General features: G+C 42.0%; 2 protein-coding genes and 1 long non-coding RNA gene across 5 annotated transcripts; 2 read left to right on the top strand and 1 right to left on the bottom strand.

Annotated features, from left to right (window-relative positions):
- The first annotated feature begins 28,731 nt into the window (after positions 1-28,731).
- Positions 28,732-109,352, top strand: EFR3A (EFR3 homolog A). 2 transcript variants are annotated; one of them, XM_027972892.3, is made up of 23 exons: positions 28,732-28,951; positions 55,419-55,495; positions 58,020-58,147; positions 59,393-59,543; positions 62,140-62,261; positions 65,799-65,948; positions 67,565-67,702; positions 70,002-70,080; positions 72,612-72,747; positions 74,393-74,560; positions 76,367-76,481; positions 77,216-77,267; positions 78,603-78,775; positions 80,785-80,860; positions 82,090-82,251; positions 82,901-83,032; positions 84,140-84,207; positions 85,195-85,322; positions 93,299-93,390; positions 97,898-97,946; positions 101,237-101,340; positions 101,860-101,909; positions 106,585-109,352. In XM_027972892.3, exons 1-23 carry the CDS (start codon positions 28,942-28,944, stop codon positions 106,688-106,690), a joined length of 2,466 nt encoding a protein of 821 aa, XP_027828693.2. In that variant the 5' UTR covers positions 28,732-28,941; the 3' UTR covers positions 106,691-109,352. The 2 variants fall into 2 exon arrangements, 1 of the variants encoding a protein (XP_027828693.2); XR_009594933.1 differs by lacking the exons at positions 28,732-28,951; positions 55,419-55,495; positions 101,237-101,340; positions 101,860-101,909; positions 106,585-109,352 and adding an exon at positions 93,979-97,032.
- A 1,967-nt stretch (positions 109,353-111,319) lies between these two features.
- On the bottom strand, positions 111,320-140,592 carry OC90 (otoconin 90). Its single transcript, XM_027973491.3, has 15 exons — positions 140,527-140,592; positions 135,178-135,270; positions 133,149-133,214; positions 131,608-131,664; positions 129,052-129,226; positions 126,663-126,775; positions 124,401-124,529; positions 124,208-124,249; positions 122,836-122,886; positions 120,696-120,743; positions 119,864-119,917; positions 117,061-117,177; positions 116,302-116,473; positions 114,489-114,595; positions 111,320-111,874 (listed from the first exon to the last, which is right to left on the bottom strand). Exons 2-15 carry the CDS (start codon positions 135,221-135,223, stop codon positions 111,582-111,584), a joined length of 1,470 nt encoding a protein of 489 aa, XP_027829292.2. The 5' UTR covers positions 135,224-135,270; positions 140,527-140,592; the 3' UTR covers positions 111,320-111,581.
- LOC121820318 (uncharacterized) lies at positions 113,138-121,414 on the top strand. Of its 2 annotated transcripts, XR_006060797.2 has the most exons (3): positions 113,138-113,547; positions 115,264-115,333; positions 115,769-121,414. It is a non-coding gene; the product is annotated as an uncharacterized LOC121820318 (long non-coding RNA). The 2 variants fall into 2 exon arrangements; XR_009594932.1 differs by lacking the exon at positions 115,264-115,333.
- Positions 140,593-144,179: the final 3,587 nt, after the last annotated feature.

The following is a 144,179-nucleotide window of genomic DNA, read 5'->3' as shown; positions in this document are numbered from 1 at the left end:
TTATAGTTTACAATGAGAACGTGTATATACTCGGCTATATCTGCTTGGCTATCTACAAGGGTGAGATTTCTTTGTGTCTCCACAGTCTCTAGCAGACTGCCTCTGATGTGTCCATTACATTCTGGTTTTTTAATGTTTATTTGGTAATGAAACTTTTCTTTCTCTGCTACCTTTGTGGAGCAGTTTTCCGGTGGGGAGAAGATTCTGGTTTGAGTTATATTTCCCAGGAGTAGGCCCTCTGTCAGTCTCTGAGATACGAGATGACAGCCAGCACCAACGGTCAACCATGCGAGTGAGCCATCCTCAACGTCCAGCCTCATAAACCCACGAATAATCACAGTCCAGCCAATATCCGACCATGAGTACACAACAGACTTCAAGCCAGAGCCTCCTGGCTGAGCTCAGTCAATCGAACCATGAGTGATAACAATAAATTAAGCCACTACGTTTTGGAATAGTTCCTTAGACAGCAAGAGATAGCCAAAACATTTAACTCTTGCTGTTGTAACTAAGGACTCTGACTGATACATGTAACATTCTGTGAGTATCTTGGGAGAGAGGGATCCATCCATCTCTGAACCCTCCTTCTTTGAAACTGGTGCTATTTTTTGCACAGAGGAGATACCAATACACTTTCCTGCTTAAATTGCTTTTTGGACAGATTGAGGTTTAAATAAAATAAAAACAACAAATTGGATGCAATACGTGTCAGTCAAATTGAACTGAATATTTTGATCTAACAACTGCTTCTAAAAAGCATTTGCTTCTGTTTGTTTACACACTCCACTAAATATGTGATGTTGATAATTTCCCTACAGTTTAAAGCCAATACACATGAAATTATGTTTAGGGAATATCAAGACTGTTTTTTCCCTTCCAAAACCACTTCTGAGCTCTGCCCTTGGCTCACTGGGCATTTTGCTCTTCTGTTCAGCTTCAGGCGAGACCATTTTGGGTTCTTTGCGTGCTTTTTTCCTGTTTTAATGGTGTGATTAAAAGCTATTTGTTGGCCACAGGGGCCTTTCACAAACATCCATAGAATATTGTCAAGACTGAAAGCAAATGATTAGGGACCAAAAAAAATGCCATCTGCAGGGAAACCCATTGTTCTGTTTCTCTGGAGCATCAGCCTGTTTGTGCTACGATTATTGGATTACGTGTCTGCAGAAATGTGCTGTCTCTTGTGATTTGACTTCCCCACTCTCTTGACAGATTACGGACTCTCAGGCTTCAAAATAAAGCCAATCCCAGACATTGTCTTAATGCTGTTTCTGGGATTGGTAAGTGCCTGTTAGTTGCGACGTAAAGTGAGCTTTGGAAACTTAAAGATTCTTTCCCTAGTTGTTCTGGATCCTTCCTGACATGATTAGCCCTCAACAGAGAGGTTCAGGCTATGCAGGCTCACAACATCCCCTCCCTGTCCCTTTCCGCATCCATGTGTAAGAACCTCAAATGGCTGGAGTCAGCATGCCCTCTACCTGCAGAGAAAGCATTGTCAGAAAGGACGGAAAGTGAGGGAAACCAAACAACAAACTCTGTTCCTAGCAACCGCTGCACATCTCTTGTGCTGAAATCACCAGTTTCCTTGTTTTCCTTAGAACCTGTGATAACCCCTGATGACTGGGGTTGGGGTGTCAAAAGTACTTGAGCAATTTGGAAAAGTATAGTAAAAGAGGGAGGTCCGGGAGGATTCATCTACAGACTCAATTTCACCTATAAAAAGAGAAAATCTTAGCATGCATCTCCCAGGGTTACTGGGAAGCCTAAAAATGTTAGTCAACCTAAGAACTTGAGCAACTCCCCAAGTACTGTGCCAGGCTCCTTGTGCAATCGGCATCCCCTTGGATACTGTGACGTCCAGAGCAATGCTGGGGGTGAGGCGTTCTGTGTGCATCACTATGCCTTAATGGGGGCACTGCCAAGTGTCGAGCTACAGGAGACAAAGGAGGGGGGAAAGGAAGCGGAAGGGAAGGGAAACGAGAAGGTCCAGGAGGGAGAGAAAGCGAAGGGGGAGGAAGGGGCCAGGACCAGGAAGGGCCGAGAAACGACATCCTCCCAGGGAATACAAAGCACAGAAGCCAAGACAACTGGAGTGCATCCTGATTAAGGAAACAGACTTTGTTCATTCAGCCTGACACTTCATGCTTATCTTGTGACCAGCGTGGTCCTTGCCCTCTTCGCATTTACGGTATAGCAGAGGTGACAGCTAATTTAAACGGTCCCTGCTGTACATTGAGTTAGGACACAGTGACAGTGAAAGAAGAAATGGCTATGACGGAATAGAGCAGGGGCAGGGAAATAGTTTTCGGTGGGTTCAAGGGACGTGAGGGCTGTCTGGAAAGGCTTCCACTTACCAGGTACCAGGAATAAGATACAGGAGAAACTGCTTAGTGCTGCTCAGTGGCCCAGTTAGAGTGTCAGTTGCTCATCGGTCAAACAGGCGCCATGACACTGCTTACGTCACAGGAGCGCTATAAAGAAGAAATACGACCATCTGTGTAAAGTACTTCAGCAGGGTGTCCCTCGGTCAAGCAAGGGATCCAACCTGGTGGCCGAGGGGCAAATTTAACCTCACTCTACGTCTAGTCAGTGATTCAAAAGGAAGTGAGGTGGCCATCTTTAAAAACTGGAAAATTTCACAGGAATCTGTACCTCCAGCTTCTCATGAAAAATACGGAAACCCGGCAACTCTGTTCTCAAATTCTGTGTGGCAGAAATTGGCTGGAATTGAGGAACAGCTGCCCTTCTGGGCACGAGGTCTGGCCTCAGGTTGGCCATGCCCCAGGCTCCCTTCTCTCATGTGTGTTCCCTGCCCACCCTGCACTCTTCTGAAATGACCACTCAGATTACTAAATACAATGCAGATCCCTCACCCCAGCTCTGCCCCTCTTCCCGCCTTTGCCCTCGTCATTTCAGCAATCCTGAATAACCTACATCTCCCCCTTGATCTCCTTGCAGAAGTGCCCTTTCTCCTGCTGCCCTTTCTGCCCAGAAGAAGAAGCATCAGTTAACTCTTACTGAAGTGGATTTGAATTCTGTTTTCAGGCATGAAAAAACTTGCTTGGACAAAGCCATGGGACAAATGGCACATCATCCTTGGGGTAGTTTTAGGCTATATGCTCAAAAGAGAAAAATTGGGCTGACCTTATTACCAAAGGGGGAACATTTCTGCCCAACCTGTTGTTTCCTTCCAGGTGAAGGGAGCTCCTTCACGGTGTGACACCTGGACTCTCCCAGCTTTCACTTACTCTCCCCAAGGAAAGAATGAATTTGGGTGAGTTTGGAAGAAAGAACTGGAAAGGCACCACCCGGCCCTTTTTTCAGTCATTTTCATCTACTTACTCGTGTGCCTATAGAAGGCGTGTGTCTTGCTCTGCCTCTGTCCTGCGGGAAAAGAACCTTTCCCAGCAAGGATGAGTTCTACCTTCAACTGAGTCTAGATGGGTAAGCCTGGATGGTAGATTATTTGCAGAAAATGGCTGAAAGTATTCCTTGTACTGAACCTAGCCCTGTTAAGTAGTTCATACAACTTGCAGGATAAAGAGAGCTTTCAGGGAAAGGTGAGAGGAAACCTGGGAGGTGGCGGGTTTGGGGGATGGGGGGAAATCCACAAGCTATCTGGACATCACCTTTCAATTCTAAACTCCTTCATTTCTCTGCCACTTTGAAATTTTAAAGTCCCAGTTCTGCAAAGGACAATCTTCAGTCTTTGCTCACCTAGCATTTGACCTTTCCACATAGGAGACAAAATCTGCCTTCTAGTCTGGAATATGAAATCCTGGACATGGCCTTTGCCACCCTTGCTTGAGGCAAGAGGACCGTCTCCACTCCAGAAATGCTGTTTCTGGAGATTCAATGTGGAATCTGAAAATAAAAGGTCACCCTGACCACAAAGCTTCTGCCAGCAGGACTTCTCAATGATTTATTTATCATCAACATTGATGATATAATACATTCAACATCGTTTGGTCCTTTTTTTTTTTTTTTCCAGCAAGAACCTTTTCTTTTTTTTACAGTGAGAGAAGAGTTTAAGCCCATGGGATCCACTGTGCTTATCATATACCCCATCGCCTAAGGATTCCTGACCTTCTAGAAGAGTTGGAAGACTTCTTGAAAACGCAATCTTCATGCCAGTTGGACTTCCTTGCATGGCTGAGTTGCAGTTACACATATAAAATGTAGGATATGCTCTGAGCCAGACAGTAATTCACTGGTGTTTTTTTCATAGCCCAGACACATTGCGCTCCATACCCACAACTCAACTTTAATGATTTTAGAAAACTCAGTGTCCAAGAGAATGTTTCCTTTAGGAGACACAGAAAGATTTCTTTGGATGGGGCACTGACCCACTGCCTACACATTCTGGCACCTCTGTTAGAGGAATGGGGGGAAGTGAGAGGTAAGGCGTTGGTTAAGGATCATGAATTCTGATCAGCTAGGGAAGGTGGAAGGCTGTGTTTTGATCTCGGGTAGTCTCCTGTGATGGCTTTTAGTAGTCCTTCCCTGTCTAGTGACAAAAATAAGTGGAAGATAATAGCAACCCCAGGCAGGTAGAATACTAAGGACCCCTACTCTGCAGGGATGAACATGTGGGGCAACCCGCCAGGTAGAAGACTTCAAGCATCTGATAAGTCAAAGAAGTCAAAGACAATGGAAATGGATAGAAGAGAGGTCTTAAACTGACAAATGCTGACTGTAGCCTTATGAACAATTACTATAGTTAGTTATGTCCTGGCACTTTCTTCCTCCTTGACTTGCACGTACACAGAAGTATTGACTGATTTTCTTCTTTCTTCTTTTTCCCGCTATGTCAACTTCACAATTTATTTTCCTAGAATACAGAAAGATTGAGATGGGATGGTGACTTTACTAAAATAAAAATGGAAAATAGCTGCCCCAGACCTGGAGCTGAAGCTAGAAATGACTTCATGTTGGTTTCTCTGAAGGCGGAGATGCAAATTATTTTTATTTTATGAAGGCTATCTGCATTATGTGAGATTTTGTTTGGTTATGTGTGTGTGTTGATACTGTAAATTTGGGGAAAACAAAACAGACATGTTGGTGCAGAACATTTAAATGCAAGACATTTGCCCTGATTTTGGGGTGCCCAGCATCTAAACCCAGCTTCCTATATGTGGCGGGTCCACGTCTGGTAAGGCAAAGCCATTCTCCCGCTAGAATCTGAAAATGCCTTCTATTTGTTTACCCATTTTTCTTCTTGCAGTTGGGCATATGATCTCCACCTTTCCTACCGAGTATACCTGCACAAAACTTTGAACCGGAAGGTAGTGATGGAAAAGAGGCTTCCCTGGTAACTCAGCTGGTAAAGAATCTGCCTGCAATGAGGGAGACCTACATTCAGTCCTTGGGTTGGGAAGATCTCCTGGAGAAGGGAAAGGCTACCCACGTCAGTGTTCTGGCCTGGAGAATTCTATGGACTGTATAGTCCAGGGGGTCGCAAAGAGTTGGACACGACTGAGTGACTAAAACTTTTACTGAATCTATGCTGGGATGGGCAGTGACACCAAAGGCAAAAACAGCAACGGTCAAAGTAGTACCAGTGAGGATAGTGACCAGTACTGCCAGCAGCAGCCCAGGGATGCTTCAGGCTAGTTGCTGTGCTTTGAGTATTGCCCCTGGCTGTAAATTCTGAGCTGAAACCTCAGGCTTCCCTAACCATTCTGAGAGTTACTCTATTACCTTTAAAAAAAAAAATTATGCATTTGGCTACTCTGGGTTTTAGTTGTGGCATCTGGAATCTTTAGTCAAAGCATGCGAGATCTAGTTCCCATGCCAGGGATCGAACCTGGGCCCCCTGCATTGGGAGCATGGAGTCTTAGCCACTGGACCACCGGAGAAATCACTCAATTATCTTTTAATGAATTTGCTTTATGCTTAAATCAGTCCGATGTGGTTTCTGTTGATTGAAACTCCAAGCCCTAACTTGATAAATATCATTCTTTCAGTGACTATTAACTGAACTCTTACCGCACACCAGACACTGAAGTGCTATCTACTACCCACCAGTAGAGAGCAAATGCAGATATGGTTCCTGCTTACAGAGAGCTTAGTCTAGAGAGGTAAATATTCATCGATAATACTGAAGATGCATTTGAGTCTCATTCTCAATCAGAATACGTCTTTTCCACATTGATAGTTCCTCAAAGTCCATGACTATCCTCTCCTCACACTAAAGCGAACTCTTATTTCTGAGTAAGAGGGAGGTGAATGAGAACAACTGGCATTTTCTTCTTTACACTTTTTGGCATTTTTCAGATTCTTTAGAATCGGTAAATACGTCTTTGAAAAATCTATCTTTTCCATTAGACAGACTATAGCTCATTCTCCAACTGGAGTCATTAAAATCTGCAAAGATTTTTGGGTAATGCAATTGAAACTATTTTCCACTTCTCTGGATCATTAAAACAGCATTTAGAAACTGTATTCTGTTTATGGAAAATTACACCAAATGATTTAAGTAAATATATCTTCATGTGATCAGAAAGATATGCTTTATTTTATTGTGAGCACAGTTGTAAACCAAAAAAAGCAGGTCAGGTTATGGTAAGAATAATGTTATTGCACCTTAGAATAAATAATCATGAAGGGTTATTTATTTAAAAATTTGCAAATAAGTTCAGTAATTTCAAAACTGATTTATTAAATGTCTAAACTGTGGAGCCTGCTCAGTTATGTAAAACGATATTACATTGCCACCATGGTGAATGAACAGTTATGTCAACAGAAACTGACGTCATTTTTCTCTCTTTTCTCTCTCCCCCACCAGCTCATTCTTCATGCTGTTTGTTTATCTGAGTCATCTGATGGTCCCTTATGTTCAGACTTCTGCATCCCACCAAGCTTTACCTCTCTGATGCCATTTAAAAGAGTATAAAATTTAGCACGGTTTTGGACAATTAGCTTGAAAGAAAGTTTAATAGCAAAAGGGGAATTCTACTTGCCACACTTCATGAATCACCAGGGATTTCTTTGGCCAACAAATCCCTTCTTTGGGAAAGTAGATTCCCTCTTCATTTTGCTTCCGCTATTCCTGTAGCCTTCTTTCCTCCCCACTGAATTTCTCCTTCATCTGTATATAAACTGCTCAATCCACTGGAGAAGGGATAGGCTACCCACTCCAGCATTCTTGGCCTTCTCTGGTGGCTCAGCTGGTAAAGAATCTGCTTGCAATGTGGGAGACCTGGGTTCGATACCTGGGTTGGGAAGATCCCCTGGAGAAGGAAACAGCTGCCAGTATTCTGGCCTGGAGAATTCCAGGGACTGTATAGTCCATGGGATTACAAAGAAACCAACACTACTGAGAGACTTTCACTTTCACTGTTACTAGTGATCAGTCGCTCATCATCAAACTCAAGGACCTACTCCTTTCCCCACTGGAGATTTTTATAAATTAGTAAGATTGCCTTCTTCCTTAAAAAGGCAAAACCCAAATCCTCTCAAGTTAACAATGGGAGGGAAATTTTTCACATGAAAAGGGAAGCTGGACTTGGAAGCCCTCACCATTGTCTTTGGAAGTTCTCCTTCTCTTTGTAAGATTCTTGCTCATGACTTCTTGTCAAAACAACCACAAAGCTGGCAGGATTGAGGGGGGATGTTACTCAGCTCTTTGGACGGGGGGTTGCTCCTCCCTGCCACCGCCCCTGACCTCGGACACGGGGTGGCTCCTCTAAGCCGTTCCTGTGGTGGCTGCGCAGGTGAGAGGAGGGCCTAGAGGGGCCATCCCACGTTGAAGGTCAGGAAGGGCGGCGGTGAGGAGATACCTTCATCCAAGGTAAGGAGCAGTGGCTGTGCTTTGCTGGAGCAGCCGTGAAGAGATACCCCACGCCCAAGGTAAGAGAAACCCAAGTAAGATGGTAGGTGTTGCAAGAGGACATCAGAGGGCAGACACACTGAAACCATACTCACAGAAAACTAGTCAATCTAATCACACTAGGACCACAGCCTTGTCTAACTCAATGAAACTAGGCTATGCCCTTGGGGCAACCCAAGACGGGCTGGTCATGGTGGAGGGCTCTGACAGAATGTAGTCCACTGGAGAAGGGAATGGCAAACCACTTCAGTATTCATGCCTTGAGAACCACATGAACAGTATGAAAAGGCAAAATGATACAATACTGAAAGAGGAACTCCCCAGGTCAGTAGGTGCCCAACACGTTACAGGAGATTAGTGAAGAAATAACTCCAGAAAGAATGAAGGGATGGAGCCAAAGCAAAAACAATACCCAGCTGTGGATGTGACTGGTCATAGAAGCAAGGTCCGGTGCTATAAACAGCAATATTGCATTGGAACCTGGAATGTCAGGTCCATGAATCAAGGCAAATGGAAGTGGTCAAACAACAGATGGCAAGAGTGAACGTCGACATTCTAGGAATCAGAGAACTAAAATGGACTGGAATGGGGGAATTTAACTCAGATGACCATTACATCTACTACTGAGGGCAGGAATCCCTCAGAAGAAATGGAGTAGCCATCATGGTCAACAAAAGAGTCCGAAATGCAGTACTTAGATGCGATCTCAAAAACGACAGAATGATCTCTGTTCATTTTCAAGGCAAACCATTTAATATCACAGTAATCCAAGTCTATGCCCCAACCAGTAACACTGAAGAAGCTGAAGTTGAACGGTTCTATGAAGACCTACAAGACCTTTTGGAACTAACACCCAAAAAAGATGTGCTTTTCATTCTAGGGGACTGGAATGCAAATGTAGGAAGTCAAGAAACACCTGGAGTAACAGGCAAATTTGGCCTTGGAATGCGGAATGAAGCAGGGCAAAGACTAATAGAGTTTTGCCAAGAAAATGCACTGGTCATAGCAAACACCGTCTTCCAACAACAGAAGAGAAGACTCTACACATGGACATCACCACATGGTCAACACCGAAATCAGATTGATTATATTCTTTGCAGCCAAAGATGGAGAAGCTCTATACAGTCAACAAAAACAAGACCAGGAGCTGACCGTGGCTCAGATCATGATCTCCTTATTACCAAATTCAGGCTTAAATTGAAGAAAGTAGGGAAAACCGCTAGACCATTCAGGTATGACCTAAAGCAAATCCCTTATGATTATACAGTGGAAGTGAGAAATAGATTTAAGGGCCTAGATCTGATAGATACAGTGCCTGAGGAACGGTGGAATGAGGTTAGTGACTTTGTACAGGAGAGAGGGATGAAGACCATCCCCATGGAAAAGAAATGCAAAAAAGTAAAATGGTTCTCTGAGGAGGCCTTACAAATAGCTGTGAAAAGAAGAGAGGCAAAAAGCAAAGGAGAACAGGAAAGATATAAGCATCTGAATGCAGAGTTCCAAAGAATAGCAAGAAGAATAAGAAAGCCTTCTTCAGCGATCAATGCAAAGGAATAGAGGAAAAGAACAGAGTGGGAAAGACTAGAGATCTCTTCAAGAAAATTAGACATACCAAGGGAACATTTCATGCAAAGATGGGCTCGATAAAGGACAGAAATGGTATGGACCTAACAGAAGCAGAAGATATTAAGAAGAGGTGGCAAGAATACACAGAAGAACTATACAAAAAAGATGTTCACGACCTGGGTAATCACGATGGTGTGATCACTCACCTAGAGCCAGGTATCCTGGAATGTGAAGTCAAGTGGGCCCTAGGAAGCATCACTATGAACAAAGCTAGTGGAGGTGATGGAATTCCAGTTGAGCTATTTCAAATCCTGAAAGATGATGCTGTGAAAGTGCTGCACTCAATATGCCAGCTAATTTGGAAAACTCACCAGTGGCCACAGGACTGGAAAAAGTCAGTTTTCATTCCAATCCCAAAGAAAGGCAATGCCAAAGAATGCTCAAACGACCACACAATTGCACTCATCTCACACGCTAGTAAAGTAATGCTCAAAATTCTCCAAGCCAGGCTTCAACAATACGTGAACTGTGAACTTCCAGATGTTCAAGCTGGTTTTAGAAAAGGCAGGGGAACCAGATCAAATTGCCAACATCTGCTGGATCATGGAAAAGCAAGAGAGTTCCAGAAAAACATCTATTTCTGCTTTCTTGACTATGCCAAAGCCTTTGACTGTGTGGATCACAATAAACTGTGGAAAATTCTGAAAGAGATGGGAATACCAGAGCACCTAACCTGCCTCTTGAGAAATCTGTATGCAGGTCAGGAAGAAACAGTTAGAACTGGACATGGAACAACAGACTGGTTCCAAATAGGAAAAGGAGTACGTCAAGGCTGTATCTTGTCACCCTGCTTATTTAACTTCTATGCAGAGTACATCATGAGAAACGCTGGGCTGGAAGAAACACAAACTGGAATCAAGATTGCCGGGAGAAATATCAATAACCTCAGATATGCAGATGACACCACCCTTATGGCAGAAAGTGAAGAGGAACTAAAAAGCCTCTTGATGAAAGTGAAAGAGGAGAGTGAAAAAGTTGGCTTAAAGCTTAGCATTCAGAAAATGAAGATCATGGCATCTGGTCCCATCACTTCGTGGGAAATAGATGGGGAAATAGTGCAAACAGTGCCTGACTTTATTCTTTTGGGCTCCAAAATCACTGCAGATGGTGACTGCAGCCATGAAATTTAAAGACGCTTACTCCTTGGAAGAAAAGTTATGACCAACCTAGATAGCATATTCAAAAGCAGAGACATTACTTTGCCAACTAAGGTCCGTCTAGTCAAGGCTATGGTTTTTCCAGTGGTCATGTATGGATGTGAGAGTTGGACTGTGAAGAAGGCTGAGCACTGAAGAATTGATGCTTTTTGAACTGTGGTGTTGGAGAAGACTCTTGAGAGTCCCTTGGACTGCAATGAGATCCAACCAGTCCATTCTGATGGAGATCAGCCCTGAGATTTCTTTGGAAGGAATGATGTTAAAGCTGAAACTCCACTACTTTGACCATCTCATGTTAAGAGTTGACTCATTGGAAAAGACTCTGATGCTGGGAAGGATTGGGGGCAGGAGGAGAAGGGGACGACAGAGGATGAGATGGCTGGATGGCATCACTGACTCGATGGACGTGAGTCTGAGTGAACTCCGGAAGTTGGTGATGGACAGGGAGGCCTGCCATGCTGCGATTCATGGCGTCGCAAAGAGTCGGACACGACTGAGCGACTGAACTGAACTGAACTGAACGGTTTTTCAGCTCTAAGCTTTAATTCTCGGTCCTTTCCTCATCTTCCCATGACACCTCACATAGGCTGCTCACTTAAGCTTAAGGAGCTAACTTTTGGCTTTTTCCCATTATCAACAGTTAAAATTCTGGATGAAAAGATGGACCGATCTAGGACACAGTGTTCCCAGGGTCCTTGTCTGGATGGAGGTGTTGGACTGCCCACAGATTGACTGTTTGGGCAGATGCCCATCTTTAAGAAACCCAGTGGTACCTCATAAGTTTGTCACATGAAACAAATCCTTTTTAAACAATCTTTCCTCTATACGTCAAAAACATTTTTAGTAACCATGTCATAATCAACAAAAATTAAATGCAATATTGAGTGTTTACTTTTATAGCAAATAATTTAAAGAAATGATTTTTCAAATTATTGTTTGAAACCCATAAACCAATTTATTAATGAACTAAAATTTGTACTTCTTGGAAATAATATGTATTGCAGCTTACTGTCTTGAAATTTAAACAAATAAAACCTCCAAGTCACCCCATAAAACTAAAGTAGTTCAAGGTTGTTTACCTTTTTTTTTTTTTTTTCCACAATCATGGGACTAACATTGTTAATTTCAATTCAACTGTTTAACTGCAGGATTATCTTGTGCCATAGAATCTGGAGACAAGAACTGAAGCAGAAAAGAGCTGGGACAAGTCAGAACTACTTTCATCTGACAGTGAGTTCAGAATGAGTCTGCATTTTAAAAAAATTTAAAACAGCTATATCCATATGCGTCAAGGCTCAGTTTTATGATTGGGAGTTCTTCAAAGTGACTTTCACAGAGACTATTACACTTGTTAGATGATAAATAATACAAATTACATCACCTGTAAATGATTAGAGCTCACAGTAACCACAGAAGTTGAATAGAACTTAGACCAACGGAAGACTTTTTCATACCATTTTATCACTGACATTGTTTACAATAGTGATAATAGAAACCTTGATTTGATTCTCATCTATATTTATATGGTGACAATGAAAAGCATTTGGCCTTGGAGTACAGAATGAAGCAGGGCAAAGGCTAATAGAGTTTTGCCAAGAGAATGCACTGATCATAGCAAACACCCTCTACCAACAACACAAGAGAAGCCTCCACACGTGGACATCACCAGATGGTCAATACTGAAATCAGATTGATTATATTCTTTGCAGCCATAGAGGGAGAAGCTCTATATGGTCAGCAAAAACAAGACCAGGAGCTGACTGTGGCTCAGATCATGAACTCCTTATTGGCAAATTCAGACTTAAATTGAAGAAAGTAGGGAAAACCACTAGACCATTCAGGTATGACCTAAGTCAAATCCCTTATGATTATACAGTGGAAGTGACAAAAAGATTCAAGGGATTAGATCTGACAGACAGAGTGCCTGAAGAACTATGGATGGAGGTTTGTGACATTGTATAGGAGGCAGTGATCAAGACCAACCCCAAGAAAAAGAAATGCAAAAAAGGCAAAATGGTTGTCAGAGGAGGCCCTACAAATAGCTATGAAAAGAAGAGAAATGAAAGGCAAAGGAGAAAAGGAAAGATACACCCAGTTGAACGCAGAGTTCCAAAGAACAGCAAGAAGAGATAAGAAAGCCTTCCTTAGTGATCAGTGCAAAGAAATAGAGGAAAAGAACAGAATGGGAAAGACTAGAGATCTCTTCAAGAAAATTAGAGATACCAAGGGAACATTTGATACAAAGATGGGCTCGATAAAGGACAGAAATGGTAGGGACCTAACAGAAGCAGAAGATATTAAGAACAGGTGGCAAGAATACACTGAAAAACTATACAGAAAAGATCTTCATAACCTAGATAATCATGATGGTGGGATTACTCACCTAGAGCCAGACATCCTGGGATGTGAAGTCAAGTGGGCCTTAGGAAGCATCACTATGAACAAAGCTAGTGGAGATGATGGAATTCCAGTTGAGCTATTTCAAATCCTGAAAGATCATGCTGCACTCAATATGCCAGCAAATTTGGAAAACTCAGCAGTGGTCACAGGACTGGAAAAGGTCAGTTTTCTTTCCAATCCCAAAGAAAGGCAATGCCAAAGAATGCTCAAACTACCACACAATTGCACTCATCTCACACACTAGCAAAGAAATGCTCAAAATTCTCCAAGCCAGGCTTCAATAGTACATGAACCATGAACTTCCAGATGTTCAAACTGGATTTAGAAAAGGCAGAGGAACCAGAGATCAAATTGCCAACATCCACTGGATCATGGAAAAGCAAGAGTGTTCCAGAAAAACATCTATTTCTGCTTTATTGACTATGCCAAGCCTTTGACTGTGTGGATCACAATAAACTGTGGAAAATTCTGAAAGAGATGGGAATACCAGACCACCTGATCTGCCTCTTGAGAAATCTGTATGCAGGTCAGGAAGCAGCAGTTAGAACTGGACATGGAAAAACAGACTGTTTCCAAGTCGGAAAAGGAGTATGTCAAGTCAGTATATTGTCACCCTGCTTATTTAACTTCTATGCAGAGTACATCATGTGAAATGCCAGGCTGGATGAATCACAAGCTGGAATCAAGATTGCCAGGAGAAATATCAATAAACTCAGATATGCAGATGACACCACCCTTATGGTAGAAAGCGAAGAAGAACTAAAGAGCCTCTTGATGAAAGTGAAAGAGGAAAGTGAAAAAGTTGGCTTAAAGTTCAACATTCAGAAAACGAAGATAATGGCAACTGGTCCCATCACTTCATGGGAAATAGATGGGAAACAGTGGAAACAGTGAGAAACTTTATTTTATTGGGCTCCAAAATCACTCTAGATGGTGACTGCAGCCATGAAATTAAAAGACACTTGCTCCTTGGAAGAAAAGCTATGACCAACCTAGACAGCATACTAAAAAGCAGAGACTACTTTATCATCAAAGCTCCATCTAGTCAAAGCTATGGTTTTTCCAGTAGTCATGTATGGATGTGAGAGTTGGACTATAAAGAAAGCTGAGTGCCAAAGAATTGATGATTTTGAACTGTGGTGCTGGAGAAGAATTTTGAGAGTTCCTTGGATGGCAAGGAGATCCAAGCAGTCCATCCTAAAGCAAATCAGTCCTGAATATTCATTGGAAGGACTGATGTTGAGGCTGAAACTCCAATACTTTGGCCACCTGATGCAAAGAACTGACTCATTTGAAAAGACCCTAATGCTGGGAAAGATTGAGGGTGGGAGGAGAAGGGGACAACAGAAGATGAGGTGTTTGGATGGCATCACTGACTCAATGGACATGAGTTTGAGTAAGCTCCAGGAGTTGGTGGTGGACCAAGAGGCCTGCATGCTGCTGCCAATGGAGTTGCAAAGAGTCGGACACGACTGAGTAACTGAACTAAACTGAACTGAGGGAAAGCAGGCACATTTTTGATTGGTTTTATCATTGCTGTTAAGTTCTGTGTAAAGAATGCATCCCTTGGAGTCTGCATCTGCAACGGAGCACAGCCTACTGCCTAGAGGTTTGGTAAAGCAATGGAGAGAACTTCTCCAATCCTTCTATCTATTAAGTAAATCTAACCTCTACTCTTATCATCAGAACTCTGTTCATTTCCTTCACAGCACTTAAAATGTGTAATGATGTATTTGTTTATGTACTTATTTACTGTCTACCCGACCACATTGCAGTCATCATTAGTTGGTGATCATGTGTCCCAGCACTTTCTGGATATCTGACATGTAGTAAGCACTCATATAATATAGTAAGCAGAGCTATAATAAGTCACTATTCTGATGTTTAACAGAATAGTGATTTACTTCCCCCTAAGGGTTGGAGTGGCATCACCAACACGATGGACATGAGTTTGAGTGAACTCCGGGAGTTGGTGATGGTCAGGGAGGCCTGGCGTGCTGCAATTCATGGGGTTGCAAAGAGTCGGACATGACTGAGCAACTGAACTGAACTGAAGGGTTGGGGAAAAGGAGGGAACAAGACAGGCGTCCAAAGCCTAAAATGCTGTGCATGCTCAGTCCCTTCAGTCACGTCCTACCTTTTGAGACCCCGTGGACCATAGCCCGCCAAGCTCCTCTGTCCATGGGATTATCCTGGCGAGGATACTGTAGTGGGTTGTTATTTCCTCCTCCAGGGGGTCTTCCCAACCCAGTGATCGAACCTACATCTCCTGAAGCTCCTCTATTGGCAGGCGGATTCTTTAGTAGTTAGACACCTGGGAAGCCCTCTAAAATGCTGGGTTAGGTCTAATTCTTCTTCTTTTAAACTAAGTGTTGAAGGAGAAAATTCAAGACACAAAGAAACCTAACAGACCACTCAAAGTGTTATCCACAATACTGCTCCTTTATACTCTAGTAAAAACCACGTCACACACGTGACATTCAGAACTTCTGATATTGAAGAGGATAAGTTAAATTTTTACATAACCTTCTGCTCCTCCTGCCTCTGTAACTCAGCTTGCTCCTTGCAAAGTCTGGATCACAAATACTCACAATACTAGGAAGTGGGGACTCACAATACTAGGAAGAGGAGCTTATCCCATTCACCCTTGTCCTGCTCTTTACAATTGCCCAACCCCTGCAAACCTGCTTAATCATGCCTGTTGGTGTATAAAAACTCTGTAACCCCTTTGTTCAGGGCTCCCAGCTTGGAGTGTTAAGTCCTCTGGGCCCACCAACATAATAAGCCTGAGCTCTCCAACTCTCCAAGTGTGGTGCTTGGCTTCTCCAGTACTGGTTTCTGCAACAATCTCACTGACACTGGCTTCAGCCCCCTGCTTGTGAGATTTTTTTGTTTTTTTGTCCAAGCAAATCTGCCGCTCTCTTCTCTCATTTTGCTGGAGATAGTATGTTTGTCTGCAATGGGGTTTCTTCTTTAAAGGCATAAAATGTTCTACCTTCATTTCTAATGGCTAACTAACCACACCAAACCACACCTCCTCCCACATTCATGATTTAAGGTAATATTAGCAGTAATATTATTTACTTTATAGTTTTTCCAGTAGTCATGTGTGGATGTGAGAGTGGGACCATAAAGAAGGCTGTACACCAAAGAATTGATGCTTTTGAACTGTGGTGTTAGAGAAGACTCTAGAAAGTCCCTTGGACTGCAAGGAGATCCAACCAGTCCATCCTAAAGGAAATCAGCTCTGAATAATCACTGGAAGGACTGATGCTGAAACAGAAACTCCAATACTTTTGTCACCTGATGCAAAGAGTCAACTCATTAGAAGAGACAGTGATGCAGGGAAAGATTGAAGGCAGGAGGAGAAGGGGACAACAGAGGATGAGATGGTTGGAGGGCATCACTGACTCAATGGACATAGTTTGAGCAAGCACTGGGAGATGATGACAGACAGGGAAGCCTGGCGTGCTGCAGTCTATGGAGTTTCAGAGGTTGGACATGACTGAGCAAGTAAATAACAACAATGTTATTTAACCAATGCTATTAGCTTATTTGAAGCAACTTTAAATATTTTATGTATTTATTTGACAGCACTGGGTCTTAGTTATGGCACGTGAACTCTTAGGGGCGGAATGTAGGATCTATCTAGTTCCCTGATCTGGCTCCCTGCACTGGGAGCATGGGGTCTTAGCCACTGGACCACCCGGGAAGTCCTTGAGGCGAATTTAATAGGCAGCTCTCTCTCTTGCCTGCACAATCTCCCCACAGCCCCACTTAGTCGCTCACATAAAAGACCATAATGGCACAGTCTATGGATGAAGATTTCTCATAGGAACTTTATATGCATTGCATATCCCATCAAATGCAACATTTTAAAACATTTTTCTGAGAAAGATGAACACCGATATCAGTTCAGTTCAGTCACTCAGTCATGTCCAACTCTTTAAGACCCTGTGGATTGCAGGAGACCAGGCTTCCCTGTACATCACCAACTGCCAGAGCTTACTCAGACTCATGTCCATCAAGTTGGTGGTGCCATCCAACCATCTCATCCTTTATCATCCCCTTCTCCTCCTGCCCTCAATCTTTCCCAGCACCAGGGTCTTTTCAAATGAGTCAGCTCTTCACATCAGGTGGCCAAAGTATTGGAGTTTCAGCTTCAACATCAGTCCTTCCAATGAATATTTAGGGCTGATTTCCTTTGGATGGACTGGTTGGATCTCCTTGCAGTCCAAGGGACACTCAAGAGTGTTCTCCAACACTACAGTTCAAAAGCATCAATTCTTCAGGGCTCAGTTTTCTTTGTAGTCCAACTCTCACATCCATTCATGACTCTTGGAAAAACCATAGCTTTGACTAGACAAACTTTTGTTGACAAAGTAATTCCTCTGCTTTTTATATTCTGTCTAGGTTATTCATAGCTTTTCTTCCAGGGAGCAAGCATCTTTTAATTTCATGGCTGAAGTCACCATCTGCAGTCATTTTGGAGCCCCCCAAAATAAAGTTTCTCACTGTTTCCATTGTTTCCCCATCTATTTGCCATGAAGTGATGGGACCAGATGCCATGATCTTAATTTTCTGAATGTTGACTTTTAAGCCAAATTTTTCGCTCTCTTCTTTCACTTTCATAAAGAGGCGCTTTAGTTTTTCCTCACTTTCTGCCATAAATTTGGTGTCATCTATGTATCTGAGGTTATTGATATTTCTCCTGGCAATCTTGATTCCAGCTTGTGCTTCATCCAGCCTGGCATTTCACATGATGTACTCTGCATATAAGTTAAATAAGCAGGGTGACAATATACAGCCTTGACGTACTCCTTTCCCGATTTGGAAGCAATCTGGTTTTCCATGTCCAGTTTTAACTGTTACTTCCTGACCTGCATACAGATTTCTCAGGAGGCAGGTCAAGTGGTCTGGTATTCCCATGTCTTGAAGAATTTTCCACAGTTTGTTGTGATCCCCACAGTCAAAGGCTTTGGTATAGTCAATAAAACAAAAGTAGATGTTTTTCTGGAACACTCTTGCTTTTTCAATGATCCAGCACATGTTGGCAATTTGGTCTCTGGTTCCTCTGCCTTTTCTAAATCCAGCTTGAACACTGATATAAGTAGAACTTATTTGAAAACAACAATCAATCACATCAGAATTGTTCATTTCTTTCTTAAGTAAGAGGAGGGCTTCCCTGGTGGCTCAGATGGTAAACAATCTAAGTAAGAGTAAACTATACCATGACTGTAATTTATCTTCCACCCCATGAAAAAAGAATCAATGCAAGATCTCTTGGCTTCCCTTAAAGTTGTTGAAATAGTTGGAAAACATGACTCCTCCCCTGGAGGGCTTGACAATTTTTTCCACAAAACAAACTCTAACTCCATAGAATCTCCCCTTTACATCTCCTATTGGATCTCTGATCTGTTCTTCAGTTGACTCTGTACTGCCTGTAGTTAAGAGCTTGGGTTTGGTATAGACAGACCTGAGTCCAAATTTCAGTGCCATTTACATGCCTGTATGACTTTTGAGACCAATTTAATCTCTCCAAGCTTCAGTTTATTCTATTAAAGTCAATGTGGGATACCCATGCTTATCTACTCAGAGGTTTTGTGAACATTTTGTCAGAAAATATGTGTAAGGCACATGGTACAATACTGGGTACATACTAAAATCATGAAACATTATACCTCCTGTGATTAATTTTATGGTTTTTTCAGTAGTCATGTTCAGATGTGACAGTTGGACAATAAAGAAGGCTGAGTGCCAAAGAATTGATGCTTTTGAACTGTGGTGCTGGAGAAGACACTTGAGAGTCCCTTGGACTGCAAAGAGATCAAACCAGTCAATCCTAAAAGAAATCAACCCTGAATATTCACTGGAAGGACTGAAGCTAAAGCTGAAGCTCCAATACTTTGGCCACCTGATAAGAGCCGACCCATGGGAAAAGACCCTGATGCTGGGAAAGACTGAAGGCAGGAGAAGGGGATGAGAGAGGATGAGATGGTTGGATGGCATCACTGAGTCAGTAGACATGAGTCTGAGTAAACTCCAGGAGGTAATGAAGGACAGGGAAGCCTAGTGTGCTGCCATCCACAGGGTCGCAAAGAGTCGGACATGACTTGGTGACTTCACAACAGCAAAGGATGTGAGCTATATGCTAACTCCAGTTCAGTTCAGTTCAGTCACTCAGTCGTGTCCGACCCTTTGCAACACCATGGACCACAGCACACCAGGCCTCCCTGTCCATCACCAACTCCTGGAGTGTCAGGAATATTTTGGAGAAATTTCATTTCATTATCTTTCTGATAAGCTGTGGAATTTCTTCAAAACTACTGAATTTATTATTTCTCGCATTATCAACCTATACCACAGGCTGAGGTTTTTCATATAGATGGACCTAAAACGCCAAAGCTTCATTCTGATCTCTTAAGGAATATAAAGTCTTTTATAGTAAATTTCATTCTGCTCAACAAAATGAATTATATGCTCTTATTCAAGTTATTTGCCTACATCCTTACCCCATTAATATAGTCTCTGACTCTGTATATTCTGTTTTTGTATTAAAAGATATAGAAACCTCCACCATAAACTCCAGTCAACCTATTATTCAACAACTCTTTTTCGAACTACAATCTGTTGTTAGAAACCGCTATTCTCCCATTTATATTACACATATTCAAACACATTCTTGTCTTCCAGGCCCCATGACTTATGATAACGAACAAGCTGATAAACTGGTTTCCTTTGCTACTCCAGAGGAATAGCATGCTCTGTTGCATAACAATGCTGGCTCCCCACACCAGCTATGGAAAATCCTATACCACCAGGCTAAAGAAATTATTAGTAACTGCTCTACTTGTAGACTCCTACATCTTCGACCCGTCGCACAAGGTATTAATCCTCACGGTTTGCAACCTAATGAACTATGGCAAATGGATGTAACTCATTGCCCTGAACTTCCTCCATTTTCTTTCCTACACGTCTGTATAGACACAAATTCCTCTTTTATCTGGGCCACACCTCTTCGCGGCGAGGCTACACAACATGTTATACCCTGCCTATATTTCTAGACACTTTAAACAATTTTTACAATATTTTTCTATTAAACATATTACAGGTATTCCTTATAACTCAGAGGCAAAAGACATAGTCAAACAAACACATCACACACTAAAGTTACAAATAAAAAAATTTAAAAAGGGGGAATACACAAGGTACACTACTGTCTTCCTTATCCAAAGCAGACTTTACTAGATTCCAACATAACATATTTTCTAAACCTATAACTATTGTTAATATAGTTTTATTTGTTTTAATTTTTTTTAACCTCTTTGGAAGATTTGACCCAAGGGGGCCCCCAGCATTCAAAATGGAGATGAAACAACAAAAACCCCAGGAAGAAGAAATTTCAATATGGTCTATGTCTGCTCTAAAGATCTCCAGAAAGCACCAGCCTCAGTGGGATCACCCCTATGATCTCCCCACTTGGGGATGAAGAATCTAAGCTACTCCATTTTGTTAACAGAAAAACTCCATTTTGTAAGGTTCTGGGAAAAGAGCCTTTGGAAATCCCCTGACCTCACCCCACCACCCACGAGCCGATCGGACCCCAGACCAGAATCTCGTGACTTAACGTTCAGGAACTTGTGGTCTACCTAGGAAATAGGGACCAATCAAAAACCAACACACAACCCTTCGAAAGAAAGTGACCAATTAGACGTCCCCCTACCTAGAAATTATTTTTTTCTTGAACACTCCATATATAAGCAAGGTAACCCAAAACCCGGGGCTCCTCCCTATAGCCACTGCGTTGGTAATGGTGGGAGCCCCAGCTCGAGCTTGGTAATAAAAACTCTCTTGCTTTTGCATCAGAAATCAGCTCCCTGGTGGTCATTGGGAGATTTCGAGACTTGGGCATAACAGGGACAAATAAAAACCCTTACTAATCGAGCTGAAAATTTGGTCTTTCAACAGGGATTGCCTCCGAGTCCTGAATACATTCTCCTGGCAATGCTCAGTCTTTTGGCCTATACCTCCCCCCGCCCCATCTCACTTGAGTTCAGCTAATACCCAACCCCGCTCTATGCTCTATTACAGGTGGTCGAAAGGACAGAGAGAGGACCAATTGTTTCAACTAATGACTCTATACATATGCCCCCCTCTAGAACCTGAAAGAGCCAGCACACCCTGGGGAGGAAGGAAAACTAATTAACATTTCTTTAGGTTATGAAGTCCTCCCATTGTGCCTGGACCCAGAGAAATTATGCATAAACATCAGCCAACAAACTTGGCTTTCGTCCTGCCTCCAAAAGACTTTCGGACATTGCTTGGATTATTTACTGCCCTTTCTTTGTCTGTAAACCATGTTTATACTACTGAAACTTTAGGGAAGAGTTAGGGAAAGAACAAAAAACATTATGTAAAAGGTTATTAATGAAACATTACCATAACATAGGACTTTGTGGCTGGCTTGAAGGTGGAATGGCACCCCTTCTCCTCCTGGAATCATCCTCAATAAACAGAGTGGGCCTAAACAATGCGACATTTGGGCTGCAAGCACTGAAAAACTTGGAACTGGACCGGACATTTTACAGGGACCAGTTGTGGTCATAGTAACTATTTCTATAATCAGTCATATTTTATACAGGCCTATGTCCCACTTCCTTTTGTTATAGCCATAGGAAATTTACAGTAAGACTTTACATTCTGTAACATGGATTAATTGTAAACTATATACTTGTCTTAATTCCTCTATCTCTTTAAGAAATGATTCCCTTTTGATTCTTCAATCTCGACGTAATTTGTAGTTACCAACGACCCTGGGAAGAAGGTCCCATGGTTGGACTTACTTCCAGATTACCTCAGTTTTGTGTTACTCTTGATTCATTTTAACAATAGTGCCTACAACTGGATACAAATCAAATTTCATTTTACAAATATAATAAAATAGGGGGAATTGTCAGGATGCATTTAAAACAGGAGGCTTCCTGTGTACTATTTTGGATATGTCAGTAATCCTCCATTCATTCCTGAATATTCAGGAATTAAGAGGAGAGGCAAGCCTCTCCCAGGGCTGAGGGATCCAGGCATTTCCTTCGTTAGTTTTTCTATATGGTGATAAGTACCCTCTTCCTTTATATGAACCCTATGGTAATATCTCTGCTGAAAATAGCTATCTTGTAGACAGTATAAATACCTATACAATGTTGAAGAAAACACCTTTGCTCCATCAAGCTTTGGTCCCTGTGTCTTGCTTTCTCTCTCTTTTTCAGGCTGATTTCCTGGAGCGCAGAGGCTCTCTGAGTTCACTTTCCTGCCCAGGCTTCTAAGACCCTCTTGAGAAGGCTCTCTGCACCTTCACCCCATCAAGAGGGTGCCTGAGGCCTCCGTGAACAGAGCAAGCCCCGTGCAGGGGCTTTATTGGCTTTCTGTGTAAACCAAGGAATATCAGCCTCTTTCTCTCTCCTTTACTTTCTTATCGGTTGATTCCAGACCACCAGGTTCCAGTCCATTAAAGGACCTCAACACTGGAGTTTGAGTTACTCAAAGTCACGTCCACTGTGTCGGTGATGCCATCCAACCATCTCTCATCCTCTGTCATCCCTTTCTCCTCCCACCTTCAATCTTTCCCAGCATCAGGATCTTTTCAAATGGGTCAGCTCTTCACATCAGGTGGCCAAAGGACTGGAGTTTCAACTTCAGCATCAGTCCTTCTGTTAGGTAGGTAGAACAGGGAAAAGGAGTCGAAAGTGGCGGTGGCTAAAAGACAAAAAAGGGAAAAGCCCTCACAAATAGAACAAAAGAAGGTCCTAGGACCAGAGTGAGGACCTCAGGTAAAACAAACAACACTCCTGCCTGGCCCAACTTACATAGGACAGGCCCAGGGAGAGATAAACACATAAATAGAGGAGCCAGAGCTAGCTCCCTACCACCACCACCCCGCGCTGGGGCGCTCTTCTCCTCGTGTCTTTGGATTGACGTGCCCTCACACCTCAAAGATGGATTTTCCTGCTATCTTCTAAATAAAATAGAGCTGTAACACTGATTTGTCTAAGAGCTATAACATGGTCCTTTCAAGACCTGAGAGCTATAGCACGGTCTATCCAAGACCTGAGAGCTGTGACACGCCAAGGGGGCTTTAATGTCCGTCACTCCAAATCTTTGTTGTGACGAGACAAAGAACCGAGGAACATACACTTGCGTGACACTTCCAGTGAATATTCAGGGCTGATTTTCTTTAGGATGGACTGGTTGGATTTTCTTGTAGTCCAAGGGACTCTCAAGAGTCTTCTCCAGCACCACAGTTCAAAAGCATCAATTCTTTGGCACTCAATTTTCTTTCTTTTATATGCTAACTAATGCTAGCTAAATGCTAACTAGTAATAGGGGTTATGGGGCACATAACTAACCACCCTCAAATTTGGTGGCTTAAAATAAGGAGTTATTTAGCTCATGCCTCTGTGTGTGACAATTTGGGATGGTCTCAGCTAGGCAGTTCTTATGCTAGTCTTGGCAAGACTCACTCTTGACTCTGTGGAGTTGGAGGGTCAGCTGGGGCTGGCTGATTTACAGTGGGCTTGTCTGGAATGGGTGGCATCACTGGGCCCTCTCTCCTCCAACAGAGCCCAGGCCTCATCACATTTTCTAAGTCTCTGCTTGCATGGTGTTTGTCTCTGTCCCATTGGCCAAAGCAAGCTGCCAAGCCAGTCTAGCATCTCCAGGGTCAGGCCTGGGGAAACAGAGTACCAAAGCCAACTGCAAGAGGGTGCACACAGTCAGGGGCAGGAAGAAATTGAGGACTTTTCTCCAAGACACCACAAAGAGCCTCTTCTAATACTTTAATTTATCTATGTTTGCTTCTTGTCTTTATGTCCTTCATGTTTATTATCCTTCCCACTTCTTCCTCTCTCTCTCTCTGTCTTCCTCTTTCTCCCTCTCTTCTTCAAATATTTATTAAGCATCTAGTGTGTTTCATGTAGAGAGAATACACCAATATATACTATCTAATTCAAGTTGTCTTGTAAAGGATCTCATTGCCTACAGTGCCTCTATGTTTAAAAGAAGTTTTTTTCTCTGTCTCCTTATAGCAGTTCCACTCTAACACCCTGTGTTAAACACTAAAGCTAGCTAGTATTTTAGTAAATAACAATGAGAAATAACGCTCTTTTCTAATTGTTCAAAATGATAGTGTTTCTAAGGAAAGATTACCAGCTGCTTTGTCTGCTCTAATCAAGAACTCAACCTTATTATCTCAGGATTTTGCTCCCTATCCATTTGCAATTCTCTTTATAAAGCACAGATGACGGTGACATTTGGCTAGTGGAGTGTGTGCCTCGCACGCCGTCCTAGTTGGCACAGAGAGGGGTTGGGAATGACCTTCTGGATTAGAGGCTCATCCTTTTCATTTGTTCTTGTGTGCTTCCAACCTCTTTGGCAACGACGGAAGTGAGAAAATTACTCCGGCATTCAGTGTGCTGTGTTCTCAAATGCATGAGCTTAAATGGCGACAGAAATAGCCTGATGACATGTGTGGCATGTATGGGTAGAGCTTCACTGTACTTCAAGTCTTTGCTCTCTCTCTCTCTTTTGTATTTTGTTTTGTTTTTGTTTTTGTTTTTTGGTTTTTTGTTTTGATGTGGACCATTTTAAAGTGTTTATTGAATTTGTTATAATACTGCTTCTATTTTATGTTTTGGTCTTTGACCTCAAGGCATGCGGGGTCTTAACTCCTTGACTAGTGATTGAGCCTGCATTCCCTGCACTTGAAGGTAAGGTCTTAACCGCTGGACCATCAAGGAAATCCCTCACCTGTTTCCTAAGAGAATGGATCTCCACCTTGGTTGTGCATAAAGACATCTGGGGAGCTTTTAAATTAGGTCCACACCCTGGCTACGCTGCAGACCAAACTACATCAGAATCTGGGAAGTGGGATCTGAGCTTGGCTATTTTTTAAAAGCTCCCCTGATTCCAAAGTTGAGTCAAGGTTGAGAACTACTGCCTTGAGGGGACTCATAAAATGTTACAACACAGAAATCTCTCTTGATTTTGAAATTGAGGAAAATTACATCCAGAGAGGTCAAAAATTCTCAAAAGGCTAGGTAAGAGGGAAGGCAAGATTCAAACCCAGGTTTTCTAAGTCCAAAGTCTGTGTTTTGATGTCTCATAAGAACCGGAAAACCCTGAGTCACTATTAGGTGATAGTAGAAATTAGAATGGAATGAAACAAAACAAGAAGGGTATATTCCTGATATAAATATTTAGTAAGAAAGAAAAATAAGCAATGAGAGCATCAAATTGCATCATTATGACCTTTTGGGAATAAGCTTTTGGGAGAAGTAAATAACTTAACAGCTATTTCCTATAAACTGTAAATTTGCTGGCAAATACCTTTGAATATGCAAATGCATGCTAATTAAAAGTGAATCATCTCAGTGCCTGATTTAGAAATTGGAACAAATACTGGACTAAACCTAAAGCGGAGCTATTTTGAGCAATTCGGGCTATAACCAAATATTCTGATAGGATGTCGACAATGGTATTTCTAATACCACTTGGACGGATATTATTCTTTCTGGAAGAGCAATCTATGCATAGGCTCATCTTTGTGTTGGCCCCAAGCAGTGTGTAAGGATCAGAGCTGGGAGGTGTGGGGACACAGAGATCGATAAATCCCAGTTCCTACCAGTCCAAATTCGACTTCAAGAGAGGAGCACTGGCACAGAGGGGATAGGAAGGGTATTCACGAGAGGTTCAGGACAGGCAAACACCCTTAGCTCAAGTACTAAAGAAGGTGGTGGAAGAATCAGTCCTCTAGAAATTGAGGTGAGGAAAGGGGTGATACACAGGCAGAACCTGACCCAGAAGATTTTGAGAGGGAAAGGAGGTCTGTTCAGTAACACTTACTGAAAGCCCACTTGTACTAACTTGGAAAACACTTCGGCAAACACTTAGGCATAACACTTAGGTTATGTGATCTGATACCTGTGATATCATCATTCCTGACTTTCAGCTGTCCCTTCCTTAGGATCTTTGGCTGCTGACTTTATTTCTAGCAATGATACAAAACCAAAAGACCAGAGGGAGTTTAAAAAAAAAAAAACAAAAAACCCAAACCCATTATGGGTCAGACGATCCAGGGCCTCTGGGACTTGTATCTTTTTTGAACAATGTAAGCAGAGCTGTCTGTCACTCAGCAGCGTATCCTCCTTTGCCTCCTGGGGCACTGTGCCCTCTGGATCTCCTCCATCTCTGCCATTTTGGCTCCACACCCTCCCTCAGCAGGCTTTCTCTGACTCCTGCCTTCAGCTTCTGTCCCTGGGCCAAAGATTTCCAAATTTCTCTGAGATCCCTCTGCCTGCCTTCCACCTGGTATGCCAGCTGCCTTCAGATCTATTTGCTCAGATGTTTCTCTTGGACGTCATCTCAAGCTTAATGCGTAAAAAAGAAATTCACATCCTCTCTTCACAACCCCCCGCCAAAGCAGCTTTCTTTCCCAAGTTGCCTCCTGCTCTTCCAGCCCCATCCGTTTCCTTACTCCAACCTTTGAGTTACGTAACTAACATATGCCTCACTTTTGCTCCCAAGTCAGCAGACAGCAAATGCCAGAGAGTCTGTTTCTGCTGTAAGATTCAGCCCTTTCCTTTTCCACAGCCACCAATACTTCCTTCTGTATAAAAATCGAGGTCTCCCCTCCATGGTTCCTCTGCCATGCTGTCTGGTCCATAGAAAAGCTGTTCCTGATCATGTAATGATATTGTCCTTATAAAAAACCTAGATTCTTAAAGGACAAGTTCCACATTTGCATGTAAAATTGTTCATTAACTAGTTCTATTGTACTTGCTTAATTTTTATATCCATTGAATAAATATGTATTTTATTTACATAGTGGTTAAATTAATATGTTTTAGATGCTTTTGAACTGTGGTATTGAAGAAGACTCTTAAAAGTCCCTTGGACTGCAAGGAGATAAAACCAGTCAATCCTAAAGGAAATCAATCCTGAATATTCATTGGAAGATTGATACTGAAGCTGAAGCTCCAATACTTTAGCCACCTGATGTGACAAGTGAACTCACTAGAAAAGACCCTGATGCTGGGAAAGATTGAAGGCAGGAGGAGAAGGGGATGACAGAGGATGAGATGGTTGGATGGCATCACTGACTCAATGGACATGAGTTTGAGCAAGCTCCAGATGGTGGAGGACAGAGAAGCCTGGCTACTGCAGTCCATGGGGTTGCAAAGAGTTGGACAGGACTGAACAACTGAACAACAACAAGCCCCCCTACTGTGTGCCAACCTGGAATACAGACATAGGAACCAAATATGGTTTTTGCCATTTTCTGAAATGTGTACAGTCAAGTGGTGGAATATAAGCATGTATAAAAGTTTAATTAGCATTCAGTTAATAAACTGCTACAGTAAAGGTGTCCTGAAAGTCTGGGCAAGGTATCTGGGAGCAGGAAAGATGTTACAGATGATAAAAATATGCAGCAAGGCATTGAAAGAAAACCAAGTACTTGGTAATCTGGCCTTTACCGTTAGCAAGAAACAGTCTCCTACATATGCATTGTACACTCTCCTCTCATCTACTTTCCTAACTCACTTTAAATTGCCCTCTACCCTCCCCTAGTCTCTTTAAGAGCTGTCCAGGTCTTTGCTAGTTCAATTTTTTTTTTTTTTCGCTAATTCTGCTTTTCCACAAGTCCACCTCAAGACAAACTTCCCTCAAGCCCTGCCCTCTCTTATCTTCACCTTTCTCCTTTCCGTACTGCACATCATTTCTTAACCAGAATGTTGGCACTACCCTCAAAGACAAAGAATTTCAAAGTTAAATATATACTTGAATCACTCTCATGTGTGATTCATCGGGTTTAGGTAGGAAGGCAGGAATTCGATTTTTAATAGATTCCCAGGTGATTCAGGCACAAGAAACAATCCTGAGTCACTTAGAGAAACACCGTTTGAGACCCCTGTGGGCTTCCTATTTCTTTCTCCACATAGGCTGTCCGCATTCTATAAGGACTAGCAGAGCATGTGGGTTGCTGAAGGCTCTGGGCTCCAAGTACTGGCTTAGGCCGTTGACTATTAGATACATCAATTACCAGTGACATTCAGAGAGTCAGGAAAAATGACTCAGTCAAGTGGACAGAACCTCTGTCTCTGGAGGAAAGTAACTCCAGAGGCATGAAATCTCTCTGAAAGTCATCCGAGGAGCAAGAGGAAATTACATGTTCTGTCCTCTCAAAACAGACGCAGCCATCGCCCCGAAGGACCTCCGGGCCTCTCAAATAAAGCACACTTTCAGAGAATAAAGGACGCACTGCAAGTTCAAGGGCTTAGAAGAGAAAAACCCTATGGGTACTAGATGCATTCATTCAAGGCCATTCTGCTTAGCTCATAACCTCACGCTGCTGTTGCTGCTGCTGCTAAGTCGCTTCAGTCGTGTCCTATTGGGTCGCACAACCTCATAAACAGGTGCAATTGCTAAGAAAAAAATTGTTGCTAATGCACCTCGAATAAGGGTTCGTGAAAACGAATGTGACTCAACCCACTCCTTTTTGACAATAAAGCGAAGTCCGAGGATATCCAAAGCGCTGCGCAGTCCTCCCGCACTTCCCCAAGGCCCCCCATGCCGCCCCTCCCACCTCCGAGTGCCACCGCCCTGCGGGGGGGCGGGGCCAGGAGCCGGCGACGTGCTGACGTCAGGGCGTGGGGACGCCCCGGCGTCGTCCGGCGCGGGACTGCGCCGGCGGGGGCCCGCTGCTACCCGCTCGGCCTGCGTGGTCGCGGAGGTCCGCATCGGCTCCCTCGGCCTTTCGCCCTTCGCCTCGTCCGGGCCTCCGCGGCCCGGGCGGCTGGCCCGTCGTGATGCGGTCGGCGCGCCCGGCGCGGCCCCGCTGAGGCTCGGCGCGGCGGCGAGCGCGGCTCGGTCACCATGCCTACCCGTGAGTGGCCGCCCGAGGGCCGGGCCGGGCCGGGCGGGGAGCGTTGGGCGCGCACTCCGGGTGTCGCCGGGCCGGGGAGTGCCCGCGACCGGCCGAGTTCGTTTCGTTTGGGCTTAAGGTTTCCTGGGAGTGGGCGGGCGGAGGTGGTGGCTGCGCGGGAGCCCGTTGCACTGAGCGGGAGACCGAGGCCCGAGCTCGGAGGGCGCCCGGCTTCGGAAGCGGCAGAGCTGCCAGAAGCCAGCCCCGCAGGACTTCAGAGTCCAGCTGTTTCTCCAGCAAAGCGCAGGGCCTTCCTGCAAAGGCGGAGAACTCACTCCCCATCGCCATGGCCTCCTCACTTCCTCGAGGACGGGCGTCGCCGGTGGGGACGCCCCAGCCTCTGCCGGAGCGCTTCGCCACGACGCCCGAGCCCCGGCAAGCCTGGATTTTTCCTCTGAGACACGTCCTGCTGGTTGAAGTAGGCGCGCTCCTTGGGGAACTTTGTCAGGCTCGGGTGCCCCGTGGTGTTGGACCACCGGGCTTCCGATCTACCGGGCAACCGGTTGGAAAAGGAGGGTTTAAGGTCTGTCTCCCTAGACACGTTGAATGAGGCTCCCGGGGCTTGGGCCCCGGAATCTGTGTCCTCCGTGTTAAACGGAAGGACCCTGAAGTTTGAAAATCGCTGGACAGTTGGAGGCATTTTGGGCAAACAGGGTGTATATACTACAACACTGCCAACGACCAATTTTTCAACGAGCCCAGAGCATCACCAAGTAGTGATTCTTTAAACCCAGGGGCCTGGCTTAGGTATGTGCCGACTAGGGTAGTTCCAGGTTTTGGACGCGGAGGAAAAGCATTGATGATGATTGATTTGAGAATTTTTTGGGGGGTAGGGCTCTTGTGAGCACGGTGTTTCATAATGTGGAATCCTGAAACACTTGGCAACATGTTTCCAGTTAGCTCCTATTTCTTAGAATTCATAACGTTTCCTAATTGTTTTTGTAGACATATGGGACACTGGATTTCCAGGTCAGCCTCACATGCTTCTTTTGTCCAGTGGTGGGTAAAGAGGCGTTATTTCCTGATACTAGAAAGGTTTATATAACGCTGTTGCATATGTTTAAACAGTCTTGATGTAAAGATGACTGACAACTTCTGTATGTTTGGATAAAGTGGGTTTTGTCCTCTTAACACAGATTTCCTAACCTTGATCTGCTTGGGTTTTGTATCCAGTATGCATGTCAGCAGGCTTCCCTGGTGGCTCAGTGATAAAGAACTTGCCTGCCAATGCAGGAGAGGTGGGTGCCATCCCTGGATGGGGAAGATCCCTTGGAGAAGGAAATGGCAACCCACTCTGGTATTCTTGCTAGGATAATCCTGTCGACAGAGGAGCCTGGTGTGCTGCTGTCCATAGGGTCACACAGCGACACAACTGAAGCGACTTAGCATGCATGCATGCATTGGGGAAGGAAATGGCAACCCACTCCAGTATTCTTGCTAGGATAATCCTGTGGACAGAGGAGCCTGGCAGGCTGCAGTCTATGGGGGGTCGAAAAGAATTGGACGGGGCGAGCACGCACATGTTCATACGTCAGCAGTTTATATTTTAATTTTATTCAGCCCGACTAGAGGAATATCCTCATCGCTGTTATTGTCAATTTATTGTTCCTAAATTCATGTTCGTGTTATTCAGTGAATTAGCACTGTGCTGATCTACACTCCAGTATTCTTGCCTGGAAAATCCCATGGACAGAGGAGCTTGGTGGGCTATAGTCCATGGAGTGGAAAGAGTGGGACATGACTTAACAACTAAACCACCACCATGAATCTACTTTCTTAGAAAGCAAAGGGTGGGGAGGGGACACCTTTCTTGAAAATTAGGACTTCAAGTGGAATTTATTGGTAAAGTGGCAATTATTATTATTTTTTATTATGTCTTAGGGTTGTCTAGCTTCATAGAATGGACATGGGAAACGTTTGTTTGTTTTCTTAGTTGTGTGATTTACAATGCAAAATGACATGAGGATGAGCCATGGTGTACTTTGCATAGTTAAGAATACAGTATTCACGACCTGATTGGAAGGAAGTGAACTACTTGAGTTGTCATTGTTCATGTTTATTATGGTACGGTTCCTGTGATTGATTCAAAGTTTGATACTGATTGGTGGTACCCATGTGAAGTCAGTTGTGTTTCTAATTGCCTTTTTCTCTCTCTTTGTGACCAGAACCACCACGATTGCTGGGACAGTACAGTGGACATTAGTACCTCTCAGAAATTCTGCATGTAGAATAAGTAATTTCTGCAAAATCGTTATTTTGTTTAGGGACTTTTTAGGAACAGCTACCCACCCCAATAAGCGAATGTGTTTTTCTTTTTGGTGTCAGGCGAGTTAAGAGGCTCATGTATATGCTCCGCTAGTTAATCCTTAAGGGTTTAGTGAAACAAATGTAATGCTTTTCTGTAAAATGAAAGTGTTGGAGATGATCACTAGGGTCTTTTCAGACTCTGTAATTCTAAGTCAGAGAATTTTTCTATTCCTGCCTTTTTGTTGCTTACTTGGCATGTTGATTCTCTCAGTCATTGAGACTGGAGTTGGTGAGTAGAATCTAGTGGAGCGCGGCACGCCCGTGAAGGCAGAGTGACAGCGTGTCTCATGAATGTTAGCAGTCACGTCATTGGAGTTACTTAGAAGATCCCAAAAGGTCTTTTTCCGAAAGCAGCTACCTGGAAGGGTGTCTGACAGGAAGTGGCTGCAGCGCAGGAACAATTCTGTGGTCCTGTCACTGTATTCAGGCAGTGGTTTGCAATAGTCACTAAGCACAGATTTCGACTGTCTCACTAAGCGATCTTGTCAAACCTACAACCCTGTAATTTGTCACGTCGTTTTTCTAAAGGCCTTTATTTCGTCGTCCTCCACTCCAAGGACCATTAAGAAACATTTTGATTGTGAAGATTTTCCAAATTCTGAATCAGAGTTTGAGTGGAAGACATGTTAAAGCTTCTTAATTCCAGTCGTTTTATTTATTTTATTTTGTGTATCAGAAGACTGAGACTCAGTAAGTTTCAGTAACTTGCCTAGAGTCAGGTGGAGTAAAACCAGGACTTGAACACAGATCTGGGGGTTGGGCTGGGGTTAGGGTTCCTATCCATAATCACAGTGAGCATAAATAATGTTTATTTTTCCATAGCTAAGCTGATAATAGTTTATCTTTTCAAAAAATGTCCTCTGGAGTTACACTAAGGCAAAAATGGTCTTGGCCAAAATTTACATCAGATATGTGTGAACTTATAAAAATATTTAGCAGTTTTGTCTTTGCTTCTGTGTTGTCACCAGAATCTGAGGGAAGAATACTGGGGATCCCAGTGGTATGCTAGGTAGAATTTTGGTTATATAAGTATAGACATAAAGTTTTTAGTAAACTACTTATATGAAAGGGACCCCTTAGCCGACAGATAACTTGTCTTGAAACAGTTCAGTAAAATGTCCAATTGAATGTGCTCTTTTTTAACATATGAAAACCTATTGTATATTGGCTAAGGGAAACTGCAGTCTTAATCATTCTTTGCTGTACTTTCAGTGATTGTGGTTAATGTGCTCTTTTCTCATTTAGATTGGCATTACTATTTGGCCACATGTGTTAGGCTGTGGTAATGTGGTCCATCCATGTTTGGTTTTTTCCCATTGATGAAGTTAATTATATTTGACTTATTTTTCAATCCATTCTTTTGAAATGACTGCAGAATATAGATGAATTGTGATGTGAGGGATGAATGCTGTTTGTAGTGTTTTTGTTTAGAAACATAAGCAAACTTGGCCTGCACCTGGCGTGTGAGCATTCTGCTTGTCCCTTCTCTCTCCCTGCCTGCCCCTCACCCCCTTTTCTCTCTCTCCCGCCCAGCACCTATACATCTTGTCAGAGTTACAGCTGAAGAGCTCTCTTTCTCACAGCGACCTTTGGCCTGACACTGTTTGGGTTACTACCAGAAGTCATCTGTCCCCGCTCATGGGGACGTGGGGCTGCATTGAAGATAATATAGGTGGTGGGAGATGAGACTGGAGAAGGAGGAAGGAGCCAGAATTTCCAAGATTTAATATGCTGTGCAACTAACGTGACTAAAATTGTCTTCCAGCTGTCACACTCACAGGTAGTGGCTGTTTTGTAGGCATGTTAGCAGTTTCCAACTTACTGGTTACTTTACAAAAACTTAAAATTTGCTCTTAGTAATAGAAATTATTTATGGAGTGTTGATTGTATACCAGGCAGTATACTTTGTGCTTTACAGGAATGATCTTATTTAATTGTCTCCCACATTGAGGAAGGTCCTATGTGACCAGTTACAGAAACGAAGAGATTGGTTCAGGGAAGTCAAGTAACAGCCTGATGCCGCTAAGTGTGGAGCTGGGCTTGGAGCTGGATGCCTGTGACTTTGCAGTGCTCTGCTCCGGTGCAGCAGCAGTGGAACCTGCCATCAGATCCTATCAGTTTCTTTTAACACAGTTTCTTCTGCTTAGCACTCTGCCTGATCACGTCATAGGTACTGGTCAGTATTGAGTAAAAGAAGGAATTGGAGCTGGAGTCAGAGAAGTGCTTCTTAGATATGATAACTTGAAATAACTTTTTTCCCCATAAAAACTGTTCTGAAAGGTTTTACAGTTTATGATTAGATTCTTAGCAGACCTGTCTGAAATGTTTGCCAGGCCTGAGAGAAGGAATACCAGTGGAGGCCTGCAGACGTACTCTGAGTCGGGGTTTCTCAGTTTTTGCTCTGTCGATGCCCTGGGCTGGATCTTTTTTGTTGGGTGGTCTCGGTCTGTCCGGTGCATTGTGCTTTGTGTAGCAGTGTCTCTGGCCTCTCCCCACCAGAAGCTAGTTGTAGTCCTCGCTGTCCTAAAGTGTGACAGCCAGAAATGTCCTCACACGCTGGCACGTGTCCCCTAGGGGGGCACTGTCCCCAGGTTGAGAACCACCGGTCTAAATACTGAATGTTACTGACCACGGTGTGCCCACAGCCTGGCCTGCTTTCCCATCCAGGGCCCTGCAGTCTGCTCCCTAGAGGTGACCTCAGGCTGCAGGCCCAGGCGGCCTACAGGCCCGATCCAGGCAGCTGTGACCTCTTGGGTCAGGGCAGGCTCTTTCCTGACCCTGAAGTGAGATTGGTGTGTCACACTTCTCTGGGGAGCCAGAGTGAGCAGATTCCCTCTGCCCCATCCCTCACGGTTCCATCTCAGGAGTCTGGTCCACTTCTGAGCCCCTACCAAAGCCATCCCATCAGAGTAGGGGGCAGGTAGGAGGAAGAAGCCCAACTTCTTGGGGAGACTCGATCTGCCTAGACTCCCACTTGGGGTGATTTGGAGGGGACAACTTTACAGAAAAACAGCTGCTGCCATCTCTCTGGTTTTTCAGGATGTGATTTTCAGTATAGTCTCTGTCCCCTCTGCCGGCCACACGTGCTTCTCTGAAAGAAAAGAATACTGTGTCTTTTGGGAAGCAGAGGTCCTTTGTCCCTGAGTCAGATGAAGGCACTAATTCTTAGGAGAAAGCACCTTTTGCCTACTGTATAGCCTAACTTTGGTATGGAATGATCTGAATACTGGGTGGGTGTTGACAACTACATAAGTTCATACTGTCTTTATGGGGGATGGAGAGGTATAGGATAGAAGTATTATAAAAATCTGGCTAAAGATTTGAAGAAGGATTCAAAGTTAATATCAATTATAAGAGATTAGTATTTGCAGTATTTCCACAAATCAGAGAGCAAAATGCCATCAGCCTTCCATGGTTAAAGCACACACCTATGCTTGTCAACGTCTGAGTAGAAATGATTGATCAAGGTTTGGGGAAAGATGATTCATTTTCACTAATAAAGAAATGTTAATTAAAAACTGAAATCATTTGGAGTTTCTCGCATTACCAAAGATACAAGTTTAATCACTTCTTTAGCAATAATAGGCGAAGGTGGTGGTGAGGTGCAGTAGAAAAGGCAGAACTGTAAATTGGTACAACTCTTGAAAAGTAATATGTCAGTATTTTATCAGGTGCTCTGATAATGCGTTTACTCATTGACCCAGTAATTTCACTGTTGGGAATCTATAAGAAATGATGAAAAACATAAACTGTGCCAGGATTTCTGCACTGAGATGTCACAGTAATATTGGTAAAATAGTAAAAACCCAGAAACTTTAATATTCAATCATGGGGAAGTGGTGCAAATTGAATATAGAACATCCTTGCAAAAAAAATACCATACAGCCATTAAAAATGGTACTTGTAGAAGCACTGGGTTTATAAATTGTTTTTATTTTGTGTAATTTATGTTTTCCAGATTTTCCACAGTTGTCATATAGTCCACAACCAGAAAAAAGAATGCTTAAGATTTTTATAACTTTAGCATAATTTTTTCAAATTTTTCATATTTTCTTACAAAAGCTAAATGAAACAAAGTATTGCCATGAACTGGTTCTTCCTTTAGCCCATAGAAAAGAATTTGGGTAACTGATGAGATAGTGTTCATTGTGTGTGTATGTACATTTATGGCTTAGGGAAATGCAGAGGTTAAAGCATCTGCCTGGAATGAGGGAGACCTGGGTTTGATCCCTGGGTTGGGAAGACCCCCTGGAGAAGGAAATGGCAACCCACTCCAGTACTCTTGCTTGGAGAATCCCATGGAGGGAGGAGCCTGGTGGGCTACCATCCATGGGGTCGCAAAGAGTCAGACATGACTGAGCGACTTCACTTCACTTCACTGTCTGATTGCTCTTGCTGTTCAGTTCAGTCGCTCAGTCGTGTCCGACTCTGCGACCCCATGAATCGCAGCACGCCAGGCCTCCCTGTCCATCACCAACTCCCGGAGTTCAGTCAGACTCACATCAGTCGAGTCAGTGATGCCATCCAGCCATCTCATCCTTCGTCGTCCCCTTCTCCTCCTGCCCCCAATCCCTCTCAGCATCAGAGTCTTTTCCAGTGAGTCAACTCTTCCCATGAGGTGGCCAAAGTACTGGAGTTTCAGCTTTAGCATCATTCCTTCCAAAGAAATCCCAGGGCTGATCTCCTTCAGAATGGACTGGTTGGATCTCCTTGCAGTCCAAGGGACTCTCAAGAGTCTTCTCCAACACCACAGTTCAAAAGCATCAATTCTTCGGCGCTCAGCCTTCTTCCCAGTCCAACTCTCACATCCATACATGACCACAGGAAAAACCATAGCCTTGACTAGACGGACTTTAGTCGGCAAAGTAATGTCTCTGTTTTTGAATATGCTATCTAGGTTGGTCATAACTTTTCTTCCAAGGAGTAAACGTCTTTTAATTTCATGGCTGCAGTCACCATCTGCAGTGATTTTGGAGCCCCCCAAAATAAAGTCAGCCACTGTTTGCACTGTTTCCCCATCTATTTCCCATGAAGTGATGGGACTGGATGCCATGATCTTCGTTTTCTGAATGTTGAGCTTTAAGCCAACTTTTTCACTCTCCACTTTCACTTTCATCAAGAGGCTTTTTAGTTCCTCTTCACTTTCTGCCATAAGGGTGGTGTCATCTGCATATCTGAGGTTATTGATATGTTAGGTGATAGCAAATGTTTATCATGCTGTTTTATTTTGAAAGGAAGGAAAAATTTCTGATCTTTTAGGTGTTGTTTTCAGTTGTGAAAACCTGAAAGGTTGAGATGAACCACTTTGTGTGACTTCAGTTTATCAACAATTTGTAGGGTTTTTCCCCGAATGATTGTGTGTTGTAGAATGAGCACAGTTCTGCGGAAGTATCATCACAGAATGAATGTTGGCAATCCCTCCTATGATTAACATGTCAGACCTGTCAAAATTCTTTCGTCATTTCTATCTGCCAGGTTCGCTCCACTCTTGAACTGAGCCTGTTCTCACATATTCTCGAAATTCAGCAGGAGCTACTATCAGTACTAATACTCCTCTTTTCATGTAGGCTGTCATAGTCTCCCTTCTGCATATTATTAGGCAGCATGATTCTAATTTTATTAAAGAAGGAATCACTACTCAGGTTTTTTTTTCTTTGTACCTCTCCATGAAGAGTTTGCTCTGTTCTAAAAATAGGCACTAAGCCTTTTGCTCTGTAGTCTTCAGGAGGACTTTCATTCTCCCCAATGCTATTGTTTTGGGTTTTATTCTTGGTGAGTTATTCAGCTGTATCTTTTTGTTTTCATTACCTGAGCTCCGGGGTATTTTTGCTGCACTAGTTTGCTGGCTGATTCTAAGTGTTCTTCACGCCCCTGCTATTTAATTGGCTTTTTGAACAGCTGTCTCAGATATTCGTTACAAAGTTCTCTGTGCTGTGGTTGCACTGAAAGGGAAATGTAAGGTGTTCAGGTTTGCCGTAGTCAGTTCCTGGGGCCTTATAAACTTTGCAGCAGGTGCCAGCGTGGAGGTCTAAAGGAGTGGTCTGTTGATGACATCTGACATACGTTGACTTATGAACTTAGTTATAAGTATTTTTATTAACTATTTGATCCATTAAATGGGACAGGATAATACCTCTCAGGGAGATTTAGGTGCAGTTGAACTTATGTCATTGTGCTTTAGAGGTAGAAATGACTTAATAACTCTGTGATTGGAATTAGAATCGCTGCTTGGATTGTTGCCTTTATTGCACCTGATTCCAAAAGGGCATCTGCAGTGGAGGGTGCCCCAGGCACATGTGTAATAGCTGAAATTTGGGGTCTGGGTCCCTGTGGGTGTTTCCCATTCTCTTAGCTGGCTGCACTGCGTGAACTTCAGGGGCCCAGTTTCCTTTTCAGTTCACAGCCTGGAACAGAAACAGACTTAAATAATCTATTCCCTGCTGCCTTTTCCCTTGGTTCCATCCTGCTTCTTGGCGTGGTCTTCCAAGGATGGGAGTGCCTTTCGCAAGCTGCCACAGGTTTGTCTTAGAGCACCGTCTTTTTGAAATGGAAGAGCTCGGGTCCAGGAGTCAGGGGGAAGAAACATGGGCGTCTGCCCCAGGTGGGTCTGTCTGTATTACCTTTACTACAGTGCCATCCCCGGCACAGGGTTCCCGTGTTAGCTCCTGAGCATTACGTGTTGCTCTTGATCCATGTTGGAGGCTGGCACAGGGCAAGTTTGAGCTACGGGAAGAGCTCGAGTTTCCCCAATGTCTTCCATGGAAGCATAAGAGGGCCTGTTGTGTGGAGGGGGTGCGGAGGGGACTCAGCAGGTGGCCTCTCTACCTGATCCTGCCTCAGCTGGGCTGGCTCTGTTTTTGTCTTGTTGGTGAAAATTCTGCACTCTGTTTCAGGAGGTAAATAATATTGCTTTTTTAAAAGTTTGTAATTTATGGTCTTAGATACTAGAATATGCCCTCTAACAAGAGTGTGAGATATTTTAGAATCAAAAGCTTAGGAACCTAGAAGCAAAAACAGAGGCATTTAGTGATGATGTCTGACCTGCTTTTGCTCTCATGCGCTTTGGGAGTGGAGCTGTCTCATCTCTGCTTGTAGTCACTTCAGTCATAGGCACTGTTAGTATAATCTTAGAGTCACAAATACTCTCTTTCAGCTTTTCTTATTTTCCTGTTGGATTTCTCTTAGGGATTGATTCATTCAGCAGATTATTGTAGTGCCTACATGTGCAAGGCTTGGGGAGTATAGAGGTGAATAAAGCAGTCCCTAGCTGTAAAAAGTTGATCCAGTTTATAGAACCTTGTGTAAATAGCTCTGACACAAAGATAGAAATGGCAAGCCCCCTGAGAACAGTGCTTGGAGTTGAGAGAGAGCCCTCAAGAAGGTGAGTGGCAGATGGCGTCCTTGGCCTGAGTCGTTTCAGAGGAGTGTGGGTTGGGGAAGACAATTTGGGTTGAGTCACACAGTTGGAAATAACCAGCAGCCAGTTGGAGTAAGTCATTGGGGCTGGGCACGTGACCGCTTTGAGGCCATCTGTATAACTGGTAATTTTCTTTTAAGTAACACCTGCTTATCAACACCTAATGTGTGTCGGTTACTGTAGGCACCAAGGGCATAGCAGTGCCTCACACTAGACACGAGGGCATCTTCCTGGACATCATCTCTGCCCTCATGAAGCTCAGTCTGGTGAGGAAGACAAGTGCTGAGCAGACAGAGAGCTTTACAGGCACTGAATCCTGGTTTTCTTTGCTACTGTACATATAGTTTTTGGTATAGTTGGTAGCTCATGGTACACCTTCAGTGTATATTTGTAGAGTGACTCAAATTACTAAAAGAGAAATAGAGGTTGCTATGGGAACATGTGAGTGAGGTAGGAAGGAGAGCAATTAGAGGTTATTAAAGTACAGCGGACTGAGTGGTGGGTTTTGAACTTGGGTCATAGGCTTACCCAGCAGTGCAGTGGTAAAGAATCTGCCTGCCAACGCAGGAGATGCAGGATACAAGGGTTCTATCCCTGGATCAGGAAGATCCCCTGGGAGGAGGAAATGGCCACCCACTCCAGTATTCTTGGGAGAATCCCAGCGACAGAGGAGCCTGGCGGGCTGTAGTCCGTGGCATCGCAAAGAGGAGGACGCAGCAGCACACGCACAGCAGGATGAATTGCAGTGTAAAATCTGAATGTTGTTGAGAAAGTACACTTCATAGGACTAGTTGGGTGGGGGGTGGAGGGAGGAGTCAGGATTGATGCCCAGATTTCAGGCTTGGTGGTTGGGGTGAAGTGCTCCGGTGTGATACGGGGACTTTTTGGAGGACAAGTGGTTTGGGAGGATTGAGATGGAAGGTGAGTCCTTTTTAGGGTATGATAGGTGTGTGGTGCCGTACAGGACTTTCAGGGTACATTTGTAGCAGTAACTGTGGATGAAATTACTAGAGGATAGGTTGTAAAGAGTAAAAACAAAATGCCACTGAACAAATGCTTGCATGCAAGAACTGGGTAAAACTCAGGACAGTCCATCTGGTTGTAGAAGCATTGGAAGCATTTCAGTGTAGCAAGAAAAAGAAGCTAGACAGTCTCTTACTGTTTGATCTGATGCTTTGATAATGATAATTTATGGAATGTTAGGGGAAAAAATTTACTTTAAAGCTTTGGGCCTTAAAGATGATCATACATCTTAACTGTGGTATGTACTATCTGTCCTGTACTTAAGCCATTCACTTGTCTTGTCACTGCTTCCTAGCTAGGGGAAGAAATTGTCAAATTATGCTAGGCTGAGAGTATGTAAACTGTTCTGTATTTCCTGGGCAGACAAGCTAAATTGTGCAATTTAAGAGTAGAAATTAGGGAAGCCCCGCATGTGTAACCTAAAAATTTCATCTAGATCTTGAATATTAGTAGCTTCTCATCCCATTCTGTCTTTTTCGAGTCTTGCTGTCATGTGAATTTATGGAAGAACTGAATTTGCTTGCGGCAGATACAATGCTCATGTAAACTTGCTGAGGGACTGCTTTATTTCAGAGAAAAAAAAGAAGTGAGGGGGCGTTTGGAGACTGGAGCGGGGAGCCTCAGACAGCTCCTTGAGTGTGGATTACCACCTTCTCCTCCCAGCAAATGGTGCTTCTCTTTGTTCCCTGCCCTGCCCACTGCTCTCTGCATGTTTACTCAGTAAACAGGCTCTGTCCTCTCTTCAGCAACAAAGAAATACCGCTGCTCTTTTTGTTGCCTACCCTGATAGGGAATACAGCAACATACTGGTTAAGGGCTGAACAGTTGTAAAAGCTTTGTATCCAGTGGTTTCAAGAACATGAGGCAACTGTGATTAAATGTGGTTTGGCTGCTGCACTTTTGCTGAAACGGTAGTTGATTCCACCAGTTCTTCATGTTTTTCCATCTAAAATTGCATTGGATTCAACCTTGATAAAGAATTTGAGTATTTCCATAAAAGTGGGATGATTTTCTGTTGTTCCCCTTTTAATTTTCAGGGGCTTCCCAAGTATCTCAGCTGGTAAAGAATCCGCCTACAATGCAGGAGACCTGGGTTCGATCCCTGGGTTGGGAAGATCCCCTGTCGAAGGGAAAGGCTATCCACTCTAGTATTCTGGCCTGGAGAATGCCATGGACTGTAGTGGCTTTCACTTTCAATTTTCAAGAGTGAATAGTTTCTGTTCGTAGTTGCAGTAATAAAATGAATACTCCAAGTATGTACAGATTTCCAGATTCTCCCTTTGTGTCTAATGTCACAGAAAGTTGCTGTGTTTTTTATTTCTTCCATGGACTCGTTGTTACAAGTCTTACCTTTGAACTCGAGGAAAATATGATAATGGATTGAAGTCTTGGGTAGCAACAAATTTTGGTTTATGAGTCATTAAATTATTAGAAAAGATTAGATGGCCTTCTTAGAGTTTTGATTAACATAAAACATGTAACCATTGCATGTATAATAAAGTATAAGAAGTCTAGGCTTTTGATGTTGGGTTACCAAAGTCTCGTCTGGAGTATATACAAAATGTTTAGAATCTCTGTGGTTTCTTTGGCAGTTTTGGGAGACTGTGTCAAGCACTGAACCTTGAAGGTTCAACTTAGTAGCTTAGTTTTGTGAAAATAAACTTTATGGTTGGCTTGGCCCTGTCAGCAAGCCCTGTTACATTTTGCTGTCTTCAAACTTCAGATAGAGAAAAGTATATTCTGTTTAGGTATATAACTAGAGTGCTTCCAGTTTTTTCCTTTACTGTTTAATCAAAAAAATTAATCATCTCAATTGGAATGAAAATCTTCAGCATATGGCATAGACACTGTGGGTGTTGTGAACTCTGTAAGAAGAATCAAGGCTGTCGGTATATTGAATGTATTTGTTCTAAAAATAATTCAGGAAGTTACAAACAGCGCCCCGCCCTCCCGCTGCATGCAGCCAGTTTAGCACTTCTGCTACTCTCTGACTAATGAGGATATAAAAATGTTAATATTTAAGCAGTTGAGGAATTTTAGTGCTGTTTTGGATTTTGCCTGAAATAACTCATATCCTACTTTTGAAATATTCAGAGATTTTTAATTAACTCAAATGTGGTTCACTGAGAAAGATCCTAGTCATTGCCTATGGTGGATTCTTTGTATTTGTAATGGTGACAAGTGGATATCTTTTTGATTTAGGATTTGAGGGTTTATTTTCCTGGACTACAGTGCCTTAACTTATTTAGGCGGAAATTGGATTTGGTGGTGTGTGTGTGTTTGTGTGTTAAGAGCTTAGCTAAAAATCTACAGAAAGCCCAACCTTTATCTTTTTTTGTTTAATATCCAGGTTTTCGTTGTGGACAATAGTATAACAAATACTTATTAAGGTCACAGTAAGTATACTGATGGAAATAATTGACTTTTTAAAAAAGCTTTTTTAAGATATATAATTTGCATAGCATTAAATTTGCCTATATTAAATATATGGTAAGACTTGATTTTTATGTGAAACAAAAATGGTACAGATTATCCAAGCAGTGATTCTAAATGTCAACTCCTGGATGCCCAATCTTTCCTTTCTCCCAGGTTTTGATTCAGTAGGACTCAATAATTCGATAAATTGCACTATTAGGAGAAGTGCTAAAATTAAAGATATGAGTGGCAAGATTCTGAAATTCTAGTTCTTTTTAACCCCTTTATTATAGGTCAGAAATTAGAGCTTACACTTATATTTTAAGTTTGCTGCTGCTAAGGAATCAGTAGTCATGTATGGATGTGAGAGTTGGACTGTGAAGAAAGCTGAGTGCCAAAGAGTTGATGCTTTTGAACTATGGTATTGGAGAAGACTCTTAAGAGTCCCTTGGACTGCAAGGAGATCCAACCAGTCCATTCTGAAGGAGATCAGCCCTGGGATTTCTTTGGAAGGAATGATGCTAAAGCTGAAACTCCAGTACTTTGGCCACCTCATGCGAAGAGTTGACTCACTGGAAAAGACTGATGCTGGGAGGGATTGGGGGCAGGAGGAGAAGGGGACGACCAAGGATGAGATGGCTGGATGGCATCACCGACTCGATGAACATGAGTTTGAGTGAACTCCGGGAGTTGGTGACGGACAGGGAGGCCTGGCATGCTGCAGTTCATGGGATCGCAGAGTCAGACACGACTGAGCGACTGAACTGAACTGAACTGAACTGAACTGAAGTCACTTCAGTCATGTCTGACTCTGGGCGACCCCATAGATGGCAGCCCACCAGGCTCCCCCATCCCTGGGATTCTCCAGGCAAGAACACTGGAGTGGGTTGCCATTTCCTTCAATGCATGAAAGTGAAAAGTGAAAGTGAAGTCGGTCAGTCGTGTCCTACTCTTCGCAACCCCATGGACTGCAGCCAACCAGGCTCCTCCATCCATGGGATTTTGCAGGCAAGAGTACTGGAGTGGGGTGCCATCGCTTTCTCCATATTTTAAGTTTAAAAGTCTAAAAGCATCCAGTATCAGATTGCCATAATCCCAAAACGAGTGCTTTAATCTGTCGAGGGGAGAATTAACTGGACTTTTCCCTCTGTATGCCCACATTGTAATAAAGCAAAGGATTCCCGCCTTATTTTTATAAAATAAAAATGGGCCGTAGCTTCAAAACTGGAACTTGCTTTACGTATAGATTTGCTGCTGGAATTTTGTGAAAGTTTATATATAAATGTTTTTGTTATTTTCTATGGTAATTTTGGGAGTATTTTGTTGTCACAGTAGGTAAGGAAAACTTTTAAGACAGCAGTCGTCTCTTGGCTGTGATTTTGTAAAATGATGAGGTTCTGTCTCCCTTTTTCCAGTGGCTGAGCTCCATATAGCTCTTGTTCACTCTCTGGTATGCTGGGAACTCACCAGTACCTTCTTGTGGGGGCAGTCTAATAGCCCAATAAAAGTTTCTCATTCTTCCTTTTATGATGTTCTTGTACCCTTAGGGACGTTTTAGAGCTCAGAGTAACCTATAATAGGAAAAGAAGATAATTTCTGAAAGTGGGAAAAGTGAAAGTGAAAGTCGCTCAGTCATGTCCAACTCTTTGCAACCCCATGGACTAAACAGTTCTTGGAATTCTCCAGGCCAGAATACTGGAGTGGGTAGCTGGTCCCTTCTCCAGGGGATCTTTCAAACCCAGGTCTCCCACATTGCAGGCACATTCTGTCCCAGCTGAGCCATAGGGAAAGCCCATATGTGGGAATATGACATTTTATAATATGACAGGTTCTCAGGCAGGGTGTCACTTCTCCATTCTCTACTGTCTGACTTGATTTTTATACCCATGGAGAGCTGTGGTAACAAGTGTCATCTTTGGGTAGCTGCATAATATTTTGACTGTGTTTCTCTAGTTAATATTAAACAGTGCATATTATTTAAAAAATGAAAGAAAAAGCCATCTCAGGAAAACAGTATAGTATAGAAGCTGTTAAGAGCACAGACTCTTAAGGGGGTCCACCACTTCTAGTTGCGTGACCTCGGACAAATTACTTTCATCTTTATTTCCTGTTTATAACCTATAGATGTTGTTACCTACCTCATACGGTTATAAGCATTAAGGAAGATAAAATTTGGAATGTAGTATATAAATATTTGTTGAATGTGTTCTGAAGGAATCAGACTGACAGATAGGAAGTAAATAAGAACAGGATATCCCTGAGATAGATTGGTTAGGTCTTCTGGTTTTCTCCTGGGTTTTGCACTGTATCCCTGCAAACAGAATTTGTGCCCTGGGGAACTTGCATTTAGTGTTTGATGTTCTATTAGTTGACCAGGACTGCTGTAATAAAATACCACAAACTGAGTGACTTTGAACAGAGAATTTATTGGCGTACAGTTCTGGAGGTCAGAAGTCTGAAATCAAGGTTGGTTCCTTCTGAGGGCTGTGAGGGAAGGTGTGTTCCAGGCCTCTTTACCTGGCTTGTGTTCATAGATTGCCAGTTTCACATGCATGTGGAACTCCCCCTGCATGCACACGTGTCTAAAGTTTCCCCTTTTATAAGGATACCAGGTATGTTGGATTAGGGCCCCCGCTAATGACTTTGTCCTGACTGAATTACCTCTTATTCTAAATAAGGTCTCATTCTGAGGCCCTGAAAGGACTTCAGTATATGAGTTGTGCAGGGGATACAGTGCAATCTGTAATAGCTATATGAGACATGAAAGTGAAATGATTTCTGTTACTTAACAGTATTTCTGTGTTTTAAAGCATGCTTATTTTTTTAAACTTTGATGTAAACTGATGGCATAGTCACTTTTTCTTGTACTGAAACCAGACATTCATTTACTTAAAGAAAAGTATGTCTAGCACAGGAAGAAAATTGGTAGAAATGAACAGAAATTCTTTTCATGCTTCAGTTATTTGGTATGCTACTAAATTCTCCTGGAGAAGGAAAATGGCAACCCACTCCTGTACTCTTGCGTAGGAAATCCCATGGACAGAGGAACCTGGCAGGCTACAGTCCATGGGGTCGCAAGAGTTGGGCCAACTTAGCGACTAAACCACCACTGCCACTAAATTCTCCGGAGCCTGACTTCAAGTCATTTTAGCATTTGAACTGATTTCAGGAATGGTACATACCTAATATTTAAGCAGATACAGAATTTACTGATCTACACATTCTATGAAATCTTCCTTGTTTTAGTTTCTCTAAGCTGCAATAACAAGATACCATAAGCTGAATGGCTTAAGACAGCAAAGTATTGTCACAGTTCAGGCTGCTAGAAGTCTGAAATCAAGGTGTGGCCAGGGCCACGCTCCCCACCCACAGAGTTCTAGGGAAGGATCCTTGCTTGCCTCTTCCAGCACTAGTGGCTGCTGGCAAGCCTTAGAGTGTCTTGGTCTGTAGCAGCAGAACTTGTCTTTCCTGTCTTCATGCGGCCTTCTTCCTTGTGTCTCCCGTATCTTTCTCTTTGTGAGGGACCAGTCTTTGGATTAAGGGCCCACCCTAATCGAGGATGAGCTCCTTTTAATTTGATGCCATGTGCAAAATCTCTGTTTCCAAGTAAGGCCACCGTCACAGGTACTGAGGCTAGGTCTTCAGCACATCTTTTTTGGGGACACAGTTCCACCTGCAGCATTTGTCCGTTGCTTTAAAAAATTAGCTTTGTTTAATTTCTCTAATCTTCCAAGTATTCCTAACTAGAAAATGGACAACTTTGTTATCATAAATTAGTATTCTTGAGCGTCATTACTAGAATAAAACCAGTGCTCAATTACTGATTTTTTAGAAGAAATCTTGTTTTTATCCTGTTTTCAGTATCACATGCCAAACAAAGTGTGGGGTTTTCTTCAGGAGTAGTTTTTTTCCTTCCAGTCTTTAGTAGAACTTTGATTTTGCAGTTATTTCACTCTAATCAATTATTTTTATCCTTCATTGTTTACTAAATATTGTAGAACATAGTCCAGTTATGTATTTCAGATAGAGGACTTGTATCTTACTAAAAACTAACCAAGATAGTAATGAAATGTATTACTAGGTCCTTTTAAGGGATATTTCATATTATCCATCATTTTATTTTTAATAAGAACCTATAATCATTATAAACTATGTGATTAATCTATTTTTTCCCACATCAAGTGTAGAGTCTGTAGAATAGTATTTTTCATTCTGGATATTCTGAAACTGCCACTGCGTTATTTTTGGTTAAAATATTTAACACATCTTGAAATTTTAATTTGTATTACTGTAAAATATGAAAATTTTCACTTTCATGTGTTTTTTAAAAAAGCTCTTATTTTCTTTTTCTGCTCTTTCCTTGTTCTGAGAGTATTTCTTTTGTTTCCTGTCTTTTTGAGTTCTTATTTCTTTTATCTATGTAAATTGGTACTTTTATAGAAGGCATGCAATTTGGAAAACTCTCCTTTGTTTTCTCTATCACTATTCTTTTTATAGTTTTCTTCCTGTCTCTTTAAATGTCTTCCCTTTCACTTCCTCCGCTGCTAGTCATTCCTTAAATGCGTGCTTTCCCCAGAGTTCGCTTAATTCCATCCTGTGTTTCTTTGTTGACTTCAGCTAGTTAAACTAGCTGCTTTTGCTATTGTTTATATGCTTTTGGTTCTTAAATTTTTATTTCTAATCTAAATCATTTGCCTACTACAAGATGTCCCACTTTTAGTTTTGTAACCTCAAATTTAACATGTGCAGAATAAAGTTTATTCTCTTTCTGATACCCTCTCCCCACCCCCAGATTTACCTTCCTCTGTCCCTTCTTGGACACCATCGTCCAGTCACTTGTTCAGACTGTCCTGTCTGTCACTTTTGACTCCTCTCCCTCTGTACCTTCTGCTTTGTGTTGATTTCCACAGCTTCCTACAAGTTTGTCTAGCCATTTCTGTCATGCTGCAGAACTTTATGATTTGTTTGGAAATTAAAACTCTTGTTCTTGACATGTGGCTCTGCACATCTGGAATGATCTTCCCTTTTTTTGCTGAATTCCTGCTGCTGCTTTTTAAGGCTCTGTTTAGTCATTACTTTTTACAGGAAGGTTAGGGTCACACTGCTGTTCTCCGATAGCAGTCTCCTCTGGCGTGGCTGTTACCCCGTCGAGTTACACTTCTTTTTGCGTATGATTATCTTGTCCTGTCAGACTCTGAGCTACTGAAAGCCAGGGAGAGAGAATTTATCTTTGACCATTACATAATTCTCTCTTCCCCCAAAACATATTAATTGTGCAGAGTAATTATCAACATAATTAGTCAAGAACATGGTATGGATTCAAGAGGAAAGTTCTCACATGCTTTTTTTTTTTTAATTACACATGGAGAAAATGTGATTCCTTTTGTAATTCTTAACAGTACTACTGACATTATCACAGAGGACATTTAGTCAGTATTTTGTCTTAAAAGGAAAATCACCTACTATTTCAGTTTCGGTTCTGCCTCATCTGATTTCTTACCTCCGGAGAGTAGGACGCTGGGGTGCTGTGTGCTCCCATCCAGGACCACCCCGGGCGCACTGAGAGAAGGCCTGTGGCGCAGGGCCCAGTCGTGCAGTCTGGTCTTAGAAGCAGGTGTGAACGCGTGTGTTGTGTCCTAATGGTGGTGGAGACAGAGGTGTCAGTACTTTGCTTTCCTGTTTGCAGCTCTGGTTTCTGTGTCATCCAGTGGATCCTTTCTTATTTGCTTTGCCAACTAAGCCAATGTCAGATGAAAAGAATAGGGCATTATATTTCCTTACCTTAATTTTTGTGGAGTTTTTTTTCCCCCCTGTATGATGATTCCAAAAGGTTTTCAAATGCGGTCTTAACAGAATTACATTTTCTAAAAACCATGCCTATTGTACGTTTTATTGCTCAGGTTAACTCTGCTGAGTAATATTTTTTTTCAGTTAAGTATGGTAGAATACAGTAAAATCTAGGTATAAATCTATAAATTGACTATTTGTAAGTAAACAATACCTTTTTTTGTTTGTTTGTTTAAAATTGTGATAGTGGGGAAAAATGTGTTAAGTATAGACTGATCGATCACGAGTTGACTCAGAAGAAGAAAAGCTATTTTTTTTTCTACAGACAGTATTTCAGAATAGTTTTGTAATGTATACAGACTTTTGTCTACGTTGTATCTTTTGCAGAGGCAAGTATTGCAATGCAGTGGAAAGACCATCTTTTAAAAAAGAATTGGAGCTTTAATTCCGTTTAATGCCTTTGTTGTCCTCTTTTCCATGAAGTTTATGTGGCTGGGAATAAAAAACAAGTAGTGAAATTGAGAATGAGAAGAAAGATGGTATAGAATTACTTACGGAAAGAGTCATGTAATAAAATACTCCTCTAATGGATTAGAATCCTTTTAAAAGGAACACTTTCCTGGAGATAAGACTCTTTTGTTCCCATTTTTCTTTGACTCCTGTCTAATTATTCTGCAGACCTTTTCGATGCTTCCTTTGTGCCACCTCCTAGGTTCCTTCCTTTCTGAGCTCTGGGTCATTAGAACACGCGTTTGGGCTTTTCCGTGCACCGTCCTCCATAGTGAAACTGGCACTGTTCCATCTGCCTGTGATCGTCCTCCACTGTCTCCAGTTTCCTCATAGTTCTCCTCGTTCTTCGGGGGGAGCCCTCAGCTCAGCTCCCATGTCCTTCATAAAACCTTCTTTCACGTGAGCTAGGAGTGCTTTCTCTCTTCTCTCAACTTCTGTGGCCCTGGAGCCATGTGGTCCATTTGACATTAGATAGCTCCTGTCCTCCAATGTTGTCCAAATCTTGTTTTCAATTTCAGTTTTTATTTATTTTCTAATTGGAGGAAAATCACTTTACAATATTGTGCTGGTTTCTGCCATACAGCAATGTGAATCAGTCATAATTATATACAGGACCCCTCCCTCTTGAGCCTCTCTAAATTTCAATTTTTAAACCTTTGTTTTTTCAAGTAGTTAGTTACCTTTCGACCCTCTGTAGTTCTTACCACAGTGCCTTGTACCCAAGTTGAAGTGCAGGAGTAACGCCCATATTACGCTTTATAAGTAGCATGTGTGTGTGTGTGAATGGTATATGTAAATTTACACGTGAAGTGTTAGTTACTTGGGAGGGATGTGTGTGTATGCCTATAATATTACTAAGTCTTTTAATGGTATGAAGTGTCTTATTCTGACACTAGCTGAATGAATAGCTTTTAATTTCAACCTTGAAGAGAATATGTGTGATGCAGAGTCTTTTCAAGGGTTTTGGATACCACAGAGCTAGAGGTCCTGAAGTAATGAATTTTTAAAATCTTCTAATAGAAAAACATGCTCTGTCTTTTCAACTTGATTACTGATAGCTTCTGCCAGGTCTAAAAATAAAACATGAATTTTTTAAAGTGATTCAGTTGACATTGTCAGCTATTCATTGGAGAAATTATATGGTTCTGGCGTTTATTTAATATTTTGTGGTGGACAGTTTTCTTATCATTTTGATTTGTATAGTACATATCAGCAGATACTAAATTTGTTTTATCAGTGAACCTTGGGTCCACATTCATTAAGTGAAGGAGCATTTTTTGTGAATGTTATATTCCAGACATGCAACAATGAACAAAATATATGGGCTTTGTATTGATGTGACTCATTCAGGTAGGAAAGACAAATGTGTGTATGCTGCTAAGTCGCTTCAGTCGTGTCCAACTCTGTGCGACCCCATAGATGACAGCCCACCAGGCTCCCCCGTCCCTGGGATTCTCCAGGCAAGAATACTGGAGTGGGTTGCCATTTCCTTCTCCAAGGCATGAAAGTGAAAAGCCAAAGTGAAGTCGCTCAGTCATGTCAGACTCTTAGCAACCCCATGGACTGCAGGCTACCAGGCTCCTCCATCCATGGATTTTCCAGGCAAGAGTACTGGAGTGGGTTGCCATTGCCTTCTCCGAATTTGTGTATAAATAAGTACAATAATTTGTTTTAGGTGCAATGATAGAAATACCATAAAGACCAGAATCCAGTAATCATAGCTATTCCCATTTAAAATATGAGATTTAGTAAGCCCTAAATATACCAGCAAATTCCTAATGTATTACACATAAGAATTATAAACCAAAATAATATGATTGCTGTGTAGAAGGTATAGATACTGTGATTTTTTCCCTTTAACAGATCGAGAGACAAACCTAATACAGTTGGTTTCCATCAGAAGATCTAAGCGTTCTTCAACTTCAGTGACAGTGATAGTAACTTACTATTTTTGTTTTAGAGGATAGCTTTCTCCCAGATATCCAGTGCTATGGTGATGTTTAATAATAAACACTAACTGTTCAGTTATTAGTAATTTAGTAATGGAGACATTAAAGATTTAAATTATCATTGGGTAATATAGTTAGTTGAAAGTATAGCTTATTTTATTTTATTTATTTATTTTTAATTTTTATTTTTACTTTATTTTGCTTTACAATACTGTATTGGTTTTGCCATACCATTGACATGAATCAGCCACGGGTGTACATGAATTCCCAATCCTGAACCCCCCTCCCTGAAAGTATAGCTTATTTTAAAAGGGATCTTAAATATCCAAACCCCCAGACTTACAGAGCTGCATTAGGAACGCGAATGTCATTACAAAACAGCAGTATTCAGTGGTGGACAGCCCATGAAGCTGAATTCTCCCAGCACCCCACAGTGCTCATGCGCCTGGCCCATGCTCTGTCAGCTCAGCTGCGAGGCTTTCTGTGCAGTTGCTGGATGCCTGTTGGCTCAGAATGGGTTAGAAATTATTCGTAACACCTCACCATCAGAGAAGGAGGATTCTAGAGGCCAGTATATCTCACACCAGGCGACACTGGTGAATTCCCATGTCTTGGGTATCTCTAAAGAAGAAATGGTTAATTTAGGAGTATGCAAAATTTACTAAAATAAATGTGTGTGTGTGGTGTTTTTAAAGTGGCTTCTACATTCCAGGCAGTTTTTTGTTTTTTGTTTTTTTGTTAGTACTGCTAACCCTGAGAGATTGACAGAAGGATTTTTCTGTTTCCTGACTAAGCCTCGGAGAGCATTATTGAACAGATTGCCCCAAGAGCCTGTCTGCACGCCACTATAATACACAGCTTGGCACCCTTCTTGGTCATAATTTTTCCTTCCAGCTATGCCCCAGTTCAGTTTTTCCATAGTTCAGTTACCACTTGAGATTTCCTATTTCTCCTACTATATCGTAAGTCGAGTTCTGAATTCCGTATGCTACAGGAGGAGAATAGTGAATTACCTTCTCCTTTATGTGTTAGAAGTAAATTTAAAGGAAGTTCTTGCCTAGACTTGCCAGTTGCTGGAACCTCTCTATGCTACGCTTAGCCCCCGTTTTCCTTTGGAAAAGAGAAAGTTGGGAAGAGGTCAAGAAGTGAGGAGTTTGTTGGAAGGGATGGGAAGCTAGGATGAGGAAGAATTAAATGCTTTAAGGAAAAAAAATAGAAAATAGGTTTATTTTCTTATTCAAACTGTATAAAAATCTATCTTTAGTAAACTAGCAATGCACTAGTTTAATCATATCTGTTTAAGCTATTTGGCCTTGCTAGTGGAATTCGATGCGGATATTATCAAGTTCTTGATAGCTTTATGTTTGATGTCAACAAGTAGATATGTTACAGTATACTAGTACCCTCTGCTAATTTAATTACAAGTAAAGTGAACTAGGCACTTCCTGAACAGGAGGTAAAAGGATCTAAGAGCTGGAAGAGCAACTAGAAACTCGTCTCTTGCGACATGAAGGACTATGTCCAGGTACCTGCAGCTGAACTCGAAAAGCCTTATGAACTGGCTTCGACAGGGGAGACCCCCACACTTCTGTGCCTGAGTAGGTCCAGTGCTTTCATTTCACTTGTTCTTGTGATGTTGGTAACACAGTATTCTCTTATTTAAAATAGCCCATAGAGTTCTCTCTTCTTTTGTGATTACAATTACCACTCACTTCACCTCATATTACCTCCAGTGTTATCATTTGCTAGAAACCCGAGTAAATTGAAGCTTTTAAACCTCCTTTCAGCTCTCTCTTGATTGGTTGGTTTTCATGTACAGTAAGAGGTCAGGAAGTTGTGTTTTGTTTGGACTTGTGGAGAAACGCACTGTGACCGTGTATTTCCTCCGTGGCGGGGCACTCCTCGTCTCAGATTCCTCGTCTCAGACTCGGTCCTGCAGTCGCGTCCGTTGGGCATGGCTTGTGGAGAGCTAAAGTGTTTAAAGGAGTTTAGAAAGTGTCCAGTCCTTGAGTTTTGTTGTTGTTGTTTAGTCGCTGAGTCATGTCTGACTCTTTGTGACCCCATGGACTGCAGTTAAGTGTGGTGGTTACCCTTCAAAGTCATCATGTCTGGTTGGAATCTCTGCTCCTCTGTATGTACCAGCTCTACAATATGGGATATGGGACAAATGAGCCTCCCTTAGCTCCTTTGCTCCTTTGTCAAACAAAGTTGCTGCTAACCCTCTCAAAGTTGCTGCAGGAGTACGTGAGTAATGCTGCCAAGTACTTAGTACAGTACTGCACACATCATGTTCAGAAAAAAAGCAGTCATCCACTTGGACTCGGGTCTTGTTATCGAAAGCTTGTTGTGAACCACACAGAGAATTTGTTGGATGTTTAGATGATTAATTCTCAGCAAAGGTTTTCACACTGTTGGGAACACTGTCCCAAGGGCCCTCATGCACCTCAGTTACCCTGATTGTAGTTCTTATCTTATTTTTGTTTAGTCACGCAGTCTTGTCCGACTCTTGCAACCCCGTGGGCTATAACTTGCCAAGTTCCTCTGTCCTCTACTTTTATATAGCATTAGTAATAATAACTACCAATCTGTTGGATGCTTACCAAATGTTACACCCTTAATAAGAACTTTACATATAATTTTATTTCATGTTCCCAATAAATATGAAGAAGGTGCTACTACACTGATGAGGAAACATAGGTAAGATAAGAGAAAATAATGTGCCTGCCTAACTGGACAGTAAAAGATGTTGGATTCACCTCAGACCTGTCTGACTCCAGAGCCTCTGCCCTTTAACCCCCTATCGGGCGTTTGGTCATTTTTCTCATCTTTCTCCTCTAATAGACGCTATGCTTCTTCAAAGTGAAAATTGGATATTACGTGTATTCCAAAGCCCCCATTTTTTGTAAGCTTTTTCAAAACTAAAAACAGTGTATAATATCAGAAAGTATTGATGTAAATGAGACTTAATACCTTATTAAGAATTCTTAAGTCTGTTGTAAATTACATAATTTATCATTCTAACAGGAAACTTGAAGCTTGGGGAGTTGTTTTTCAGTTCCATTCGTCTCTTTGCCGTAATAGCAATTTGAATTTTCTATATTTGGCCTTGCATTACTGTAGCAAAGTATTCCTACTAATCTTCTTATCAAGTTATAAGCTTCTTTCATCATTGCAATACCCAGCTCAGTGCCCTGTGTAAGTTAATCACTTGATGCATATTTGATTTTAATTTATTTCTGTGTATTAATATTCATCTGAAGTATTTTTATATTAGGTATAATTGACACAGGAATATGACTTTCGCTTACTTTGCTTTTACCCTTGCTTTTCTTTCTAATAATCAGGCCTGTGTTTTGCTTTTGGACTTTAAAAATAGTTCAGATATTTTGGAGTTAGTCTAAAAAAAAAAATCCCCTAATGGACTCTGAAATTTTTTTCTCCTTTTAAAGTAGAAAACATCCTGAACAGTAGACAGCATTTTATACTATCTGCATGTGGTGCCTAAATATATGCTGTTGAATTATTCACTATTTTTTATGACAGTTTATAAACTCAAGGGGAGAGATCTGGACTCTTATACTTTCCTGTGTCTGCGGCATCTGATGCGGTGTTCGGGAAGTAGTATGTGCAAGTGAAACATCTGTGTGTTGATTGATTCGACCACTGGTATCAGTGGTTTCATGGAAAGAGCATGAGGTTCTGGAGTTAGGCATTGGATTCTCACCTAGCCATTGCGGCTGAGTAAATTACTTGGTCGGTTCTTCTGCAGTTTCTTGTAAAGTGGTAGTGGTAACAATATCTCACTAATTTGCTGGAAATGTTAAGTAATGTATGTGCACTACTTTATAATCACCAAAATTGCTGTACATGTCTTAATTCTGTCCTGTTTTATCAGCATCATGACTCCATTCTGCTGCAAATCTGGAGTCAGTCTCACATGTTTTGTTGTGTTGGGCACTCACTTGACATGGTACTGCTGCCTGCATGAGTTGTGCATGCTTCATGAGCAAAGTGAGATCCGGAGAAGTTGCCTGTTGAGTAACGTTACTCGATGAGATGGTAGAAGTCTGCTTAGGTCTGAGTTCCCTTACCTTCTAGCTTGTGTTCTCTCATGCCGTAATTTGGTTTCTAAATACATACACATGCACACTTAGCCACAGACACACGTAGTCCAGTTTCATAAATCATGGGAATGGCTGTATAGTGGCTCAAGACTACTAACCCCATTAGTTAGTAGTCTGTAGGACAAGAAAACGGATCCCTCCTCCTCCTCCTCACAGAGTTCTTTCCAGTGAGATGATGCTCTTTCTCTCAAGGTCACGTGGCCCCTTAAATGAAAGAATTGGTGTGAACCTAGGTCTTCTCATCCAAATGCATGACTTTTTCCTAGATGCCAGCAACGGAAAATGTACAGAGCAGTCTTTGAGCAGTTTTTGAAATTCCTGGACTTTCCCTTGAGGTTGATTCTCTCTCTGTTGTGGCTTCTTTATATAATTCATCATGTAGATAGAGGTGTTAACTGTTTTCACCAGCTACACTTCCTAGTGTAGCGAACTACTATTTTGAGACCATTGTAGCTGGAACTGAGTAGGAACTGAGCTGGGCCTGGCAGGAAAAGTGGGGTTTGGAAGGAGGTAAGTAGGGGATGATGCAGAGAGTAATAGAAGATGAGATCAGAAAGGAAGTGGGGGGGGGGAGGGTACCGATTACATATATACTTTATAGGGTGAATTTGGTAGTCATGCATGCATGTACACACGCACACTCCAGAACAGTTCGGTTCGAAACTCTGGAATAATTCATTACAGTGTTCATTTTGACCTGGTGTCTTTGGGAAGGGGAGGAGAAATTTGACTTTTTCATTTCTTACTTAATAATGAATTTGCACACCCATTTCTGTTTGTGGCTGTTGGAACTTTTCCCCTTTGTTTTCAGTAATCTATACTCAGAACTTGAACTTTTAGATCAGTTTACAATATGATTAATTGCCGTACTTTGTGATTTTATTGTTTTTCAACAGGAGTGTGTTGCTGCTGTTCTGCTCTGCGTCCTCGCTACAAACGCCTGGTGGACAACATATTCCCGGAAGATCCAAAAGTAATTTGATCTACATCTACTGATCCTTCTCTTTGCTGACCCATCCTTCCCCCCTGCTGATCTCCCTAAGGTTTCCCTAATTTCATTTCTCTACTTTTACTCCCAAATCTCATCATGTACACTACTAATTTTATACTTCTCTTTTTTTTAACCTTTAAATGATCTGTGCTTGCTTGACTGGTTTTCAGATTCTTTTCTTAGGTTTGGCATATATTCAGAATGATGGACAGGTGATGTTCTTAGTGTGTATAGTTCCTAAATTTATGACCTAGTCTCAGATTATTTACAAAATGCCAAGAACACAGCTGTGAATACAGACATGGCCTTCTGCACTCACCAAGCTCGTAGACAAGTAAATTGGCAACTGCAGTATTTCGTGAAAGAATGCTGTGATAGAGAAGTGAAGTATAGCGTGCTGCTGGAGTAGGTGGGAATGGTACCTGATTTGGACTTGGAAGAAGGAATGCCTGAAGGAGTGAAATCCAGGCTAAGATCCAAAGAATAAATAGGGTTGGCCACACAGTTTTCAGAAGAGAATTGAGAAGTAAAAGGAGAATGTTCCAGGCAGAGTTTGTTCTCTTTTTACTTAAGTGCTTTTTAATTTTTCATAAAAATTACTTTTTTATGGAAGACTACAGGCTTCAAAGCAGCTGTGTTTGACTGATTTTATTTGACACTGTCTTAACTTTTCTGGAGAACTTCTCTGGTGGCGCAGACAGTAAAGTATCTGCCTACAATGTGGGAGACCCAGGTTCAGTCCCTGGGTTGGGAAGATCTGGAGAAGGAAATGGCAACCCACTCAGTATTTTTGCCTGGAAAATCCCATAGACGGAGGAGCCTCTTAGGCTACAGTCCATGGGGTTGCAAAGAGTCGGACGCGACTGAGCGACTTTGCTAACTTTTCTAAGACTCCTTTAGTCTAGTGTTAGATAGGAACAAAAAAATGTTACATGGGTTTGAGTTCCAGAGGTTGCTTTATTTTAAAAGGTAGCCAACTGTAGGAACTTATTGGTTATCTTAACAATTTATGAGCTATATCTTGTTTTTAATCAAATCTGATTTAAGGAACTGTATAAAGGCTAATCTGTTTAACTGAGGCTAACGGTAAAGCATATGCCTACAATGCGGGAGACCTGGGTTCGATCCCTGGGTCGGGAAGATCCTCTGGAGAAGGAAATGGCAACCCACTCCAGTTGGAAAATCCCATGGATGGAGGAGCGTGGTAGGCTACAGTCCATGGGGTCACAAAGAGTCAGACATGACTGAGCGACTTCACTTGAACTTGGACTTGGAATCAGTTAAATATATTGGCTGCCAGATATCCTGGATAATTCATAGCATATAAGTAACTCTAAGATACCGTACCTGCCTTAAGCTTTCCATCCACTGATACAAAGTGAAAGGATACTAAATGTTAAATCACAGTGCATAAATTAGAAAGTAAAATGTTAAGTAAAACAGGGGTAAAGTTTCTGCCTTTAAACCAGGAAGGTATCACTCACTCTGAGTTGGCAGTCTCTGCAAAGATTCACAGAAGAAATGAACTTGGAAAGATATACACCATCTGGAGAAGCAGAGACTAGTTTCTTTGTACCTAAGAGAAAAGGTGTGATAAAGTCAGAGATAACATTTGGGACCAGGACCTTCAAGTGGAGGTTCTTGTAACCTAATTGTAGTATAATGAGTGTTACTAGTGCACAATTACTGAATTCCTGATTGGAAATTTCAAAAATATCATTTAATAGACTGCATATTCAGATCATTTTTTTAAGGAATCTGAAACATGCCGCTAATGAAGATAAGGTGGAGGCAAGATTATGGAGGAATGTGAATAACAGAAAAGAAATCTCCTTATCTTACTGGCAGTGAGGGAGCTTTGAACACTTTTGATATGAGAGTGGTGACAGGTCAGTTGGAGAATGGTTACACAAAGAGTTTTTATTTGTGCCAGACATTTAGAAAAAATCTACTTGAGCAATCTGTAAAATAAGATGTAAGAAAAAGATTTGCATGAACCTTGCATACGTATGGCAACCATAAGCCCAGCTGACAACATTTCCTATCTTTAACTTATTAAACAAAAAAGTCTCCTGTGTCCAAAATGGACCCAGTAGCAGGTGCCCAGAGTGCATCTGTCTACCTGTCATAGTCCCTGCCTTCAAAGAGGGCTCTAATGAGGAGAGCAAATAACTGAACCTTTGCTGATAATTACTACAATATATTGTATAATTGAGATGGTTTTTGTTTTTAATATATAGAGGAAGGTGTTAGAATAATCCAGTGCTTGTGAAGGTGTATGCTTTCCTAAATAGGGCAGCGCTTTAACTTTTTGAAAGCTCTACGTATCCAGAATGGTGATTAGCACTAAAGAGACTGTATCCAGGCAGGCTCAGGGTAAATAGGGATTAATTTCCAATCCATAAGGGGGGATGAGAAGCAAGCAGCACTTAGAAATACAAACACTAAGCGTGGAAATACAGGCATAAGTAGGACCTATTTCACTTGTTGTTGTTTTTATTTTTAGGATGGCCTTGTTAAAGCTGATATGGAGAAATTGACATTTTATGCTGTATCTGCTCCAGAGAAACTGGATCGAATTGGTTCTTACCTGGCAGAAAGGTTGAGCAGGGATGTTGTCAGACATCGTACTGGGTAAGGAAACTAATGTGGTATCTTTGGAAAATTCTTCCTAGGCTAAATCATCCTATAAGTTATTTTGCCATCTAGGCAGGCAGAGATAATAGATGGAGAATAAAGCATTGTAGTATCATACGAGGATATGTATTATACCAAATAGATGCTGTAGCTTTTATTACTTTCCTCATAGTCAGGTTTAAGAATAAACTCATGTTAGTTAAAAGAGTTGTTTGTTTAAGCATCCGCTGATTTTTAAACTTCCTTAATGGGAATAGTAGAAATTGATTCCCTTAAAGGTCTGTCAGTGCAGTACTATACTTTAAAAATCAGTCTCAAAATTGAAAACTATCAGAAATTCTGTTAGCAAATTAATTTTTAGCACAGCTCCAGTTTTGCCTGTCAGAGGAGCAATAAAAGCTATGTTTAATCTTAGATATTATAATAGGTTCAGAATATGTAAATTCTGAACAGGCGTGCTGATGTGAACTGTGCGAGCTATACATCGACCTATAAATAAAGGACTACCATCTTAATCCATTTTCTGTGCTTGAACAGTAATTATTTTGCAATTTGGTATATAGATACTTTTATCATTTTGTGATCCTAGTTTCTTAGTGTATTCCATTTTCCAAATGATATACTGGCTTTCTCTACTTTCACACTGTTACCATTTAGAGCATTTGCTGCAAATGTGAGTCTTGATACAAATAGTTCTTATGGTCATTTTTTCAAGCAAAGTTATCTAAATTCTGAATTTTAACTTTTAGTACAAGCTTTAAAATCTGATGAATTGGAAGGTAAAATTTATACCTTTCCTTATAATATTGCTGATACTGTTTTATATACTCGTATTTATAAATACAAATAGATTGTGTTAGAAGTTTAAGCTCATTTCTTATAATAACTGTTTTGGGTCAGATGCAGAGAAATATGGTTAAAAATCTGGAAAATGGAGAAGATTTGTGTTTACAAAAACATTCACGGGAAGTGAATGTGGAAACAGCTCTGGGGGAGGTTTTGCTGAGGAGAAGAGAGTGGAGGAGTGCAGTCTGGTCTCTGCGTCCTCCCACCTGAGGGGCATTTTATGACCCCAGCATCCTTAGTGTTGTGAGAGGATTAGGCTCTCACTCAGATGCTGCTAAATTTGCCTTTCTCTGTTCTGTACATTTAAATAAATTTATTCTAATTATTCCTGTGAGTGTGCTGAGAAGAATCTGGAGAGCTAGAGATGCTTTGATGTTACTTTTCTCTTATGTTTAGGTATGTTTTAATTGCTATGGAGGCATTGGACCAACTTCTTATGGCCTGCCATTCTCAAAGCATCAAGCCATTTGTAGAAAGCTTTCTTCATATGGTAGCAAAACTGCTGGAATCAGGGGAACCAAAGCTTCAAGTTCTTGGAACAAATTCTGTAAGTAAGCGGTTCTATAAGAGCAACTACCATAACTTGGATTAAGTCTTCTTTGAGTGTCCTTATCTGGTAATGGCAGATGCTCTGGTCAGGGTATTTGGGCAACCAGGGCAGTTGTAGATGATTAGAACATTTTGTCTCAAAGTTTTATTGTTGCTCTGTGTGAAATCTAGGACATTACAAATCACAAGAAGTGGTAGAGACTCAGTTGGCCATAAGTGGAAGGGGTCCGTGTCCCCTCACAACCTCCCCCTACCCACTCCCCAGCCTTCTAACACTGCTTCTGAGCTGTTTCTGCTAACAACATTCATTTTCTTTTATCCGGAACTGTAGTTTATTAAACATGTGTGAGGTGGGGAAGGCATATTTAATAAAGAAAATAAAATACAATGATAACCTTTCTCCTCATCTTTAGTTTCATTGTATCACCTTCAGCCTCAGTCTCTAGTTCCATCTTCATCTCTGAGGAAGCTTTTGGGCATTCAACCAATCTACATGTTTCCATCCAGGTTTTTCTCAACAGAAGAGTCATCTGTTACCTGCTGTTGCTTGCAGACAGCTGTTTCATGGTTAGGAACTGTGCGTGCTGACTGGCAACACGGCTTCTAGGGTTCGACTGCCTTACTCTGAACTATGCCTACAGCACTTTCTGGCTGTGTATCTTGGGCAAGTTATTTAGCCACTCCTTGCCTTAGTTTTTCATCTGTGAAGCAAGGATAATTATAGTGCCAATTTTATAGGATCTTGTATGATGTGAGTTAATATCAAGTTCTTACAATAGTGTATGGCACTGTTATTATTGTTGGTAGTAATATGATATTTTCCTTTTTTTAACCTAGATTATGTAAATAAAATCCCCATTTGAAAACCCTGAGTATGATTTTGTCCGTTAGTTTCAGAGGGAAAATGTTGGATATTTCCACATATAGGTAGGTGGTGTGACAGGCCCCATCTCAGTCAGCATGGCCACTTTGCTTCTCCTGCTTCCTTTACAGTTAGGTGAGGAAAGTCTAGGGGAAATTTTTTTTTTAATTTATGGAAGTATAATTGATTTACAACATTGTGTTAATTTCTACTGTATAGCAAAGTGACTCAGTTTTATATATATATATATATATATATATATATAAAATGTATACTTTTTTCATTTTCTTCTCCGTTACAGTTTATCACAGGATACTGTACTGCTGTACAGTAGGACCTTGTCATTCATCCATCCTGTATATTTAGGGGAAATGTTTTAATGGCTGTGGGGCAAAGGAGTTATAGTGTGAGAAATCTCCAGAATTTTCTTTACTTGAAGTCAGCAACGCTGTTAGAATTCCTTTAATGACTCATTTGAGAAAAAGACAAACATCTCCAGTTACCTACTTTTGATTTGAGTGAATTGTATTAAGTGAAATGCTATATTATCTTGACCAACATTGTTTATATAGTATTTCCTGGAAGTCTGATTTTAATTTCTTTGGGGTGCTAAGTTCTCAAACATTGAAAATTGAATGTTAAAAAAATATTGTCAAACATGACCGATTCAGAACTTTTGTGTTTATTAGTAGTCTTTGTACTTTTTGTTTTTGGTTGTGCTGGGTCTTTGTTGCTGCATGTGGGCTTCCTCTGCTTGCCTTAAGTGGGGACTCTAGCTGCTGTGCAGGCCTCTCATTGCTGTGGCGTCTCACTGCGGGGCACAGGCTCTGGAGTGCACAGGCTCAGGAGTTGGGTGCACGGACTCAGTTGCCCTGTCACATGTGGAATCTTCCCAGACCAGGGATGGAACCCCCAGGTGTGGTATTTGTGGCCTTTTTCTAAATCATGAGTCATATGAAATTATTTAAAACAGATGACTTGGCTCTGGCTGAATTAATTTAAAATACTTTTAGTATCATACTTTTATTTTTTCAAGTTTATGCTTGCTTTCATTTTGTTCCCAGGACATCTTTAGGCTATTTTAGAAGCAGTAAGTCACCAAATAAGTGAGAAAGCAAATAAGAAAAAAAGGATGCCTATTAAGGGATCATATGGTTGGGTTTGTGACTCATGTAGGATATTTAAAATTTCCTAAACATACGCATATCTCTCTCTCTTTTTTAATCTTTTAAAAATAGGAAGAATAAATTTTACTGTATGAGTCTTTTTCTTCTCTACTGTGTTGGTGATGTTTTCTTCAGCTCAGGGCCCTTTTTCTTGTCCCATCTTGTTTGTATAAATATTCATTCATGTGTTATACAACAGCTGTCAAGATGTCCTACCTATGATTTAAGAAATAGAACTTCTGAAGGTTTGGAACTGTCTGTGGTTATCACGAAAACATTGCCAGCATCCGGGAAATGCAGAAGAGCTTCAAAGCAAGCACTCACTCACTCCAAAGAAACTGCGTCAGAAAGTTATAGTTAACACTCACAATGCTATATTCTTGATTTTGTGAAGTTTGTTATTAAAAAATTCCTTTCATATATATGTGACATTTATGATATTTCATATCTCATTTGCTTTTTATTTGGATATTTCTTGTCAATGTAACAAATAATGAATGAAAATAAATGTATTTTTTATACACTTTGAACAAGGTGATAATACACTTTACTGTTATTCTTTTTAGTTTGTCAAATTTGCAAATATTGAAGAAGACACACCGTCGTATCATAGACGTTACGACTTTTTTGTATCTCGCTTCAGTGCCATGTGTCACTCCTATCATAGTGATCCAGAAACACGAACTGAGTATGTATTGGTTTATAGTTTATAGTCATGGAGTAATTTATTGATGAATGCTGTGTTTATATCTTACATAATGATTCCCAAAGAAGATGGGAAATGTGTGCTTTATTCCTAAAGTCCAGCTTTTCATTGCCGTTAGAAGAACTGACTGAAGCAGCAGAGTTGAGGGTGGTCTCCTAACTGGATCAGAATAAAATGCAGTCTCCGCTGCAGCCCAGAAGGCCCCTTTAATGCCCCCTCATCGATGTTAGAGCCTGTCATCCTGTCATTTCTTCCCCCTTTCACGCTGATCCAGCGCCTAGGTCTCCTCGCTTGTGTGAGCACATCAGGGACACTTCTGCCCAGATCCTTTGGACTGAGTGGCCTCCTGGCTTAGAACAACTCCCCAGATACCTTCCTTATGGCTTCTTACCTCACCTTGTTCAGATTTCTGCTCAGGTGTCTTCTTACCATGAGAATCCTCCCTTGGCCACCTTTTATTTATTAAATATCAACGCTTCCATTCCACCCCCAGTCAAGCTTTATTTTCTTCTCATATCTCATTCCCTGGTGGCTCAGATGGTAAAGAAGACGCCTGCAGTGCAGGAGACCTGGGTCAATCCCTGGGCCAAGAAAATCCTCTGGAAAAGGAAATGGCTACCCACTCCAGGATTCTTTCCTGGAGAATCCATGGTTAGAGGAGCCTGGCATGCCATAGACCATGGGGTCACAAAGAGTTGGACACAACTGAGCAACTAACACTTTCTCTTTCACTTTTCATGGAATATGTTCATGGCTTTGTTTTATTATTAGAAATCCCTTTATTTTTAGCAATACACTGTCAAATAAAATTAGAGGTCATGGCCAGTAGGAAATGGGACTGATACTTTAAGATTTTCATAAAATATTTGACTTGGTACATACTAACTTTGTAGTAAACTTAGGCTTATCCCTTTGTGATTATAGAAGAATCTCTCAAGACTTTGTTCTAAGAGAACAGCATGAACAGATCCAGCTTCGTACGAGGCAGAATTTGTCTTGTCTCCATGTTAACTTCCTCACCTGTTCAGTGCCATATTACTGCCACAACCTATTCTCCACCCACTACTCCTGTAGGCGTGCGTTATTTCCCTGTGGGCTTGTGAAGCAGTGTCACCCACTTCCCCTCATCCTCCAGTCTCTAAACCTATTTTATAGCTTTTGGAAACAGTCCTGGATACGCTGAGTAAACTTCTAATGGTGAATATTTCAGGTAGTAGCTAAGTGAAAGTGAAGTCGCTCAGTCATATCCGACTCTTTGCGACCCCATGGACTGTAGCCTACCAGGCTCATCTGTCCATGGCATTTTCCAGGCAAGAATACTGGAGTGGGTTGCCATTTCCTTCTCCAGGGTATCTTCCCAACCCAGGGATTGAACCTGGGTCTCTTGCATTGTAGGCAGATGCTTTTACCATCTGAGCCACCAGGAAAGTCTGGCAGCTAAAAAGGAGGGTAAATAACAGTCACATTTGGTCAGAATGAAGGTGTTTCAGGGAAGGTGGGCTACCAGCTTAGCTCTGCTTGTGAGCTTGTTCTTTCCTCAGATTTTATATGCTGTTTTCTGGTTACTTTTCTTCCCATCCTTGGACCGATAGATTAGATTTTATTTTTAAAGAAGAATGAGGAAGAGCTGGAGGAACTTGAGGCCTTTGAATTGAGAAGGGAGGGGAGGGCAGCTTTCTCTCAAAATGTTACCTATCTACATACCGTAATGTGTCTGTGTCAGGACACACAGACGTGTAGTGTGTACGTGGCTTGGATCATCCGCATTCCATTTTGTTAGCTCACATGTCATCCCTCTAAAGGAACCAGCCTAGTCTTCCATCTAGGTGGACTCGGAGGGGAGAGGTTCTCAGGGAGAAGCCATGAAGGGGTAGGCTGAGGACACATTGAGGGTGTTCAGGACGGTAAAATCCTGTTCTCACTCAGCTGCCCAGACTTCTGGGCAAGAACTGGGAGAGAATCTGATCCTCATTAGTTTGAATTATCATCCTCTCAGAAAAATCTGATTCTTTTTTAAACTTTATTGAAGTATGGTTGATTTACAGTGTATTAATTTCTGCAGTATAGCACAGTGATTCAGCTACACATATATAATTTTTCATATTCCTTTCTGTGATGGTTTTATTACAGGATACTGAGTGTAGTTCCCTGTGCTGTATAGAAGGACCTTGTTTATTCATTCTGTGTATAATAGTTTGCATCTGCTAATCCCAGATTCGTGGTCCATTCTACCCCCATCCCTCTTGGCAGTCACACATTCTGTTCTTTCTATCTGTGAGTTTGTTTCTGTTTCATAGATGAGTTCATTTGTGTCATATTTTGGATTCCTCTCGTAAGTGATAACATGGTATTTGTCTTTCTCTTTCTGACTGACTTAGTATGATAATCTCTAGGTCCAGCCATGTTGCTGCAGATACTGTTATTTCATTCTTCTTTATGGCTGAGTAACATTCCATTGTGTGTATGTGTGTGTGTTTTATATATTTATGTATATATCTATCTTGCATCTTGTCAGTGAGCACCCAAACAGCATTCAGGCTGTTTCCATGGCTTGGCTATTGCACATTCTGCTGCAGTGAACATCAGGGTGCATGTCTCTTTTCAGATTGTATTTTTCTCTAGATATATGCTCAGAAGTAGGATTGCTGGATCATATGGCAACCCTGTTTTTAGTTTTTTGAGGAGCCTCCATAGAGTTTTCCATAGCTGCCACACCATTTACATTCCCACCAACAGTATTAGGAGGCCTCTCTTTCCTCCACACCCTCTCCAGCGTTTGTTATTTGTGTACTTTTTAATGATGGCCATTCTGGCCGGTGTGAGGTGGTATCTCGTAGTTTTGATTTGCGTTTCTCTAATAATTAGCGATAATGAGCATCTTGTCATGTGCTTGTCGACCATCTCTATGTCTTCTTTGGAGAAAAAGTTTATTTAGGCCTGCTCATCTGTTGATTGAGTTGTTTGTTTTTTCATTATTGAGTTGTATAAGCTGTTAGTAGATTTTGGAAATTAAGCCCTTGTCAGTTACATCGTTTGCAAATATTTCCTCCCAGTCTGTAGGTTGTCATTTTGTTTTATTTATGGTTTTCTTTGCTGTGCAAAAGCTTGCAAGTTTGATTAGGTCCCATTTGTTTATCTTTGCTTTTATTTCTATTGCCTTGGAAGACTGACCTGAGAAAACTATGGTATGCTTTATGTGAGAGAATATAGGAGAATCTATTTCTTTTGATTAGATTATTTTATTGAAAACTGACACATAGACTAACCCTATATTTTACAGTCCTTTTTAACTTTAAATGCTGATTACAAAAAGATATTAAAAGTCAGTTTCTTTTAGAACTGCCATATCTCTTTCCATCTTAGATTTTGGAGATTTTAATTTCTTACACTTCTTAAGTGTTATTTTTGTTTTATTGACTTGAGATAACAGTATTTATTTAACATCTATTCCCTTAACTAAGCTAACAAACTTATTTAAATAACTTTTTTCATGACTGAATTTTTTTTCTTTTTTTATAGAATCCGAATCGCTGGAATCAGAGGTATTCAAGGTGTGGTTCGTAAAACAGTAAATGATGAACTTCGGGCTACCATTTGGGAGCCTCAGCATATGGATAAAATTGTTCCATCCCTGCTGTTCAACATGCAAAAGATAGAAGAGGCTGACAGGTATTGAATAAAGATGGTAGGGTGGGGCTGTGTTATTTTATATGGGTGTATGTGTGCTTGCTTGTTTGGATAAGAATGTTTCATCTTTAGTATTATGTATATAGTAGTCTCCTAAACTTGAGTGAGTTTAAATATATGTCCTTTCTGAAAAAATTACCATCTTTAGTCACCACATTAGGCTGAGTAGACCACAGATTCTTACTCAGACACTTAAGGCTTTATTTCTTTTAGAATAAATTATCACTTGCTGCTTATTATTGGGCAGTCTAGATTGCAATTTGAATTAGTACCATTTAAGCTGCAAGCGTAAGAAATAGAGATTATAAACTGAACTTCTGTTATTTAGAGATCCAAGGTGCTTTTTCATAGGGAGTCAGGCAGCTACTATTTACTCTCTGCTTTTTCAATGTAAATACTAGACTATTTCTTATTTATTCTAAGATATTTTGGCATGGAATATTGTTTTGGGGCATATTCCGGCCCCCCCACTCCCCATACACCGGTAACCTGTTGCACTTAGGAGTCTGTGGTTATTCTCCTTTTTCAGATGCCATAGCATGCTTTCCTGGCAGATTTCTGTTGCCTTTTCACAGAGGTACTATACAACCAAGTTTTAGAAGCAGTGTTTTCCAGTTTGGCGTATTTCCTGATCTCCCTTTTCTTGTAGTTTAAAGAGGGAAAGTCTGAATCAAATTTAAAAGATAAAATTCTGTAGTTCTAAAAGTTTAACTTTGTTTGTAGTTTTGATGATTATGTGTGCAATGCCAAAGTAAACGTGGTGTAGAAGTGAAAAGATGAAATTGGTAACTCTAGGCACTTCATATGTTTATTGACATTTATAGCAATTACAGAAAATATTTACACTAGATTTCTTAAATGTGACTGTCTGGGGCTTTGGAAACCTAAAGTGTGAGACTTGATATATTTTAGCACTTTCTGTATTTTTCCTGGTTTTGGCATTATGGCTGAGGTTAGTTTTTCTGAAGGTACCTAGCTGGTTGAGAACTGATTGCCCATGATTATGGCTCTTGAGGAACGGGATTAAGTTAAAATGGCTGACAGATTTTAAGAAATTGTATTTTCTCATGGTTTTATCCCAGTGCCAGAGATATGCTTTCTTTGTTATTATTGTACATGAAATAAAGTGTTAAAATATGAACAAATTGTGTCTACTGAGGAGATTTACAGGTGTTCTAGTTAGCTTTTATTTACACTGGGTCATAATTTTCTACTTGATTTTATTTTTGCTCTCTTACAGTTAAACTGGGTGATCTTTGGGTACCTTTTTCTCACTGAGACTGTGCTCTAAATGTAGAGAAGTTGTAGGAACTTTACAGAATAGCAACTGTTGAGTATTTTGCCTTTGGAAAATATGTTCTATTAGTTAGAAACAAGTTAGTACAACTGAATTTAGTTCTCCCGTTTTGGAAGATTATATGATCAGCTTCAAGGTGTTGAATTCATGGAAGTAAATTTAAGCTCTAAAGTTACTTTAGGTAGAAGGAAAATGTCATGCTATAAATTCCGAGAAGTCAAATCTCTTCTGTTGAACTGTTAGAACTGGTGTCAGAAGTCTTGCATTGCTTTGTTTGTCTTCATTTCTCTTTTTTTCCCAGTCGCATAGGCCCTCCTCCTTCTCCTTCAGCAGCAGACAAAGAAGAGAATCCTGCTGTGCTGGCTGAAAACTGCTTCAGAGAACTGCTGGGCCGGGCGAGCTTTGGGAATATGAATAACGCTGTGAGACCAGTTTTTGCGTAAGTCACTGGCGTTTTCCCGGTTGCATCTGACTGTGCTGTATGCATTCTGTTTGAGTTTATTTGAAATGCTCTTCCTTGTATGAGAGAGTTACTCATGGAGCCAGTGTAGAGGTGTGGGAAGAGTACGGGATTGAGTCAGACAGTGTCCCTTTGAGCACTGGTTCAACCACTTGCCCGCTTTTCCCTCTGAAGTAGGAAATGCAGTCATGCTCTTGGTGTCATGTGCGTTGTTTCGCTGGGATTTCTGTTCACACCTTGGAATGCATATGCCCACTAAAACATTAAAGCAGAGTATCCAAGTGTGATGTATCTTATTTTATTAACTTCTGGTCAGTTCCTCATATTTGGCTTCTCTTCCTTTGCTTTCTTTTTGTGTGACTGGGCTGCCTTAGATTACATTCTCTTCTCTGAGTAAACTTTATTGTATACTGAGTGACTGATCACAGGAACATTAAATATCTTGTTGGTACTTACATGCTGCCCTCCAAGCAAAATACATTTATAAGCTTTGAGTTTCTCCACATAGACATGGAGGCTCTTGTCAAGCCTCTTAACTCAGTTGTCACATATAGACCTGTATAATATTCTGTGTAATTTCTGGATATTTTTGTTAGTCTTTGTTTTAATCATTTGCTTTGTTCTTCCCCTTCCTGATTCCGTCTTTATAGCATGTTTAAAGTAGTCTAAATGTAATATCTAGAAGTCTTTTTTTTTTTTTTTTTTTTTTTAGGAAAAATATTTTGGTGCAAAGTTTATCTTTAGTTACAAGAGTCTATAAACCACAAATTAAGAGTCAGAGAGTTCTTATATTTTCAAAGAGATTCCCCCTTACTGCTACCACCACCAAAAAATTATGTTTACTATTTAAAGATTCTCTGGGCTTATGAAAATGCTGCTGAAAGCTAATCAAATTATGTCAGATGTAACTAAGGGCAGATTTATTTTTTAATGTCTAGACCTGCTGATTTAATATCAGAGTTCTAGTTTTTATCTTGTGCTTGTGCTTAGTCGTTCAGTTGTGTCTGACCCTTTGCTACCCCATGGACTGTAGCCCACCAGGCTCCTCTGTCCATGGGGATTCTCCAGGCAAGAATCCTGAAGTGGGTTGCCATGCCCTTCTCCACGTTTTTATCTTAATCCTGTTATTAACTAAGAGGTAGTCTATAATGCCGTAAAAATCTAGAGAGCTGTTGGTAGAAGAAAGATGTTACCATGTTAATCATAATGGATTGCTTGAGTAACTCGAAAATGGGCTGTATTTTTCTCTATGTATAACTTAATGGATTTACATCCTGATCATGTGTTAGTTAATCTAATTAAATGTTAAATAGTTAATTACATATTGGCTAGTTAATTAGTTATTTAAATGTTAAATGCCCTCTGCAAATAAGATACCAGGCATTTAGGGAGAATATAGTCATAAATGAAAGTCCTTAAAAACTTGGTCTAGTCCCTTAAAAACTTGAGAGATCATTGACATTCATTGTGGCCTTTTACCTTGTGTGTTCTGTGAATTTGGATTTTGAGCCCGTATTCATTGTCACTTTCCTTGTGGATATGAGGCTTGGGTTAATGATGTGCAGTCCATAAAAGGCTTTATTTTGCTTCTGCTGAAGACATGGGTGCAGTGTTATCCAGGAACCACTTTGAACTACAACCTTAGGTTCCGTTTTTTTCAACCACACAGATACTTAGGAATTCTGTCAAACTACTCTCTGGGTGCCGAGAAGGACTTTCCAGAGAGACTTTGTCTTTTTGTGGTTCCTCTCAGAGTCAAGACCAACACAGACAGCTTCTACATGAAACATTTCCACATGTTCACTGAAGGTGTCTTGGATTGATTTAATGGTCTTGGATTGATAAATGTATTTCTGATCTGATAGCCATCTTTCCCAGGTGGACCCTAAGCTTTGTCTCCAGTTTTCTGTTTATCCCATTAAACCACTAGCTGTCAACTACTGGAGATCTGAAGATGTACCTAAGATAGCTGCTGGCTTCCGGGTATACTTCTTCAGATTCCACCTTGTTGTGGAGTCTAGACTGAGGGACTTTTCTTACTTGCCAGCTCATGTAGGTGTTAAAAATCACACATATATAGTAGCTTTTATTGTTGGTTTAAGAAAGGATCTGCCAATAAAGGGAAATAAATATCATAGTTCTTGAAATGGAAACTTTGCTTCTCTTGTAGATAATATTCTTTTGATTGTTAAGCTTTGCACATTGTTGATGGTTCTAGAGGAGAAAGTATAATAAAAATAAGGAATTCTTAAAGTAATTTTCTTACTATTAATTACAGGCATTTGGATCATCACAAACTATGGGATCCCAATGAGTTTGCAGTTCACTGCTTTAAAATTATAATGTATTCCATTCAGGTAAGGATTGAATATATTATATAAGTATATAAAGGATTATGTAAGTATATATATATATATATAAGGATTATATATTATATAGGACTTCCCTGGTGGCTCAGATGGTAAAGTGTCTGCCTACAATGTGGGAGACCTGGGTTCAATCCCTGGGTTGGGAAGATCCCCTGGAGAAGGAAATGGCAACCCACTCCAGTACTCTTGCCTGGAAAATCCCATGGACGGAGGAGCTTGGTGCAGGCTGCTGTCCATGGGGTCGTAAAGAGTCAGGCACGACTGAGCGACTTCAAAAAATATATTATATAAGTGATTTTGGTTCTCTGTCAGTAAGAATGTCCTCAGAGATAGAAATCACTATAGGAGATAAGACATATTCTTAATTCAGTTCTTTGTCTCATTTATTTTTATTTATACTTATATTCTTATTTGCCAAGATGAAAAGATATCTAATAAAAATAACTAAATGATTTTATGATGATACCCATTATGTGCATTTATTAAACACATTATTGTGTACTTGTGTTTTACTGATAAACTAGTATTAGAATTGATTATTATAGCAGCATGTGACTGATACATTTATAGGGTATTTGCTGTGTGATAGTGCCTGTATTAATGTATTAACTCCACTGGTCTTCATAGAACCTTGATGAGGCACTGTCACCTACTACAGAAAAACTTGGGCAGACTCAGCTAGCTCTTAATTCAATTGGAATTTTAGGTCTTTTTTTAAACATTTTTTTAAACATCTACATTTTTAATACCCTAAAAAGTCATCATTAATTTAAAGGAGATAAGGTTGTAAGAAGCAGCACAGCTTTTAGTACTGGTCATAACAGGATTTGCATCCTAGATAGGCTGTTTCCTAGTTGCATTGAACTTAGGCAAATTATTTAGCCTCTCTGAGCTTTACTTTCCTTGTTTCTGAAAAGAAAATCTTAGTGCATGCACTGAATGCCTCATTTTTATACTAAGATAGAAGCTGACATTTATCAAGTGCTGGCCATGCCTCTGACTATGCTAATAACCTTACATGCTTTATTTCGTTTAATCCTCCTTATTTTATGAAGTGAATGTGAAGTATGAAAGTGTTAGTCGCTCAGTTGTGTCTGACTCTTTGCAACCACATGGACTGTATCCCGCCAGGCTCTTCTGTCCATGGAATTTTCCAGGCAGGAATACTGGATTGGGTTGCCATTTCCTTTTCCATGAAGTAGATGTTGTTATCCCCATGTTATAGATCAGAAAACCGACCTTTAGAGAGATCAGGTACCTCACTCAGGGGCACATAGGTAAGAAAGTCAGGATTTGAATTCTGTTCATCCTATTCTAAAACTTTGTGTCTGAATAAAATACTAATTATAGACTAGCATAATGTAAGTTTTCAATACTTTTGGTAGCTAGTATAAAGCTGGTTTATATGTAGAAGGATAATTTTTTTTAATTTTCCCAGTTTATTGAAAATAATTGACATATAATGTTATATAAGTTGTAAGGTGTACAACATGGTTGATAAATGTGTGTGTTGCAAAATGATTCTCATAGTAAGTTTTCTCAAGATCCATCACTTCACATAGCAACACATTTTTTTTCTTCTGATGAGAACTTTTAAGATCTTTTAATTTTAGTTTAGTAGGTGAGAAGTTGATCTGGCAATCTGTAGACATAATTAAGACTCTTCCCCTAATCTTCATAGCCTTGTATTTCTTCATTTGCCTTCCTTATTCAGATTCAGTTACTAGATGAAATTGTTTTTTGCAAGGAGTAAATGCTAAAGTTGAAGAAACTGAAGGAATCAATAAATATTTGTTGATTAAGTGTTTAAGAAGTTATTCTGGTCCACAGCATTGCTTTAGAAGAAGCTTTACATTCACTATACGTTTTATGAAGTCCATTCTTTGAAAATTGAGTGTTAGTACCCACCAGGATGGGAATTTCTATTTTATAAGGCTATCCTGATACAATCAGGATAATATTTATTATGAGAATAAAAATTTTCTCATAAATCTCCTTCTCAGAGATGGCTAATGTTAACATTTAGACATATATATCTAGTCTTATATACTTTTTTTAAAAAACAGATTGAATTTTATTTAACATAGTAGTTTACAACTGGGCTTCCCTGGTGGCTGGTGGCTCAGATGGTAAAGAATCCGTCTCCAATGCGGGAGACCTGGGTTTGATTTCTGGGTTGGGAAGATCCCCTGGAGCAGGGCATGACAACCCACTCCAGTATTCTTGCCTGGAGAATCCCCACAGACAGTCCATGGGATTGCAAGGAGTCGGACATGACTGAGCGACTTAGCACAGCACACATTTTACAGCTTGCTTTTTTCCCCTCAGGATATCATGAGTATTTCCCATGATCCTATTATTCTTAAGAAGAGTGGGTTTTAATGGCTATATGTTGTTCCATGACTTAAGTACCAGTCTCCTGTAATTGGATGTTTTAGTGTCACATGACTTGTCATTTTTATGAATTCCAGGATGTATATAATTGTTCGTATATTTTTACACTAGTTTGTTTCTCTTAGGCTCAGTATTCTCACCATGTAATCCAGGAGATTCTCGGACACCTTGATGCTTGTAAAAAAGATTCTCCACGGGTTCGAGCAGGTATTATTCAGGTTCTATTAGAGGCTGTTGCCATTGCTGCTAAAGGTTCCATAGGTAAGTGCCAGCCCAAAAAAAAAAAAAAAAAATTAATCTTTTACGGAATGTTTTTTCCAGCAGGTATAGCACTGTGTGGGACAATCTGAAAATATTTTTAACATTTTTGAATGTGCTATAATTTCTCTTGAAGTTTTGTGTTTCCATGACTGTTGTCAGGCCTCTTTAATGTACAGTTAAACATTTTCTCCAAATCAGTCTCTCCTTCCCTTCTTCTTTTCCAGTAAAGATTTTTGAAACCACTTATATGCTAAACATTTGGGAGGGGTACACATAAACAAGAAACTTATAGTTTACTGAGTTAGACAACTCTCCCTGATGCCATAATATAAGGCAGATTTTGATCAAGTATCATAAGAAAGCCAAGGTCCAGAGAAGGGGGAAAATGGATTAGCAGGAGCAAAGCATTATGTAGCCCATTTGACTGGGACATGTGGTGGTGTGTGGAGGAAGCCAGGGACATGGCTTCAGGTTCAAGTTGTGGCTAGATCATGGGTATAACTCTTCAGTTGACTAACACGCTTTAAAGATTCACTATAATCTTCAGGAGATAATGTTATATGGTGCTGACCTTGATGGCAGAGTGCAAGTGGGAATGTGAAGTCAGTAGGATTTGATTAACTGACTGACTGGGTAACACGGAGAAGGGACGGGTCAGACATCATGGTTTTTCACTCGGGTGCTTAGAAGGCTGCAAGGGTCCCTCAAAATTTCTGAAGTTAGGAAAATCTAGTTATGTTTTCTTTGCTTCAGAATCAAAGTGAAACTGTGTATTACCTACTGAAATATTGTAATTTTCACTCAGTGTCAAATGAGAGTGGACATTTTGTATATGGACTCATCGTTACTCATAATTTACCTCAAAGAGATGGGAACAGGTTATTTTTTGGAGACCTACTTCATTTGGCATATTAATATGAATTGAACCACAGATGATGCATTGATTGAGCCATCTCACTACTGATGTCTCTTATGTGTGAGGAACTGTGTGTTAGGTTCAGTACATTCAGAGAAGGATTTCCACAAGGCTGCCTGTCCTGGAGAAGGTTATAATCTAGAGGAGAAGGTAGAAGTAAAAAGCACTGATTAGATTGTATTGTGATGGATGCATTGACAGAAACACATAGAGTGTTCACAGAATTAAAAGCAGAGACTAAACGTAGTTTATCCAAGTTGGGTAAATTGGCCAGCTTCTCTCTAATAATTGAGGCAAAATTCTTTCTTCTTTAGCCTTAAAAGATGGAAAATAAATTTCTTATGCCACAGTGGGCTGTATTATCATAATTCTATGGATTCTGACCCAGCAGTTTATCACAATATGCATTCTTTTGAGTAGACAAGATTAGATAGATGGAAAGTTTTTGTTAACTTTTATAAGACTCTGCACGTTTTGTGTGTTTGTACCAAAGATTCCAACAGCCAGTTGTTCCGAGATGCCCAGTAGATGTTTGCTGGAATAGCTAGAAGACTTTCTTACTTAGGGATTTCTCATTTACTTTTTTAATGAATGGTTAGTTCATAAATTACGAAGTATTGCCAGCTACTTAGAAAATATCTAGATGTCTCTGTTGAGAAACAATGAATATTGGCCTTGAGTCTATGATGCTGGAAGAATGTACTCGCTCACATCAGGGTTCATTTGCAGGACCCACAGTGCTGGAAGTCTTCAACACCCTGTTGAAGCATCTGCGTCTCAGTGTTGAATTTGAAGCAAATGATTTACAGGGAGGCCCTATAGGCAATGCCAACTTAAACACAAGTTCCAAAGACAGTGATGAGAAGATTGTGCAGAATGCTATCATCCAAACAATAGGTGAGTATGTTTCCCATTTCAGATTGTTATGGAAAACAGTGATTCAGAAAGCCCTCATTGAAAGTACTTGACTGTTATGCTGCATTAGTTAAAGGTGAATGATAGGTTAGACTTTGAAAAAAAAACTTTGTATTTGGAAACTAAACAAACATGAGAATACAGCAAATTACAATCAAGAACACCATATGTACCCTTCACCTAGATTCATCTCTTAATATTTTATGCCTTTATCATATCATTTCCTTTCTCTCTCTGCCTGTCTGCCTCTCTCCCTCCCTTTCTGCATTTCTCTGTGTGCGTAGGCATGCATGTATATATGTGTGTTTATCTACATATATGTGCGTATATAAATCTATACATATAGAGAGAAGCGTGCATGTGTCCATCTACCTTTCTTTCCTGACCACTGCATATTAAGTACATATGTATCATGGCTCTTTACTACAGAGTATTTTTTCCAAAGAATAAAGATATTTTCTTACATACCCAGAATACAGTTATCAGCATCAGTAAATTTAACTTGATATTGTACTTTAATCAGACTTGCTTGTTTCAGTTTTGTCGTTTGACCTGATAATGTCCTTTATAGCATGTTTTCCCTTAGGTCCAGGATCCAGTCTAGGATCGTATATTGTGTTTAGTTGTGATGTTTCTTTGGTTCCTTTAGTTTGGAACATTCTCTTAGGATGCGGACATTTTTAAAAGAGTTTAGGTCCGCCTTGCTGCTGCTGGCAAGTCGCTTCAGTCATGTCGGACTCTTTGTGACTGCAGCCTGCCAGGCGCCTCTGTCCATGGGATTCTCCAGGCAAGAATACTGGAGTGGGTTGCCATTCTCCCCTCCAGGATAGATCCCCCTTACCCCTCACTTTAAAAAAAAAAACACCCTTGGATGGGTTTGTCTGGAGTTTCTTCATAATGAGATTCAGCGTGTGCATTTCTGGCTGAATGCTGTTTAAGTGATAGTGCTCTTCTCAGATTCTCGCGTACAGCACCGCACAGTGTGTGTCCTTTTTTTGCTGGTGGTGTTAGTTGTGGTCACTCCACGTGTTCTTCTGCTTCTCTGCTGCACAGTTTCCATTTCCCCTCGTGAATTATAAGCAGTCTCTGAGAAGGTGCTTTAAGACCATGCAGATCCTCTGCCCTTTCTACATCTAGCAAACATTCAAAAGACCTCAGAGACCAGGATCTGGATACTGACACTGAGAGTTTACAATCACATGCCTCCCCACTACTCCATGCAACACACACACACGCACGTGTGCACAAAGGGTACAAGGATATAGAGCATGGTGTACTGTTGATTGTTCTCAATTAATGTCTCGATTTGGTCACTGTCAACTTCAAGTGGTCAGTCTGACCGTGTAGTATCATCGAGCAAGAAATCTGCAGCATAAAACTTCACAAACCACTTCTGATACATTTAATCAGTCACAGCACCTTCTCGATACACCGTACAAATCATGTTTTGCATTTCAGTTGCATTTTTACCTTTCTTGAAATAATAAAGCATGACATGCTGTAAATGTTGCTTTTTTTCCATCTTCAGTATTAAAATGGCTAGACAAAAACTCAACCTTGGTAAGTGTTTTTTCTTAATGCACTGCTGATATGACAGCTGTCACAATACAGTCTAACAAAATTGTTTCAAATGAAGTTAAAGACAACTAAGCACTACTAGAGCCATCTTATTGAAAAAAACCAAATGAACCTTTTGACCAACTTAATATTACGATTTTTTTATTATATGGAAAAATAAAGTTTTCAATTTGAAAAATGCATCTTAAATTTATCTTGATATTTTTATAGGATTTTTTGGAAGTAACCTACCAGATTATCAGAGGTCAGAAATCATGATGTTCATTATGGGGAAAGTACCTGTTTTTGGAACATCTACACATACTTTGGATATCAGTCAATTAGGGTATGTTTTTGTGGTTCTCCTTTGTTCTCAAACTGAAAATTTCTCAAACTGTAAAGTTGAATACTCAAGGCCAGAATACTGAAGTGGGTAGCTGTTCCCTTCTCCAGGGGATCTTCCCAACCCAGGGATCAAACCCAGGTCTCCCACATTGCAGGCAGATTCTTTACCAGCTGCACCACCAGGAAAGCCCTAATTTGATTTTACAACATGCTAATGCTTTAGTTTGTAAATAACTTAATAAGGAAATGATAGTCTTATTTAAGATATTTGTTTGACCATTAATAACCCTTTTTTCATTTGTTAATTCTTTTTTGAAAGAATTATTTGTATAACAATTATTTAGGCACATTCTGGCCTTATTAATATATATTACATAGATATTATATCTGTCAGTTATATTTGCATTAGATATATTCTCCAGTTTATAGTATCTTTTAATTGTTCTGGATCTTTTGTTGTGATTTCATACAGTTGACTTTTCATGTCATTACATGCATAGGTTTGTTTCCTTTGCAAACCAACAGCTTTTTAATTTTTTTTGTTTGAATTTGATTTTTGTGCATATAACCCTGTAATTCATATGAAGTTTACTTTAAAATGAGCCATGACTTCAGCTAGTATGAAAGCAAAGTCTGTTTTGCTAATATGAAGAGTTTTAAAATAAAAAATAATAATTTAAATAAATAAGGTTAATTACTTTTTATAAGATAATGCCACTGTTTTGTGTATTTTAGGGATTTGGGAACCAGGCGGATTCAAATAATGTTGCTGCGATCTTTGCTTATGGTAAGGAATTTAAGACCGGTAAAGAACACCTTTAACCTTAAATTATTAAAGAGGTTAAAAAAATAGCTTCACATTATCAGCTTCTTTTTCTTATAAGATACCATTTATGGTAAGTTTTCTTTCTGTGGTTTATATACTGTACTTGAATGTACTTGATTTCGCTTTTACTGCTTATTCCTCAGTTTCCCATCATCATGTTTGGTTTTCATAATGATGAAAGATACAGAAGGCAGAAGGCATTACCATTTTACAGAAGATGATGCCTGGGCCCAGCTATCGCCAGATTTCTCAGTTCTTTCCTATATGTTTTTTGCTTTTATATTTGTATCTTGTTTAAGAGCCCTTTGCCTGCTCTGATGATATAAACACATTTGTTTATATCTTTTTACAAAAGGTTTACAGTTTGGCTTTCCACATCTAGAACTTTGATCTGAAGTTTATCTATTTTTGAATGTGATATAAAATATAGATATGTTTTTAGTTTTTTTAGGTAAGTAGTAATTGTCCCACCAATTTCTACTCACTTATAAAATCACCTTTATCCTATAATGAATGCCCAAATATAAATGGTAGATGTTCCACATATGCTTGTAATCCTTAATATAAATAGAGATTACCCACCTGAAATTTCATTTGGCCCTAAGCTTTTTTTAATTAAATAAATTCCTTGAGCAAATAGCCTTGTCTCTAATCCTAATTTTACTACACAGTCAACTGAATGAATGTCTGTGTGTTATGGTTAAACTGTTTAATGGGATTTAAGTATAGGCTGATTAAAAGCTCCAACTTTAGAGATGGGAATACACTCAGAAATGTCACATCAAATAATGAAAACAGCTTTCCAAAATGAAAATGCACTCCTATTAAACTGAACTGCTTAATTTAAAATAAAATAATTATTTGCCAGTTTAAAATTTTCAGATCGTACCTGTGTTATTTGTTACCTAATTTCCCTATATCCATTTAGCACTGACTTCCTGCCCCATATGTCCTTAACCTTCTGAGCCTCGGTTTTCTTTTACAAAATGGGGAAGCAGTAGTGATTCGCAGCCTCACAGGAACATGGTAATGGTGAAGCTAGTACACATGCAGTGCTTAGAGCCACGCCTGGCATACGGTAAATGCATGCTGATACTGATTCTGTTCACTTTACGAATGATGGTGTTTTGTAAAATCATCGTCATCTCACAAATTTTCTTCTAGTTTTTCCTTCAGACTTATGGTTATACTTCCTATTTTCCCTAAGCTTTTGATTCTTAGAAAACAACTTGAGAGTTTGACCAAAGAAGGATTCATGACAAAGGTTTTTTGCTTGTTTTTCCTCCCTATAATCAGGTAACTTCTGGATACAAAGCGAAGACAATCGTTACTGCACTGCCAGGGTCTTTCCTGGACCCTTTGCTATCACCATCCCTCATGGAAGACTATGAACTGAGGCAGTTAGTCTTGGAAGTAATGCATAATCTCATGGATCGCCATGACAACAGGGCAAAGCTTCGAGGGATCAGGTATGTGCTGTTTGAAAATAGGCTTAATGATGAAATTTTCAGATTTCTACATTAATGCATTTAAGTACAGTATTGATTTTTTTTTTTACCTTTTTAAAGTGTTTAATTTAATGGTTTTCAGTACTTTCACAGTTAGAACCATCACCATTACCATTATGCAGTATTATACTTCTTTTCATCTAGGATTTTTAGGTTTTATTAATCCAGAATTTTATTTAATTTGTATAACAATACTAATATATGAACAAAGCTAGTGTAGGTGATGGAATTCCAGTTGAGCTGTTTCAAATCCTGAAAGATGATGCTGTGAAAGTGCTGTACTCAATATGCCAGCAAATTTGGAAAACTCAGCAGTGACCACAGGACTGGAAAAGGTCAGTTTTCATTCCAGTCCCAAAGAAAGGCAATGCCAAAGAATGCTCAAACTACCACACAATTGCACTCATCTCACATGCTAGTAAAGTAATGCTCAAAATTCTCCAAGCCAGGCTTCAGCAATACATGAACCATGAACTTCCTGATGTTCAAGCTGGTTTTAGAAAAGGCAGAGGAACCAGAGATCAAATTGCCAACATCTGCTGGATCATGGAAAAAGCAAGAGAGTTCCCGAAAAACATCTATTTCTGCTTTCTTGACTATGCCAAAGCCTTTGACTGTGTGGATCACAATAAACTGTGGACAATTCTGAAAGAGATGGGAATACCAGAGCACCTGACCTGCCTCTTGAGAAATCTGTATGCAGGTCAGGAAGCAACAGTTAGAACTGGACATGGAACAACAGACTGGTTCCAAATAGGAAAAGGAGTACGTCAAGGCTGTATATTGTCACCCTGCTTATTTAACTTTTATGCAGAGTACATCATGAGAAACGCTGGACTGGAAGAAACACAAGCTGGAATCAAGATAGCTGGGAGAAATATCAATAACCTCAGATATGCAAATGACACCACCCTTATGGCAGAAAGTGAAGAGGAACTAAAAAGCCTCTTGATGAAAGTGAAAGAGGAGAGTGAAAAAGTTGGCTTAAAGCTTAACATTCAGAAAACGAAGATCATGGCATCTGGTCCCATCACTTCATGGGAAATAGATGGGGAAACGGTAGAAACAATGTCAGATTTTATTTTGGGGGGCTCCAAAATCACTGCAGATACTGACTGCAGCCATGAAATTAAAAGACACTTATTCCTTGGAAGAAAAGTTATGACCAACCTAGATAGTATATTCAAAAGCAGAGACATTACTTTGCCGACTAAGGTCCGTCTAGTCAAGGCTATGGTTTTTCCCGTGGTCATGTATGGATGTGAGAGTTGGACTGTGAAGAAGGCTGAGCGCCGAAGAATTGATGCATTTGAACTGTGGTGTTGGAGAAGACTCTTGAGAGTCCCTTGGACTACAAGGAGATCCAACCAGTCCATTCTGAAGGAGATCAGCCCTGGGATTTCTTTGGAAGGAATGATGCTAAAGCTGAAACTCCAGTACTTTGGCCACCTCATGCGAAGAGTTGACTCATTGGAAAAGACTCTGATGCTGGGAGGGATTGGGGGCAGGAGGAGAAGGGGACGATCGAGGATGAGATGGCTGGATGGCATCACGGACTTGATGGACGTGAGTCTGAGTGAACTCCAGAAGATGGTGATGGACAAGGAGGCCTGGCATGCTGCGATTCGTGGGGTTGCAAAGAGTCAGACACAACTGAGCAACTGAACTGAACAGGATATATTTAAGATAGTAAATGTTAAAGGTCTTTTAATGTACTTTCAGAGATCTCATCTACTAGTAATCATTAGTTACATAAATTTTATTTTGATTTTGCCTCAAGGATTACTTTGTGCAATTTTACTTAACTAAACTCAGTTATTCAGTAGAATCATTACATATAAGCTTATTTAAAATGCTCATTGAAATGAGTGATAAATAGTTCAGACTTCTAAATATAGCCATGATTTGTCATATGAGATATGATATAATAACTGTCATTCCTTTAAAAATGATGCATTGGTTCTCTCTAGAATAATACCAGATGTGGCTGACCTAAAAATAAAAAGAGAAAAAATTTGTAGACAAGACACAAGTTTCATGAAAAAGGTAAGATTATCTTCTGAAAAATAATGCATGACTTAAGTTATAGCCATTTGAATTCTCAGGTAGGTTTGCATTGATCTGTAACCTTGAAATGAAATGAAGGGGAATCTATTAGAAGAGCATACATAGGTCTGTATCTGTAGCCAGAAAATTCACACTTACTAGTACTGAACCACAGACCTAAACAGGCTTAACCAGTCATGCATTGGCACAGCTGGCGAGACCCCTCTTACCTATATGGGTCCATGTGCATATTAAATAGATTACAGAGCAAAATGCATAACCCTACAGACGGACTGGTTTCAGAAGACTACTGTTGTGGCCTGTGACCCTGGCCACACATTACAGTCACCTGGGGAGCTTTGTGCCTTTAAAAACACCGATGCTCGCGCTCCCCCACTGATGAGTTAAATCACATCTAGGGTGGGCACTGGGGCCTGCCTAGTGGAGAGGAAGCGTGGCGGTCATTCAGTTTCCCAGTTGTAACTTACAGTTTGTGTTGTGAAACAGTGTAACATGTTGAGTTAATTACCACATGGTACTTTGAAATGGGAAAAACGCTTTTATTTCTGTTTGTTGTCACTTGACAATTGGACCTGTACTCTGGAATGCTTTAGACGATGGGCTTTTCTGTTTTTGACTAAGGCGTGTTAGATCCGTTTGGTTTAGAGGGAAACCTCTTACAGTGCCGGGGGTGTGTCTGTGACCTCTTCTCATGGGTGGACTTTAGACGTGCCTGTATCACTTCAGACCAAAGTGTGGCAGAGCCTGGAGATGCTCTTCCCCAGACAGCTCCCAACCCACCTCCCAGGAGGTTGTTCCCGCAGGCAAGAAAACCTGAGTTTATTTCTCCTCACCCAAGTGTTTCTTACAATTGCCGAGGCTCCCATAATTCTGCCATTCTTTTCAGCTTTTCTCAAATCTATCTATAATTTGCTTGTCTTTTCAAATTATTACTAAAGACATTTTCATTGTTTGCACTGGAACTATTTCTGACTTGCTGTTTTTATTTAATTTTCTCTTCGACTCCAATGCTAGTGTCTAATTATATATCAATACATTTATTGATGTTAATAATTGGAATACAATTTGACCCTCCAATTATCAGTTTAAATCTCTCCCTTGTTATGTGATAAGATAGCTACTTTGTAAGAGGTTTTATACACCTGTGAAATCTGCCCTGCTACATTTTAAGCAAGACTGTCTTTTTTCTGTATCATTTCCCTTTTCAGAATGGGCAGCAGCTATATCGGCACATATATTTGGGCTGTAAAGAAGAAGACAATGTTCACAAAAACTATGAGCTACTTTATACTTCTCTTGCTCTTATAACTATTGAATTGGCCAATGAAGAAGTAGTTATTGATCTCATTCGATTAGCCATTGCTTTACAGGTATGCTTTCATAGCCTTTCATTGACAAAAGCATTTTTTTATGAATTAGACACCATCTTTAAAATATTATCATCTTTATTCAGGGACATGAATTTTTTAAGTGAGTTGTCTAGTTTTAAATCTAAAATACTCAAACTATGATCACATTCATTTATTCTTTGTACAGATGTTGAGTAAGTATTGACCATGTGCTAAATATTGTTCAAGGCCATAGGATTACCATGATGAAAAAGACAGCGTGGTCCCTGTGCCCATCCTTTCAGTGGGGAAGATAGTCATTAAATAATAAGAATTACGTAGATGGAGTTGTTTAATTAGAGTTTACATATTATGTAATAATAGAACTGTGTGCAATGAGAATACATGCATTTATTTTCATGTATCTGATATACATTTCACCAGCCCCTGAATCCCCCTGTCTTTAGGAAAGGCTTTCCTGAAGAAGATTTGTTTGAATTGAGAGTTTTAAGTCTCTTATAAATAGGTATTTATTCTCCTTTTAGAACTTTTTTGTTAAAAGAAAGCTGCTTCTAAGGTGACATTTGGTTAGCATTCCAACCTAGCTGCATTTCTTAGTATAATCATAGAGAAAATGCCAATGAGCATGAGACCTTGATCTGTCAGTGTCTCTGTGTGTGTTTGATTAAAGGACAGTGCAATTATCAATGAAGATAATTTACCAATGTTCCATCGTTGTGGAATCATGGCGCTGGTTGCTGCATACCTCAACTTTGTAAGTCAGATGATAGCTGTTCCTGCGTTTTGCCAGCATGTTAGCAAGGTAATAAATTGAGATAAGTCCTTGCATTTGAACTGCACAAGAATGGCAGATTTTCTACCAGCAATAATTATTTTTAATTTTGATGATTATGTATCAAATTATTAAGATAATGCTATGTTTATATTTTCATTGATGCCTGTTGTGTTAGAATTTTTCTGTGTAATGGTTGAGCAGGAAATATGGTTTTCTTCTACAATACTTCATACAATTTCTTATACAGTTGTTTTCCTTTTAAAACATTATGGATCTTAGTATCTCATATTTCTTTAATTATACTGTTTTTATTGTCATTATGTTTTAAACCAGTCTCCTTGAGTTAGATCTCAAAAGTTAAGTAAGTAATACACCTCTCAGAGATTTGTCCTGTGTCATTTAACTATTATCTTTTTCAGCAGTAACTCATTAAATAGTTTAGCATACATTTCAGAACCCCTGACTTACCTGCAGAAAAAGTCCACTGTAATTTTTATTCTTTAAAGACATCTTTCAGGGAGAACCCCGTTTTTATGAAATTGGAAGCATATCTCTCAGTCCTTCCTAAAATGTAGGGGGTTTTAGTGCATTCTAAGAAATAAAACTCATTCATCTCATTAAATAAATGTTTGAGTGACTATTTGACATCTGCTGTTAAAGATCCAAATGCTATGAAAGCAGGGTTCCCTTTTAGGTGGCTCCCAAGTGAGTTGGGGAGCTAGACCTCAGAAGAGCGCTGAGACCGCGGGCATGCGCGGCAGCAGGTCCCATGGAGGAGGGGCACAGCGAGGGCCTGCTGCTTGTGGAGGCGTTTCCCACACAGGGTGCTTGAGAAAGCACAGGTTCTAATTGCCTCTGTGGGATGTTTGATCAGATGTGATGTATCATCTTTTTTTCACAGCTTGTATTATTTTATCACTGTGATTTTGTTACCTGCTGAGTTCATAAACGTGAAAACAAAATGAACTCTTTATTTGGGTTCTCAACTGTAGCTTAAATTCCAAAATGAAGTGATGCTATTTCTTATAAATGTTTAGTTTTTGTTTCTATGTTTTTAGTTTTCCACATTTTTGTGGCACCGTCCTAAAGAGTGAGGCCTTTGATTTTTACTTTTTGTTTTTGGATATTTTTCAGGTTATTGAAATTCGAACTATGGAAGCCCCTTATTTTCTACCAGAGCATATTTTCAGAGATAAGTGCATGTATGTTAATGCTTTACATTTCAAGGAAGGGACATTGACTTGAGAAACCAGTAAATGGTGATTGCAAAGGAGTGAACTATTGTTAGAATAATTTTCTGATGTTTTGTAATCCTCATTGTTTTATGTTTCTGTCACTTAACTCATCTAACTTGTTTCTCTTGTTATAAAAGTTCTCATACAAAAAAAAAAAGTTCTCATACATTATAAATGTAGACTCATACACACATGGACTCAGTCTTTGGTGAAAAAAATTTTAGCTTACCCTTTTTTAAACATGAAGATGCAACTCTTAAATAGAGCATGTTCTGATATATAGGTGAACACTCCTTTAAGAAACTATAATATCTTGTTAAAGACTTCCAATAATCGATAACAATATTAATAAAATATGGGATAAAGAATGTTTTCCAAAAAACGACGGTTATACTCTGAACTTTTTTTTCTTACTACTCAAACAAAAAAATACATATATGAAAAATACTTTATTCAAACTTTTGGACTCTAAAAGCAGTTTAATATTGAAAGCATCAGCATAATGTAATACCAAGCAGTTTGAAAGGAAAGTGAAGCTGTATGTCTTGGACAAGAGCTTCCTGTCACTTAGTTGGCTAGTGTGTTCTTGATTAATAGTCAGTGAGCTTCATTTTTATTTTCTTCTTGCAGTAGATTTTTAATTAGCATGATAGTTAAAGCTGAATTTAGCCCTCTTCATCATTTAATGTGTGAATACCAGCAGGATAAAATAAGGCTGACCTCACCCTTGGGATGTTACTGGGGAAGAAGAACAGCAGAATGCTTCCTAGCTGGGTCCACATACCATATGTTTGAGCTCTTTAAGAGCTCAAATTAGTCACCTAAAATATACTGATTTTCCTATGACTAATTACAGTTTAAGTTGCATTTATATTTAGACCTTGATCTAAAATGTTTATATGTTAACTTATTTTAAATAATACTAAATGGCTTTTGTTTTGATCAACTTGACAGGCTTCCAAAATCTTTAGAGAAGCATGACAAAAATTTGTACTTTTTGACCAACAAGATTGCAGAGTCACTTGGTGGCAGTGGCTATAGTGTTGAGAGGTTGTCAGTCCCATACGTACCACAAGTGACAGGTAAGGGCAGGTGATTAAAACTCTTACTCTATCGAATACGTATCAGCAATTTTTCTGCAAGTTCAATTAGCAATGAAAATTAATTCTGTTTGTGTACTTACTATATCTCAACTGTTACAGATGCTTAAGAAAGCTTACTTCTATTTTAAAATTTTCTTCTTGAAAACCTTTAGTAAAAGACACATACATGATTTTATCATGAGCAAATTGAATCCTCAAGTGATAATTGCTATAGTTCATGTATTATTATACTGAATAATATTATTCTTTAAACAGAGAAGCAAAGTAAGATCTTTGCTCTTTAAGCTATATTGTGTTTAACTTCAGGAAATTGGTAAAAATTGTTTAGTTAGTAAATTGTGACTGTTGAACTTAATGAATTAGGTAATTTTTGTCATTTGAAAGAGTACAGGCTATTTTCTATGTAAAGAAACCTGCAAACTTTTAAAGTTAAGAATATGTTTTCCTCTGTGTGTAATATATCTCCTTCTATTCTTTTCATTGCCTGAGATAATTGTTTTGTTTCAAAGCAAAACTGCATCGTATCTTGCATTCACTTTTTACTTTGAAAGCTAAAATCAAAGATTTTTATCTTAGGACACCTTCATTTTCTTTTGATGGGGCTACATCTGTTCTACAAGAAAGCTGTTTGATTTCATTTAGGTAGTTTTCTGAATTAATCGCTAGAAATAGCATGACCTTTGGAAGTAACTTTTTTATAACTTGGATCCAAAATATGTATGTTTATTACAGATAGTTGTTCATAATAGTTTGAGATGTTAATGAAAGCTTTTGCATTTTCTTTTAAATTCCATAGTATAGAAAATTCTGTTCCTCGGGAATTCCTTGGGAAAGTAAAAAGTGCTAAGAATAAAACATTAATAGAGCTTTGTAGTTTTAAAGAATTTTTTAAATAGGTTTTTAAAAATATTTCATTCTTATAATTTGGATTTAGCTCTCTTTCCTTCAGGCAAAAAACCTCATAAACCCAGGCACAAGTGCAAAGGTAATCCACTGTCAGTTGGCCTACCCTTTCCCTCCCCCATCCTTTAGGAAAATAGCTTACTACAACTGCCTTCTAGAAAATGAAGACAGTGGCCTGTGTATTTTATGTAGTTGTAAATGCAGTTATTGTTTTGCTTTACCTTCCCCATAGCTGTAGTTTACTTTCCATCCCTTGTTATTTCCTTCTACCCTGTTCCTTTAACTCCGAACAGTTCTGAACAAAAATTATGGTACTTTTTTTTTTTTTTTTAACAAATGGTTTGTATTTCCCGTTTCTTCCCACCCCTGAAAAGGATGTATTATCTTTTTTAATGCCTGTCTATCACTGACTAGAAGAATTCAGAGCATTTCAGCATATACTTAGTTATGTAACTGCACAGAAATCCCTCAGTATGAATAAGGTTTTTCTGATTTATAAAGATTTTGGCAGTTTAGAACCAGTCTGTGGCATGTGTGTCCTGCCTGAATGCAGAGAGAGTCAGAAGACATAGTAACACTTTGTGGCATAATCAGTTATTAAATTTTCCTTTTGCTGTATATCCATCAGATATTCATTTTTTTAAAAATAAGGGATTTAAGATTTAAGGTATCTTCTTAAAAGAAAAAAGTTTAAATATTTATGTTGTTGTGTATCATGCAGGTATACCTTTCATCATCAAAATAGTAGCTGCCATTTATTATGTACTGAGTGTTTGCCAGTCACAGTGATACTCTGTATTCATGTTCTCAGGTAATCTGAGAATGTACTTTGATGAGAAAAGTAGCATTAATTTTGTTGACAAATGAGGATAGTGAGGCTGATATTAAATAATTTGATTAGGTAAGGCCACTAGAATTAACTGCCTTGCCTGTTCAGTTAGGTGCTTAATAAATTGATTTTGCCAACTGTGTGCTCAAAGATTGTTCAGTCATCCATATTGATCCAGATTTATTTTTTCTTGTATTACAAACTTTTACTGAGTGTCTACTATATCAAGCACTCTTCTGACTTTTGGGGTAGAAAGATGTTAAGATTCACTCCCTATCCTCAAGGATTAAAGTTTGGTGGAGAAGACAGACAAACAGTTGAAATATAATGGTAACTGGTTCTAAAGAAAGAAGAATGGTCTGCCTAAAGCTTACTGAACAGTTAATGACTGGCATAAAGTAAGTGATCAATAAATATTAGCTAATTATTACAAATCAGCATAGAAATTGACTTAATAGTGTATGTCTAAGTGTGTGTTACATGCTCCTCTATGAAGAGGTGCAGTATTTAATGAGTATTTACGGTGTGGCAGCTGCTGTGCAAATAGGAGCAAGACAGGTAGAGGTTCTTGCTTTAACAAAGCTTACAGTCTTTCCTAACGGGATTCCTCATCTGGACCAAGAAACACAGGAGATGGTTTTGAATGACATTTTTCTCAGTTCTACCAAGATGGCACATCAGCAGTTTTATTCTAGATGCATAGGAAAGAAGTTAATTCATTATACAGTTTGTCTAACAAGACAATTAACTGGACGATTGCAGTATGCCTTAAAGGCTATCATCAGAGAGGTTTGGGGTCCTCAGGCGGCACCTAGGAGAGTCTTCTGTCCAGGTTTTGTGAAACAGGGGTGTTTTCCAGAAGGAAAAAAACCCCTAAGATGAACCTGAAGCAAGTGTTAGACAAGTGAACTGTTTCATGCCAAAGTAACAGCATGTGTGGAAGAATGGAGGCAAGCAAGAAGATGATTTTTCAAGCAATTACTGTAAAGTTAGTCTACTTTGGAGTGACTTGGAAGAGTAGGATTGGGAATTGTAAAACCGGGTTAAATAGTTCAAACTGTTCTGAAAGCAGCATTAAATGATTTTAAACAGGGAATGGCTTGATAAGAATTGCAAAGAACCTAAAAAACCAGTGTCACTATAAATAAACATGCATTAGCTCTAGATGGAATTTTGTATTTTTCTGTAGAACCAAAAAAGTCTGTCTGTGTAACTAGTATCATTGTTAAAACGAAATTTTTATATAGACAAATTACCTCTGAAATTTCATTTTGCCGGTTAGCTTTTTAATTGAATCGGAGCAGCATTGTAGCGCTAATTACATTTCATGATTTATTAATATACAGTTAAGTAAGTTCTTCTACTTGTTTTTATACAACCATAGACAATTATATTGAGTAATTTAATGTAGTTCTGTATTATACTTGTGTTCAGACTATTGTGTATACTTGGCGTTTCTCTATTCTTTAGCCGTCTGAATGCAGTTGCATACATTATACACAGACACTCTAGGTGGCAGCAGAATGTCACTGAAGGAAGTTAGGTCTCACTGTCTCCAAGCATTGCTCTAAAACCCAGGTTGCAATTAAAAACAGAAAGAAGAAACAGTGATTACCATACCAAACAGCAGATTATAGGAAGTGGAGAGAGGTAGGTGGGATGGGAAAATGGAAGGGGCATAGAAAGTAGCGTCTGAAACTGCCCCAGGCCAGCCTGAGGAAGAAAAGCAAGGGTCTGCCCTGGGGGTGCACACACGAGGCACTGAGACGCCGAGAGGCAGGACAGGGCTGTCCCCAGTGGCTGCAGTGATGTTGCGTCTCAGCCGACCGTGAAGGGCAGGTCAGGAGCAGACGTGGATGGCCCATGAAAACAGGGGCGTTACCTTCTGTGAGCTGTGTTGTGGAAAGCTTACTCATGTGTCAATGTGCACGATACTTAGTTGTGACTGGGCTTTTTCTATCACCTTCAAGCAGGTTGCTCTATTGATGAAAGAACTTTCTGAGAATAGAGTGTTAGAGTTTCCCATTGAGTTTCATTTTCTTCCTTTGAAAAATTCCTTGTCTTTCTCAAATCTCTGCCCATATGTCCCTCCCATTCTAACTCATTTTTGCCACTCAGTGGTCCCTCTCCTGCCTCTGTAATTCTCCTTTCCTTTTTATTTTTATCTTAAGTTTCAATTTGTCTCTTCTCTGCAACCCATCAGTTCTCATATATTAACCTAGAAATTCTTGTATGGGTATTTTTTGCGAAGCAGGCTATTATTCATTCCTCATTTTGAGTTCTGGTAAAGCCTTGAAAGTTGAAAAGCAAGTCAGCGGTGATGACCATACTGTTTTGTAGCAGTTCAATTGATGTTGATTTTTATGTTTGGTGATTTATATTAGCACATATGATCATGCAGAAAAATTAGGAAAAGTACACTGTCTCAGTTACCTTAATAATAGTCATATGCAGGAGATAAGATATTTTCAACCTGAAAACTGCAGTGAAACAATATGTAGTAACTTGTCACAGATGGGTATGTATTCATTCTGTACGATCAGCCTTTATACAGCAGAACCTGAGTAACTGCTAGATGATAGATACAAAACAGTCTGCCACTGAATTCTTGTACAGTTGGGGAGATAAGACATTTATTTACATGTTGGTAGTCAATGACTTACGGGTGATAATGATTGAATACTGGTAAGGAAAGATCAATCATAACCGATCAGAAATTTCTGTAGCCAGAAGACAGTAAAAACAATGAAGTAATATTTAAGATTTAAAGGATGCGATGTACTGTGTAAGTAGAGCTTGAAAGATAAGAGTCTTTATGGTGGGGGGCGGGACATAAGAAAGGGCAGGTAACAGGTGTTTCCTGTAGGAGTTGCTGTTTGTAGAAAAGCATGTGCAGCAGATGCTCAGAGACGGAGAATAGACACGTTTGCCTTAATACACAAGGGAACAGCCGATGTTCCTGTTCGTAGGATCTGACTGGAGAATGCAGATTGCCTTTTTACTTGTCAGGCAATGGGTAGAATTGCTTGGAGGAGTGATGTGGTTGGTGTTTAAGAAACTTACAATAAGATGGTGGCATACAGGGAAAATTCTCGAAAGGTCTGTTATCAGGATGGGGTGGGTCAGTGGTTCTCAACTGTGAGTGATTTTTCCCACTCTAGGAACCATTTGTCAACCCTAGAGACATTCTTAGTTATTGCCAGTGGGGAGGCCTACTGGTATCTAGCAGGTAGAAATTAGGGATGCGGCTAAATATTCTGTAATACACAGAATAGCTGCCACGGCGAGAATTATCTGGCCCAAAATGCCAGTAGTGCCAAGGTTAAGAACCCTGGCTAAGTTGTGCTGTGAAAATAAACAGACACACATTCTTAGTGATTTAAAACTGTAAAGACTTACTCGTTGCTCCAGCTAACCGTGCATAACTTCATATCCTCCTTGTTCTGGAGTCCAAGCTGATGGAATAGCCACAGTCTAAAACGTTGCTCACTCTTCATTGGCCAGAACTAGTTACAGAGTCCCTCCTAACCACAGAGAGGCCAGGAACTGCAATCCTTCTATGTCCCAAAAAGAGAGTAAATTGCCATATTTGATTAACAGCATTAATTTACTGCCAGGGAAGGCTACCTTGGAGTAGAGGAGTAGTCAGTAAGAAAGAAACCAATGGTTTTCTTAGGCCATGCCGCACAGCTTTTGGGATGTTAGTTTGCCAACCAGGGAGCAAGCCCACACCCAGAGCACCGAGTCTTAACCACTAGACCACCAGGAAAGTCCCAAGAAACCAATTTCTTTATGTTTGCCCTTTTTTAGTTCATTCTTCACCCCTTCAGAAGAATAAAATCACGGTTCAGTTGACCCTAGAACAACACTGGTTTGCACTGCATCAGTTCAGTTCAGTTGCTCAGTCGTGTCCGACTCTGCGACGCCATGAATCGCAGAACGCCAGGCCTCCCTGTCCATCACCAACTCCCGGAGTTCACTCAGACTCATGTCCATCGAGTCGGTGATGCCATCCAGCCATCTCATCCTCTGTCTCCCCTTTCTCCTCCTGCCCCCAATCCCTCCCAGCATCAGAGTCTTTTCCAATGAGTCAACTCTTCACATGAGGTGGCCCAAGTATTGGAGTTTCAGCTTTAGCATCATTCCTTCCAAAGAGCACCCAGGACCAATCTCCTTCAGAATGGACTGGTTGGATCTCCTTGCAGTCCAAGGGACTCTCAAGAGTCTTCTCCAACACCACAGTTCAAAAGCATCACTTCTTCGGTGCTCAGCTTTCTTCACAGTCCAACTCTCACATCCATACACAACCACTGGAAGAACCATAGCCTTGACTAGACAGACCTTTGTTGGCAAAGTAATATCTCTGCTTTTGAATATGTTATCTAGGTTGGTCATAACTTTCCTTCCAAGGAGTAAGCGTCTTTTAATTTCAGGGCTGCAGTCACCATCTGCAGTGATTTTGGAGCCCAAAAAAATAAAGTCAGCCACTGTTTCCCCATCTATTTCCCATGAAGTGATGGGACCGGATGCCATGATCTTAGTTTTCTGAATGTTGAGCTTTAAGCCAACTTTTTCACTGTCCTCTTTAACTTTCATCAAGAGGCTTTTTAGTTCCTTCACTTTCTGCCGTAAGGGTGGTGTCATCTGCATATCTGAGGTAATTGTTATTTCTCCCGGCATAGTTCCACTTAAATGCAGATATTTTTCAATAAATATGTACCACGGTATTATGTGGTCTCAATTTGGTTGAATCTGCAGATGCAGAACCATGGATCGGGAGGGCCAATTAAAGTTGTATTGCAGATTTTTGACTGCAGAGGAGTCAGTGCCCCGAACTGCTAGGTTGTTCATGAGGTGAAGTTGCTCAGTTGTGTCTGACTCTTTGCAACCCCATGGACTGTAGCCTACCAGGCTCCTCTGTCCGTGGCATTTTCTAGGCAGGAATACTGGAGTGGGTTGCCATTTCCTTTGGTCAACTGCATATACAAAATGAAATTAGAAAGATAAAGTGTTGCCAGATTATGATGTGACTGACTGTGCTGTTAAGCTAATTTTAGACCTGAGCTCCCCGTTATTGGGAACCTTACAGGTGTGTCTGAATACTGATCTCCTTCTTAGCTCTTCAGGTAGCTGGGTCTGGTCTTGGGCAGTCAGCTTACAGTGCAGGCAGCCTCTTCCATTGAGCTCCATGTGCCTTTCATGTACTATAATTTTGTGTATGTGTCTGTGTGCAAAATCTTGGGAAGCTCAGCATTAGTCAGTAGGCCGGATTTGTTTTAAAATTATAAGTTAGTCTGAAAAATATTCCTTTTAGAAGCAGCTCTACCAGCAATATAAGAGGGAGTGTTCTATTACCACTTCAGAAGCCATCCACAAAACTATAAGAAAAGATAAAAAATTCTGAAGAAGGGTTCTCTTGAAAAATAAATATGACAGTGTGGAGATAAAGAAGGTTTTCTTAGAGATGTTAAAATTGAGTTTAGAACATGTTTTTTTATTTTTTTTTTATTGAAGGATAATTGCTTTACAGAATTTTGTTATCTTCTGTTAAACCTCAACATGATAGAACATGTTGAATAGAATTGACTAATACAAAATGGGAAAATGTGGAGTGGAAATGGAACTGGGGGTATGGAGGGCCAGCTTTGAAGCTCTATACCGATTTTCAGCTCTTCAGGTGTCAGTGCCCCTGCCTCCATGTCGTTCAGGGGTCAACTGTATGAAACTGAGTCCACGTGTCAATTTTATTTTTTAAATCTGTTAAAGTCTGAGAGCACACTGCTTTTTATATTTAGTAAAAGCAAAAGAAGACCAACTCTCTTAATTTTCAGAAATTTTTTGAAATCTGTAATAAGTGGAATTTATACGTGAACCAGTCCATCCTATAGGAGATCAGCCCTGGGATTTCTTTGGAAGGACTGATGCTAAAGCTGAAACTCCAGTACTTTGGCCACCTCGTGTGAAGAGCTGACTCATTGGAAAAGACTCTGATGCTGGGAGGGATTGGGGGCAGGAGGAGAAGGGGACAACTAAGGATGAGATGGCTGGATGGCATCACGGACTCTGAGTCTGAGTGAACTCCAGGAGATGGTGATGGACAGGGAGGCCTGGCGTGCTGCAATTCATGGGGTCGCAAATGTCAGACATGACTGAGCAATGAACTGAAATGATACCATTTCTAACTAGCAAATAATGGGTTTTTTTTTTTTTTTTTTAATTGTAGATGAAGATCGACTTTCTAGAAGGAAGAGTATTGTGGACACCGTATCCATTCAGGTGGATATTTTACCCAACAGCATTCCTTCTGATGATGTGGTAAGTTGCTGAAAGTTTATGACCAAGTACTGTCTTGAGATAGATGTCAGTCAATTTGAAAGAGCTTTTTGCCCCTCTGCACTTTTAGAAGCAAATACAATTCTGAATTATTCCTAAATAAATAAAATTGTTAGTAGATGTTAATTTGATTTAGCCTTGAACTTGTAATTTACAATTTATTTTACTAAATTTATTTCAAATACTTACAAAGATATGTAAATTTAATATCAAGTGTTATGATATCACTGCATTTCACATTGTAGTAAAAGAAACCATAGAACTAAGCTTTTTTAATAAGAACTTATATAAGGCCTGTTACTAAATAAATAGGCCCTCTAATCCTATTTATTTTAAAAGATTTATGAAACATGAGTTGTGAGAATAAATGGGATTATACACTCTGTAGTGAAGCCAAATACCCATTAATTTTAGAAAGTTTCAAAATTTCACCTATGAGAGAATTTTTTAAATCATTTTGGAAAGTAAATATAACATTTAATGTGGGCTAAGCTGTATCAGTGACCTGTGTACTCTTGAAGGAGTTATTTGAAATATCGTAGATTTAATGTTCTCCTCCTGTTTCAATAGAGCACAAGAGTGTACCCTCCTGAGTTATAGGAAGAAAAAGCAGCCAGTATTCTCTAGGACTTATCCACACAAATCAGCAGAGAATTTTTTGATAGTCAAGTAAAAGTGCCGATGTGCCAGCATGTCAAGTCAGCCTCCTCCTTGTGGTTTATCCATTGTTTGCTTCCTAGGTATTTCATTATTTCTCTTGGTACAGTATAAATGATTAAAAGAATATCCATATAAGAAAAGGGGAAGGAAATTGTCTGAATTTATGCTTTCTCAGCCTCCTCCTCTCCCTCCTGCTTCCAAATCCTGTCAGTTAATTTGTGTGCCAGAATTGTATTTGGTGGCCAGGGTACAGCCAGTTAGTTTATATTTTTCAACGTTTTTACCTCACTCTTACGTAAAATTAATCAGTTTCATAAAGAAATTACCTTCAGAGCATTGGAGTAGTTTGAATAAGCTGTTAGTGTTCATTTTGGAACTTGGGGCCTTAAGGTTGGTTTAAAGTTTTCTTACGAATTTAAGACTCAAGAAAAAGCATCTTCCCTAAATTTCACCTCTCCAAAGCCATTTTAATTTTTATACTCGTTATTAGCAAGGAGGATGCCTTGCTAACTCTATCTTTAATGATTATTAATTTGCTGATAATACCTTTGGAGGAAAGAAATTCATCCAAAGCCTTAGTTTATATGTGTCAAGAGTGCAGTCTGTTTTATTGACTGGAATTTTTCCCTTCGCCTTTTGTTGACCATTTTTATTTCTCCTAAAAATACATATATAGCACTTCAAACTGTTGCAGAGAGTCAGTTTATTTTAATAAAATGAACTGAAATGACATTTGCGTGAAGACTTAGTATAGGAGGAAGATTCTTGACATGAATTTTACATTAAAAGTTCATTAATACATTTGTTAAATTATTAAAGATCCTTTTGTTTTATCTTTGCTAAAACTGTAAATCCTAAGTCAAATACACCTCACCCTGAGTATTTGAAAAATTAAGTACAGTTTTTAGTTGAGTGCATTGGAGTTTCAAACTCATTTACCATTGTGGTACCTAATTTTGTGTATTAGGAATGGTTGTTCAGATATCAGAAGACAATGACGGTACCCTCTAGGCTAAAACCAGGTAATTTCATTGTGTGGACAGGAGAGATTTTCATCAGTTAGGTATTTACCAGTTAATGGTGTAACAAAATATCAAACTGAGAATATGTATATTTGCTAACAGTGAATCAAATTAAAAGCTGCTCATTTGAAAAATCATTATTTCATCAAAATTATGTGAAATTATATATGTATAATCCCATATAGTCCTCAGATATATTTGATACCTGCTTTTAGAGCTTGTAACTTTTTTTTTAATGTTTAGATGGAGATCATACCAAAACTTTCATTTTTCCCTAGATACAGCTCAGCTTTTTACTAATCTATTAAAATACCTGGTCCATTTGTAATATGTCAGTTCTGACATTTGCAATTCAAGTTTTAGCCCACTGTGAATCCTTAGTGAACTTCTCCTAAAACTTGCCCTATATATGTATAAAGATACCTAAGTTAAATTAAAGTATTCAAGAAGATAAATGACTAAAATACAATAGAGACATATCTGCTGCCTGAAATTAAACAATCAGCTTGACTAATAGAATAAAGCACCACAGGCATGACTCTCTGATCTCTGTTGCTTGCTGAGCCCCATCAGCATGACTGATACGCATAATAAATATAAGTAAAACCTGAAACCTTGACTTAGTTCTTCTCTCAAAAAGATAATAGTCAGTGCTTAATTATTTGGGGGAATGGATAGAAAGTTATACATGTTAAATTTGGAGTACAAATTAAATTTTTTATACAAAATTAAGTCACTGGTCGGCTGAGAAGGATTGTCACTTTTTCTAGGACAAATAGCAGAGATCTTTTTATACATACATACATACTGCTGCCTGTTCCCCAAGTACAACTGAAGGAACCTATATGTGTGCTAACAAAACAAGAAGGCACTCATCAGTGAAAGTGACGTGACAGCTAGTCTGGTTGGAAAAAGGTGAATAGCAGATTTTACACAGGCTCAAGGGCGTTGTACAGTCTAAGCGAGAGTTCCGGGTCATACGTAAGACCAAAGTCATAAAGAGTAAAGGAATGTTGAAACTCCTCCAAAAGCCTGTCTTTGCACCATTTCCCAATAACTGCAGCACAACCAGTGTTTTCTATAGACTTGGAACAGACTGGTTTGCTTAAGCACCGAATGAAGTAGGTGGCTTGTATTTACAGCTACTTTGTATGAAAAATATGAATCATTAAACATTAGTATAAAGAAATTCCTCTTTTAAAAAAAAAAAGAAAGAAAATTCACAAAAGGCAGGAGTGGGAGACAGGGTTGAAGCCAGGTCACAGAAGATTGCATCCCCAGGCCGAGGGCTTCGTGTGTACTCCACTCCGATAGGAAATGGCAGCATGTTGAGAGTGAGCAGTGTCGTCAGAGCTGGGCTTTAGTGAAAGGAGTCTTGAAAGTGTGACTAAGCTACATCAGAAAGAAGAGACGGCTGTAGAGAGGCCAGATAGACCCCTGTGGTGGTTTGCACTGAGGGTGAAGCGGGTCTGGGGTATCCAGGCTGGAGATGGGGGAGAGGACCAGCAAGGGCCGCAAAGGACCGGGAGGAAGGAGGCCAAAACAGGAGGGAGACAGAGTGACTTGAGAGGTTCCATGGAGGAAGGCATCATCATTCTCTCAGGAAAACAGATAGAAAAGAGTTACTAGATAAAGTCCTTTAGCTTTTCACCCACCCAGAATGAACAGGTAATAGGTAAAAGTTCTGTGTAACAAGGATCCTGGCCTTCTGGCTTCTCCTGTGTTCTTTCTCCTGTGCTCTAATCGTTTCTCAAAAGTCTAAACGTCTTAACCAGTTGTAAGAACAACTTTGAAGTGCTAGATTGCTTCTAGTTACAAATAATTGACCAGCCAGAGCCTAATCTTGTATATCTGCTCCAAATATCTAGAACAAAGCAACTGAAGATTTCCGAGTTTAATCTGACTTCAACTAGGAATATGAACCTTCAGTAGGAAACCTGAGGTAGTGAAACTCTTGCTGCTTGATTTCCAGCTAAAGCCTTTGTATTACAGAGAAGCTCAGGTGCAAAGCATGGAGCCTTCTGCTTTCATTAGCCTTTCTGCCTTAGACTTAGCAAAAAGAAGCTCATGAGCTAAAAGTAGGGATGACCAGAGTCCAAGGCAAGTATTCATATATCCTTTCTTAACTTTTATTGAGATACTGTAGTTATTGGATATATGATTCCTCCTGAAAATGTGTTAGTGCCACAAAAAGTATTCCTGACTTTATATAGTATTCCTTTGTTTATATTAGCACAAACATGTCTCAAAACAGGAGAGATTTGAAAACTTCAAGTTAAAGGGTGTTTTCTGGAGAATCAGACTTGGTGGTTGACCTTAAAAGATCCAGAATATGATTATTTTAAGATGTTGGTTAACTGTGCTTATTAAACACTTCCCAAAGTAGTGATTCTTACTTTTAAACCATTCAGAGTTTCTGATTAATTCATTTTTTATTTGTAAACATATATGTGGTACCAAAATTATAGAGAGTATAGAATACGTAGTTCTCATTTATTATACAGCGGAAGCTGCATTTATACATAATCTCTGCCTTGAATATTAGTTGGGTTGCCTTAAAGGGTGCTGGTTCTGCCAGCCTAGCATCAATGTGTAACCTTGTTTGGAGAACCACTGTGCTAGGCTATTGTTAAAACCAGTGAAAACAAGATGATTATTTGATACTGTGGAGTATAATCATGAATCCAGCCAACACAAAGAAGAGAAAATATTTGTAAAAGGTCTTAGATGACTTATAACTAGGTGAGGGTGTCATTTATATTGACCTTTCTTAACCCTCTATTTTACTTAAAATCACTTTTCTCTAGGTTAGTAACACTGAAGAAATCACCTTTGAAGCACTGAAGAAAGCAATTGGTAAGATTTTTGCTTGTTAACTTCCCTAGTATTTTACTAGCTTATCTTTATCTCAGTACTTGTTTAGATGCCGGAATTACCAGAGGCAACATGGCAAATGTATATACTGTTGATTTCTCCATAAATACAGTATCAGTTTATTAGCTTGCATTCTTTAGGTTTTTGTGGTTGTCCTGGCTGGTCCTGGACAGTTATTTTCCTTTGTGCAGACTGAATTTTCTAGAGCTATGACAGCGCACCCCTGTGTATTTGAATGTCACCCTTTATGGTGGCCAGCATTCAGGCTGCACGGATTTGTGAGAGACAGTCAGTGTATTTCCTCTTATAGGAGACGGGCAGATGAAAATTCTGGAAATTATGTAGTCATTTTAGTAGACTTAGAGCAGTATAATTAGAGGTGTGTTTCTAATGGGGTAGGAGAAGGGAGCTGGCAGAATTGGTCAGTAGGCATTATCACATTAATTCTTGCTATTTCATCAGTGAGAACACTGAGGCAGAGAAATTAACAACTTTCCTGAGAGCACATAGCTAGTAAATACCAGAGCCAAATCTCATACCCATGTCTGACTGACTCTAATCTTTCCACTTATCTTTGCATAAAATAATACTCTTGATTTTTCTCCTTTGACCTTCCTGGAAATAAATTTTACCTCATATAATTGGCCTCTTTTATAATTTTTTGAATGATTCCTTCAATTAAGTATTAATATAAATTCCTGGTGGCTAATGATGCTCTGAATTTATTTCTAATTGGTAAAGCAGTGGACCATGGAAATTGACTTTCACTATAGAGAGTGGAAATTGGCTCTTGATTTTAAGAAATATTAGAGTAAGAGAATCATTATCAAGGGACATGAAACACTCTGGTGCCCATCATACATGAAATAAAATCTGACCTTTTTCAGCTTAATCTTGTGGAGGATTTTTTTTTCTTATTGTAATATGATATCAGATTTGTCAAAATAAAATTGAATTTACTAAGCAATTTTTAAACACCTATTATGTACAAGATACTTTGAGACATTTAAACGTTGATAAGGCATGTTGAGGAATTTACAGTTTGGCAGTGTTGTCAGAGTATCTTTGGTCCCCTGGAGCCCTAGGGGAGACTCTTTCAAGAATCCTCAAGTCCAAAAGTATTTTCTGCATAACACTGGGACATAGTTTGCTTCTCTGCTGCATGTACTAAGGTAAATGAAGGCAGTGGCCTCCAGCTCTTCTGGTGGTCATCGCATTCTTTGATGCCACGTACTCCCAGTTATTTAGAGGATCTGCAAAAATCAGTGGAGCAGTATTCCAGATGACCATTGCACGACGTTACAGAATCATGTATGCTGCTGCTGCTGCTAAGTCGCTTCAGTCGTGTCCCGACTGTGCGACCCCATAGACGGCAGCCCACCAGGCTCCCCCGTCCCTGGGATTCTCCAGGCAAGAACACTGGAGTGGGTTGCCATTTCCTTCTCCAATGCAGGAAAGTGAAAAGTGAAAGTGAAGTTGCTCAGTCGTGTCCGACTCTTCGCGACCCCATGGACTGCAGCCTGCCAGGCTCCTCCGCCCATGGGATTTTCCAGGCAAGAGTACTGGAGTGGGGTGCCATTGCCTTCTCCGGAATCATGTATGAGTAGAACTCTATTCAAAGTGTAAAACAGATCAATAGATGTTGATATAACCAATTGTAAAAAATTCATTAATAAAGTTTCAGATTCCATATTGCAACTAACTTTTAAGAAACTACCACTTGTTATATTTTATTGTAGAAGAAATAGCTACAATTCTGTGAAAAGGCTATTGAATTACTCTTTTCCAGCATATCAGCACATGCTTGTGTGAGTTTAGTTTTTTCTTTATAGACTTCAACCAAAATAACATATTGCAGTGCATTGAATGTTTGCAGATAGAATCCAGCTGGCTTCTATTAAGTCAGACATTAAAGGGATTTGCAAAAATATAAAACTGCCATTCTCTTCACTAAATTTTCACTTTAGAAAATGTGGTCTTTTTTTTCATTAAATGTTTATGTTAACGTACAGTGCCTTGAGTTTTTGATGAATGTAATGAATATTTTTAAAGTCTCATTTTTATATTATAATACAGAAATTATCAAGTGATATAACATATAAAGGAGGCTTGAAACCAGAAAAGTTTGAGAACTGCTGGACAGATTTGCCGCCTGCAGGCCAAATTTGGGTGGAAGCGTTATTTTCAGAAATTGAATTTGAGTAAAGACCAGAGCTAGATGTTCAGCTTGCCCAAGTCTGTTTTTCTTACCTCTTTTACTGACCTAATTTAAAACGTTTATGTCTCCTGCCTGGCCTCTGGCACATTTAAGCTTCTGACCCTGGGCCAGTGAGCGCTAGAGATGTGATTGTAGTTCTGTATTACATTCATTCAGAAGTACATAAAGTCTACAACTTTGTTAGCCTGACACAATTTCATAGGGAAAAAAAAATAACCTATTTCCTTTCTACATGCTACTTCCCCTTTTTTAAACTAGCTAATTGTTACCTAGTTTGTGTACCTGAAATGGCAACCCACTCCAGTACTCTTGCCTAGGGAATCCCATGGACAGAGGAGCCTGGTAGGCTACAGTCCACAGGGTCACAAAGAGTCGGACACGGCTAAGCGACTTCATTTCACTTTACTTTCACTTTGTGTACCTGAAGAGCAGCTTTGTTTTAAGAACCTTGAACGGAGTGTCTTTTGCCTTATGAAATTGTCGACTCACTGGGTTGTTAAAATAGACCATCAATAACTAACATTAATTAGCCTTCTTAAAAATTGTTAAGCAAATAGACACAGTTATTATATCAGTAATATCAAAAAGACAGACCACTTATTGTTTTATTATCTTTGACCAGACCACACATCATTTAAAGATAAAAACAAGCCCTTTTCAAATTATGGAAGATAAATGGAAAAGACTAAACCAGTATGGTTCCACTTGACCATGGCGTGATTATAAATAAAATAATCATCCTTCAGGAAGGGCCTTGAAGTGGCTTAACTTGTAGGAAGTTGTGCTTCTGCTCTTTTTGGTAACAGGAACAAAGATAGTCTATGAAAAAGGGTTTTGTGTGGTGTAATTTTGAAGTTTTTTGTGTGTGCTTTCTGGCCTCAACTAAAGCATTTTAGGGGTGTTACGCGTTTTGTTTTTTCCCTAAACAAGTAGTCCTGTAAATTACCCTTATTTTTTATGCATAGATCATTTGCTCTTAGGGTCATTGGCAGTGTTCTGTGAAATTCTATATTCCTTTTAATGGTTTTTTGTTTTTTTTTAAACATTTATATAGATACCAGTGGAATGGAAGAACAGGAAAAGGAAAAGAGGCGTCTAGTGATAGAGAAATTCCAGAAAGCGCCTTTTGAAGAAATAGCAGCACAGTGTGAATCCAAAGTAAGTGAACACACAGTGAAGGCAGTGGGGATGGAGTCTGAGTTTTGCTGAAGCTTCTCGTGGTAACTGATGGGTAGAGTCTAAGCTTTAGGCAAGTTAGCAGAATCCACAAGGTAGTAGATTGGATAGGGACCGAAAACTGAAGATGTAGCCATGAAGCCTTAAATAATGTCTTTGTGCGGTATGCGCTGATTGAAATGGCAGATCCCCAATTAAATGTTAATGATTTTTGTTGCTTTGAAATTTTTTTTGCAGTGGTTTTCAATGATTTTGCTGTAGGTTTTTTGTTCTGTGTGTATATCAATTTGTTTTTACCAATGAGAATAGGAAGGGAATGAAGAGAAACTTTACATTAAGTTTCAGTGTATGAGACAGATAAAACCAAAACAGTAAACATTCTGTACCATCAGCTTAACAGTTACAGTTAATGCTTTGTCCTTTAAATCACTTGTATTTTTACATACGGATATTGTGAAAGTAGTAGATCCATTGTTAACATTTGTTTTTTCTCCTTTGTAGGCAAATTTGCTTCATGATAGACTTGCTCAAATATTGGAACTCACCATACGGTAAGGGTTTTGGTACTACAAGATGAATAAAACAACAAAAACTATTAGACCCTTATACATTTCTAGCTTTTAAGCAATTCTGCTTTTCATTTAGAGTAAACCCAAGATCATATAGATATCTTTGTCTTAGTAATTTTTCTGTTTACTGGATAGTCTGATACCACTTCTTAAAGATTTTCTAGCTTTCCTTTTTAGATCACTTAATTCCTTTAAAATGGTTCTGTAAAGACAGGGCTTCCCTGATGGTTCAGTCGGTAAAGACTCCACCTGCAGTGCATGAGACCTCAGTTCAATCCCTGGGTTGAAAAGATCCCCTGGAGAAGGAAATGGCAACCCACTCCAGTATTCTTGCCTGGAAAATCACATGGACAGAGGAACTTGGCAGGCTACAGTCCATGGGTCACAAAGAGTCGAACACGACTTAGCAACTAAACCACCTTATGGACATTTGAGTAATTGGAAGACTCTTATTCTAGTGATATGTTTAATAAGGTAGTTTCTCAGATTTAATCATTTTGACCTACAAAAACTACTGTTTGATATGGTTCAACCTCATCATTCTTCTAGGGCCATAACAATTCTGCCTCTGCAGATGGCTCACTTGAATTATCAAACATCAATTGGGATTTTCCTGCTGCTGCTGCTGAGTCACTTCAGTCATGTCCGACTCTGTGCAGTCCCATAGACGGCAGCCCACCAGGCTCCCCTGTCCCTGGGATTCTCCAGGCAAGAACACTGGAGTGGGATGCCATTCCCTTCTCCAATGCATGAAAGTGAAAAGTGAAAGTGAAGTCGCTCAGTCATGTGTGACTCTTCGCGACCCCATGGACTGCAGCCTACCAGGCTCCTCTGTCCATGGGATTTTCCAGGCAAGAGTACTGGAGTGGGGTGCCATTGCCTTCTCTGAGGTTATGTCTGTTTGAGTCCTGTTATTAATTATAGTTGGCCCTCCATATCCACGGGTTCCGCATATTCAAATTCAACCAACAGTGGTCAGAAATATTTAGGCAGTGGCGGGGGAGATCCCAGAAAGTTCTGAAAAACCAAAGCTTGAATTTGCTGCATGCTGACAACTACTTCTGTAACATTTACATTCTATTAGAAGTTCTACTAATCTAGATATGATGTGAACTATAAGGGAAGATATGTTGTATAGGCCCCATGCCAGTCCTGAGCACCCAAGGACCCGAGGATTTTGCTATCTGTGGGTGGTCCTGAAACCAAACCCCTGTTTACACCATTGAGCAATTGTATTTTATGCTCTGCAAACATAAGGTATCTAACATTGGTTATTCTGTGTCTATTGTTAAGTAATAAAGCATATCAGAAAGGGAGGGGAAAACTCCAGGTTCCATCTGAAGAATGAATTTATGCATATTCTTATGTTGACTCCAGTGTGGAGACTGCTCTTTGTTCATGGTGGCACAGTAAATGAGCCACGGATAGAAGCTATGCTTCTGAGATTTTTTTTTTCCTACATCTTTTATATTTTCAGCTTGATTAAATCGGTTTTGTGTCAAACCTTGTATCCTATAAATAGAATAAACAGGTAAATGCTCAGTTGACTTGCTTTTTTTCCCCCAGCCTTTTTACTGCCTTCCTATGCAAGGCATGTTCATCAGTGTAACATCTCATTCCAGGAATTAACCACCATGCCACCCCCTACTAAGCTGAGAATCACTCATTTATAAAAGTTCAGAACAGAGAATCAGACTAAACTATGCAGTATGCTCTGTACCTTAGAGTCAGTGAAAATTGCTAGGTGTGGGCATTTATACATAGCCTGTGAGTTTTAGTGCTTTTCTGTGTAGAGGAAGGTGCAAGGATCTGGGCTTATTGAAATTGTTCCTGAAATATGCACCTTGGCTGTGGGGCGGGTGTCTAAAAAATAGAATGCTTCCCATTTCTCCCCATCCTGAATCCCCCTCAGGGCGCACCATTGTGGGAAGCAGCAGTGGCTGATGGCTTGACCTTGTAGAATGCGAATGGCAAGCAACATTCCCTGTGTACAACATCTTTGTTGCCTGTTAGTTCTAATTGTCAATATCTACCTGCTTTGTATCTATTGTTTTTGCTAATCCTCACCACAGTCCTGAAAAGTTAGGTAGATGCTGTGTTTTTCTATTTTCCAGGTAAAGACACTGAGGCTTAGAGAAGTAAAATAACTTGCAGAAGTTTGTCCAGCTAGTGAGTGGAAATAATCGAAATTCAAATCTGTAACTCATGTTTTGACAAGAAATATTGCTAGAGACCTCTATGTTACATTTAATCCCACTGTTATGACTATGTGGATTTAGTATTTTAGGATAAGTATTACGACTAACTCTTTTTCATTGGTACTGCAACTACTACTAATAATTTGCATTTATTAAACCTTATTGCTACTAGTTATTTATTGAAAACTTGTGGTATTCTAGGCACTCTGCTGAGTGCATTCTTTTATTTAGTATTTACATCACATTTTAAAAATATGTAGTGTTTATTTTTATTTTACAAATGTAGGAACAGATTCATGTAGGTGTTGGGTAATTATCCCAGGTCATCTGGTGAGGAAGTAGCAGTTCTGGGTAGTTTACGTGATACAGAGAAAGGAGGCAGGCTTCCCAGAGCATCTTCAGGGTTCTCAGCTTCTGTCTGGCACGTCTGCTCTTGCTGATTTGCCACTCCAGCTAGCAGATAGGCTTCCCTGGCGGCTGAGTGGTGGAGAATCCGCCTGCTAATGGAAGAGACACGCGATCGATCCCTGGGCCGGGAAGATCCCCTCGAGAAGGAAAGGACGACCCACTCCAGTGTTCTTGCCTGGGAAGTCCCAGAGGAGCCTGGCGGGCTACAGTCCATGGGCTCATAGAGTCAGACACGACTTAGCGACTAAACAACAACAGTCAACTGCCAGATAGAGAAACCAGTTTGTATTCTTGAGAAAAGAAACAAAATAAGCAATATTATACCTCAGTTTCCATTGTTCCTTCATTCATTTTGACCTTAGTACAATAAGGGAAAAAATTATAAGAAATGCAAAGGAGCAGGAAAATACAGTAAGAATAAGCAGCCCCACAGATCAGTTATTGGAATTAGTAGATATGATCTTGAGAGAACACACACATATCAAAGAATTTAAAGGAAAAAAAATACTGTATATTTTAGGAGAGAACTGGAAACTCTGAAAAAGAACCAAATTGTAGTTCAAGAACTGGGTGATACAGTATCTAAAAGAAGAAAAAATGTCATTGGATGAACTTAATAGTATATTGGACATTATAGAAGAGTCTGCATATATTGCTCATAGGAGTATAAAATGGTACAAACACTTTGCAAAACTTATGAAGAAGTTTCAGTGTCTTATGAAGATACCTGCTTTTGATCCTGTAATCCCATTTCTCACTATTTACCCAGAGAAATTAAAATGTTAGAATGTTTTAGCAGCTTTTTTCATAATTACGAGATATCCATGAACAGGAGCATGGAGAGAGTAGACAAATAGTGGTGCTCTTGACACAGTGAAATATTATTCAGCAGTAAAAAGGAACACATTTGGCAGGGGGGAGGTAAGCTTAAAAAATACCCCAAGCAAAACAAATCAAACATAAAAGAGTGTATCTTGTATTGACCCTTTCTGTGTCTATATGGACCATTTGTATAAAATTCAAGAATAAGGGACACCAATCTTCAGTGACAGAGGTCAGAACACAGTCAGTGCTGGAAATATGTGAGCATGTGGAGTAAGGAGAAATTGATTAAGGACACCAAGGAACTTTTTTGAATGATGAAAAGTGTTATCTTTATCGATGGTAGAAATAGGAATTAAGTAACTAATCGAGGAAAAGCATTTGTATCATATGACAAAAGATCAGTTTCCCAAATTGATAAGAGAAAAATATGTGAGTAGAAATACAGGCAGTAGACTCAAATGGGCAATTCATTTTAAAGGAAACACAAAATGAATACTAAGTATGTACCATTAGTAGTAACCCAAAATGTGAAAATAAAAATAAGAATGAATTCCCTTTTGCCTACCAGAGTGCCCAAGATGAGAACAAGAGAGAACAGTTATACCCAGGATTTATCGTGGTGTATGAGGATGGTGCAGCCAGATGTTGAAAGAATGAATTGTGGGGATTCTGACAGTGTGTACCCATCTCAAAATTGTGAATCTACTTTGATCCAGAAACTCTATGTGTAAGGCTATAAACCAAGAAGACAGGATAAAATTATGTATATGTGAGAATAGACCTGTCAGCCTTATTTATAATAATGAAAAATGGAAATGAATGTACAATCTGCCCATGGAAATAAATTAATCATAATATATCTATATATTGAAATACCATGCTGTAGTCATCAAAAAAGGTTAATATATATATATATATATATATAAATAATGTTTTTTTACTGCTGAAACAAAGCATGCTTATATGAATGGATATGATGCAATCCCATTGTTAAAATTATATATACCTGTATTCAGAGGAGAATGTCTAGTTTAGAACTTAAAAACAGCTTAGTTCCACTGTAATCTATGCACCACGCCACCTTGCAGATGGCCCGCAACTCCATCACACTGACTCCTGTGACAGCAGAGCCTTACCGTGCTGTTGGCAGGTCGTGATGGGGATGCGGTGTGAAGGGAACAGCTTTTCCACACACCTGCTGACAGTGCCTCGCTCTTCTCTTGCAGTCCTCCTCCCAGCCCATCGGGAACACTGACCATCACTTCCGGGCACGCCCAATACCAGTCTGTCCCAGTCTATGAGATGAAGTTTCCAGATCTGTGTGTGTACTGAGTGGCTCATGAAGACCTCAGCAGAAAGTGTAACAACTAGGGCCAAGCTGACTTTTCAGGGTTTACTTTACTGAAAATTACGATGGACTTTATCTTTAACCAAATGCTTGGCATACCAGGTTAGAAATTTTGTAGCTATATGATTTATAGAGTACTTTTGAAGATGGGTTTATGCCATATTAATTTTTTATTTTTAGGTTCCTGTTGGCTTTTAAAATTGAACATATATTGGTCTCACATTAATTCATTGTTAAATAGTATATTTAAAGCCTTTCACAAACATATAATTAAAAAGTTAAGCCTTCCAGAGTTGAAGATGTATGAAGTGTCTAGTGTATTTCTTAGACATCTACGCAACTGCTTAAAATTAGAACTGCTTTTGTTTTCCTTTGTCTGCAAAAGCAAAAACATACTAATATATTAATCGTGGGCCTGCAGAACTGTCCTGGGGCTTTCTGTCCCCATGTTTTGGATGTTGTGATCGGCATCCTTCTGTTCATTTACTTCAACAATATGTGACTGTCATTCCTCAACTTGTCTATGGTAATAACATTTACTGAGTAATAGTCCTAGAATATGACCCCAAAATCTCCCTACATCTAAGTGTCTAGTTCTTGTAATACTGTGTTTTCTGCCAAAAGTTTGACCATTCTACTTGAGAGTCTTAGAACTTACCCTTGGAGTACCAAACTGTGCAATATTTTTTACATCATAAGATGTATTTAGTTTACAGACTATACTTTGAAATTATAGTAGTATTTTTGCTGTGGTTCCATTAATTAAATGAGCTATATATTTAGAATAGGAAAAAAAGACATTAAAAACAGCTACTAGTTCACCTGTGAAGAGTGTGTACATTTTAATTTCTCTTGAGAGCACATTATTTTACATTTTTATATGGTGCATTGTTTTAAATCCTCATAGTCAAAAAAATGCCCCAAATGGAGTTTTGTGTGTAAGATTTGAACTGTAGCTTATATGCATCTCTGTTTAGGATTCATGGTATTACATTTGAAAAGAGTGCCTATGGGTTTAGCCATTAAGTGTGCTAAAAGATCGTCGGTTTAAGCTTGTGTTGATTTAATAAGCTACCAGGATTACATGTGCTGAGAAACGCATAGTGTTTTCTTAAAATTATGTACATTTTAGTGAATTCCATCACACGGCAAAAATGAACAACTTTCTTTGCAACTCTTATAAAGTGACTTTAGGACGTTTTTATAAAATAGTCTGTTTATAATTCTACCTTTTCAGGTTTTCGATTCCTTTTTACATCAAACAGTATACACATCACAGATTATGACCCCAAAAAAACTGAGTTTTAGCTTTAGCTTTTGTTTAAAAAGTCGTAGTGAAGAATGACATGTTATTACTTTGTGTTTACGATTATTTGGGCACTTTCAGTAGAAACAAGATAGAACAAGTATACTCTAAATTTTCTTGAATATTTAAACCAAAGTACAGCGTCTTGAAACATCTCACAAAAGATTCTAGTCTTTGAAACCTGTCAAGCATCCATGGTGGTTTATTCAATGTAGAGAAACAAGACATTGTTTTCCAAATAACAGTGCGGTCACCACTGGGCTTAAATGGCTCCATTGCAGCTGTCACTATAACTTTAGCTCCTGACCAGGCAAAAACGTTTCAGCATTTAATAGGCCAGTTTTTATGTTTTTCTTTATTTTTCCTTTTTTTCTTCTGTATTTTTAAAGAAAGATGTTAACTTTAGGATTGTGCAAAGATCTAAGCAGGGGGACATGCAAAAACGATCATCATCCACTTGGATGTCATTTTATAGATTAACACTGTGTGCTTTTGTATGAAAAATATATATAATTTAATAGTATAAGAAAAGATATATATTCATTTGCACTCATGCAAAACAAACTTTGCTGGACATAATTTCACATTTCTCTGTGATTTAAAAATGCATGGTGTATAGCATGTGCAGGAAAACCATTTCAGTTAATGTTTATCACACTTTTCTTGTGGTCTGTTTGTGAACAGTTGATTTAGGTTTGGGGGGTATTTTCTTGTTGTAGTTGTTTTTAGATCACAGTAGACTTCTGTATATGCTAGATTACTGAACTGGTCTCATTAACGATTAGTAGGAAATGTGGATTCATGTCCTTGGCTTGCTATCCCTTCCAGGAGATGGCAGGAGATCGTGCAAGTCATGGGTATGCGTGCTATTTTAGTATAGCCAGTTTGGGTACTGAGTGTTTAGGGTGTATTGCTATATTTTTGTAGATGTTTAAAACTCAATAAAAACTGTTCATCATTCTCTCTCTGCTGTATACTGTTGTTTATATCATTCATTTTTTTCCTTGACATTGAATAATTAACATTTAAATGTTCCTTCTATACTTGTATTGTCTGCTTATAAAGAGTCATTGGAATTAACCTGGATACACACACACACACACACACACACACACACTCTTCCTTAATACTTCTGAAATCATTTTCTTTAAGAATCTTAATTCTGTACTTTACCAGCAGTTAACTTCCTCACAATATTTTTCTTCTGCCTGTCTGAAAAGGGGGGGACTAATTTGTTTTATTTGTGCCAGTATATGTACTAAATGTAATGAATTGAGTTTTTTGTAATGTAAAAATTCACTGTGCAATTCATATGTAAGCAATAAAACAAAATCTAATAACTTCTGTATAATAGCCATTCTTATAATAGCTATTACATTTATTAAACTAATCCACTGTTTGGATTCTATTAAGAATGAAGTGCTTTAGTAAAAATCAAGTTGCCAGATGGAGTCATCCTCACGTACGTGGGAAGAATCAGCTCCGTAGCTCTGTCGTGATCAGACGTGGCTGAGATGAAGCTCTCAGCGTGTGCCTGGAGAGCACTGTCGCCGTGTCTGCATCCGTCTTCGTGTTTGTATTTCCAGCCCCACCCCTCTGCTGTATAAACCCCACAAAGCCTTTCTCTCAAAAAGCATAGTTCCTCTCTAGTACCGTCCGCCACCTGGCCTGCTTGCTGCCATCCGTGGAGCTGTGCACCACAGCCCATGGGCTTCGGGGTCTTCCTGAGGGGTGTGGTGCAGCAGCAGGGAGCCCAGGCTCTGGGTTCAGATCCCACACTGCCGCTTCCTAGCCGAGTGGCCTTCAGGAAGTGGCTCAGCTTTGAGCTTTGAGGTCTGTAAAATGCAGCTGTTAGGTTCTACCCCTCAGAGGTTATCTGTTGAGGGGTAAGTGAATCACTTAGAAGAGGTTCATCGGGTCATGCCTGCATGGCACAGAGTAGGCAGTCTGTTTATCGTGAATGATCCTTGCATTCGCTCTGCATAGGGTCTTATTCGCTATTTGGGGATAAACTGATCTGAAACAAAAAGGAACTATTTGTAGGAATCAAGACCCGGGAAAGGCAATAGGGTTACTGAACCCAGAGCAGAGGAGAGATGGAGGGATTGACCTTTGATGTGGATAAGGAACCCTGTTTTTCATCGTGACAAGAAGGAAGACAAAGACCACCAACAATTCTGTAGCTTTGGTGGCAGGAAGATCAGGGCAATCCCACTGGAAAACTTCAATTTTCTCAACAGTGTTAGGTGAGGCCCTTGTTAAGACAACTGGCCATATGCCTTGCATTCCTGCATGTCTTTTGAACGAAGACACTACCTACCTTTATTCTGGACTACCTCTCTAAGGTTGTGTACAGCATACAGACTTGGAACACAGAGATGGCAGGCACCCATCTGGTAATCTCCCTGGAAGGCAGGAAAGGATATCAACCGTCGACTTGGCACTGTGACCTTTTGATTTCCTAAGGTTTTCAACCCCGTTGACTCCAGGATAGTCCATACCATGAGAGGCTCACGAACATGAACTGACTCCAAAGGCTCTGCTTTCCCACCTGAGGAGCAGGCAGGGACCTTGTACCATGTAAGCCACATAATTCACAGGAATCGAGAACCAAGGATGCAATGTGAACCTAGCGTCTGTGTCCTTATCAAATACTGAGGGGGATTCTGGAGGCATTGCCTATTGCCTGGTACACGGTAAGATCTCAGTAACTATGGGGCGGGTGGGTGAATAGATGATATAGTTTCAATTTTTTGTAATTCCTATTACATTCATCTGAGTCCAAAAGGGCATTTGTATCCCCCAAACTTAACAGCCACTGGGATCATCCCCTTTTTTTTTTTAAATCAATATTGCCAGACCCAAGACAGGGTTATCAGTGTTTCTTGGTGGCAGCTGTGGCCACTCAACATACCAGAAAGGCTGTCATGTCAGCCCTTGGCATACATCTTTGGTGGGCTACTGGTGACCCATGTCATCTCATAAGATTGATTAAATACACTCCGTGTGTGTGTGTGTGTGTGTGTGTGTATATATATATATATATATATATATATATTTTTTTTTTTTTTAATAGGAAAGGTAGCTTTCAGTGATTAGGGAGTGGAGATCCTCTTTCACCCTCCATTCCTCTCTCATCTCACTCTTGCAGTCTATTCATTTGTCAGTATCCACAACATTGCTTCAAAACAAAAAACAGGGAACTTCCCTGGCAGTCCAGTGGTCAAGAATATGCACTTCCATTGCAGGGGCTGCAGGTTCAGTCCTGGATCTGGAAACTAAGACCGTGCATGACACACGGCACAACCAAAAAGATTAAAACAGAAACGTTGGTTGGAATATTTATTGAGCGTCCCCAGTGCACTCCAGGAAGCCCCGAACCACCCCTTGTCTGCCTTCTCCAAAGGCGCACTCACCTGTGAACTGACAAACAGGTCACAGTGCGTGTGCAAGGGTCTCCCTGCACTGTGAGCCTCCGCTGAGGATGCGGAGGATGAGACGGGCCCAGAGAGGCCACAGGAGCAGGAGGGGCTGACCCACAGGGTGTGCTGCTCACATCCTCTGGGCGTCTATCTCGGGCCGTACGGTGGCCTGGTCCCCACGAGACCCAGCGGCTTCCCCAGGAACCTTCTGGTTCTTCTCAGGCCCTCTGTGAAGGGTAAGGACTCCTCGCTGTCCTCCTCGGAGCTGGAGGCCGGGGCGGAAGCCACAGGCCCGCTGCCCTCACAATTTGGCCGGTCGCCCAGGCACTCTCGACTGCCTGCCAACTGGAGGCTTTGGTTGTAGAAGGCAGAGGCCATGCACTCAGCCGCTGACTGGTCACAGGCGCAGAGCAGCTTCGCACACAGGTTCCACCCCACACCTGAGGGGCAAGGACAGAGGAGCAGCCTGAGCCACCGCAGGACACTGGCCCCCTCCGGCCCGGCCTCCTCCCTCCGTCTTGAACGTCTTGATCCTGCATGCGCTGCTTCCTCTACTGGGAATACTCTTAACTTCATCCTCCTGGTTGACTCATACTTGTCCATCACGAAACCACTTGGCAACCCCTCCACTCCTCGCCCAGCTTAAAGGGGGTGTCTTTCCTGTGGGCTCCCATCAAATCCCACCCTGTGCTTCTATCACAGCAGAAATATATATATATATAATATGTATATATTTTACAATTTGTATTTTTATTTGCTCAGTCTGGTGACCCCACTTTATTTCTTGACTGTTTCAGTTGCCTGCAGTAGTGGTGGAGCGCGGACCATCCGCGTGATCCAAAAGAATGAATGTGTTTGACGTTGCTCAGACATAGACAAGCATTCTACAAATGGTATCCTTGTCTGTGGTTTTCAAAGACGTATTGGTGTTAGTCGCTTGGTCTTGTCTGACTCTTTGCGACCCCAGGGACTGTAGCCCACCAGGCTCCTCTGTCCATGGGATTCTCCAGGCAAGAATACTGGAGTGGGTTGCCATTCACTTCTCCAGGGGATCTTCCCAACTCAGGGATGGAACCCAGATCTCCTGCACTGCAGGTGGATTCTTTACCGTCTGAGCCAACAGGGATGCCCAAAGACTGCCTGGGTCTGTTGGGTCTGTTTTATTTTCTTTTTGGTCTGATACTACCATGAAGCACTCATCAACCAGATCAACCAGACTTTTTTCATCACACCGACACTCCAAATCTCCGACACAGGCCTTCGGGTCAGCCCAGACACCCCTGGGGCATCTCCACAGCAGGGAGCAGAAAGAGGAGAAACAGACGCAGAGCGGAAAGAGGCGGCGGCCGGTTCCCCAGAGCCGCTGCAGCTTCGGCCCCTGCCCCTCGTGGAGGACCGCCCAGAGCGGCTGCAAGGGGTTCGGCTCTTACACCCCGGCCCTTGCGTCCGCGCCAGGAAACCGCGCTCACAGCTCACAGAGGGTTGGAACTGGTTCTCTGAAGCCCCCGAGAAGTTGAAGTGACACCACAGCGTTCCCGGGTTCACTGAGACCAGAGGGCTGCAGGCACCTTAAGCTGAGCGGGTGGGACCCGAGGCATGACGGCATCCCCGAGAACAGTGATCGTCTCATCCCGTCACTCACGGCTCTAACCCCGCCCCTGCCCCTCACCGCCCACAGGAGGAAGCGGAAGGCTTTCAGCCTTGCGTGTCTGATCAGCCTCACGTTGCACCATCACAGTCCCACCGCCTCCACTTTCTGCTCCCGAAAGACGGAACCTCGTGTCATTCCCAGACTCGGGAGTTCCCCGAATGCCACTACTTGTCTCTCCCCTCCCCTCCCCGCTTCTTTTTTAAAAACACACACCCAGCATGGGCATCAGGGGACCTGTTAACCTCTGGAAAACCTCACCTCGCTGCCCCTTCTTACTTCTGCCAGCCTCTCCCATCCTGGCTGCCGCACTCCGCGGGTTCAAAGCCCCTATCCCCGCGCTCCAGGAAGACTACGGAGTCCTATGCTTCTCTCTGTTCCCGCCTGAAAGTGATTCAAGGCAGGGACCCTGTCTGTCCACGGCGTTTCTCATTCCTGGTGGCGGCTTTTTGGAGAAGCACACAGGTGGGTGAGTGAAGGACTGAATGACTGACTGTGTAACATGTTAGCCCAGAGCTCCCGGGAGGCAAGAGGCGCACGGGGCCCTCCAAGGCTGGGCGCCCAGGGAGGGAGGGGCACTCAGCCCGGGGCTTCCCCAGATGAAAAGTGAGGGTGACACGGCCCCCCACGCGGCTCTCGAGACATGCTACGGGACCGTTTCCTTTTAAGCTGTGAAGCCTAAGGGAACTGCACCCACTGGCATAGCAGTCAGATGTAGACGAAGTCAGTCCTGCAGCAAGCCCGGCACAGTGAGGCTCCTGGCCGTCAGGCTCTTTCCGAATGGCTCCACCGCCACCCCCCAGACCCTGAATGGCCACGAAGGCACCTCCAGCTCCCACCACTGGGAGGAGTGGATATGCAGGCCCACCCCTCCCTGCAGCCGGAGTCACTTCCCCTTTTCTGTGGGGTTCTTCAGGAGACCCCAGGGGGAAAGCGTTCTGTTTTTAGGAAGAGAGACCCACTCGCACAGTGAAGACTCTGTTCTGGGTCTGAGGAATTATGGTTTCACAGTCCCAACCCCAGGTCTATCACCTCTTCCTACCTGTGTGATCCTGGACCTCAGTTGCCTCATCTGTAAAATGGGCAGGCTCGTGGGGCTACCTCATAGGCCTGGAGTGAGGATGAACTCCAGAACTCAGAAGAGCACGTGGGAAGCCCTGAATAAGTGTGGGTTGTGACGTTAGTCCCCACCTGCTCTCACAGGCTCAGGGACTTTGGTCAGCTGACTTGGCCTCTTGAACTTGAGTCCCCTCCTCAGTGGAATAAGGCTACTAATATGTGCCTCAGAGTACATAAGTCACATTAGAGGTGAACAAGTGATTGTGGAAGCATCTGTCAGATGAGCTGTGGTCCCCATGCTGAGCTGAATGAAAGAACAACCCACTGTGCTGGCCCGCAACACTTACACTGCGGGGTACCGTCCACACACAGCACCGGCGACTGAGGAAGCCTCTCGAGCAGACAGCCCAGTCTTCTCACCTGCTCCAGGCAGCAGTGATGGGACAGACAGCACCTAACAGCAAGGAAAATCGTTTACTGCCCGAGCCCCCGCGGCCCTCAGAACTCCCTCCAGGCTTAGTTTTCCCACACTCCCTATAGTAGTGACAGTAGTCAGCCCCTCCTTTCCAGCGCACACAGGGCTGACTGATACACAGGAGGGCCACCATGAACGATTGTTCAGGTTGCGGACTGTACCAGGATGCCACATCAAAGGCAGTGTCCATCACACCGGAAGCATCTTGTAATTGTAAAAAAAGTTTTTTTGTATTTTTATCATGACTCTGTTGACTGAAAAGATAGGCGACTTGCATATTTGTTGCAATACTCTTCTAACAGAGAGAGTCTTGAGGAAAGGGTACCAGTTTTAGTAGATACGAAAGTACCACATGGGCTAGCAGTGACACACTCCCGCCAACCTTTTATACAACAGAACAGTTAATCCTACATCCACAGGGTATCCCCTATGTCCCCAGCCTTAAAAGAGAACAGAGTAACTATCCTGAGTGTCAAGAACTACATCTAAGGAAGTGGCTAACAAAGAGCAAGATCTCAGGCGACATGGGTTTGAATCATGATCTTGCTTTTCAGACTCACCCATCTGGCCCCATAAAGCCTCACAATCGCCTTCAGTGTCCCTCCCAGTCCAAGGAAACTTGTGATATAGTTTTCAATCCTCCCTAGGTAACTTCACCATCGGAGCGTGTGGGCAGTGGACACCATTTCACTAGAGCTCTAACTGGCTGTGAACTGGGTGAGTCCTCAGGTGCAATCAGTCTTTAAACTCAACCAGTTCTACTCTCAGCATCTTTCCTGAGCTCATCTCCAGGTTGCGTCCCCCATCGTTTCCCCTGTGTCTGACCGCATATGTTACAGTGGGTGGCATTTTGTTGAACTGTCTGTATCTCTCACTCTGCAAGCTCCAGAGGCAATCTGTTATCATCTGCTTTGTTTAAGTTTAGTCCTTTATATGTCTCTACCGCCTAGCACAGTGCCAGACACAGAGCAAAAACAGTGCCAGACACAGAGCAAAAGCACAGCAAACGTAGGCTGAATGCCTATATTAATGAATGAATACATTAATCAATGCATGAGGTCAGTGGAAGTTCTTCCAAGATCCGTAGGCACAAAATTTGACAAGTAAACTTAAAAGTTGTCGAGAAGCTCATTTCAACGTGTTCTCTTGCAGAGCAAAGCAACTGAAGACCCCAACTCTACACGTTGCTGTTGTTGCTGTTTAGTCCCTAAGTGCTGTCTCATTCTGTGACCCCATGGACCCTGTAGCCCACCAGGCTCCTCTGTCCATGGAATTTTCGAGGCAAGAATACTGGAGTGGGTTGCCATCTCCTCCTCCAAGGGATCTTCCTGACCCAGGAATCAAACCCACATCTCCTGCATTGGTAGGTGGATTCTTTACCACTGAGCCACCTAGGAAACCCAATTCTACACGTGACTCATTGTTTAAATAGGCATATTGGGGGTTTCTGAGGTGTCTGCAGATCAACCCTTTTAAAGCAGCTGGGTAGTACTCGTGTTGGAACTCTAGACTCCCATATCAAAAGATCTGAATCTGTCTGGCTCTGTCCCTTCATGGCTGAATGACCTCAAACAAGTCAGTCTTGGAGCCTCTCCTGCTCATCAGGACAAAGGGGTTGTCATGGCAACAAGCCCCGTTGAGCGCGCTAATGCAACACTATGAGCCTGAAGTGATGACCAACGTACCTGTCCAGGGCGTCTCTCGGCTCGCCTTGTCCTTCCTGCCCACAGTAACAGCCATAAGATTCAAAGTCCTCGGGGCATTGGGATGTCATACAGAAGAGCATCTCTCCAAGCTGTGACCTCACCCGTGTGTGGTCCCTGCTTCCCGGATGCAGGACAGTGAGCCTGTCACAGGCTGAGAAACAGGACTCTCGTTTCTGTCTCTCTCTGCCCTCCTCCCCTCCCCTCCTCCTCGCCCTGCAACTTGGGCTAAGCCAAGCAAAAGTCCACCTTGCAAACCCCATCGTCACAAGGTCAGAGGGGGGAGGACCACAAAGCCCAGAGGGAGGCCTGAGCAGCGCCTTGCCAGTGTCTTGCCCAGGAATGAGCCCAGTCCTCCTGTGTGTGTCCCACCAGCTGTGGCCCTTTGCAGGTGCGGGGCCTTTGCTAAGGCGCCTGAGGAAGAAGAGCCAAGGAGGAGCACCATCAAACCCCAAGTGTTTCATTCTTTCCAGCAAACCACAGTGCAGACGATGCTGAGCTCTTTCTTTCTCAGCCAAAAAGAGCGACAAGAGCCCTCTGTCAGCGGTTTCTTTCCCGGTTCAGCCTCCAGCAGCTGATGACTAAAGGCGTTCATACAGCAGGAGAGATGGCGCCCTCTAGTGGCACCAAGTGGGATGGTCCGCAGTGCCTTACGGTGACCTAAGGGCCTTGATGAACCACCCCACTCATAAGAAGATCTTAAGACCGGGAGAGGACAGACACCTCTCTGCTTCTGCTCACCTTTCCTAGATGTCTCCTCTGGACCGCTTTTGATGGATGATACAGCCAACCCCAAAGATTTAATGCCAGCGGGGACAACGGTTACACCGTTCACTGTGGCAACAATTTCTGCAGACCCTGAAAACACACGTCTTTATGGTCCATATTCAACAAGTGATTAACTTTGAGGGAAGTTAAGGGCTTTGGGAAGGTCATGTGCACATATTTAAAATGAATAACCAACAAAAACCTATTATATAGCACCTGAAACTCTGCTCAATGTTATGTGACAGCCTGGATGGGAGAAGGGATGGGTGAAGAGTGAATACGTGTATATGTATGTCCCATCCCTGTTCACCTGAAACTTACAACATTGTTAATTGGCCACACCCCAATTCAAAATGTTTTTTGGTGTTAAAAAGAATAAAAAATTAAATTTAAGAAAAGTGGTTCAAGAAGAGATTTGCAGATGGACACATGCTCAAGGCCAAATTCAGATAAAGCATCAGGAGAGAGAGTGTCCTCAGACTGGGTCTGCAGAGAGCCAGGGCAGAGCCTCAGCGATCCTTGGCTGCTACGGGAGAATTTCCGAATTTTCCATGTTGACGTTAAAACTGTTGGGACCCAAGCTAGAACATGTGGATGACATCTTGGGGGCAAGAAACGTCACAACCTCTCAAGCCTATTACTATCATGCGCCTGCCAAGTAAAGGCCCACCAAGATGCTCACAAGTGAAGAGAAAAAAGAATGATGGAGACATTAAACTGGTTCTCAGCACAAAATCACGCAGGCAAGCGAAACTCTTCTTCGAACTCTTCAAAACCGCGTTAGCCTCTCTTCATGCTCAGAATTAAGTGCGAAGTCCCTTCCACCACCGGCAAGGCTGCCAGCGATGTGGTCCTGCCTCCTGGACCTCCATTCACTCTTGTGTGTCACCTGCCCCCTTGGCTGCAGGCAGGAAGGTCTCCAGCCCCAGGCCAGATCTCCAGCCCAGTCTGGTCCAGACCAAAGGAGCATCAGGATGCTCTACCACACTCGTCCGCTGACCCAGGCTCAGTCTCAGGGTAAGGCCTGGACCTCTAACTTGCAGTCCTTCCCCAGACGCACCATATTGGTTTTCTTCACACATCCGGGCTCCTGTCTCTGCTTCCTCAACTCTCTGGTCCTGATGGGTTAGAAGCAGCCCTTCAGGAACCTTATCATAACCTCAGCCTCCTAAGGTTAGCATCCTGTTCAGTTCTCCAGCCCCACAAGTGGAAACCTTTTAAATGGTGACTTTCTACCACACTCCAGAGAGCTGGAAACAGACAAAGACTCTCCTTGACCAAACTTCAGTCAGGCCCCTCTGAGCCCTCCCTCAACCTTAGCCCATGAGCACTGCAAGCTCTCTACACTCCCCACACTAAGAGCCTTAACCAAATTCTAGTATTAGTCACTCAGTCATGTCTGACTCTTTGTGACCCCATGCACTGTAGCCCACCAGGCTCCTCTGTCTATGGGGACTCTCCAGACAAGAATACTGGAGTGGGTAGCCATTCCCTTCTCTGGGGAATCTTCCCAACCCAGGGATCGAACCCCACTCTCCTGCATTGCAGGCAGATTCTTTACCATCTGAGCCACCAGGGAAGCCCAAACAAACCCTAGCCTGGTTTCTAACACTCAAGGAAAGCCTTGTCCCTGCGATGACCCAGCTCTGTTCTGCCTTAAGGTCCTATCCGAGAAAGCTCAAGGCAGTCAAGAGAATTCAATGTTTTCCATCCACACCCACCTTGCCGAACAGGTCTCAGAAAACAGCCCCTACCCTCTCTTTGGAATTTTCCACTTTTCTGGCTCTGCGGGAGCTCCTAATAGTTTCCTCTTCCTCCTCCCTCGTCAGCCTTTAAAATGCCCCATCGCTTCTGCACAAATCGGAGTGGAGCTCAGTTTATCCTGAAGTCCACGCCTGGACAAGCAGTCCCAGGGTAAGAGAGGCCAGCCCAGCTCAGGTATTAAAAAAACACCACGTTTAATTTTAATCAGAGGGAACAATGGAAAATAATGAGCTACCATTTTTTTTCTATTAAAAACTAGAGGTTTTTCGTTCTATTGTTTTTAAGTAGTACCCACTATTGGCCACTGGAATGCGTCTGTGAGTGTAAATTGATTCAGTTTTTCTCCAGGGCAATATGGCGACATATTGAAAGCCCTGAAATGATTACATCTTTTATACAGCAATTCAACTTCTAGGTATTTACCCTGACAAATTAATCAGAAGTGCATAGGCATAAAGAAAGTGCATATCTATTATTTATAATAACACATGTTAGAAATAATTGGTTAAATAAATTATAGGATTCCACATAAGGAACTGTTGCACAGCCTGTAAAAGCCATGTTACAGAAAAATACTTCATGTCAGGTGAATATCATCTCATTGCATGAAGTGATACAACTCAGACTGTGAAACCATAGCTGCCAAGTGATCTCAAATTCATTTTATTTATGTTACAGATGTGCTTACTCTGGGCTGAGTAGAGACTGGAAGAAAACATCTTCAAATATTAAAAGTAGCTAGTTGTATTCTGTGAATTTAAATAGACAACCAAGTATGGTTGTCTGTATTTTTTTCTAAATGCATCTCATTAGCAGGTAGGTTTCTGTATCTTCCTATTAATGGATCTTTTGATTTCACTTTGTCTATGTTTTGGTAAAGGAGGTAACTTTTGTAGAGGAGGGGATTTAAAAGTAAATTGGCTTCAGTGATTTCTCTCATTTGGGGGAGCACACGATAAATGTACAGGGGACGACAACGTATGCAAAGGTGGGAGGAGCTGAGCATGCCTACCTGGAGAAGGTGTGGTCCCAGAGTCCTCCACGCCTTCCTGGTCTCCACCTGGTTCTGTCCCCAAGGGAGAGACAGGGAGTGAGCACTAACTCCAGTCTGTCCCATCTTAGTGTCCAGAGGCGGCTCCCATCCCCTGGGCACAGGAGGCAACATGCTCCTTGCTCTGCCCCTGGTCACTTCCCAAGGGACAAACATATAGATAAGTAAGTATTTTTTAAAAATAGAACCATGGTTGTTAATCACCACGAACAAAGTAAATAGGTTAATTATCTTGATGACATCTTGGCCCATCTATTTTTAGATAAGACTTTGTTCTCTATGAAATCACAACTGTATAACAGAAAGAAGACAAATCTTACATTCTGAAGTCTGGGGTTAGAAACCAGTCTAGAAGTCAAGGCTAGAATGACTTAGAGTTTTTAATACCCCAGAGTCTTGGTTTCCTATATAATCTGCAGAATGGGCACAATAATATTTACTCCAGACCCTGTCAAATGGTGGTCACCAGTGTGTGTGTGTGTGTGTGTGTGTGTGTGTGTGTGTGTGCGTGCGCGCGTGCACGCTCGGTTGTGTCTTACTCTTTGTGACCCCATGGACTATCGCCCACCAGTCTCCCCTCTGTCCATGGGATTTTCCAGGCAAGAATACTGCAGTGGGTTGCCAGTTCCTACTCCAGGGGATCTTCCTGACCCAGGGATCAAACCCACGTCTCCTGCACTGGCAGGGATTCTTTACCACTGAGCCACCTGGGAAGTCGGTCACCAGAACTCAGCACAAATACCGAGATGGCATTTTCTACTGGGTGCCCTCCTCTGAAGTCCCTTCTGCTTACTTGTCCTGGAGAGCGTGATCAGCTGGTCATCTCTGGTCTCAGATGCCACTGTGAAAAGAAATCATCAAATCTCAATTACCAACCCAGCTCAGCACCTTAACAGGGCAGAGGAGAGAAGACCCATGGCAATCTGATCAGGGACTCTGTCTGGGTATTATGGCTCCATTACTTCTCAACTCAGTGGATAAGAGGCCAGATAAGGGCCCGTCTTGTGTTTAGACAGAGAGACTAGCGAGTGACCGCTCTGGGAGAAGCAGCCATTATTTTCCCTGGTTGGAATGGCTTTGTCTGGGAAGGCAGCTTAAGAGGAAACGTAGGTCTAAAAACAAGGATGGAGGAAGCGGCAGCTTCAAATCTCAACCCTCCCACCAACTCTGGGTTTTGACGGCTTCTCTCTCCAACTCAATATACCATCTGAATATGGAGATTATAGTAATTATTTCATAGAATTGTATGAGCATTAAATGAGATTACATAGTTTCAGTCTCCCAGTATCCTGCTTGTGGTTTGACATTGTGTGTGCTTTTTTTGTAGCCACATTAGAATTTTTGGAACAAGATGCTGGCCCAGAATCTTCCTGTGCTCTGTCTCATTGAATTCTTCTGTCTCCCCAAAGAATAGCAACAGTCACCCTTTTCCAGGGATTGGTAAACTATGACCTGGCCCTCAGCTCATTTTTGTCAATAAAGTTTTATTGGCACCACAACCACACCCATCCAGTTACAGACTGTCTATGGCTGCTTTCCTGCAGCAATGGTAGAGTTGAGTAGTTGTGAAAAAGATCTTCTTGCCCCCAAGTCTAAAATATTTACTATCTGGCTCTTAACCTGGAAAAAAAAGACAAAAAAACTGATTCCTGTGCAAAATGAAACTTAGAGAGGTTAAACCATGCTTCCCAAGTCACATAGCTGAAAAATAGGAGAGTCAGGAATCCATCCCAAATCTGCCTGACTCCAAAACATAATTTCACCCCATAATGGTGAGAACAGCTGCAAACCCTCACAAACTCATGTGATTGATTTTTGAGCCCACATTAAGGCTTCCTCCTCAGAGGGCATTTGTGGACACTGCTGAGGTCATGGGTGCGAAGGTGTTGAGTGTGTGTTGGGGGGCAAAGATGTGAGTGCATCCACTCTCTTCCTCTACTTAGACTCCAGACTCCTTGAGGAACCTTATTTACTTTGAGTCTATCCCAGGGTCATGTCACAGGGGAATAAGAATTCTGGTTGAAGAAAGTGGAAAATGTATGAATTGGGGGTTATTCTGTGATTGTCTGGTGGGGCCAGGAAACCCGTAGCTTATGCTCACTTTTTTTATTTCTTCTTTTTTTGTTTGCTTTTGGCCCTGCTGTGCAATAATGCAAGACCTTAGTTCCTCAACCAAGGATCGAACCCGTGCATTGGGACCTTGGAGTCTTAAACACAAGACAGCCAAGAAAGTTCCATTATCCTCAGTTTCAAAGGGACGTGGCCACTGCCAGTCATGCTGGGCGTGGCGGCCTCTTGGGGGCAGGGTGTATGGTGGAGCTTTGGTGTTGGTGCCCTTTCCTCTATTCTCAGGACCAGGACTCCAAGGCACAGGCTATCTGGGAGCGGTTGGGGATGACATGATCTTGGACACGGAGGATGAGCCCATGAGCCTCTGCTTCTAACCTTGCAGAAGCAGCAGCAAAAGAGAACAAGATGCAAAACTGTAGGCAGTGGGTGTGCAGTGGGATCTCCCCGCGGTGATGAGCTGCCAGATTTAGCAAATAAAAAGCCAGGAAGCCCAGTTACATTTGGTTTTCCCATGAACAATATCTTTTTAGTAGAAGTAGGGCTCATGCAAATTCTGGGACACACTTATATGAACACAGCATTCATTGTTCATCTGAAGTTCAAGGTCAGATGGTCGAGGGTGTGGGTCCTGTGTTTTAACTGGTAATTCTCCTGAGATGGGACTAGGAGTTGTGGGAGAAAGCTGAGCAAGTAGAAAAGAGATCTGTGGGTCAAAAGGAAGTAGGGGGACTCTGGAATGTTCCTGAGGTGGTTCCAGTGCAAGCTCAGGTTGGGGGAATTTTAGGTAGCCAATCTCAGCAAGCAAGCAGATGGCACCATCAAAACACGGGTATTTGGGGTCCCCACCGGTCCCCTGTGCTCACCTTCTCCCGAGATGGCCATGAGGCTGGAGTCCGTGGGCTCGACAGGAACCACTGGAGAAAGAGAGACCCCGGGAGCAATGGGTGATGAAAGCGCCAAGGATCCCCAAGGACAGGCTGGGCAAGGGAGGAGGGATGGGGCTGGCAAAGATGTTCCCAAAGGGGCTGCTCGTCCTGCCTCTTGCACCCTAGCCCAGGACCTAGGGGTGCCCAGCAGGGCCCCCGCTCAGGAGGGGCTCCAGTCAGTGCTGGTTCTTGTGGGGAAAGTGACACCATCAGCCACAGGCTGTTGCAACCAAAGGGCTGCAAACCCTGAAGGCTTGTGGCTATGGACTGTGGTCCCCACCCGAGAAGACTGCTGTTCACACGGGATGCCAGAGAGAAAAGAGTGCTGCGCTCAGAAGGTCCATAGAGACACCACATGCACACACAACCCCCACACACGTCCACACACGCACACCTACACATGCTCATACACAAATCCACACACATATAGGCACGGACACACCCACATCCACGGCACACACAGTCACACCAACTTTCTTTTTAGCAAACACGCCAGGACTAGTTCTGAGAAAGAGACTGCAGCCCCAGGAAAGGAAGGATGCTCAGCCAAGGTGCACCTGAACTTCCATCCTCTGGTACCCACGAGGTTGGGACTGAGAGATTGTGGGGAATTTGGCAGACAAGGAATAATGCGCATAAACTTAACTCTCACTTTTTTTCATAAGACGCATGTTTTAGACTTAGAACCATCCCTTACTTTGTTCAGTAGACAGTTATGAAGAGCCCACCCTGTCCTGAAAAGTGACATAAAGAAAACAACCTCCTCTTCAGGGAGTCCCCACCTGGGCCCAGGTGGCTCCTTGGGCCGCAGGTTCTGGGGGGCAGACGGGGGAGGCAGCCAGTCTGTCCCCAAGAGGCCTCAGCCACCAAGAGGTCACCCGGCCGGAAGGGCCTTGCCCTGTCTGAGCGCTGAACCATGTCCTGCTCACAGATATAGACAGAGAGGAAGAACCCGGGGTCTTCATCATAACAGGATTAAATTCACACCTGCCTACCTAGCAAGGGCCATTTGATGCTGGCTATGGACTGAATTTATCAGAAGGAAATGGCAACCCACTTCAGTACTCTTGCCTGGAAAATCCCATGGATGGAGGAGGCTGGTAGGCTACAGTCTATGGAGTTGCAAAGAGTTGGGCCCAACTGAACAACTCCACTTCACACTTCAATGGTGTCTCTAGCTGGGGGAAGTGGACACGCCTTCAGTGCCACCGGTCACTCCAGCTCCTCAACCTAACCCTAATCCATCCACTCCCATCTGTAATCAAGGCCCTGTGGTCCAAGCAAGAGTGGCTTCCCGAAGAGGTCTTACCTCTGGGCAGGACTGTCAGCAGCTCCTCCTTGCTGGTTGTCTCTGAAAAGAAAGCATATTGGAGAAGTGGCTTTGGGGATGTTAGAAGGCTCTGGACTGGGGCATCTGAAGAAACACAGCGATGATGGTCTCTGACCAGCTCCCACCCCAGATCACCATCCCTAGCAATGACGCCAGGCCTGGGTCTTCCTACCTGGAGGCTGAACCAGACAGAAGGACGTGTCCAGAAGGTTCAGGGAAGAGTTGATACTGGACCGAGCCAAGCACTCTATGGCAGCCTTATCGCAGGTACACAGCAGGTGCTCACAGGTGTCCCTGGATTCTGTACACAGAGCAAGGACAGAGCAGATGGGAAGAGCTCACTGGGAATCCCAAGGGGTGATGCAAATGCTCAAACTGACTCCTGACTTGCCCCCCACCACCCTGCTTCTCTTGCAGTTTTCTTCAGCTCATCCACGACGGCTCCATCCCTTCCGCTGTGTGGTCCAGCCTGGGAGCCAAAGGCACTCTTCTCCCACACTCACACCCCATCCACTAGGCCACCCTACCAGCTCTGCTTTCAACCTGTCTGAATCTGATCATGCAGCCCTGGGCTTTCCTGGCAGCTCAGTGGTAAAGAATACACGTGCCAATGCAGGAGATGCAGGTTCGATTCCCGGGTTGGAACGATCCCCTGGAGAAGGGAATGGCAACCCCCACTCCACTATTCTTGCCTGGGGAATCCCACGGGCAAAGGAGCCTGGTGGGCTACAGTCCACGGGTGGCAAAGAGTCAGGTGCAACCAAGCACCTAAACAACAGCAACAACGCACCCCCACCTTCTATCCACCCCCACCGTCCTGCCTGGCTTCCAGCAGAGGCCGTACTAGGCCCCCGCCTCCTCCCCTGTTGCTCAGCCTCTTGTCACCATTGAGGGGCCAGAACAGTCTTTAGGGCTCAGGTCAAACCACGCCTTTTTGTGTGTGTTCAGAATCCTCCATCAACGTCTTCACTCAAAGTAAAAACCACTACCTCCTGTTCCTTCTCAGACCTCACCTCCTTTCACTCCTCCCTTGTCACCCCACTTCTGACCTGCTGTCCCCCTCGTTCCTGACGCACCAGGCCCCTGGAGCCCGGGTCTGCCGCGGGCCGCTTCCTCCATCTGCTCTTCTCCTGAGAAGCCACAGGCGGCTTCCCCCTCCTCTCGATCTTCACGCAACTGCCATGCTCACAGGGAGGGTTCAGCCGACTTTCTTATTAAACCCCCTCCCCAGGTCTCTCTGTGCCTCTCCTCGGATGAATTTTCCTCCCCAGATCTTAGCACCTCCTAATGCACCGTATGGTTCCTTTCTGACATTGTCAGTGTCTGACAGCGAGAGGAAATCCCCGATCAGGGCACCGCCGACATGTAGGTGATTGCCTTGCACTTGGTGGGGCGCTCAGCGTGTGCGTGTTGGGTGAGTGAGCAAACAAGCCATGGTTCCCTGGTTCACTGTGCTCCTCACCTAGTGATTTACAACCTTCCCGACGCTCCAAACACCTGCCAGTTGGCATTGCCTGGACTGAGGGGCCAGTCAAACCTGGGTTCAAACTCTGGCTTTGCCACTTGGCAGCTATGTGACTTTGGGAGAGTTATTATTTAATTTCTCTGAGCCTTTCTGTCCTTGTCTGAACACTAGGGATGACGACCCCTATCTAACAGAGTTGTTAGGACAACCAGAGTTGCTGTGTATACTATCCACGACATGTAACAGGCACTCAAAAAGGCTGGCTCTAATGCAGTACCCCATCTTGTGGTCCTCTTCCCTCTCTGCTTTGGCCTACTCCACTTCTTCTGCCAGGATTGTTCAGAGACATGAAGTAAAATCCCTGGAGTCACACAGCAGGTAAGGTGGAGAGCTGAGACTTGAACATACAAGTGTCTGATTCTTATAAACAAGCACCCCAGCCTTATTCATCCATCATGGTGTCTGCCTCCACTTCCACCATCATTGCATTCTCAACAGATGCCAGTCTCCATATTGTTTGACATTTAACACTGTTTAAAAAATTTAAATGTAACACCGTTCTACATTTAAGCATTACTTAATTTTTATAACAAATCTCTGAAGCAGGTTCTGTCCTCCCCCTTCTGAGGATCTGAGTTGTTACGTAGAAGGTCAGGGTACTCCCTCCCCGAAATCACACAATGCCTAAGTAGCAAACTATTTGCCCTCCCCAAGCTTCCAGGGTTGGTACAAGCATAGAATTGTAAATCAGATAATCTGCTGAGCAACTGTTGTTTCAAATCAGAAAGCATGCAGTGGGCCCTCTACTGCAGGCAAGGTGCAGTTGCCACAGATCTGGCGGGGCTGCAAGTGCCCACAGAGATGCAGGCAGTGGTGACGATGAGGAGGGTGGACCCTGGGAGCCCGGGCCTGGAGTCTCTGAACTGTCATTTCTCAGCCCAGTCTCCTGGGACACCTGGAGACGCTCACCACACGAGATACTCTTGCTGACGCAGTTGACATCTGTGCTAAGCTTGGCAGGGTCTTGCAGACAGTCCATCTCAGCGGCCTCCTCGTAGCACCTGCGATGCTGGAAGCAGCAGCTGCGGCAGGAAGGATCGGAATGAGAGTGTGGGTTAGAACACGGGCAGGCAGCACGCCATCATTCAGCGTCTCCGGACGGTTCCTGGCAGTGACCTGTTTCAGTCCTCAGTGTGTGCGCACACACATCATATTTGGATTTGAATTGCGTTACCCATGCGGCAGGTGATGTTATTGCTGTCAGCATTTACATACTTGAAAACTGAGACACACGGAGCTCTGTAACTTGCCAGGGTCAAGATTGATCACAGAGAGAGGCTGACATCAAACAACTGAGTCAGGTGGCTCTTGTAGAGCAAGCAGGAGGACGGTGGAGCCCGATGCAAAGAGGGAAAAACACACAGGCAGCTGATGGCCTTGGGCAAGCTGCCGTTTCTGACACTACCTAACATAAAAATCTGGTAAGGTCAATAGAATGTCAATATAGACCCTACCATGCGGTAAACACTCAATAAAACTACAGCAATTATTTTTGGGCTCTGACGAGCAAGTTCAAGGTGGAAATAATCTGTCTCCCAGAAGTCTGGAAATTCCCACCTCCATCAATTGCACTGTGTAAAGTCACTGAAATTGGGTGTGATGCACCGCTCTGCCAGTTTCGGTCATCAATGCCTTGATCATTCACATAGTGATGAATTGCTGCTTTATTTTTTTGACTTCTAGGTCTGCTCAGTATTTTAATAACTAAAAGAAGTGGCAAGAGACGACCTGAAAGGAAAACACGTTCCCAGAAATGGTCCTGGCACCATGCCCCAAATGGAATCAGTTTCTCCCTTTCTGAATGTCAGTGAGCTGGCTTGTGGTCCCAGGGATGGAAGACTGCCCTCTGGTCCAGAAACAGCTTACACCAATGGGAATCCTTTCCTACCTTCTGGGAGTCTGTGTAGATGAAGGCACACACTCCATCACCCTGGATTTGGGCGCAAATATAGCACCAGTGGGGCTTCCCAGGCGGCACCAGTGGAAAAGAACCCACCTGCTAGTGCAGGAGACATAAGAGACACAGGTTCGAATCCTGGGCCTGGAGAATCCCATGGACAGAGGAGCCTGGCGGGCTATGGTCCAAAGGGTCACAAAGAGTCGGACACGACTGAAGTGACTTAGCACGCATGCATAATACCAGTGAGGTGTGGACATGGTCCCAGAGTAAAGGTGAGACGTGGGTTCAGTTTCCCACTTCCACACTGCTGCAGTTTCCATGGCTCTGATTTCTGCTATAATATGACTGCTAGTAGTAGTGGTGGTACTTCCACTACTGCTACTTCTCTTTCTACTTTAACTACTACGGCTACCTCTACTACTGCTACTGTTACTCCTACTATTACTAACCCAACCCCTAAACCCTAGTAGCACTTTTATTAGTACTGCAGCTATTGCTACTACTATTCTTATTACTACAGCTCCTACAGCGACTGTTCTACTACTGTTGTTACTACTACCAACACCAATACCATCGCAGGTGTACGAGTACTGCTTCTGTTGCTATCGCTGCTATTACTATTAATACTACTGTAGCTACTATGACAGCTGTTACTACTAATATTGTTGCTACTACTATCATCACTACTAATGCAGCACTACTAATCTTGTTGCTGTTGTTATCAATCACTAATACCCTTGAAAACAGTAAGTCAGGCAGATTTCCATCACATTAGCTTGTATTTGGTCGTGTGATCCTAAATAATAACTCTATGAGGTACGTGTTTTTATTACCTCCATTTAATAGACAAATAAACTGGAACATAAGAAAGTAAAATAATTTGCCCAAGGTCAGGTCCCTAAGGAACAGAAAATGGGAGTTACTGGGTTATAGGTGATCTGCTTAAAACTCTAACATGCGTGCAGCCTCAGTCGCTCAGTTGTGTCAGACTCTTTGTGACCCCATGGACTGTAACCCACCAGGCTCTTCTGTCCTTGGGGTTTTCAGGCTAGAATACTGGAATGAGTTGCCATTTCCTGCTCTAGGGCATCTTCCCAACCCAAGGATCCAACTCAAGCTTCCTGAGTCTCCTGCATTGCAGGCAGATTCTTTACCACTGAGCCATCAGGAAAGCCCCAAACTCTAACAGATATCAGCACATTGTCCTAAGTGACCCTCCTGCTACCAGTAGCTATTTGCCGTATCCTTGCTAATGCTGAATGCGTCTAAGATTTCAAATTATATTGCACACGCCCATATACACCTGCACACAGAAGCACGGACCAGGGAGCCTTCTGCACCTGAGCTCTGCCCAAGGCTCAGCCGGGCCTCCATGAGCTCACCTTTGGTTTTGCTCACCTGTCAGACTGGTCCACAGGCAGCCCTTCCATCTCAAACCTGCAGGCACAGCCGTAGTCCTCGAAGTCCCGGGGGCAGAGCCCAGCCACGCACCTCATACCATTCACGAACTGGAGCAGCGCAGGGAAGTTGGTGAAGACGGCCTGCAGCCAGGTGAAGTGGGAGCCCAGGCAGTCTGGGGGAGGGGAGCAGGGTGCACCAGGAGCCAGAGTTGAGGAGGGAGCCCCCTTCTGAGGGGGATAGAACCTCCTCACCTACTAAGCACCCACTGCATACTCAGGACTTCTAGACAATTGAAGGGTGGTGGGTTTACAAGCTGCGGTCCCTGTTGGTTGCCTCCCAACAGCCATTCATCCTTCTGCCTTACCAACAAAACTGAAAAGTACTCAAGGAAGGCAAGCCTCCTTCCGAAGCCCCTAGGGATGTTTAATAATTATTCTCAGCTCAACATGGTAATCTCAAGCTTCTATGATAAGGTTGGTCTAGGGCTGACCATGAAAACCATGTATGACCCAAAAAACTTCAGGGGTAGTCAGTTAGAAGCTTTGGAGAAATATTCCTTTCCTAATAAAGCATAAAGACATAGAAGAGGGCCTTTCTGACCTACAATTTTCTTCTTCCTTGAATGTGGTGAGGATATGCTGGGCTGGAACTGCAGTAACCACTTTGCAACCATGAGGCCTCATATCTGAAGCTGAAAAACTATTATGTCCAAGGGAGCAGTGGGGCAAGATAAAACGAGCCTGCTGGGTCTCAGATGCCTGTTTTGAGCTACTATATCAGTCCTTGTGCCTTCAGACGGCTCATGTGAGATCATTAAATGTCTTTATTATTTAAGTCCCTACTAGTTTCCTGAATGGATCCCAAATGATACAGTCATAGCAATAAAGAACTATAAATCAGCCCAAGGGGGAAAAAAAAAAGGAGTATAGACACTAATAATCTGGGGTTACCTGTTATGTGCCAAAAACAGTTAGATGCTTTAAATAGCGCAGTAGTTAAAATTGATGGAGTGAGTAATGCTATGAAAAGCTTTCACGGTCAATGATCCCATAAATGTCTTGTTCATTCTGAAAGACAGACCCTATTCTGTCACCTCCCTTTCACAGGTAAAAAAACCAAAGGTCAGAGATACGCCTGAGGTATCCACCAGCGATGATGACTTGTCCCAAACAAAATGTTCTTGCAAACGTCATCAGCTTTATGACTCTACATCTCATGCTCACTCTCTCTGCCTGGGGGATCATTAAATACTTAATGAGATGATCCCGTAGCACCAATTTAAATGCACAGGGTGATCAAAAAGAGCTTCAGTTCAGTTCAGTCGCTCAGTCGTGTCCGACTCTTTGCAACTCCATGGACTGCAGCACGCCAGGCCTCCCTGTCCATCACCAACTCCCGGAGCTTACTCAAACTCATGTCCATTGAGTTGGTGATGCCATCCAACCATCTCATCCTCTGTCATCCCCTTCTCCTCCTGTCTTCAATCTTTCCCAGCATCAGGGTCTTTTCCAATGAGTAAGTTCTTCCCATCAGGTGGCCAAAGTATTGGAGTTTCAGCTTCAACATCAGTCCTTCCAATGAATATTCGGAACTGATTTCCTTTAGGATGGACTGCTTGGATCTCCTTGCAGTCCAAGGGACTCTCAAGCATCTTCTCCAACACCACAGTTCAAAAGCATCAGTTCTTCAGTGCTCAGCTTTCTTTTGGGGAGATCCAAAGTTGTGAGGATCACATCCACCTTAACTGTTCACCACTCTGCTAGTTTCTTCCTACCTCATTCAAACTTCCCTACCCATGTTTTGTTTCCACACAGTCTAATCAGAAACATGATAAAAGGTTCTACGTTGATAGGAAAAGTCCACCTAGGGTTTACATGTGTGCGTGTGTATGTGTGTGTGTGTTTATGGAAACATGCATTTTCATTCAAGACCTGCACTTAGTCATTTATACATTTTAAGTGCACTTTTAAACCTAGCATAGTCTAATCTAATAGGCAACACAGAGCCACCTTGCTTGTGTCCATCATATAATAATCTTGTTTTGGGTACTTTTAGTTATTAAGGCTAGGAATCATCACAGCACCCGCAGCATCGTGCAATTGGTAGTCACATAATAGATATAGAACTGATCCAAGGAATGTTTCTCAAACTTTATGTATAGTTACTGGTTGAGAAGGAAATATAAAACTACTCCGGTGTAAGAGGACCAAGCTCTGGACCCAGAGAAGACCTTGTCCCTTCTGGTTGTGTGGCTGGGCAATTCCCTCAACTCCTTTGCCTGGAAAAGAGGGATGCCATTCCCCTTCTGACCAGGCTGTGGTCAGTGAGGATGAATGAAGCACAACGAAACCACCTCGTCCCTCGGTGACTCACCCTACGATAAAAGGTGCTACCATTCACATCAGAATCTGATCATGTTGTTCGGAGCTTGCAGGGGAGGCCGTGGGAGCTCAGAGGGCAGACCCCCAAGTCCTGTTAATTTCCTTAGATTTCCCACACACACACCCATGCCCTAACACCCAGGGGATAAAAGCAAATTCAGATTTAACTCACCAAAAATTTCGGCCACACCTTCCACATTTTTAAACATCCCATTGAAGAAAGTCATATCTAAGTGGAAGGAAGAGATACTACATTAGAGTTGGGTTCTCCCCTATCCTTTCCCTGTCCACCCTCTTCAGGAAGAGTGAGTAAAACTCCTTCTCTTAGGATAGATTTGACCTTGGGCTAACTTTCTAGTAACACAGGTTGCCATGGAAACCTGATAAGATAAAACCTGAGCTGTGTTGTTATCGTTCAGTCTCTCAGTAGTGTCTGACTCTGTGACCCTGTGGATTGCAGCATGCCAGGCTTCCCTGTCCTTCACCATCTCCTGGAGGTTTCTCAAATTCATGTCTGTTGAGTCAGTGATGCCATCCAACCACCTCATCCTCTGTTGTCCCCTCTCCTCCTGACTCCAATCTTTCCCAGCATCAGGGTCTTTCCAATGATGGAAAAGACTTCCAACTCCAAGTCGGCCCTTCACAACAATACTCAGTAATGAAAAAGACCCCTGGATGGTGAGGTCTGTCTGCACTGGTAGAAACTATGGCTGAACTACAAACACCTGGCAGGAAGTCATCATTTTGGGTCTCCATCACTGTGACGACTTTTGAATTGGGCATCGTCCCTTCTGGGCATTTTAGAAATTATACTTAGGGCTGGTTACTAGGTATACTGACTTCTATGGAGAATGCAGCTTCGAGGTTAAAGCAGGTCTGGGGCTGCTCCAGGTGAGCCCCTTGGTCTGAGCTGTTACTTAGGATCTCCTGGCCTGCCGTGTAGATCGACGCCAGGGCTTCTCCTGTTAAAGAAGAGTGGCTGGCATGGCCTGCTAGCACACTGTGCTTCCTGACTTTGATCCTTCTAAAAGCCAAGTGTGGCTTGTGAGTCTAAACATCTACCTGAAGAAGACCTCCTCCTGGGCATTGCACTTCCCATGAGGGTTGTGCCATGGGAGAGAGGCCACGAACATGTGTCTGGATGGGACTGGTCACTTAGCTGCATGGGTTCATGTATAAATAATTTGGTTGACTCCACTTATCTCTCTGAAAGGTCAGAAACGAACCCTTAGTTCAGGGTAAACCTCACCAGCTAGTTCACTATGTACTCTCTTCTTCAACAATGGCTGTATAAGAACCCACCTGAGAACTCTTTACAATCCAGCACCAGGAAAACCCTCCCTTCTCCAAGGAACAACTACAGATCCCCTTTTCTGATAACCTGAGCCCTTTTTGCTCTTTCAAGACAATTACTGTGTAACCCTGATTGATTCGCCCATTTCCTTCCTTTACCTGGTTGCCCCTTCCAGCTGACCCGTGTCTTTCAATAAGAGTTTTTAGTGCTTTGTCTCAAAGGAGAGCCCTATGGTGCATCAGACACCAGAATTAACTGTGAGGGAGATGCTTTGCAGTCTTACTCAAATCACTGTACCGTCAAATGCCATAGCACTAAGCAACTTAGGGTATATTCAGAAGGGATCAGTCTCTCTGCCAATATCCTAGACAGCTTGCTACCCAGCTAGGTCTCCTAAGAAAAGAGCAAAGGATCCTTACTGATATTTTCTGAGAGTCCCAGAGGCAGCTCATGTGGAAGGTGTGGGGTGTCAAGAGGGTGGCCCCCTATAAACGAGGAGAAGAACAAGGTTAGTACAAACACAGGCACCCCCACATGCTGGGGAGGGCTGGGAGGCGGCAGCAGGGAGAGCAATAAGGATGCAGGCAAGTTGAATTCTACACCTGTTTTTCTAGTGCCTGGAGTGACCAGGAGGGCCCAGTGTTTTATACTGGTTGGTCTTAAGGGAGTAGTCTTCTGGTTTGGGATGGTGATTTTGAGACTTATCTTGAAGCTGTTGTTTCATACGAAGCATACAATTTTAACTTACATGGCATGTTTGTTTGGAGTTTCTTGAGATGAAGGATTGGTGGAAATAAAAACAGATACAGGAAAGACCCCAAACGCCAAGTAGTTTATAATTGAGGACAGGCTACCAGCATCACTCTCACCTGGGATGCAAGCTCAGTAAAAACTATGGTCCTTGTGCCCTCACTCAGGTCTGATCCCGCAGTCTTACTCCAGTGTAAATATCAGAAGTAGATATTTTTAATAAGCTCCTCAGCTGGTTTGAAAGCTGCAGGTCTAGAAACTGCGCTTTGAGGAACGTTGCTTGGGGAGAAGGTGATGATAGGGTGGAAGACCTCTGTTGCTGATCAGTCACTAAGTTGTGTCCGATTCCTTGTGACCTCATGGACTGCAGCACCCCAGGCTCCTCTGTCCTTCACTATCTTCCGAGTTTGCTCAGATTTATGTCCATTGAGTTGATGATGCTATCCAGCCATCTTCTCCTCTGTCGTCCCCTTCTCCTCCTGCCTTCAATCTTTCCCAGCATCAGGGTCTTTTCCAATGAGTCAGTTCTTCCCATCGGATGGCCAAAGTACTGAAGCTTCAGCGTCAGCATCAGTCCTTCCAATGAATATTCAAGGTTGATTTCCTTTAGATTTGACAGGTTTGATCTCCTTGCTGTCCAAGGGACTCTCAAGAGTCTTCTCTAGCACCACAATTCAAAAGCAGAAATTATTCAGTGCTCAACCTTCTTTATGGTCCAACTCTCACATCTGTACTTGACTACTGGAAAAACCATAGTTTTGACTATATGGACCATTGTTGGCAAAGTGATATCTCTGCTTTTTGATACACTGTCTAGGTTCTTCATAGCAAGGAGTTTACTTAGATGGCTTTAGGGTTTGAACATACTCTTGAGAGTCCCTTGGGCTGCTAGGAGATCAAACCAGTCAATCTAGTTTGAAGGGGCAAGGCAGCGACTGCGGGTCAAAGAGGCCATCACACTCCAAGGGAATCAGCAAAGCAAAGGACAGCGGCTTTGCTGTCTGCAGGGGGGGAGATGCACTGTTGGGTGGAGAGGCCTTCGCTCACTGGTCCCCTTGCCCTTTGCTCTCCTTGGTGCCCACCTCAACCCCCATCCCCCACATCCATGCTCAAAATGTGGATTAACCCTCAAGCTTATCACTAATGTTTGCTTTCCATCACTCACCTGGCAAGAAGATAAAAATACTAATAAGTAAAACAAATGGAATTTGGCAAGACGGCCCAGGGTTCATGTGTGTGTGTGCGCACGTTCAGTCGTGTCCCACTCTTTGCAACCCCATGGACTGTAGACCAGCTGGCTCCTCTGCCCATGGGATTTTCCAGACCAGAATACCGGAATGAGTTGCCATTTTCTTCTCCAGGGGATATTTCCGACCCAAGGATGGAACACAAGTCTCTTTGCGTCTCTTGCATGACAGGTGGATTCTTTTTTTTTTTTTTTTTTTTTGAGGCTAATTACTTTACAATATTGTAGTGGTTTTTGCCAAGCATCGACATGAATCAGCCACGGGCACACATGTGTTCCCATCCAGAACCTCCCTCCCACCTTCCTCCCCATCCCATTCCCCAGGGTCATCCCAGGGCACCAGCCCTGAGCACCGACAGGTGGATTCTTTACCACTAGCACCATCTGGGAAACCCCAGTGTTCATAGTAAATATATACAAAGCCAGAAATACAGTCAAATACTAGTACTTACCGCAGTGTGGGGCCATCAGCATTCCTAGGAGGAGAAGCACAATCATGGCAACAGAGCAAAGGGAGGGACCTTGGCATCAACTGGCACAGTGTCCTGGGAAAGAAGTCAGCAGAGCATGGTGAGTATGCTTTCAGAAACCAGGACACGAGACCCCACAGGACCTGTTTGTCCTAAAATGCAGTGCAGGAAAAGGAGAAAGGCCCGAAAGTGATCCTGTCCCAGGCTTGCAAGCGGCTTAACTAACAGTAATGAGACCGGCGGGACCATGGACTCTTTCCTGCAATGCTGCAATGCTCGCACCTGGACACACCTCTCCTCGAACAACTAAATATTAGTACAAAGACACTGTAAGAAACTAAAAATAACTGTGTGCATGCTCAGTTGGAGCAAATGCTGGACCCAAAAGACAGAAAGAGACCAAAAACCCCAGCTGCCAGTTTTGAAGAGCCTGGAGTATAAAAACAGTGTGTCGGGAGCAAAAACAGGATACTGGGCATGCTCACCACACACACACACACACACACACACACACACACACACACACACACACCACCCAAAGGGGAGGCAAACCACCTAAGCCACCTCTTTGGCCCGACCCCTGGACATACGTCTATCCTCACCCCCCATATAAGGAGCAAATTCACTCACCCCTCCTGGAGCCAGCAAGCAAGGGAAACTGTTGCTTGTTTTTGCTCTCGCCTGCTACCTCAGAGCCCCCAACAAAGCCGTGCCTGAATTCCTTGTTTAGCCTGTATTCAATTTTTATTGACTGGGGAAGGCGAAGCACCCTGGTCCGTAAGAGTATGAAGTAAAGAGATCACATTCCCTCTTTGAAACTCAGTTTATCCATCTGTAAAATGGAAACGTCACCGGGCACTCCTTTGAGGACATAGTTGTGCTCTCATTTATTTATCACTAAATTGATGGTCATTTGTTGTGTGCCAGGCACGTAGCAAGGATGCAGGAGAGCAAAGTGAAGCAAACACACCTTACCTGTGAGTGGTTCACGGACTTTGGGGAAAGGCAGCAATTTAACAAGCACTATAGTTTGACTTTTGTAAACTGAGTTTTGAGGAACCTATGTGTGTGTCCAGCAGCATTCTCAGCAGTATTCTTTTTTTTTAACTTTTTAATCCATTTTTAAGTTGAAGTGTAGGTAGTTTACAATATTATTTTAGTTTTGGGAGTACAGCAAAATGACTCAGTGATTTATAATCTATATATATACTTTCAGATTCTTTTCCATTATAGGCTATTATAAGATATTGATATGGTTCCCTGTGCTATACAGTAGGTTTTTGTTTATCTATTTTATATATAGTAGTGTGTATCTGTTAATCCCAAATTCCTAATCTATCTCCTCCCACCAATCTCATTTGGTAACCACAAGTTTGTTCTCCATGTCTGTGGGTCTATTTTGGCTTTGCAAATAAGTTCATTTATATAATCTTTTAAGATTCCACGTGTAAGTGATATCATGGGATATTTTTCAGCAGGATGACTCTGAACCTTCGTACCAGCATCGCAGGATAAATCCGCCCCCGGTGGCACTGCCCTTTAGCAAACAGTGCTTTTCCTGCAGCAGCTCCATCTTTCTTCCCTTTGGCTTCTGAGTCATTTGAATACTTCTTGGCAAAAAGTACGGGTGGGTTCAGGAAGCTGCCACATTTCAGCTCTAGCTGCCCTGTGATCTGAGCACTAAATGTACTTCAGTAGTCACTCACTGCCTATCAACTCAAGTGGGTCAACTGTTATTTAACAGGGAAGGAACAATTTAAAGGCCAGGGGGATTTAGGATGATTTTAGCTCCTTGGGAATCTAACTCCCAAAGGATTGTGACTTATACATATTCTGCTTTAGAATATGTTTTGTGTTTATTTATTTTAATCGGTGGCTAATTTTAAAATATCATGCTGGTCTTTGCCATACATTGACATGAATCAGCCACGGGTAAACACGTGTCCCGCGTCCTGAATCCCCTCCCACCGCCTCCCCGTCCCACCCCTCAGGGTTGTTCCAGTGCTTCAGCTTTGAGTGTCCTGTTTCATGAACTTGGACTGGTCATCTCTTTCACGTATGGTAATATACATGTTTCAATGCTATTCTCTCACATCATCCCACCCTCGCCCTCTCCCACAGAGTCCTAAAGTCTGTAGAACATGCTTTTAGGACAAAGTCTGAATGGTAATACAGAGTGATCATGCTACCCCAGTGGCACACACAGGGCTGCTAAATACGGTTGTGCGTATTGTGCACTGTGCCAAGGAGTTGTGTGTGCCAACGGGATAAGGAGGGGTTGAAATGCAGCCAGGGCTCAACTCCCAAGCTTGCCTTCTGCAGAGCTACATCAGCCTGGAGGAAGGGACACTTTCTGCAATTTATTCTCCCAGAGGCAAAGGCTTCCCAGTGTCCTGGTGGCCTGGCATAGGTACCTAGGTCCGTGGTGGGCCACCCTACTTGTGGGCAGGCCTTGGTATTGGGGAAGGTGTCCCAGAGGAGAAGACATTTGTAGGCCAGAGGATCTCTACTCTGTGAACTTGCTCCAGGACCCCCAGCACAGCCTCTGCTGGCTGTAAGATAAATGTTTGCTGAATGAATGTAGAAGGAGAGGGTGAGAGGTTTTTGAGATTCACACTCAACTGACGCATTCTCTAATATTCTGCTTCTTATCTGTCAGACACAATTCTCTGCTTATAATCTTTTTTAACCAGTTAAGTTCTTACGGCAGGTTAACTTTCAAGGTTGGACAGACCCTCTGATTGCCCTGGCTCTTCTGCTAGAAAGTGGTATGTCCTGGGAACTCTGTGGGTGGCAGCTAAAAGCATTTCTGGGACCCACAAAGTCATACCCCCATGACCGAGGCTGAGGGTGTTGATGTCACACTACCAGGCACTTACTGAGTCTGATTTTTAATTGTTATCATCACCCAGCAAGAGGATGCCAAAGATTTGAGCTCAGAAGAGGAAGTGGAATCATCTAGTCTGAACTTTCTTTTTACAGATGAGATCGGTGAGACTTCGAGACTGGCCGTTTATGGTAAAATATGCTTCACTTCCCAGATTCCAGAGCTCATTATATTAACAATATAACTCAGGAGGTGTTGTAGGGACTGAATGAGTTAATCCATGACCATGCCCGACACTTATAAGTGCCTGATGGAGAGAAATGGCCCCAAATCATCAGTAATTACAACGATGGCGTCCAGCACCAGTAAAGGCTCAAGAAATAGCTATTGCAATGAAGGTTCCAATTCCCTGTTGGAGTAGAAACCCCTGTCTGGTGAAATGCAGGAGGGGGTCCGCTTAGCACCATGGATGTTGTTTTTTCCCTCTTGTGAAGCTCATTTCAGGGAGATAGTCTCCTGAGTAGTCCTGACAGTCAGAGAACAGGCGAGGGTGAGGTTTATTGGAACTGCAGCTATATTTATTGGATTTTCAAGCATATATTTTATTAGACTGCATATGAACAGAAATGACCTTATTACAGACGTAACCATGACTCAGCTCTAAGATTTTTTAAAGTAGGTTATGGCTGGGGCTGCAGGGTGTTGGTGTTTAATGGGACAGAGTTTCCATTGGGGAAGGTGAAAATTCTGGAGGTGATGGAAGTAATGCTAGCACAACAATGTGAATGAACTTAAAAATGGTTTAAATGATAAATTATATGTTACGTATATTTTACTACAATTGAAAACAAAGTTATAAACCCCAGCACCTCATTCCTTTACACGCTACCTTTCACCGACTGGGTCATTCTTCGTGTTGGGTCTCCATCAGCACTAAGCTGCAGAGGGAAAGCTTGGGAGTTGCGCCCTGGCTGCCTTTCAGCCTCTACTTGCCCCATCGGCGCACACAACACCTTTGCACAGTGCACGACGCATACAGCAGTATTTGGCAGCCCTGACCACTCTGTATTATCATTCAAACTTAGTCCTAAGAACATGACATGCAGAATATGTGTAAGTCAACCATCCATCTCTCATGCCTTTGGAAGTCAGATTTCCAGACAGCTAAAACAATTCCAATGCTAGAACTTTCTAGGTGGGGAACCAAGGCTCAGAGAGGCCTGGGAACATGCCAAGGCTGCCTTTGCCAAAAGGCACCCCTGCAGGGACACCAGGGCAGCACCAGAGGCAAGAATCAAACTGAGGCCAGCCAGTCCAACTTAAGTCTTTGGTCCAGGTGTTTTCCCCTAAACTGTGATGCTGGTCATTAAATTCCAAATAAGCAGCCTCGTCATTTTGTTCACTGTATAACTGTTGAAGTTTTTGACAGTACTAACTTGGGAGGCCCCCAGAGTGGCAGCTACTTGCCAGAGTGTGGTGTGATGCTGCAGCTGACGGCCCCCAACTGGGGGCCAAGAAAAGGAAAACCGTGGTGTGCCCAGAGGTGATGGCACGTGCTCAGCCCTGAGCAACGGGGAGGGGGCTTGAAATGTGGGGGCAGGGGACACGCACATTAGAATCTGGTTGGGGGGTACAGCTCAGAGCCGCTGCAAAAATCCAGCATCCGCCTGCTGGAATCCAGCCTCCTTCGGCTGGCAGAGGCAGGTGACCTTGGGGGTGGACTGAGTTCACCTGGAGGCAAACTGCCTTTTCTTACTTTGCCCAAGAAAGCCTCTGGGGCTGTCAGTGACCCCAGGGCAGTACTGTCTTGTGGGACTATTGGTCTGCATGCACTGGCGGCCAGACTCACCAAAATGTCCCCTGCAGACTGATGCCACCCCCTCTAGGATGTGTCTAAGAGCAAAGCCTTTCTAGCCGGACAGACCTGGGATGGAGCTGGCAGGTGGGGCTTCCAGCTCTGCCTCTCGCTTCGTGAGTGCCCTGAGCGGGACACTGAAGCGGCCTGTGCTCATCTTCCTGGCCAGTACATCTTCCTCAGGACGTGGTTAGGCCTGAATGAAGTCATCCTGGTCAAGTAGGGACATTCCTGGCCACTAACTGGGTGCTCAGTAAGGCTGGCCTAGGATTAACTCTTATTTTATTTCCACATCAGCTGCCCTCGGGAGGGACAATGGCCCACACAGATGTGTTGGACTCTCACCGATGTGTTGTGCTGGATTTTTTTCCCCCAGGTGAATTCACCAGATGTTGTTCTCTGGCATCGCATCTCTTTGTACAAGGGTTCAGGATGCCTTGGAGTTGCTGCCTACATCTTGGAGTAGCATCCAGGTCTCAGGTCTCAGATATCCCTTGAAAGCATCTCCCTCCTCCCTCTCTTCCTCCATCCTCACCCTCCTCCCTCCCTACATCCTTCCCTGTCTTCTTCCATCCCTAACCCTCTCCCCCCGTCCCTCCCTGCCTCCCTCTCCCCCTCCACTACACCATCAGGAGAAGGGGCTGCCTACCGTGAAGGTCCCACTGGAAAGCCGTTGAATGAATGACGCCTGGCTTTGAACAGGATGGGGACTGAGTCCTTTATACCCCAGGGAAAGACCCTTTGTCATGCGACCCTCCTCCCCCTCCTCACATCAAGAGGACAGCCTTTCATGAACCTGGCAGGCGGGCTGCCTCTGTGGGGGAGGAGGAATTATAATGCTCTGGCTTAGAGCAGATGGAGGCTCCATATTAAGGGGCCCACCCTGAACCTCAGAGGAGACCCAGGCTCTAATTAGAGAACAATGGCTCCCCTGTTCCACGCCCCCCAGCTCACCTCAAAGGCTTGGAGGCCCAGAGATTATGTCTTGGGGTCATCAGGAGAGCTCTGATGAAACTCACACGGGCCCTCCTTCAGGAGAAGGGCCGGCTTTGTCTGCTCTAGTTAATTTCCCAGTGAGAGGATCTCTGGGGGTGATTCTTCTTCTATGTTTCTGGCCTCGGGCCTGGGAATTTGATACCTCTAGGGGTTTTCTGCGCAAGAGGTAGGGTAGGGCAAGATGAGGCTTCGTAATCAGACATCCTAGGTTCCCTGCCCGCTCTGCTTATTCATTCCAAGTGGGGCATGGAGCTTGTTACTGCTCAGCCTTGGTTCTGTATCCATGGGGAGTAATCCTACCAGGACCATGAGGATGAGGTGAGCCAGGTACAGTGAGTGGATGGCATCCTAGTTCCTTCTCTTTCCTTCACAGCCCCATTGGGAATCGTTTCCTTTCCATATTTAACAAGGAACAATAACATTTACTGAATGCCTGTTACATACTGCAAGTATTTCTCAGGGATTTTGTCTTTTTCATCCCAGTAGCAGTGGGATGCAGCACTAGCTCCGTTTTGCAGATGAGATGAACAGTGAATGCATTAGTCTGAGTTCAAGTACGATGGGATCATTCTTGGTGTCCAGGTGAGCCCGGCTGCGAACTCTGTGAGCTGTTCCCTCCATCACTGCCTCCTGGAGAACCAGGGCCCATCCAACAGTCAAATCTGGGAAGAACTGAGCCTTTACAAAACCCACTGAAGGGTTTCTTCACATAAGCAGTTGTCCTTGTGCACTGAAGCTTTTCTTTATAGATTGTTAATTATTTGCTCAGTGTCTCACGTGCACAGAGGAATGAAGCTACATGGTGCCCATCCTTTCTTACTAGCACAGAAGACACTCCTTTCTAATAAAACGATGGGAGTCGTTGGGTCACTGTGGCAAAAATTCATCTTTTCAGCATCTCCAGAGTATAACCGCTGCTTAGGGCCAAGGCATAATGACAGTCAGCATAGGTGTGTTGTTCTGGACATTTCTTGGGATTTGAGAAGCTCGTGTTCTTCCCGTAGCCAATAACAGGGTATCTCAGTCTTAGCGCTATGGATATTTTGGATCAAATGATTTTCTGTTGTGTGGGTGTCCTGTACATCATAGGGTGATTTACTTGCATCCCTGGGCCTCTGCCTATGAGAAACCAGTAGCAGTCCCCCTCCCCAAGTTGTGACAGACAAAAATGTCTCTAGACATTGCCAAACAAACCTCCCTGTGGGTCCAAATCACCCCGATTAAGGTTCACTGACCTACAATTTCCCTGGATCCGTGGCCTTTCCCTTCTCTGTTGATGGAAAAGGGTGAAAAGCAAAGTTTTCACAATAACTCAAGCATAAGAGGGAAAAAGCTATCGGATGGGAGCTTACAAAAGAAAGAAAGGCAATGCCAAAGAATGTTCAAACTACCGCACAACTGCACTCACCTCACATGCTAGCAACGTAATGCTCAAAATTCTCCAAGCCAGGCTTCAGCAGTATGTGAACCGTGAACTTCCAGATGTTCAAGCTGGATTTAGAAAAGGAGGAGGAAGCAGAGATCAAATTGCCAACATCTGCTGGATCATTGAAAAAGCAAGAGAGTTCCAGAAAAACATCTACTTCTGCTTTATCGATTACACTGAAGCCTTTGACTGTGCCAGTCAGTTCAGTAGCTCAGTCGTGTCCGACTCTTTGCGACCCCATGAATCGCAGCACGCCAGGCTTCCCTGTTCATCACCAACTCCCAGAGTTCACTCAAACTCACGTCCATTGAGTCGGTGATGCCATCCAGCCATCTCATCCTCTGTTGTCCCCTTTTCCTCCTGCCCCCAATCCCTCCCAGCATCAGAGTCTTTTCCAATAAGTCAACTCTTCGCACGAGGTGGCCAAAGTACTGAAGTTTCAACTTTAGCATCATTCTTTCCAAAGAAATCCCAGGGCTGATCTCCTTTAGAATGAATGGACTGGTTGGATCTCCTTGCAGTCTAAGGGATTCTCAAGAGTCTTCTCCAACACCACAGTTCAAAAGCATCAATTCTTTGGTGCTCAGCTTTGTAGATCACAACAAACTGTGGAAAATTCTTCAAGAGATGGGAATACCAGACAACCTGACCTGCCTCCTGAGAAATCCGTGTGTAGTTCAAGAAGCAACAGTTAGAGCTGGACATAGAACAACAGACTGGTTCCAAATCGGGAAAAAGAGTACGTCAAGGCTGTATATTGCCACTCTGCTTATTTAACTTACATGCAGAGTACATCATGCTAAATGCCAGGCTGGATGAAACACTAGCTGGAAATAAGATTGATGGGAGAAATATCAATAACCTCAGGTATACAGATGACACCATCCTTATGGCAGAAACTGAAGAAGAACTAAAGAGCCTCTTGATGAAAGTGAAAGAGGAGAGTGAAAAAGTTGGCTTAAGACTCAACATTCAGAAAATTAAGATCATGGCATCTGGTCCCATCACTTCATGGCAAATAGATGGGGAAACACTGGAAACAGAGACAGACTTTATATTTTAGGGCTCCAAAATCACTGCAGATGGTGACTGCAGCCATGAAATTAAAAGATGCTTGCTCTTTGGAGGAAAAGCTATGACCAACCTAGACAGCATATTAAAAAACAGAGATATTACTTTGCAAACGAAGGTCCGTCTAGCCAAGGCTATGGTTTTTCCAGTGGTCATGTATGGATGTGAGAGTTGGACTATAAAGAAAGCTGAGCACTGAAGAATTGATGCTTTTGAACTGTGGTGTTGAAGAAGACTCTCGAGAGTCCCTTGGACTGCAAGGACATCCAAGCAGTCCATCCTAAAGGAAATCAGTTCCGAATATTCATTGGAAGGACTGATGTTGAAGCTGAAACTCCAATACTTTGGCCATCTGATGTGAAGAGCTGACTCATTGGAAAAGACCCTGATGCTGGGAAAGATTGAAGGTGGGAGGAAAAGGGGACGACAGAGGATGAGATGGTTGGATGGCATCACCGACTCGATGGACATGAGTTTGAGCAAGCTCCAGGAGCTGATGAAGGACAGGGAAGCCTGATGTGCTGCAGTTCCTGGGATTGCAAAGAGTTGCTCACGACTGAGCGACTGAACTGAACTGAATGGGAGCTTAAAGATTAATATAGCACCCAGTTTCTTCACTCACATGAGCCCCCTGCAGAAGGCACCTGTTCAGAAGTTGGTGGACTAAGCCGCGTGCACACACACCCCTCTCCCCGCCTCCTTGTTGTTTCTGTTGTTAGTTGCTTGGTCCTGTCCGGCTCTGCAACCCCATGGACTGTAGCCCACCAGGCTCCTCTGTCCACGGGATTCTTCAGGCAAGAATATTGGAG

This window comes from Ovis aries, chromosome 9 (genome assembly GCF_016772045.2).
Source record: "Ovis aries strain OAR_USU_Benz2616 breed Rambouillet chromosome 9, ARS-UI_Ramb_v3.0, whole genome shotgun sequence".
Classification (NCBI taxonomy): Eukaryota; Metazoa; Chordata; class Mammalia; order Artiodactyla; family Bovidae; genus Ovis; species Ovis aries.
The sequence above is the reverse complement of the archived record's forward strand: the minus strand, read 5'-3'. Positions and strand labels throughout refer to the sequence as shown.

What these genes read in the sequence shown, in the direction of transcription:
- EFR3A (XM_027972892.3), top strand. An exon ending in TGCTATCATCCAAACAATAG is followed by an intron (nt 74,561 to 76,366) that starts GTGAGTATGTTT and finishes ATATTTTTATAG; the next exon opens with GATTTTTTGGAAGTAACCTA. An exon ending in ATATTGGAACTCACCATACG is followed by an intron (nt 101,910 to 106,584) that starts GTAAGGGTTTTG and finishes CTTCTCTTGCAG; the next exon opens with TCCTCCTCCCAGCCCATCGG.
- OC90 (XM_027973491.3), bottom strand. Translation starts at nt 135,223, where the DNA reads ATGATTGTGCTTCTCCTCCTAGGAATGCTGATGGCCCCACACTGCG. An exon ending in TGGGACCACACCTTCTCCAG is followed by an intron (nt 117,178 to 119,863) that starts GTAGGCATGCTC and finishes GTGTGTTTTCAG; the next exon opens with GGTCTGCAGAAATTGTTGCC. An exon ending in TGTGGACGGTACCCCGCAGT is followed by an intron (nt 111,875 to 114,488) that starts GTAAGTGTTGCG and finishes CTTGCCCCTCAG; the next exon opens with GTGTGGGGTGGAACCTGTGT.